General features: G+C 44.3%; 1 protein-coding gene across 1 annotated transcript; it reads left to right on the forward strand.

Annotated features, from left to right (window-relative positions):
- Positions 1-42,664: 42,664 nt before the first annotated feature.
- On the forward strand, positions 42,665-74,550 carry LOC129711178 (uncharacterized; the record flags this gene model as incomplete). Its single annotated transcript, XM_055659035.1, is given in 3 exon segments — positions 42,665-42,774; positions 42,776-43,730; positions 74,521-74,550. Coding segments are annotated over 3 exon segments (1,095 nt in total), but the record flags the coding sequence as incomplete, so codon positions are not given.
- Between the last annotated feature and the right edge of the window lie 69,629 nt (positions 74,551-144,179).

Genomic DNA, 144,179 nt, shown 5'->3' on the forward strand with positions numbered 1-144,179 from the left:
TGTTGAACATTTTCGCCGACCTGCAGCGACCTATGACGGGTGCCAGCAGTTGCCGAAAAAGTCGCGTAAGTGGGACAGGCCTATAAGGAGTCAAAATTGATACCATGATAGTTTTTGAAATGTGACAACTTGTATTATAATTGCAAGTTGAGCAAAGAGGTATAAGTGAAACCTTCATACTTTGTAAATTTGTATGTTTTTGAGGTGGCTGATTTGAATAGTTGTGAGATTAAGTTTCTAGAAAAATAATTTGGGAGAATTATGCAGCAGAGTTAGATGTACGATTAAAAATCTAAATTACAGTGTGGAGGAACAGTTTGCAGTTGTCCTGTTGAGCTGCCAGTAAGAAGGGTTGTCCAGGAATCAATTCTCTCATGGTTGACCATTTCCTGAAGTAATAGTTGATTTGGATGTTTGTCTCCTCCTTGGCACCAATACACATCTGTATGCCTACAATGATTGCTCGCATTCATGTCATAAGATCATGTGATAGGATAGAATTAGGCCATTTGGCCCATCAAGTCTACTCCACCATTCAATCATTGCTGGTCCATCTCTCTTCCTATCCCAATTCTCCTGCCTTCTCCCCATAACCACTGTCACCTATACTAATTAAGAATCTATCTATCTCTGCGCTAAATATATCCACCAACTTTGCCTTCACAGTCTGGCCAAAAATTCCACAGATTCACCACCCTCTGACAAAAGAAGATTAGTCTAAAGCAAGTTTCTTGACCTCAATTCAAAAGGTCCTGGTTTCTGGTTCGGATCTTGGTGTTCAAGCTCAAAATCGTATTAACCATTTAGGGCATGAATAATGGGTTGGTACACAATAGACATTAGGGTTCTCAGATGAAATGTTAAGACAGATCACTTAAATGTGAAAATATATATATTTCTTGTTGGCATCCGACCATCTTCGAGAGATGATGTTGCGGCTTTGACGTTGTCCTGCTTGGTGAAGGGAATGTTTCATGTGTGGCTACATTTTCTGCTGTGGCTGGTTAGGCTAATCCATGACAGGCAGATCCTCCCGCAGCTTCCACACGTGAAGTTGTCTCTGGACATTGGATTGGGGAGTGTGTTGCTGTTGCCATTGATCATTGTGTGGCGATGGTGCCTGGCCTCCAGGTTCTTGAACTATATGCTGTTGTGGTGCTTCCTACCCACCTGGAGGTCCTTAATTTCTATGTTTTGGGAAGAAATATATTCTGCTGTTGTAAAATTAGCATGACCAGGCGCAGAATAATTCTGTGCACATTTCACGGTATATTTGACCCATCTGGTAATTTGTCTCCTCATTTTCACTGCTTTTTTTAATCTCTTTGTTTTCCCAGCATCAAAGTCTTCCAAATGAAGCCAACTTTAAAGGAGATGTGCGGGGGCATTTTATTTTTACACAGAGTGGTGGGTTCATGGACTGTGCTGCCAGGTGAAGCTGTGGAGGCAGTTACTTTATTGGCATTTTAGAGGCTTTTTGGATTGGCACATGGATTTGCAGGCATCTGAGGAATATGGATCACGCACAGGCAGAGGAGATTAGTTTAACTTGGCAATAATGTGCGCTGAAGGGCCTGCATGTTCCTGTGCGGTACTGTTCTATGACTGGTCTCGGACTGATTTGGATTCACTGTGCTGATGGGCTTGTTTTCATACTGTGTGACAATGATTTCATTCCACCATGCTGCTGCTGATCTCTGCCCCATCTCACACTTCGCTGCTCATTGCTTTGTGATATTACATGGACTCCATGCTCAATGAGAGGTGGCATCCTGTACTTTTCCATCAGTGATCAGAAGCAGGCAGTTTAGGAATGGACATTTATCTGAATTGTAGGTTTCCCCATAATGAAGGCATTCGAAAACTGCTGAGATTTCCTTTGTTCCTACCTGATAGGAGTGTGTGTCCCTGAAGGATGCCCCTGGCTTACTTGAACAATAAACATGCTTTCTTCACCAGCCTGTCCAAGTCCCATTGGAGCATCCATTGATTTTGTGAAGAATGTTGTTTATACTGTGCCAAATCCCTTTAATAACAGAATGCAAAAACTTCACCTGCTGGGCTACATGCTGAGAGTTGCATGAAATTGCAATATATCAACGATGAAGATTGCATCCGTTTCAGCACAAGATTACGCAGGGAATCCTGACCACACTGTTTTGTGAGCCTCGCCACTGACTTTCACAACAGCAATAGGGGGATCCACAAAGTTCTTTTAATCCCAAATAATCATATGGACCAATTTTTAGACCTTAAAGGACAAAATAACAAAAGGACAATATATTATTATTGGACGTTAAATTATCCAGCAAATTCTGATGTTATAAAGGATATAAAAAGCAGGAAGTTGGGGTCTGTTGGACCAAATCCCCCCCCAAAGGTTGTGTTATCTGGTTTAGTTTAGTTTAATTTAGTTTAGAGATACAGTGCAGATACAGGCCCTTCGGCCCACCGGGTCTGCACTGACATACGATCCTTAAACATTAACACTATCCTACACACACTAGGGACAATGTACATTTCTACCAAGCCAATTAACCTACAAACTTGCATGCCTTTGGAGTGTGGGAAAAAATCGAAGATCCCGGAGAAAACCCAAACAGTCACTGGGAGGACGTACAAATTCCGTACATACAGCACCTGTAGTCAGGATCGAACCCGGGTGTTTGACACTGCAAGCGCTGTATGGCAGTAACTCTACCGCTGCGCTACTGTACCACCTCTGTAATTGAAGAATTGAAGAACTTGTTGAAGAACTTTGCTGATAGAATCTGCATTGATATATTCATAATTGTGCGAGATTATGATACTTCAACTATCCCCATGAGTCCAACTATCACCATTAATCACTGAAAAATAATCAGGATTAGTCAGATATTGTTGCTTTAATAGTCTTTAATAGCATATCAAGCAATCACACTGACTGTGGAGTTTTTTGCACCTCAATTATATTTGGGAAAATATAAAAATATAATAATCAATATAAATTAATAAATGTTATGTAACTCCAAACATATGCTCTTATATACAATAGGTGCAGGAGTAGTCCATTCAGCCCTTCGAGCTATACATCTCTGTACATCTCATTTGTTTCTCCCAAGCTTTATTCTGCCTCCAAACAGGATATCAATTTAAAGATAATACTTTATTGTCACTTGTACCTGGCCAGGTGCAGTGAATTTTTTTTTTTTTACAAAGTACATAGAAACATGGAAAATAGGTGCAGGAGGAGGCCATTTAGCCCTTCAAGCCAGCACTGCCATTCATTGTAATCATGGCTGATCATCCACAATCAGTAACCCATGCCTGCCTTCCCCATATCCCTTGATTCTGCTTGTCCCTGGAGCTCTACCTTTTAAATTCATCCAGTGAATTGGCCTCTACTGCCTTCGGTGGCAGAGAATTCCACAAATTCACAACTCTAAACTCTAAACTCACAGTACACAAAAGAGTCACCACCAAATTGCCGACAGTTACAAAATGTACTCATCCCTTCTTCCCCCCGCGCCCCATCGGGTCACCATAGTTCTTGGGTTATACATTCTGATTTTAATGTCCTTGTCTGAAAACTGTGTATCAGTGATGATTGTTCAATCTGATAAGTTAAGGAGCCTCTTACCATCCATAATCAAACATGCTCGATGCTCTGTAAAGGATGCCAAACTGGATCGCACGTCTGATTAAGGGAAGGCCCATGAGAGCCATTCACTGCACAATCTGGTACTACATGCCTGTGTAGTATACATCTCGTATAAATATAGATCATTTTTCTCCATGTTACATTGAGTAAAATACATTTATTGAATAGATTCTCCCTCCTGTGGATTATCATTCTGCCATGACATAAACATATCACTTTATTGTGTTTATGCTGTATTTCATATCTTTAAATGGTTATTATTTACTAAAACCCATAAAATATAAATAATTGCTTCCACTTCATCACTGTTATACTTTAAGTAGAGGAAAGAAGCTCCATTTGTCAAAAGGGACACAATTATGCCAAAATCTATAAACTTGTGCATTTTTTCCTTGATTTTGAGTAAGGTAGGCAAATATATGATTTCAGTGACCACAATTAGATTTGATTCATCCTCTTGAACATTATCTGAAACTATTAATTTAACAAATAATAAATACTTCATCAAATACTTCATCAAATAGTGTAAAATATTTATTGGACTGTTAGCTTGATTAATACATTCTTTATTCCAAAATATAAGTAAAACTATTATGTCAAACTGTAAAGATGTATTTGGATGCTTTAAGAATAAGTATATTGTGGGCAGAATTATACATTGGAGTTTTTGTAATATGTTACCACACAAAATTGGGGAGGTAAGGATAATTGGAGCCAACTGAGGAGATTATAATTGAAACAAGTCTGAAACATAAATGTATTAAACAGAAGAGTTATTCATATTTCACCCGACAGGAAAAATCAACTTCTATCATACGTCTAGGAGCTCCAAGCCAGGGATTTGAAAGGCATCTTGTTATATCATTCTTGTGGAAATGTAACAGACTACTTTTGCTGATGTGTTATGCAAAGGGGGGGATTAATGAATGTTGTAGCAGAACTAATAGTATTTTAATCTCTGTGATCTGTGTTTCCATGAAGTAAGTTGTATTAAAATGGAAATTCTTAGATGCTTCATAGAAAGTCAAACTTACCAAATGTAAACACATGTCTAGCAAAGCCTAAAACAGATTGTATATTCCAAATGGATTGGTTCCTGTTCAGTCACTTACAAAATGAGATCTCCCCCATGTAGACTTTTATTGCAGTATGCTCAATAACCAAGATCATGCTTCACTTTAAGAAATGGATGAATCAGATTGTATAGTCATCTCTCAAAGTCGTTGCATCTTTTGCCGAATTAATAATGAGTGACTTGCAGAACTTTATATAAAATTGCAAAACATCGTGTATCAAAAGACAAAGTTTAAATTTCTCTAAATATTGAAATTCTTTGGAATATTTGTAAAAGTGGACAGTCGATTGCAGGACAAATCACAAGAACCTATGAATTCTGCTCCAATTTTGTTTCATGGCAGTTTGCAATGCACAGACCTACTGTATTATTGTGCATTTGATGTTGTTTTCACTATAAGATAGCCGATTGCTCACTTTGTATAATGTGACAGGCATGGCATGAAACAGTGAGAAAATCCGTATTCTCTTTCCAAGTTGGTTATAACAACAAGCATAGGCTGGCCTCTGGCCATTTATTTGTCAGCATTTCAGACTCAGAGGGTGAAGCAACGTATAATCACTAATTACTGATGGAAAATAAGCGCTGTTACTTTATAAGTATACATACTGATGTATGCACCAGTTTTGAAACCTAATTTAAACATCTATATACTCTAAATCCTAATTTGAGGAAGGACATTCTTGCTATTGAGGGAGTGCAGCGTGGGTTTACAAGGTTAATTCCCGGTATGGCGGGACTGTCATATGCTGAGAGAATGGAGCAGCTGGGCTTGTACACTCTGGAGTTTAGAAGGATGAGAGGATATCTCATTGAAACATATAAGATTGTTAAGGGTTTGAACACGCTAGAGGCAGGAAACATGTTCCCGATGTTGGGGGAGTCCAGAACCAGGGGCCACAGTTTAAGAAAAAGGAGTAAGCCATTTAGAACGGAGACGGGGAAACACTTTTTCTCACAGAGAGTATTGAGTCTGTGGAATTCTCTGCCTCAGGTGGTGGAGGCAGGTTCTCTGGATGCTTTCAAGATAGAGCTGGATAGGGCTCTTAAAGATAGTGGAGTCAGGGTATTATGGGGAGAAGGCAGGAACGGGGTACTGATTGGGAAAGATCAGCCATGATCACATTGAATGGCGGTGCTGGCTCGAAGGGCAGAATGGTCTACTCCTGCAACTATTGTCTATTGTCTATTGCTTATTGTCTATTATTTTCTTTTTTATTCTTCTTGTTTGATCATGCTACTTTTGTGTGACAAAAAGAGAAAGGAAAACACAAATGGATAAGGAAGAAGGGTCTCGACCGGAAACATCACCCATTCCTTATCACCAGAGCTGCTGCCTGTCCCGCTGAGTTACTCCAGCTTTTTGTGTCTATCTTTGGTTTAAACCAGCATCTGCAGCTCCTTCCTGCACAAGTGGATAAGGAAATGGGTTGCAGCAGCTAAATGCCAAGTGCCAACAAAGGCAATGGGTATTAACTCTCAAGCATCATCAAGCAGCAGTGGCCAGGTATCTGGGCCAGGCTGGAAAGATGATGCATTGAATGCTGAAACTAGTGGGGTAGAAGGTGAGGACCAACAAATATCTTTCCTGACACTGCAAAGAGGAGAAGAGGGGATGAGGGGAGAGGTGAATGAGGCAAGTAATATCTGGTCAAGGGTTCTGTCAACCAGCATTGATAGAAAGTCACAATTTGGGAAGAAGGCTGATATATGAGAAACACCTGTGTGGTGAATCGTGTAATCAGCGCAAACATAATGGAGATGAAGGAACTGGGAGAATGAAATGCAGTTAGTACATAGGCTGAACTATAGTTGATAGGTATGGGAGTCGGTGGAGCTGTGGTAAAGGTTTGTCAATAGACAATAGACAATAGACAATAGCTGAAGGAGTAGGCCATTCGGTCCTTCGAGCCATCACCACCATTCAATGTGATTATGGCTGATCATCCACAATCAGTACCACGTTCCTGCCTTTTCCCCATATCCCCTGACTCCGCTACCTTTAACAGCCCTATCAAGCTCTCTCTTGAAAGTATCCAGAGAACCGGCCTCCACCGTTCACTGAGGCAGAGAAGTCCACAGACTCACAATTGTGAAAAAGTGTTTCCTCATCTCCTTTCTAAATGCCTTACCCCTTATTCTTAAACTGTGGCCCTGGTTCTGGACTCCCCCAACATCGGGTACATTTTTCCTGCCTCTAGCGTGTCCAAACCCTTAATAATCTTATATGTTTCAATAAGATATCCTCTCATTCTCCTAAATTCCAGAGTATACAAGACCAGTCACTCCATTCCCTCAGCATATGACAGTCCCGCCACCCCGGTAATTCCTTGTGAACCTACGCCGCACTCCCTCAAAAGCAAGAATGTCCTTCCTCAAATTAGGGGACCAAAACTGCACACAATACTCCAGGTGTGGTCTCACTAGGGTCATATACAACTGCAGAAGGACCTCTTTGCTCCTATACTCAACTCCTCTTGTTATGAAGGCCAACATGCCATCCGCTTTCTTCACTGCCGGCTGTACCTGCATGCTTACTTTCATTGACTGATGAAAAAGAACACCCAGATCCCGTTGTACTTCCCCTTTTCCCAACTTGACACCATTTAGACAATAATGTGCCTTCCTGTTTTTGTTACCAAAGTGAATAACCTCACATTTATCCACATTAAACTGCATCTGCCATGCATCTGCCCACTCACCCAACCTGTCCAAGTGACCCTGCATTCTCATGTCAATGATGTGCTGGTATAGACTGGGAAATTATAAATTGTCAAAATGGTGGAGTGTTTCAGAGGTGTCATGGGTATAAATGGGAGGGGGTGGACCAGGGAGAAAGGATGTAGGAAGGATTAGGTTTGATGGGGCAAGATCAGTTCAGCTAGTGAATTTGTAACACTATGGCCCATTGCTCACTACTTGCTCTACTTTCAATCCAAGATCTTTGAAAAACATTTTACAGAAAGACTTGACAATTTCTTTGAAAAACATAAGCTTTTGGTCGACAGTCAATATGGATTCCAGCCAGACAGATCAATATCTATGGCACTAATGCAACTAATCGAGGAAATCACAAATTGCATAGATAATAAAAAAACTTGCAGTGGGAATATTCATAGATTAAAAAAAAGCATTTGATACCGTAAATCACGACATTTTACTCATGAAATTGGATAGGTATGGCATCAGAGGGGTTGGATTGGATTGGGTGAGAAGCTATTTAAGAAGCAGGTAACCAATTTGTAGAAATAGGTGAACATAAATCAACTCAGATGAACATAACTTGTGGAGTACCTCAAGGGTCTGTGTTAGGTCCAAAGCTTTTCATAATGTACATTAACGACATATGCAAAATATCAAATATATTGAAATTGATTATATTTGCCGATGATATGAATATTTTTTGTTCCGGTGACAATTTGAAGCAGCTTTTGGAGGTCATCACATCAGAAATGAATAAATTAAAACCGTGGTTTGATGTCAACAAATTGTCTCTAAATTTAAGCTAAACAAAGATTATGCTATTTGGAAAACATAAAATAAACTCTCAAGTACAATTGAAAATAGATAACATAAGTATAGAAAAAGTATATGAAAATAAATTTCTTGGTGTGACCTTAGACCACAAAATCGGCTGGAAACCACATATAAACCATGTCAAAGCAAAACTGGCAAAGTATATAGCAATATTGGGAAACTCAAGACACATTCTGGACCACAAATCATTACATACTTTGTATAATACACTCATATCGCCATATCTGAGTTACTGTGTGGCGATATGGGGTAACACCTACAAAACCAAACTCCAGCCATTATGCACATTACAAAAAAGAGCAATAAGAATTATCAATAACGTTGGATATCTTGAACATACCAATTTATTATTCTTAAAGTCACATACACTGAAGTTCACCGATCTGGTTAGATTTAAGACTGTGCAAATCATGTACAAAGCAAGAAATAATTTACTTCCAAGAAATATACAAAAACTGTTTATGGGAAGACAGGGTGGGTATAATTTGAGAGGGGAACATAATTTAAAAAACTCAATGTCAGAACTACTCTTAAAAGTATGTGCATAGCAATCTGTGGTGTGAATTTGTGGAATGGTCTGGAACAGGAGATAAAACTTAGCACAAGCATAATTCAGTTTAAAAAGATGTACAAAAACATTTGTTTAAAAGGATATTGGGATGAGGATAGGTGATTGTGAGTGGGATATTTGTTATACTGATTGTATTGGGAAGGGTGATTATAGAGTGATGGGTTGTATATATGACTAAGATACTGTATAGTATATGATATGAGGGTTTTTTCTTTTTCTTTTTTTCTTTTTTGTATGGCTTTGTAAATATTTGATTAGTGTTCAAATGTAAATAATTTGGTGTACATACAGTGGCTGGTGTACATATGGTGTACATATAGCTGCTAAATTTGTATAAGATAATTACAAGCAGTTGAATAAGGGGTGGGAATTAATAAGCTTTGGCTTCTTCCTGCTCCTTTTCGGACACATATGATTTCATTTATTTATAGATATTGTTTATGACACTATAAATATTTTTGTTTTGTTTTTTTTGTATGCTGTTTCACACTTGCTTTTTACTCTTTTATTCTGTTCGAAATAAGTAATTAAAAAATAAATAAATAAATAAATAAATAAACAATCCTATGATATTCGTGCCATTTAAATATCTATTTGCAATATTTATCCACTTCTATTTAAAATGAAATGTGATTCTGCTGATCTAGTTTCTTCCTATTACTAAAAAGGCATTCTGTGCCCTTTAAATATATAGAATATATATTTAAATATATAGAACAAAATCAAACAAGAACCTGTATACTAATGACCAAGAGCTGTTATCCAAAATGCCCCAGGGGAGACTATTGAGAGAATGATTGTAGAATGTCTATCAGGTAGTTAACAATCAGGGGGTTATTTCTCAATATCAACACAATATGGCTGTGCCTTATCGATATCAAATCTTGGGAAATATTTGATAATTTAATTATTGTACCTCATATGCACAACATGAGGTCAAACAGATTATGATACTGCAAGTCAAAATCGTATCGTGTGGATGTCCATGGATAACTAACACTTCCTCCTCTTCACTGCCTCTGTTGGCAACCTCTTGATGGTTTCCAGTACATATCTGCTTTTCCAAAAGTGACAGCCCATATCAACAAGAATGATTGATTTTGACATTCCAGACATATTAGTTCTTTTGCTCAAAGAAACAGCCTGGTTAGAAGGAGAAAAATGAAGGGGGCAGAGATTCTGATAATTCATCATTGTTCTCATTGCCTTATGCATTGTCTCAATCCTCAGAGACCTAAAATCTAAAACTCAAACTTTCAAGGATAACTCTATGGATGTTAAGTCCAAATGAAACCAGAAATTGTGTGATAATAAGTATTTGCATTTATTTTCAAGGACTCTACATTATTCAGTCAGCACAAACAAAATATCATGGCGATTGTTTAATCCAAGAACCATATATAACAGGAGTCTTTGATTTGCTTATTCAAACCTGTTGCTGTATGAACCTTCTCCTTCTTCTTTACATGTCCATCTTGTTAGAAATGTTGGCCTCGTTGTCATTGTCCATCCTGAAAAGGACGCAAGCTTCCGGCGACAATCAATGAATGCCATCACTTGTCGCAATAGATGATGGTGGTAGCAGAATTAACACGGGATATGTCCAGTTTCCAGCCCCATGACGTGGATAGTTCTGCTATGGGGCCACCTTCTCCATGAAAAGCATTCAATTTCTCTGACATTCAGCCTTCACTCATTGTTCCAGCCTTCACTTTATCGTTGGTGACTGGGTCTTTAGCTACCACTCTGCAGACTTCCCCAGAATTTCCACCTCCCTCTTCTCCTTTAAGAGCTTCCTTCAATTATATCTCCTTGTCTCAGCTTTGATTACCTGCCCAAGTTTCCTCTTTTCCTTTGTCTTGGTCTCCATTTTTCTCGCAGTGTTCAAAAATGTTTGTTTCTCAAAAGTCATTGCAAACTTCATGTGTAAGACATGAGCAGAAAAATATTTGTGTGGATAAAAAGCTATTTGATCGGCATAAAATGGAAGGGTCGTGCTCAGATTGGAGGAAAGCTGAATAACATAATCTCGAGGCCTCTACATCTCTCTTTTATGGTCAAAATTTGATTTGGTTAGGGTAAAACAAAGAAAATATTTACGTTTTATGCTGTGAGCACATTAGGAATGCTTGTATGGAATTTGCAATTGGCCTTTGATGAATGGGTGTTTTATCAAATATGTCTCCCAAAAGTTTAAATTTGAATCCTCTGCTTCTGATGGGTTTTCCCACCATGGTGAAACAGATTTGAGCTGATGTATGTCCTGTGTCTGCCTGGTTCTTGCACAGAGTGAGGTGTTTTCTTTGGCTGGTTAATCTCTAGATACCTGAAGGTTTCACATTCCTGCACATGGCCCCCAGTCTCCCCATTCAACCCTACTCTGCCGGTGTTTTCTCTTGCTGTGAAGAGGTCACCAAACACCCTCAGGTCTGAGGACTGAACCCATTTGTGCAAGTTCCTCAGAGCTTGGGAAAAGTCACCCCATCACCTCTGCAGACTGGGTCCTACATAGAAGTATTACCCAAGTAAACAATGTCCCTTCTCCACACTGTCTGAAGTACAATGGTGCATTATCCCATTGTGTCTATTTGTCTCCTGACCTCCTGTTGCATGGCCCACGGTACGAGTTCATTCCAAGAGCTCTCCTGAGTTAAAAAAAAAATTAAACTCATGGTAAGCACGGAGAATGTAGCGGGTACGTCGGAGCTCGGGGACAAATCTTAGCGGCTCGTAACGCTAACGGCAGGTATTCGGGAAGACTCGCTAATGGCAGGTAAGCACGTGAAGACTCATGAAGATTTTTCAACATGGAATGTGTTATATCAATTGCTTTCAGCTTGATGTCCTTTGTATTCCTTCTTTTAATTTTAGTATTCTTAGTTTTAGAAATCACCAAATCCATGCTGACCAGCGAACACCCTATACGATAGCACTATCCTACAAACCAGTGATAATTTACAACCAAAGCCTACAAACCTGTACATCTTTGGAATATGGGAGGAAACTGGTGCACCCGGAGAAACCCACGCGGTCACAGGGAGAACGTACAGACAGCACCCATAGTCAGGAGCGAACCTGGGTAAGGCAGCAACTCTACAGCTGCGCCACCATACCACCCCTCTGTTCAGGAGTTAGACTTGGCCAGGCATATAGGCTACATGCATTTCCTTGCATGAACCGTACCAAACCTTTATGTTATGCATATTGATCTGTAAGCATTTTTGCAAGGGCTGAGCAGCAGTGATCTGAAGTGGCTTTAGGGCCTGTCCCATTTGGTGATTTTTTTTGGCGACTGTTGGCATAATTGACGTATCAGGTCACCAAAAAAGTCGTGGCGTTATGCGGCGTGACGACGTATTGACGCACGGTCTCTCATCAAGTGTCGCAACATTTTTTTTGTCACCGCTGGATTTTGAAATGTTTAAAATCTTTCGGCTAACCTTATATGTCAGTCAATGATGGCGGCGATCGCCAAAAAAAAAATCGCTAAGTGGGACAGGCCCTTTATGATCCCAATGCATACATGCAGTTCTCCCGAATATGCAAGTATGTCTTTATCCAGGTCAAAACTCCAAGCAAGTAGCTCCATCGCTAAATGCATCTCTGAATCTCTCAGACTCTGCTTGTGTTTATCATTGGCTGCCCATCCTGGAAAAGATTGCTCCTTTTTCTGAGCTGCTTCCCTGTAATGTCAGCTCCTTCTACGCATGAACATTTGCTTCAGGTGGCTGTTTCTTTCATTTGTTTGACCACATATTCATCATAGGTATCCACACAACATTGTATGCCATTCTGTGAAGCAAAAAAAAGGCTAGTGCTGGACTAGCTTGGCTTGGTTTAGTTTAGTTTATTGTCACGTGTACTGAGGTATAGTGCAAAGCTTTTGTTGTCTGCTAACCAGCCAGCAGAAAGACAATACATGATTACAATTCACTGTGTACAGATACATGATAAAAAGAATAATGTTTAGTGCAAGATATTTGCAACCGCAGTTGATGCAACAGCTATTCTTTCACTTATTTCCTTCCCACCAACTAGGGAGACAGACAGAGATACAATAATTCACATGTGCTCTTTCCATTTTAGTGCCCTGTATTCAGTACTCACAATGTGACCTTCTCCACAGTGGAGGAACCAAAAGCAGATTAGTTAACAGCTTTGTAGAGTACCTATATTCAATCTGCAATCTCCTTGTCAATTTAATTCTCTATCCCATTCTCAATCTGGCCTCTGTTGACCTAACTGCACAGATCGATTGAAAACCAATATTGAGAAACAGCACCTAATTTTCTGTCTAGGCATATTGCAGCTTTTGGGGACTTAATGTCAAAGGAAATGTCTCTGACCTGAAATGACGAGGATTTCTGTTTCTCTCTCTGCAGGTATTTTCTGACTTGCAGAGTAATTCCAGCACATTCTTCTAGGTTACTGTCTGGATAGCTTACAAATCTAACTATGATAGAACAGGTACTTGCTCAGATAACTGATGAACTCCAGAAAGCATTATACTCCCGCAACATCCATTTGGTTTTGAATCCCCTTTACTGAAATGACTTTGGCTGCATTTGCCTATCCTCTTTTACTCTTTGGTTATAAAGTTGAATTGAATTGAATTGAATTGAATTGAATTGAATTGAAAAACTTTATTGTCACATGTGACAAGTCACAGTGAAATTCTTTGCTTGCATACCCAAGGTACCTCCGGAAGATGTGGTCTTATTGTTCTAACTCAAGTGTTTTGTTCTGCATCAACTCTTTATTACTCTCAGTTTCCACTCATGGTCTAACTTGGTCTCTTCTGCTCTTTCCCTTCTTCAAAGACCAGTATGTCATCAGCTTCATTTTTATGCTGCTAAGATCAAGTTCAATGTCCAGTCTTTGCTAAAATTCCTCTTGAAATGTGCTGATTTCAAATCACGTCTTTCTCCAACAATGTCTACCACATGGTGGGCACAGATGGATTAAATATGAACACTCCTGACCATGCTCCACATAACAGAATCCATTATTTGCATTTAGCATCCTCTCATCTCTGATCTGATAGACATCTTCTTTGGTTTTGAAAGGGTATGTGATTCTCTTCAGTTTTCCCAACCTTAATAGTCACGTGGTGTTGAAATGATGAAATTACTGATTTAATACTCTAAAGGCTTGGACAAACAATCCAGAGAAATTAGTTCAAAACCATCCATGACAGCTGTGAAATTTAAATTCAGCTAATAAACTGGTCTCGATAAATTATCAACAGCAGTCAAAAAAACGATTTGGTTATTGCATATTGCTGAGCAATATCCTTAGGAGTGACAATCTGTCATCCTTTCCAAGCCATTTTATGACTTCAGCCTTACTGCAATGTGGGTGACTCTCTGAAATGGTCTAGCAAATCACTTTGCTGGTGTTACTTAGTGGTTAGAGAGCATCTGTGATTATTGTCCAGGTTTGATTGCAAGGGCAGAGTATAAGATCTGCTGGATCCTGTGTTTACAGATGGTGGTGATTGACACGGCTGCTGCTGATGCTCCATGGTGACTTGCAAAAAGCTCCATCCTAAGTGCCAGCCCCCTTCTGTGACTATTACTATTATTTAGAATCTAGACTTTGGAGATACAGTAAGGAAACGTCCTTCGGCCCACCGAGTCCGAGACGACAAATTTTACCCAAGCCAATTAACCTACAAACCTGTACGTCTTTGGAGTGTGCGAGGAAACCCGAGCACCTGGAGAAAACCCACACTGTCCCAGGGAGTACGTACAAACTCCATACAGCCAACACCCATAGACACGATCAAACCAGGGTCTCCGATGCTGTAAGGCAGCAACTTACCCACTGTGCCACTGTGCCGACCCAACAATTATAGTTGTGAACACAACATACGGAAGGTGCCCTTGATGTGCATGTCTCCACAAGGACAGTGAGGTGGACACTTTGTGAAATGTTATCATGTTCAGTTGTACGTGCAACAGGTATATTACTGAGGATGAGCTTGAGTAAATTCATCTCTTGCGCTGGTTTGCTCACCAACTGTCTATGCAGCAGAGGGGTCCTTCACGACTCAGGCAGCTTTTATAGTGGTGATGTTACAGAACCACTCTTGGTTAATAGGCCAATAATGTCCATTATCTAGACTCCATTTGAATCTTTGATGCTTACAATGTGACATAGATAGGAAATTTCAAAGCTTAGCAGATGAGATATTATATGGAGAGGTGATTACATTCCAGGTTCTCAAGAGGTTAGAAAAGGAACAGCATAAATATTTGAGACACAAAGAACTGTCAATACTAGAATCTCGAGCAATACTTTGTGTATTCAGGTCGGGACCATTCTTCAGGTTTGTTTGTTTGTTTAAAAGGATAATAGAGAAAGTCTGATTTGAAAACATAGAGAACCATTTTAAAATGAAGTAATTGCTTTACTTTAGCAAGCAAGTGGGTATTAGGTGAACAGGGTTTGGTGTGGATTAGAACAATGCATATTTGGTGAATGGGATGATTTGGTCATTTTGCTGAACCTGCATATGTTATTGTAGCCTTGGAAGGCTCTTGAATTGGATTTTTACATCAATTGCCTTAACTGGAAAGCTATTTGCTGCATAACTTATTTTGTGTAGCTGAATATATTTATGCACTATGCAAAGGCTTTAATAAACAACTAGTACTTCAATGGAACAGGGCTTCAGAAGCTGTGTCCAACCCTCAGACTTTGCTGTGTTAGAGGTTCTGTGATTACCAGAGGGCAAACTTCTTCTTTATCAGATCAACATTGCAGATCATTACTCCTTCTTGTTCAACACATTGGCATAGATTTAAGATGATGATGTAATTCACATTTCAAACAATCTGGGTTTGGATTGGTGATTTTACTACAGAATGTCGTGGACATAAACACTGCTTAAACTACCACTCGAATAATCAGGCACACATCGTGTCAAATCCTGTTGCCTGAAACTTCTGTATTCTGTCTGGAAGTTTGAGCCTGACCTCCTTGTGGCTTTCTACTTTAACACTTCTCCCATTCCCACTCTGCTTTCCCCACCTTTGACCTCCTCCTCTGCTCCAAATCAAACACAGTACAAACTTTAGGGACAGTATCTAATCTTCATTTTAAGCATCATTCAGCATTGTGACATGAACATTAACTCCATTACCGTGCATTGAATATACACCATTAAGCAATCCTCTTTTGCAAACCGCCTGCTCATCTGGCTAAACAAGATAGTTTATAACTGGAAAAGATATTGACATGCACAGCTTAGTTGGTAAGACGTTCAAACATTCATACATGTGTTAACTCTACAAATCAATACTTTATTAATATAAGTTTTTGATACATAAGGGCAGTCGGCAATATGCCATAATGCTCTATTATGAAAACCCCACTTTAGGTTAATGTAATTACTGAAATGCAATGGTATTTATTAATGGAAACATTTATTTTTCTCTGTCAGATCGTAATGTGTCATCTAATCTCACATGCCAACCATCAACATTTCACACTGACAAACAACACTTGTGGCCTGGACAGCATGCCAACATTGGCTGATAAAATCAACACTTTCAAGGCACCTCTCTTTAGCACTATTCTTAACGCTGATGCTGCTGACTTTTGGCCTCTGTATGTTCAAAGTGGAATTTCCTTGACAATAAGCATCCTTATGCAGAGGATAAAGGCATTAAAAAAAAAGACACAAAGTGCTGGAGTAACTCAGCAGGTCAAGTAGCATCCCTGGAAAAAATGGAGAATCTGGAGAACGCAGAGAACATGGAACTATTTAATTTGACTCGGGTATTGGCATAGAGGAGTTGGGAAATCTTTGGTACCTTAGAAACTGGATTGGGTCTTGGAAAAAGGAAAGAGTAAATACCTAAGAAATGAAGAAAAGATGGATTGTCTCAGTCTTTTCCCAGGATAGGGGAGTTGAGACCCAGATTGAAGCTAAGTGGCGACAGATTTAAAGGGGCGCTGAGAGGTAAGTTTTTCACACAGAGAATGGTATGTGGAACACGCTACCGGAGGAAGTAGTATAGGGGAGTCAGGAGTTATGGGGAGAAGGCAAGAGAAAGGGGTGAGGAGGGAGAAATAGGACAGCCATGATTGAATGGCAGAGTAGATTTGATAGGTCAAATGGGCTCATTCTGCTCCCATTACTTATGACCTTATGACCTTATAGGTGGGTACATTTGAAAAGTTGAAAAGATACTTGGAGGTATATGGACATCAGATGTTTCGAGGGATATGTATCAAATACAGGCACATGGGACTAGTTCAGAAAGACACCTTGGTCAGTATGGACAAATTGGGCTGAGGCGCTAGTTTCTATAGTAGATCAAAACAATAGATGCAGGAACATTGGAATGTTTGTCAGTGGAAAATGTAGGATAAAGGAAGAAGGAACATAAGAGGAGAAAGCAAATGGCAATGGATACAGTGAAGATTCATTCGAGTACTTCCTTGAATTTATAAGAAAGATGAACCAGATTAAGTAAGTAAGTAAGTTTTTTGCCAAGTATTCATATCCAAGGAATTTGCCTTGGTGGTCTGCCCACAAATAACAACATGACACACAGTGACAGTAAGGAATAACTCAGAAAACACTAAACATTAATAATAATAAAACATTCATGATAAAACACCATTGATCAAGCATGTGAACCAACAAAATACCAGATCAAAGGGAGGCTACAGAGTTTTGGCTGTTGAGTAGAGCAACTGCTCATGGATAAAAACTGTTTTTATATCTGGCTGTGGCAGCTTTGACAATCCGGAGTTGCCTTCCAGAGGGAGGTGATTCAAAGTGTTTGTGGCCAGGGTGAGAGGGGTCAGAGATGATCTTGCCCGCTTGCTTCCTGGCCCTTGCAGTGTACAGTTCATCAATGGAGGGAAGGTTGCAGCCAATAATCTTCTCTGCTGATTGGCCGATTCGCTGCAGCCTCCAGGTGTCGTGCTTCGTGGCTGAGCCAAACCAGACCATGATGGAGAAGGTGAGAACAGATGGCCGTGTAGAATTGGAGCATCATTGCCTGTGGCAGATTGTGCTTCCTCAGCTGCCGTAGGAAGTACATCCTCTGTTGTGCCTTTTTGACTGTGGAGTCGATGGTAGCCCCCCACTTAAGGTCCTTGGAGATGATGGTTCCCAGGAACTTAAAATACTCCACAGATGTGACTATGGTGTTGTTGATGGTGAGTGAGGTGAGGGATGAGGGAGTTCTCCTAAAGCCTACAATAAAATCCACTGTCTTAAGAGCATTGAGCTCTAGGTTGTTGCTACGGCACCAGGGCGCCAGCTGTGACACTTCCTGCCTGTAGGCAGATTCCTCTCCATCCAAGTCAAGTCAAGTCAAGTCAAGTCAAGTTTATTTGTCACATACACATACGAGATGTGCAGTGAAATGAAAGTGGCAATGCTCGCGGAACAACAAAACAACCAAACAAATTATAAACACAATCATAACACACATATTATTTTACATAATAAATAATAGAAGGAAAAACGTTCTGTACAGTTAGTCCCTGGATCAGTCCAATCAGGGTTGTGTCATCCGCAAACTTGAGAAGCTTGACAGAGGTGTCTGTGGAGGTGCAGTCATTGGTGTAGAGATAGTAGAGGAGAGGAGAGAGTACGCATCCTTGCGGTGCTTCTATGCTGACCGTTTGCGCGTCTGAGATGTGCTTTCCCAGCCTCACATGCTGCTTCCTGTCTGTAGGCTGGGTAAAGCAGCTGATCTCTACCTCATTGACCACTTTCGCATCCATCAGTGGGTCATAATTTCCCCCTGCGGCTGACAATTAAAATAATCAATATTGAGCAGAATCTTAACTCCCAAACAATTGTTGGGAGTTTTCCCAAAGATTAAAATGCTAAAGAAATTTGAACAGGAGCTCAATCTATCTTCCTCTGATTCCAATAAATGTGAGATAAATGTTTCTATGTTTCTACAAGGAAAAGAGGCAGATTTGCTTATAAGATACACATTATTTATTTAGTTTCATTAAGTTTAATTTAGGAATACTACGCAGGAACAGACCATTCGGCCCACTGAGTCCGTGCCGATCACTGATCCCCGCACATTAATATGAGCCTACACACATTAGGGGCAATTTACACTTATACCAAGTATACAAACCCAAGCCAATTAACATAAACCTGTACATCTATGGAGTGTGGGAGGAAACCGAAGATCTTGGAGAAAACCCATGCGGTAATGCGGAGAACGTACAAGCCTATAGGATCTCACACTTGCTAACCATTTTAACTCCCGTACCAATTCTCATACTGGTAGTTCCAGTATTTCATTTCAGTTCCATTCGGCCCTGGAGCTGTGGCAGCGGCAGCGGCAGCAGCAGCGGCGGTAGCGGAGACCCGACTCGGTCCTGGAGCTGTGGCGGAGGCAGCGACCACCCGCAGAGTTTGAGCCGTCGCCCCGGCGCAGAGGGAGAACAAAGAGGGAAGAGACAGAGACTTTAAGATTTTGCCTTCCACCACAGTGAGGAGGTGTTTGGTGAACTCACTGTGGTGGATGTTAAATTTGTGTTGATTGTGTGTTTTTGTCATTTTTTAAATTATATGTATGACTGCAGGGAAACAGAATGACAATAAACGAATCTAATCTAATCTAAATTGCCAGAGTGGGGCCAGTTTTCTGTAACCTCCTCCTCCCCAGCCCGTTTCTCACCTACACCTCCCCCCCCCCCCCCCCCCCCCTTTGAATCTTCCTCTTCTCTTTATCATCTCATGCAAACTCCACCCAAGTAATTGGAGCTTATACCAAAGAAAGACACAAAGTGCTGGAGTAAGTCAGCGGATTAGGCAGCATTTCTGGTGAAAAAGAATGGGTGACCTTTCGGGTCAGAACCCTTCTTCAGACTTGAGACTTGAGGCCTATAACTGCCTTTGGATCCTCTCCCATGTGGTTAGAACACATCCTGTGATCTGGATGCTCCTCCTTGTGATGCTGATCCTCCAGCATGTTCTGTCTTGCTCCAGCATCTTACCCACACATTCCAATGACTTTCAGGCTTGTGAAAAGGGTGAGAGACCTTCAGCAAATCAATCAAGTCAACTTTTGTCTTGGGATAGACACAAAGCGCTGGAGTAACTCAACAGGTCAGGCAGCTTCTCTGGAGTAAAAAGGATGGGTGACGTTTCAGGTCGGGACCTTTCATCAGACTCCAGGTGTAGTTCTGTGTCGAGGGAATCCACTTGGTGAGTTACATTCTGTCAGAGGTCCTGGTGAGTTTGGCATTAAATTCTTTCGTTGGTCCTTCAAACCTAAGATTACCAGAAGCACCAGACTCCTTCCATCTTACCAGATGCATGGTTTGTTTGAGCCTCAAAGCCAAAATCCAGATCATGGCACCACTGCAAGGTGTAAATGCCTTAAATCTGTCCATTTCCTTATGTTTTTATTTAGAACAAGCCAACGAGGTGTCAGTAATTCTTGAATCCGCCTGTTTAATCTGGACGGTCACTGCTCAACCAGTCGGCGATCATATGTGAAGCTGACTAGTGCCTGATACCAACCTGAATAGCTTTTCAATTCAACTGGTGCATCACATACTTGGGTTCTTGGCGCAGTAGTAAGTGATAGGTGAGAAGTGGTGGGAGGGGGGGTGTTGTTTAGCTCACTTGCAAACAGTACTGCCGGCTGGCATATGTCTCCCATGAATGGATCTCCACAGAACACCAGCCTGCATGACTTCTGCAGTCAGATCCCATGTAACCTACTTGCTTCCCTTGATTAATCCCACTTCCATCCAACCTACCTGCTCTCCTCTTAACTGCAGCCCTGTGCTGAGGCTCCACTCCCACTCCTCCACCCCACTAATAAATGGAAACTCAGTTAGTCAGGCCAATGATTGGCTGGGAAATCTACAGAAAACAATTAACAGATTCCCTGCCGTTTAGAAACAATAGAGTATTTGGGAAACAAGTACAATAAAACGATTAACCTACAGCTTAGCATTTGGCTCACCAGAGCCTCATTTCCCTGCTTCCTTGGAATAAACCGAGCTCCAGTTTCTGCATCCATTTAAACAGACCAGTGCCTTGATTCCTCCAATCTCTTTAAACATGCTGGGCCCCTGTTTCCCATTTCACCAAAGCCCTGCTTCCTGGGTTCTTTGAACTGACCAGGACCATTTTCCCACACTCTCTTTAAACACACTGGACCCCTGTATCTCAAGCTCCCGTTAAACTCATCAGGTCCCTGGTTTATATGCTCTTTAAACTGACCAGGGCTGCATTTAAACTCTCTTCAACTTACAGAGCCCTTGTTTTATTTGCTCCTTTAAATTCACCAGGGCCGTGATTCCTGCGCTAATGTAAAACTTATTTGGGCCTTTTTCCCCCTGTGCTTTCTATAAACACACAGGACTGACTTAGAAACCTATTATACTGTTGTGAAACATTTAAAAAAAAAAAAAACATATTAGAGTATTAATAGTCCAGAAAAGCTACCAGTCTGGCATCACCTATGTCCCAAGAGAGCTGGATTATCGGAGTTTTACTGTATTTCTAAGTTTCCCTTTGCCAACTTCTGCTTCCCCACTTGGAACACAGCCTGGGAGGTAGACTGGGCCCAAGCACTCAGCAAAAACAGTGAACAAACCCTTTCTTCCTGGTAGCTGCAAGTTTCAGTGGCATTATATCTCAACCCCCACCTAATTGCATTGGTTAGCAGTGGTATGTATAAATTTGCAATAAAACCTAACTAGGCTCAGCAGCGATTCTTGCATAGAAATTGGGTGATGAGAAGGATTCATTCAACTGAAGTTTCATTGGCACTATCGCAATATTTACAAACGAGTTGGTGCTCCCACACACCTTTCTACCAGTTTCCTCTTTGGGCTTGCCAAATTCTGTTGTGCTTGAACCAGGTCTAACCATGTTGGCCACTGATGGGAAGGGTAATGTGGCACAAATCTCAAGGCAGAAACCTTTCTCTTTTGGGAAATAGGGCAATAAAAATGCCCACGGCAAAGCTGTGGTCTCTCCTGACTGGGTTCAGCCTCCTTTTCCCATTGTCCTCCCCTTAGCTGAAAGTTTGTACAGTCTAATCTCTAGCCACCATTAGCCATGAGTCAGTTGGACAACAGACCTGCCACACGGAGGTGAGTTTTGTCAATTATAATTATCAGAGACCTCCTGTGGCTGTTGACAGGCAGAAAACGAGAAAGGAAAAACTAGCATTTAAAAAGCACATTGTTGTCAAGCTGGAAAGGGGGCAGTGAAGATTTCCGAGGATGTTGCCAAGACTTGACTATAGGGAGAGGTTGAGCAGGCTAAGACTTTAGTCCTTGGGGCGTAGGAGGGTGAGGGGTGATCTTATAGAGGCATATAAAATCATGAGAGGAATAGGTGGGGTAAATGCACAGAGTCTTTTGGCCAGAGTACGGAAATCGAGAACCAGAGGGCTTGGGTTTAAAGTGAGGGGGGAAAGATTTGATAGGAACCTGAGGGTTAACAAAGGGTGGTGGGTGTATGGAATGAGCTGCCAGAGGAGGTAGTTGAGGCAGGTACTGTTGCAATGTTTAAGAAATATTTAGACAGGTATATGGATAGGACATGTTTGGAGGGATATGGGCCAAATGCAGGCAGGTGGAACTAGAGTAGATGGGCATGTTGGTTGGCAAGGACAAGTTGGGCTTCCACACTGTATGACTATGACTCCTTCATTCTAAAGCCCCTTTTATATCCCTTTCATAAGGTCCAAATTGCTTTATAATTGATGAACTAGTTTTCGAAGGATAGGCACAATTGTATCAGGAGATTTGTCACCAAGCAAAAACTGGAATTTGATAATGATTTGATGTTTGTTTTGTGATTTGATTGAAGGATAAGCTTTGTCCAGGACACCTGAGTTAACTCTACTGCTCTTCTTTGAAATAGTGCTGGACACCTTTTATGTTCATCCAATAGACTGGGAGCAACGGCTGTGCACCACTGTATCTGCAGAGCACTTATGCTTAAGTGCCTCAGTCTGTGCAGTGTGCGGGGGCTTGCATTTAAAACCTATTCAATCAGCTAATTTACTAATGTAACTTCCTACTGCAGATCTCATCATCTCCAGTTCATCTGAGAGTGAAAGCATGCAGTTAATTTTGATCCACCTGCATTTCTCACCCTAGATCCAGGCCCCCAATCGGACACAAGAAATTTCATGTGCAGGAAGGAACTGCAGATAGACACAAAATGCTGGACTAACTCAGCGGGTGAGGCAGCATCTCTGGAGAGAAGGAATGGGCGACGTTTCGGGACAAGACCCTTCTTCAGACTGCTGACAGGGGAGGGGGTGGGACAAAAATAATAATAATAATAATAATAATCTTATTTATATATCACATTTTTAGTCAACTTGCATTGACCCCAAAGTGCTTCACATAATTACATTACATTTACACACAGGTGGGTGAAGTGTCTTGCCCCAAGGACACAACGACAGTATGCACTCCAAGCGGGATTTGAACCGGCTACCTTGCGGTCACCAGCCGAACACTTAGCCCATTGCGCCATCTGTCGTCAAATAGAATGAGACCAAGCACAGGCTCGGCGATCGTTTCACTGAACACCTCCGCTCAGTCCGTCTTAACTACCTGCTCCCCCGATGGCTCAGCACTTCAACTCCCCCTCCCATTCCTAATCTGACCTTTCTGTCCTGGGCCTCCTCCATTGTCAGTGAGGCCCAGTGCAAATTGGAGGAACAGCACCTCATATTTTGCTTGGGTAGCTTACACCCCAGCGGTATGAACATTGTCTCTCTAACTTCAGACAGTCCTTGCTTTCCCTCTCTCCATCCCTTTCCCCTTTCCCCTTCCCAGTTCTCCCACTAGTCTTACTGTCTCCAACTACATTCTATCTTTGTCCCGCCCCCTCCCCTGACATCAGTCTGAAGAAGGGTCTCGACCCGAAAAGTCACCCATTCCTTCTTTCCTGAGATGCTGCCTGTCCCGCTGAGAATTACTCCAGCATTTTGTGTCTAACTTCGATTTAAACAAGCATCTGCAGTTCTTTCTTACACAAGGAACTGCAGATGATGGTTTAAATCGAAGAGAGACACAAAACGCTGCAGTAATTCAGCTGGACAGGCAGAATCTCTGGATAGAAGGAATAGGCCTTCATCCTTGACAGAGGAAGAGGAAATTTAATTTCCAGTTTCATTGAAAGGCTCCATCGATTTTCGCTGTCTCGCTGACACTCAAAAGTCTGTTTGCAAAAGCAGCGGAAATGTATTCAGCAGGATAGCCAAGGCTCACTTCAGTCACTCTAAGAGCTAGAATTAAACCTCTTCTTGCATCAAGCGATACTTAAAATTCATCACGCTTTCCAAAATAATTAGAGAGGGGTTCTTCAAAGAGATTTGGGGTCTGGTGTGACCATGACGCAAGGCAAATAATGAGACACACCACGCCTCTGCAGCTTAGAAGCAGAGCCAAGGTACACAATCAATGTCAGTGTTTTACATTTTCTTACAAATAAACAGGGAAGAACAAATTATGTAACAGGGGAAACCACAACACAGCTGAAAATAGGAAAATTCAACTTGGTGTCTCGGCTTGTCAATGCCTCTATGTAATTTTGTCTGCTTGCAGTACAACAGACTGTTGTAACTAATAAGAGCCTCTGGAATTATGGTTCTTTATACTGCAATAAAATTGCCAGATTACAGTTTGATTAAAGGCATTTGGATTTTATAGAGAACTGAAAAATGCTTGCAACATCATTGGATGAAAACTTTGACTGGTCGCTCTTAAATTTAGAAGTATGCTCTACTCAACCACAAAAACAAGTCAAGTCTTTGAGTTGTTGAGAAATAACCTCAGGGGTGTATGTATCCCAGTTGCTTCAGTAAGTTTAAACAGTAGGCATTTAACATAGAGACACAAGGAACTGTGGATGCTGACTTACCAAACAATGACACAAAGTGCTAGAGTAACTCAATGGGGTCAGGCAGTATCTCTCGAGGATGTGGATAGGTATTTAGGTATTTAACACATATAGAGAGCAAAACTGCTGCATTTAACCCCATCCGATCACAACTCCCCCATCAAATCAGAAGTCAACGAAACTAAAATGTTTGTTGTTTGTTGTTATTACGGCTAGAGACATTGCAATTCTCCTGAATGCCCTGGGATTAGAGTGGAGCAAAGAAATATTATCAGGGGTGCCGCACGATTGGCAGCCCCACCAACAGTCTGTCTGTTTTTTTGTCTTTTTTTGTTATTTTTAGTGTATTAAAAAAATTTGTGTAAATGTTCTCTGGTTTGTTTTATGTGGGGGGAGGGGGAGGGGGTTGTGGGAAACTTTATTTTCAATTTTTTACATTGTCGGAGATGCGATTGTTTTCTGGATCGTATCTCCAGTCCCTCTGACGCCTAACATCTTGGAGTTTGAGGCCTGCTCCGACTGACTTTGAGCCCCACCGCGGGGCATGGACTTAACATTGGAGCCGATCCCTTGCCTGGGATTGCTCCAACCGCGGCCTGCAGACTTTACCATCGAGAGCTCTCAGTCTCGAGTAGAGACTGTAGATGTCGGGAGCTCCAACGACGCAGGTTTGACCAGCCTCAACCCGGGGTCCAATCGCTCAGCATGGGGAGCTGACATACCCCTGATGCGGGAGCTTGATCTCCCAGACGTGGAGGGCCCAAATGCCGCAGGCTATGGGAGTCAAGATCATCCCATCAACTGAAGGCTTGAGGCCCTCGACCACGGGAGAGCAAAGAAGGGAAGAGATTTAACTTTTTTCGCCTTCCATCACAGTGAGTAATGTGGAGGTACACAAAAATGCTGGAGAAACTCAGCGGGTGCAGCAGCATCTATGGAGCGAAGGAAATAGGCGACGTTTCGGGCCAAAACCCTTCTTCAGAGTGAGTAATGTGGAGGATTCACTGTGGTGGATTTTTATGTTAAAATGTATTTTGTGTGTCCGTTGCTTTATATTTGTATGACTGACTTGGCAAATGAAATTCCTCGTATGTTGCAAAACATACTTGGCTAATAAAGTATTATTGTATTATTGATGGATTTAAGAGACTTGGTGGGCCGAAGGGCCTGTTTCAATGCTGTATCTCTAAAACTAAAACGAAAACTAAAACTAAAACTAAAACATTCAGTTTAACTCTACCCAGAACAAAGCGGCCCATGTGATGGACAGTGCACCCAAGACTTTAAGCATCCATTCCTTCTGCTACCATTGTTGGGGTGGGTCCCCATTCTAAATGCAGTGCAGCAACTCACCAGGGCTTCCTTAACAGCACCATCTGAACCAGCGTTTCTCAATGTTTTTACTCTTGCGGATACCTTTAAATAATTTTCATGCCTCAGGGAACCCCTACATAAAAATGATTATATATCTTTATTAATCTCTTTCTTTTTCTTTCATAAACTTAAAGTTCGTAAGGCAAACATAATATATTTTTCTGATAATTGGTTTAAGCAAAAAATAACGTACGTTTTTCTCAAGTTTATTGACTGCAAAAAAAAAACTGAAATCAAACTGCTTGTTCAAAACTGTAGCAAATAAAGGCAAACAGAAGAACTAACGTTGGAGGAGAGAGAGAGAGAGAGAGAGAGAAAAACCATACATACATTTTTCATAAACACACTAAAAAGTACATAAATAAACTTTTGATAAACTAACAAAAATAAACATGAACATACAGACATTTAAAAAATTCATAGAACATCCCTAAATGATGGGTAAAAATCACTAAATAATGTGGGTGAATGAGGGACTGTACCTGCACACCAGGAAGCACAGATGGAGACCGTGCATGCATCTGTGCTCAAGTGAGTCACTTGATGATACACAAACCCATCACATACAGCTCCTGTCCACTGACCACTAAAGGCCGTTTTACACTGACGCTGTATAGATGTCGCTAAATATGACATCGCTAAATATACGTCGCTAAATATGCTGTATGTGTATAATAATATTACGAATATGATATTAAACACAAAAATGACTCAAAAATGTTTTTACATATGATTAGCCTATTTATCACTATTTCTCCCGGAACCCCTATCAACCTCTCGCGGAATCCTAGCGTTCTGGGGAACCCCGGTTGAGAAACACTGGTCTAAACGCATATACTCTTCCTGCCAGGTCAATGTCTGTTGACTACATGTATGTTTAGGTTTGCAACAGAGCCACAATCCATCTTGGAAATGTTGTTTATAGTGTTGAGTCCTGGAACCTCTGAACGTTGCTATGGGATACCCTCACCAGGAGGACTGCAGCTGTTCAAGAAGATGGTTCGCCATCATTAACAGGGGTGGGCAATAAATACCAAAACATGTACATGAATGAAAAGAAAACTTACCAGGAGAATCACCATCACTTAGAAGTTAACACTTTCAGGAATGTTCTACAATGCCTTCAATGAGCGTATGGCCTTCAAATTGAATCCTGGCATTATCCTAATTGAATTTTTGAATATCATGTGATAGAAATGGATTTGAGATGGCTGGGCTATTAAAAGAGCTTTGTTTAACATCAGACTGGAGTCTGATCAACATCCACACTATAAGAGAGAAGTGGCATGATGGAGGTTAACTGGATCTCTTGGTTCAGTGCTGAGGGATGTGCAGGGGGCAAAAAATACTACTGACTGTGCAGGGAGGAACTGCAGATGCTGGTTTACACCGAACATAGATACAAAAGTGCTAGTTTCACTGTCGTTCTGCTGATTTTCACTGTCTATATTACTCGTTATCATCTTCCCCACACCCAACAATGGGCCATTGTGGGCAAATTTCCTTGATCATCGTTGCTGGCTTTTCTCTATCTTTTTGCATATCTATCATTAATTTGTTCTATGTACCTTCTCATATCCCTCAGTTCCCCTCCCCTAACCCTCAACCTGAAGAAGGGTCTCGACCCGAAACATTCCTTTAGTTTAGTTTAAAGATATAACGTGGAAACAGGGTTTTTGGCCCACTGGGTCCACACTGACCAGTGAGCCCCACACATTAACGCAAGCCTACACACACAAGGGACAATTTACAATAATACCAAGTATACAAACCCAAGCCAATTAACCTACAAACCTGTACGTCATTGGAGTGTGGGAGGAAACCGAAGATCGCAGATAAAACCCACATGGTCACGGGAAGAACGTACAAACTCTGTAAAGACAGCTCCCATAGTTGGCATTGAACCCGGGCCTCTGGCGCTGCAACACTGTTAGATAGCAACTCTACTGCGGTGCCACCGTGCACCTATTCCTTTTCTCCAGAGATGCTGCCTAACCCGCTGAGTTACTCCAGCGTTTTGTGTCAAACATTACTCCTGATCCTTGGTGAACATCACAATCCCTGCTGTCACCTCCCTCATAGATTGCAGACAAAATGGCAGCAGTCAGTGTAGGGAGGATGGAAACATGGAAACATGGAAACATTGAAAATAAGTGCAGGAGGAGGCCCTTCGGCCCTTCGAGCCAGCACCGCCATTCATTGCGATCATGGTTGATCGTACCCCAATCAATAACCCGTGCCTGCCTTCTCCCCATATCCCTTGATTCCACTCGCCCCTAGAGCTCTATCTAACTCTCTCTTAAATCCATCCAGTGATTTGACCTCCACTTCCCTCTGTGACAGGGAATTCCACAAATTCACAACTCTCTGGGTGAAAAAGTTTTTTCTCACCTCAGTCTTAAATGGTCTCTCCTTTATTCTAAGACTGTGGCCCCTGGTTCTGGACTCGCCCAACATTGGGAACATTTTTCCTGCATCTAGCTTGTCCACTACTTTTATAATTTTATATGTTTCTATAAGATACCCCCCTCATCCTTCTAAACTCCAGTGAATACAAGCCTAGTATTTTCAATCTTTCCTCATATGACATTCCCGTCATCCCAGGGATCAATCTCGTGAACCTATGCTGCACTGCCTCAATCTCAAGGATGTCCTTCCTCAAATTAAGAGACCAAAACTGTACACAATACACCAGATGTGGTCTTACCATAGCCCTATACAACTGCAGAAGAACCTCTCTACTCCTATACTGATTGGCCTCATCAGCAACAACGATGAGTCGGCCTATAGAGAGGAGGTCCAGCTCCTAGTAGCATGGTGCGCTGACAACAACCTGGCCCTTAACTCCAAGAAGACCAAGGAGCTCATTGTAGACTTCAGAATGTCTAGAGGTGGCACGCACACCCCCATCCACATCAATGGGACGGAGGTGGAACGTGTTTCCAGCTTCAGGTTTCTGGGGGTCAACATCTCCGATGACCTCTCTTGGACACACAATACCTCAACTCTGGTCAAGAAGGCTCACCAGCATCTCTTCTTCCTGAGGAGACTAAAGAAGGTCCATCTGTCTCCTCAGATTCTGGTGAACTTCTACCATTGCACCATCGAGGGCATCCTTACCAACTGTATCACAGTAAGGTATGGCAACTGCTCTGTCTCCGGCCGGAAAACACTGCAGAGTGTGGTGAAAATTGCCCAACGCATCACCGGTTCCACACTCCCCTCCATTGAGTCTGTCCAGAGCAAGCGTTGTCTGCGAAGGGCGCTCAGCATCGTCAAGGACTGCTCTCACCCCAACCACAGACTGTTTACCCTCCTACCATCCGGGAGGCGCTACAGGTCTCTCTGTTGCCGGACCAGCAGGTCCAGGAACAGCTTCTTCCCTACGGCTGTTACATTACTCAACACTGATTGCCAATCAACCCCCCCCGCCCCCGGACACTCCTTCCGTCAAGAAAAAAATAATTGCACTACTATGTCTGTATGCTCGTAAATATATTTATTTTATTAAAAGGATTTGAGTATAGGAGCAGGGAGGTTCTACTGCAGTTGTACAGGGTCTTGGTGAGACCACACCTGGAGTATTGCGTACAGTTTTGTTCTCCTAATCTGAGGAAAGACATTCTTGCCATAGAGGGAGTATAGAGAAAGTTCACCAGACTGATTCCTGGGATGTCAGGACTTTCATATGAAGAAAGACTGGATAGACTTGGTTTGTACTCGCTAGAATTTAGAAGATTGAGGGGCGATCTTATAGAAACTTACAAAATTCTTAAGGGGTTGGACAGGCTAGATGCAGGAAGATTGATCCCGATGTTGGGGAAGTCCAGATCAAGGGGTCACAGTTTAAGGATAAGGGGGAAATCTTTTACGACCGAGATGAGGAAAACATTTTTCACACAGAGTGGTGAATCTCTGGAATTCTCTGCCACAGAAGGTAGTTGAGGCTAGTTAATTGGCTATATTTAAGAGGGAGTTAGATGTGGCCCTTGTGACTAAAGGGATCAGGGGGTATGGAGAGAAGGCAGGTACAGGATACTGAGTTGGATGATCAGCCATGATCATACTGAATGGCGGTGCAGGCTCGAAGGGCCCGAATGGCCTACTCCTGCACCTATTTTCTATGTTTCTATGTTTCTATTGCTCATATTCTATGTCGCTCTTCTAGGGAGATGCTAACTGCATTTTGTTGTCTCTGTACTGTACACTGCACAATGACAATAAAGTTTAAATCTGAATCTGAATCTGAATCTGAATCTGTTACTGAAATCCTCTTGTTATGAAGGCCAACATTCCATTAGCTTTCTTCACTGCCTGCTGTACCTGCTCGCCAACTTTCAGTGACTGGTGTACAAGGACACCCAGGTCTCGCTGTACCTCCCCCTCACCTAACCTAACCCCATTGAGATAATAATCTGCCCCCTTGTTTTTGCCACCAAAGTGGATAACCTCACATGTATCTATATTATACTGCATCTGCCACGCATCTGCCCACTCACTCAACCTCTCCAGGTCACCCTGCAACCTCCTAACATCCTCTTCACAGTTCACACTGCCATCCAGCTTTGTGTCATCTGCAAACTTGCTAGTGTTGCTCCTAATTCCCTCTTCCAAATCATTAATATATATCTGCGCTGAGAAAATTTCAACATCAGCACTAATCTTAGGCGGATGTTCCATTACCTACTGCTATATTTCACTGCTGGGTTAAAAGTGTGGCCATCAGCAGTCTTACCTTAGACAGGGAAATAAATCCTGTCTCACTGCAATAAACAGAAGTGTGAGGCCTCACTGCCCACACTTTCATATTTAAATAAAGGAGAATTTTGGTTGATTTTACTTAAAATAACAAACTTTGGTTAGACGAGCAGGTTGAGCAAAATAAATCTTTATTTTTTGAACGACAAACGAAAGAAGTATCACAACCGCGTGCTGGCTCAGCCAAATATATTGAAGCTCCTGCTACACTGTTGGAGCTTGAGTAACTGAGAAACCAAAAGCCCGCGAAAACACACCCGCGATCACGTGACGGTGCCAGCCATTAGCAAGGGTTCGCATTGCCTCAAGCCACCACTAGGTGCCGCTAAAGGACGCCCCCCTGAACCCGAGGTAAGGAACTGAGTGGGAGGTTGAATGAGGCGACTGGACCGAGTGGAAACGAGGGGCACAACCGACGGTACAGATGGAACTAGCGGAACAGAGCCAGCAAACGTTAAGGGTGCAGCGGAGACAGGCACAACAGGCACAACAGGTGCAACTGGGACGACCATTGGATGACCCCTATGCCGGGGTTGAGCCGCCACTACTGGGCTATCGATATCCAGGTGGGCGGGCTTGAGGCAAGCGACCGACACGATCTCCTCCCAACCCCTGACATCCACAAGAATAATCGCGACGTTAGGGCACAACACCTGGAAAAGACCTTCATAACTCCGGTGTGAGTCCCTGCAGTTCTTAAGCTCCGGCGGTACATACACCGGAGCCATCCCATGCTGAGAGGTTGGAACGGTAGCCAGGCCGCCCACTTTATCCCGGAGTTCACCAACACCGACGAAGTGGGCTATTGCTGCCCTCTAGCCGCAGGAAGGAAATCCCCAGGTACCCGCAGCGGGGAGCCATATACGCCTTCGGGGCCGTGTGAATACCCAGCAGCACCCAAGGCAATTGGTTGACCCAGTCCGGCCCCATGAGCCGTGCCTTTAGTGCCGATTTCAGATGCCAATGGAAGCGCTCCACCAACCCGTTGGCCTGAGGGTGATAGGCGGTGGTGTGATGCAACTGCGCCCCATACAGCTGCACCAAAGCCGACCACAAAGCCGAAGTAAACGGAGCCCCTCGGTCAGTGGAGATGTCCTCAGTCATGCCGAAACGAGCAATCCAGTGAACCTTGAGAGCTCGAGCACAAGACACAGTGGAGGTGTTGGTGAGCGGATTTGCCTCTGGCCACCTTGTGAAGCAATGCACGCCAGTCAGCAGGTGGGTAGCACCGCGAGATGGCTGTAGTGGGCCCACCAAATCGACATGAACGTGCTGGAAATGGCAAGGGGGAAACTACTTTTCAGAGTCCCTACCCGGTCGGAGAGGCAGCTTTTCTTCGGGCTGCACCGTCGACCCGTCCTCGCGGCCTACCAGCAGACCTGGAGCGGCGTTTTCCCGAGGTGTCCGCGCAGCACCTCGGCTTTGGTGGCGGCACAGCGCTGGAGCGCTATCGCGGAGCGGAGCGGGCGATGCCTTGCCCGGGTCGCCACGCTGGAGATCTGGTGAGCTGAAGACCGCCGAGTGAAACATCGCGGAGCTGCGGGTCTGTGGAGCGGCCAGCTGCGGGCGGCGGCGCCGAACTTTACACCGGGAGCCTGGGATCTCTCGATGAGATCGCCAGTAGTGGAGCTCCAACCGGCACAGACTTGTCGGCTTCTGAAGCCGCGGTCTCCGGTAAGGGAAGCGGCCGTTCCAGGTGTCCCAAGCCGCTGAGAGGACTCTCCCGACGCCAGAGCAACAACACCCGGCGAGAACAGCCTGGAACATCGGGCCTCCTTAAAGGCAACTGTGGAGGCCTCAATAGGCCCGACTATTGGTGAACTGGGGATGGGACTGGACATTGTGCTTTCCCTCATAATGGAAACCATTGTGGGGGCATGTTTTTTTTATGTTAAAGATCTTTATTATTGTCATGTTTTGTATTCTTTTTTTATGTGCTGCATTGACAACAAGCATTTCACTACACCTAGGTGTATGTGACAAATAAAGATACCTTTGACCTTTGACCTTTAAATGGCAGGAGCTCCCGGTCAAAAGCGCTGTAGCTTCGCTCCAGGGGTCGCAGGTTACGGCTGAAAAACGTAAGAGACTGCCAGTGGCCGGCGATGAACTGCTCCAGCACCCCTCCGACAGCCGTATCAGAGGTGTCCACGGTGTGGGCATTCGGGATAGCAGCCCGCCAGGTGCACCAGCATGGTGACCTTGGCCAACGCCTCCTTCGCACCTTCAAACGTAGCCGCTGCTTCGTCATCCCACATGAGGTTCCGTAGCTTACCGACGAAGGACGAAGCACTGAAATAAAGGCCACATGATTAGCTCATCAGTGCGGACGGCTTCCGATCGGCGAGGCCGTGCATATAGAGGCCCTCGTATTTGCTGATTGCAGGCGGATCCTGCAGGTAAGGCAGCAATCGGGTGGCACTTTCCTGACAGAGCGCCCCAACCACGTAAAAATAGCGAGTGGCGTCCGCGACAATATTGCGGAGTTCAAACTGGGCCTCAATGTGGGCAAACCACACATGAGGCTGCACCACCCAGTAAATTTTCTGGCCCACAGCGTTTTGCTGGGCGAGCTGGACATCGAGGATCGCGGCGGCATTCATTGTCAGGGTCCGAAATCACGATCAGACCGGCGGGGTCACCAATTTGGTGAAATGAGTAGGTTGAGCAAAATAAATCTTTATTTGGAACGACAAACGAAAGAAGTATAACACAACAGCGTGCTGGGTCAGCCAAATATATTGAAGCTCCTGCTATACAGGTGGATCTCGAGTAACTGAGGAACCAAAAGCCTGCGAAAACACACCTGCGATCACGTCTCGGTGCCAGCCAATAGCGAGGGTTCACATTGCCTCAAGCCACCACTAGGTGCTATGACAAAACAATTAATTTTGGTGGTTTCCAAAGGTATAAGTTGCACCCTTGGGGGCTGTTTGTGTGGACGGCACCTTCTCACGGTGACTGCATGGCTTTTCTCTGAATGCTCTGGTTTCCTCCCAAAGATATGCATAGATTAAATGACTTCTGTAAATTTCTCCTGATGTATAGGTGAGCGATAGAGTCTGTCAATGGGGGTAGGTGGAGTTGAGGAGAATATGGGGATAATTAAAAAAGACTAATATTAGTGCAGGTTTAGGTCAACTTGGTGGGCCAAAGAACCTGCTTCCATGCAGTACAAATCCATCACTCCATGACTAATTCATTTAGAAAAAAGTAGTCATAATAGAGTCTATGTATCGACCTGCACCTTTGTCCAAAACAAACTCAAAGGATAATTAGATGCAATTCTTCACAAGATTAAAGGGCCTGTCCCACTTGGGCGTCATTTGCACGTCATTTACGCGACATCATTTACGCGTCACAACGCACAACGCGTGCATCGTGACGAGCACGTGATGGGTGCAATACGTGCGCATGGCGCGTGGTGTGACATGGTGACACGTGAATGGTGCCCAAGTGGGACAGGCCCTTAAGAATGATCCTCTGCAGTTTACAATGAGCTTGTTGAGATTGTGCAGGTCAAGGGAATTATTTTGCAGCATATTTACTTCTTAATGGAGTGGTTGATAGGATTTGTGTATGTACAGAGATGAGTCACAATCCCTGGTCAGTATTTGCTGTCTTTCAGCAGAGCTTGCCAACAAAACTGGTAGAGAGGGCATACAGTTTGCAGAGCAATTAGTGGTGTCTGAATGGAAGATGTGGAAAACCACCATCAACATGTGGTGAAGAAGGTATGCTGTGCATTATAACACATCACATATTACTGTCTGGTTTGTACAATTCCATCATAATGACACAGAAATGATACATTGATATAATCTTCCCATCAACACAAATATTAAGCCTTGTCATTAATAGTTTATAGTTTTAACAAGATTATTTTAAAAAATTGACATGCTTTTTATAGCCACTTCTCTTCCATTTACTCAAGTTTACAGCATCTGCAGTCTCTTGTGTTCCTTAAAAATACTTGTTGTAGAATGAGAATACTAGCCTCATTCTAGAACCCTTTGATTTCATTTGACTTGCAAGTGGTCAGGAGAGCGAGAGACAGAGACGGAGACAGGGAAACATAATGCACAGTGGAGAGGAGTATCAACAGAGGTACCCAGGAACATGGAAGCAGTGCATGAAGAGGAGCAATTATGTGACAAGAGTAGTCAAGTTGTGTAAATTCATCTTAGAATGGCACAGCCCGCCAGCTGTCTAAATAAGTTAATGTTCCGCAGCAGGAAATAGCTGAAAGACAAGCAGAGCTTTCATTTCCCTGGAAGGGACATGCAAAGGGACATTGGTGAGGTAACGCTTAATGGTGGGCCTGTTGGGATTGACATTGAAGTTATCTGCATGTCCAATTTTCCATCCATTCCAAAAATCTCTTTAGATGTACAATGTTCAGATTGTGTAAGCAGAGTATTTTCATGTTCTCCCCTCATTATAAACCATTGCTTATCCCTTTTTTGATTTCCCAGGGTCAGTTGTCTTTAGTTTAGAGATACAGCATAGAAACAGGCCCTTTGGCGCACCAAGTACGCGCCAACCAGTGATCTCTGGACACTAGTACTATCCTACACACTTGGGATAATTTACAATCTTTACCAAAGCCAAGTAACCTACAAACCTGGTCGACACAAAATGCTGGAGAAATCAACTGGACTGGCAGCATCTCTGGAGAGAAGCAATGGGTGACGTTTCGGGTCGAGACCCTTCTTCAGACTGAAGACTGCAAAAGTGTGATAGCTGCAACATAGCTGAAAAGTTGGACTGCTGTCAGTACAGATCCCAGAAAGCAATGTGCAAAGGGGCTTCTGGGCTCTCATTGTGGTCCAGAAATACAGTGATTCCCAACCTGGGGCCATGGCAAATTTCAGGGGGGCCACAGAAAAATTTGGGGATTTAGGGGGCCACAGGTTCAATGAAGGGGGCCACTTTTTTTCCCGCTAATAATGTCAGGGGGGGGGCCACAGAGAAATTAAAGAGCCCAAGGGGGCCATGAACTAAAAAATTTTGGGAACCACTGCTCTAACAGACCAATTAGATTACTGAGCGAAGGAGATGCAGTCTGAATCAAATACTTCCAGGGCCAAACACAGAGAGCTGCTCAAAGATGTTCTCCATTACTAACCGGAGTCCCCCACAAATAGGGGTTCAGTAACCTCCTGCTACAGAAGCCACACCACTGACCAATCATCTAACGGGCATCTAAGGTAAGGAACAAAATATATTAAAAAATTGAAGAAACAAAGAACTTGATTTACATTAAAAAAAAGACATAAAGTGCTGGAGTAATTCAGCTGGCCAGGAGGATCCTTGGAAAACATGGGTAGATAACATTTCATGTTGAGACCCTTCTTCAAACTCCCAAGACTTCCATAAGACTGATTAGTTGAATCTGGTTGAATACAATGTTTATATTCATAACATTGAGCTAAAATGGGATGTGGGAATATTCAGACTGAAGAGGGTCTTGACCCGAAATGTCACCCATTCCTTCTCTCCAGAGATGCTGCTTGTCCGGCTGTGTTACTCCAGCATTTTGTGTCTACCTTCGATTTAAACCAGCACCTGCAGTTCTTTCCTACGGTGTGGGAGGAAACCGAACCACCCAGGGAAAACCCACATGATCACGGAGAGAACGTACAAACTCCACAAAGACAGCACATATAGTCATGATCGAACCTGGGTCTCTGGTATTGTAAGGAAGCAGCTCTACTGCTATGCTACGGTGCTGCCCTAATTGTCAGGAAAAAGAAGGTAATAGTGTTGGTGAAATGATACCATTGCTCAATTTTACAGATGCAAACATAAGCTGAGTGTCTGTTTATTGTTGAGTGTAGGATGTTGGAAAGGTTTGCCTTTCATGACACATAATGATCAAATGTGCGGAACTAGTAAGTGCAAATGAGCTCATTGGAGAGTAAGGGCCCCACATAAGTTCTGTTGCTGAGAAATAGTGCAGGATTTGATGGGTGTTCACAGCGATATACTTGGCACACTGCCCACAATGTCAAGGAGCACAAGGAGTTCAAACCAACTAATCAACGATCTATGTGGGGAACTCGGAATCTATCTTATCTGATGAAGAACAGATAGCCAATACAGAACCTCTGATAGCGCACTTGTAGAGTGAATCCTGATGGAACACTTGTTGGGCAATGTTGCAGGCCGCATTGCAGCACAAAGAGACTGCAAAGGTGTGATTGCTACAACAGAGGCCTGAAAGGACGGACTGCTGCCAGTACAGGTCCCAGATACCAATGTGGAAAGGGGCTTCTAGGCCCTCACTGTGGTCCAGAATTTTGTGCTTTAACAGACCAATACGATTGCTGAAGTGTTGCCACTCAAGCCAAGAAGATGCAGTCTGAATCAAATACTTCCAGGGGCCAAACACAGAGAACTGCTCAAAGACATCCTCCACTAGAATAGAATAGAATAGAATAGAATAGAATAGAATAGAATAGGAATAGAATAGAATGCTATTTATTGTCATTCAAACCTGGGTTTGAACAAAATTCAATTTCTACAGTTTTTTTACAATTACAAAAGAATCCAAGACCCACACTTAACACAGTGTACATAAACATCCATCATAGTGAGTCTCCAACATCTCCTCACTGTGATGGAAGGCAAAGTCTTTATCTCTTCCCTTTGTTCCTTCTCCCGTGGTTCAGCAGTCCAACTGCAGTGTCGAGGCGAACTGGGGCTCCGATGTTAAAGCCCCAGGCGGGTGATGGTAAGTCCTGAGGCCGTTTAAGCCATGCTGGGTGATGTTAGGCCCCGGCTCCATGTCCTTCAAACCCGCGATTCCAGCGGGAGAAGTCGCCGTTGCGGAGCTTGGAAAAGCGGTCTCCCACCAGGGACCTGCGAGCTCCCAATGTTCCCGACCACCGGGTCTGCGGCCGGTGCCTCCGAACTCCAAAAGTCGGGTCGCAGCCGCACGCCACCACAGCTCTTCCCGCTAAGAAGTTGGGCAGCTCCGCGATGTCAGTTCCGCAGGCTCTGCAACTGGAGCCCTCAGGTTAGTCCCGGCCAGAGGTCACTGCCGGCTCCACGATGTTAGGCCCAACGACATCCGGGACCCGACAGGGAATAGTCGGGTCCCTGCACAGGGAAGAGATTAACGGTTTCCCCCACAGCCCCCCCACCACCCCCCACATATACACAGCTAAAAAAAATAAATAAAAATTAACTCAAAGACATACATTTAACAAGACAAAAAATAAAAAATGACAGATGACTGTAGTCGAGCCGCTGCCGTTAGGGGCCGCCACTCCCACATAATGGGATTACTATCTGGAGTCCTTCACAAATAGGGATTCAGTAACCTCCTGCTACAGAAGCTACACCACTGACCAACTATCTAACGGGCATCTAAGATGAGCACTAAGGTGGGCGGCGCGGCTCTGGCCAGCAGCGGCCTCTGCAGTCTGTCCGCGTTTTATTTTTTTCTGTCTGTGTTTTAATGTAGTTTTTGTTATTTTTTGTTAGGGTGTGTGTGTGTTGGGGGGTGGGGGGTGGGGTGGGACGGGGGGGGAAACTTTTTAAATCTCTCCCTGCACTGGAGACCCGACCTTTTCTCGCCGGGTTTCCGTTGTCGTTGGGGCCGCAACGAGGAGCGGCCTACAACAGGAAGAAGCCGGGGACTCTGGTGCTACAACTCACCGTCGCCGTCGCGGGGCTGGCCGAGTCCGGAGCGGGTGGAGCGGTGGAGGAGCGCTGCTGCTGCTGCTGCTGCTGCTGCCCCCGACCGGAGAGTCGGAGGCTCCAACGACAGGTCTGTGGACGGCGGCACCGGGAGCCCGCGGCTCCCTGGAGGGAGACCGCTTTTCAGGGCTCTCGCAACGGCGACTTCCCCCGCCCGAGTTGCGGGGTTGAAGAGCTCCTGGAGCGGGGCCTGACACCATTGCCCCGCGCGGCTTGGAATGGCCGCGGGACTCTGCGAGCGCACGCCGGGGGCTCTAACACCAAGACCCGGTGTGCGACCTTGCACCACCCGGCGTGGCTTTAATGGCCGCGGGACAATCGCCATCGCCAGCCGGGGGCTTTGACTTTGACTCTGACATCGGGGGGGGGGGGAGAGTGCAGTGGAGAAATAAGTTTATTTGGCCTTCCATCACAGCAATGTGATGGATGTTTATGTAAATTATGTTGTGTCTTGGGTCTATGTGTTTGTATGTATGGCTGCAGAAACGGCATTTCGTTTGGACCTCAAGGGGTCCAAATGACAATAAATGTATCTTATCTTATCTTATCTCACAAAAGAATTATAAAGAAACAAAGAATTTCACATGTTGGTTTACATAAAAAAAAGACACAAGGTGCTGGAGTAACTCAGCCGACCAGGAGCATCCTTGGAAAACATGGAGAGGTAACGTTTCATGTTGGGACCCTTCCTCAAACTCGCAAAGACTTCCAAAAGACTGATTAGTTTAATTTGGAAGCATTATACAATGTTTATATTCATAATATTGAACTAGAACATCGGAATATTCACTGAGATTAGGATATTCACTGGTTGGATGAATTTAACTTCTACTTATTGGAACTGGAATGATGAAAAAGAGAGGGAATATGGGACTGTTGGCAAAAGATGAGTTGAATTAAGGATACAAATATTTCTCATGAATTATTTAATCATGAAGCCAGGCAAAGAGGGACTGTTTAAGTTGTAGCCTTTCATCCTTTGTGGGTTATTTTACTTCCTAGTGCACTGCCTACAGACATTAATCATACTCAGTGGAGACCAGTCTTGTCTCTGAGCCAGGCAGGTGTGGTTTCATGTCCCACTCTACGAACATGATCACTTATGTCAAGGCAGATACGTGAATAACTTCGGGAATATGACAGTGTAGCAGCGCAGATATCGAACCCGGCGCTTAAAAGCCGCGAACACGGGAGGGGCTGCTTGTTTCGCGCATTTTTTCACTTGCACGCGTTAGTTAAGCGCCCACCACCGTTGTGGGCAGACGTGTCTGTAGAACCTGTATACTGGATATCGAACTTTTGAATAAAGATCTGTTGAAAACTCCAGTAGTCATTTCTCAGACCACTAAATTGGTGACCCCGACCTGTCTAGCCGACATTAGACAAGAAGAATTATGGATGAAGAGAGTCTTCCCGCAGAATCAGCTAGCACGAGGCCTTCAAACTGCCAGTCTTTTGTCCTGATCAACCTCAGGTGTGGTTCGCCCATGTTGAGGCACAGTTCCACCTTCATCTCATCGACGCCGACGACACCATGTATTTCCATGTGGTGGGCGCATTGCCACAAGACTGTGCCTCGAGGCTGTTGCCTTACATCAGGGACCCTCCCTCCAGCGGCAAGTACGAAGGGTTGGAGGCCCTGTTATTTCACGCTTACGGCCTTACCCACAGAGACAGGGCGGTGAGACTGCTACATATGGGCTGCATCGGCGACCGAAGACCATCGATGATCATGGCAAAGATGTTGGCCCTGATGGACGGGCACCGCCCTTGCCTATTTTTCGAACAGGCGTTCTTAGAGCAGATGCCCGACGAAGTACAGCTAATGCTAGCCGGAACTGATTTCTGCGACCCGCAGCGGCTCGCGGAGAGAGCTGATGAGCTGTGGGCGCACAGACGGTGGTACGTCTATGCTTTCGCCCACCCTCTGGTCACACAACGGGTGCAGCCAAGCCGATATCAAGAAGAAGAGACCCAGCCCAGCGCCAAAGAGGAATCGCCACGGCTAGTAGTCCACAGTCAACGCAGATTGTGCTACTACTACCATCAATACGGACTCGAAGCTCGAAGCTCGAAGATGTCGGAGCCCCTGTTCGTTTCTGGAAACACCCAGGCCGATCGTCCATAGAGGCAAACGCGATTGGCCCCAACGCATGCCTCTTCGTCAGCGATCGCCATTCAGGCCACCGTTTCCTGGTGGACTCCAGTGCTCATGCCAGTATCCTGCCCCCAAGCGCTCGAGACATTTGTGCTGGTAAGGTAGGCCCATCCTCTCGGCCATTAACGGGAGCGCCATTCGCACCTACGGTACGCGGACCACAAATTTAAATTTCGACTCCCGCCAGTACAGGTGGATGTTTATCGTTGCTGACGTTGCCCAACCGATCCTGGGGGCCGATTTCTTGTGAGCGTTCTCCCTGTTAGTCGATGTGCGAGGTGGACGCATGGTCCCTGTGTCGGATCCATGCCCTGCCAAGCCGCGCAACCCATCAACGCCCCTACAGATATTTGTCGAGGTAGCTGAGATCCAGCAACCTTTCGCAGCCCTGCTCGCTGACTTCCCAGGGTTGCTCAAGGCCGCGCCCCGTCGTGGCATGGTCCACCACATTCCTACCGAGGGACCACCGGTACACGCCCACGCACGCCGTCACCCACCCGATACACTGCGCATCGCACGGGACGAGTTTCAGCTTATGTAAGACATGGGGATTGTCCGGCGGTCGGATAGCCCTTGGGCTTCCCCAATACACATGGTGCTCAAAGCATCCGGGGGTTGGAGACCTTGCGGTCATTACCGGCGTTGAACCACCACCGCTGATCTGTATCCAGTCCCGAACATCCAGGATTTCTCGGCCCATCAGGAGGGTGCGACCATTTTCTCAAAGGTTGAACTTATCCACGGGTATAATCAAATCCCGGTTCACCCTGACGACGTTCCTGAAACGGCCACATTACCCGTTTCGGCCTTTTCGAATGGCTCAGAATGCCTTTTGGCTTGAAGAACGCTGTTCAGGTGTTCCAAAGGCTAATGGGTCAGGTCGGCCGGGGTTTGCCGTTTATTTTCATCTACCTGGATGATATTCTGGTGGCCAGCAGCTCACAGGCGGAGCATGTCAAGCACCTCCGCCTGCTCTTCGAACGACTGCGTAAACACGGGTTGGTGATCAACCCTGCAAAGTGCCAGTTCGGATTGCGCTCCATTTCTTTCCTAGGTTATAGCATCACTTCCCACAGTGCGCAGCCACTGCCTGAGAAAGTCGACGCCATCCGTCGCTTCCCCAGGCCTCTATCGGTCAATTGTCTGCAGGAGTTTATCGGGATGGTTAACTTCTACCACCGATTCGTCCCGTCTGCAGCCGCAATCATGCGCCCGTTATTCCAATGCCTGACCGGAAAGCCCAAGGACCTGGTCTGGTCCAGGAGGCACAGAAAGCGTTTGAGGGTGCAAAGACCGCATTGGCCAATGCCACTATGCTGGAACACCCTAGGGCGTCAGTCCAAACGGCCCTCACCGTGGACGCTTCCGGCGTTGCGGTAGGTGCCATCCTCGAGCAGCGCGTAGGTAGTCGCTGGGTGCCGTTGGCATTTTTCAGCAGGCAACTGCAAGCCCCCGAAGTTAAATACAGCTCTTTCGACAGGGAGCTCCTCGCACTTTACCTAGCGATCCGCCATTTTCGTTATTTCCTGGAGGGGCGTGTTTTCACCGCATTTACCGACCACAAGCCACTAACATTTGCTTTAACCAAGGTGTCTGATCCTTGGTCTGCCAGACAGGAATGGCACCTTGCCTACATTTCTGAATTCTCGTCTGATTTTCGGCATGTGGGAGGGAAGCTGAACGTTGTGGCTGATGCATTGTCCCGTCCAGCGCTGCCCGAAGTCTCAGCGCTTAGCCTAGGCGTTGATTATGAGGAGCAGGCCGCCGCCCAGCAGGTAGATGCCGGTATGGAGGTTTACCGCAATGCTGAATCAGGACTGAAGATGGTTAACGTGCCATGTGGCGCCTCCGGCTTACAGGTCCTTTGCGATATCTCCACGGGCAATGCCCGTCCTATTGTCCCGATCGCTTGGTGACATCGGATTTTTGACACCATCCACAGCCTAGCGCACCCGTGTATTCGCGCCACCTCTGCCTCGGCCGCGGCGAAGATCGCCTGGCACGGGTTAAGGAAGCAAGTCGCTGCATGGGCTCGTTCCTGCATCCCTTGCCAGATCTCCAAAGTGCAGAGATGTGCACCCGCCGGTTCAGGATTTCGCCGTCCAGGATGGCAGGTTCCTGCACATCCATGTCGACCTGGTAGGTCCCTTGCCTTGTTCGTGTGGGGCTACCGATTTTCTGACCATCGTGGACAGGTTTACCAGGTGGGCAGAGGCTGTTCCATTAACGGATACCTCCGCTGACACGTGCGCGAGTGCCATTGTCTCCAATTGGATCGCTCGTTTCGGGGTTCCCTCAGATATTACTACCGATCGTGGGGCCCAGTTCATGTCCTCCCTGTGGTGTGATATGGCACAGCTGTATGGTGCGAAGCTGCATCAGCCTATCGCTTACCACCCGGAGTCCAACGGGTTAGTTGAGTGTTTCCACAGGCACCTCAGGTCGGCATTAAAAGCTCGACTCACCGGCCCTGATTGGGTCGATCAGTTATCTTGGGTCCTCCTCGGCATCAGAACAATGCCTAATGAGGACCTCAAAGCCTCTTCGGCCGAGTTGGTTTACGGCTCGGTTTTGAGGGTTCCCGGGGATTTCTTGCCCGTCCCCTGGGACCAGGAGGTTACAACCTCGCAGTTGTTGTCGGACCTCCGTGAGTGGGCGCGAGCTTTAGTCCCGGTTCCCACTTCCCGGTATGGTTCGCCTTCGGTACATGTGCCTAATGTGTTACGGGATTGTGCTTATGTTTTTCTCCGTAGAGACACTCATCGCTTGCCATTACAGCAGGTGTACGAGGGTCCGTACAAGGTGCCCAGTACTGGTGTCTCGACGTTCATGTTTGACATGGGTGGCAGAGAGGAGTTCGTCTCCGTGAGCCCCCTTAAGCCAGCATACGTCGACGAGGATATCCCAGTGATAGTGGCCTGCCGTTTTGCTGCCCTCTGCACAGGGGTTTGTCACTTTGACAACCACAAGCAACAGCACTGCTTTGCTTTGAGGTTGATTGTGCCTGTAGCAGTTATCATATTCATAGTCATACAGCGCGGAAACAGGCCCTTCAGCCCAACTTGCCCATGCTGTCAAAGATGTCCCATATAAACGCGTCCCATTTGCCCACATTTGCCCCATATTCCTTTAAAATGTTCCTATTCATGCACTTGTCCTAATGTCTTATAAATGTTGTTACATTTATTGCCTCAACTACCTCATCTGGCAGCTTGTTGCATATACCCAACACCTATCAGTGAATAAGTTGTCCCTCAGGTTCCTATGGAAAGCCAACAGATGTCACAACCTCTTCAATGATGTGAAGTTGACAACCATTTGTCATTGCTAAAAATTGATGAAAACTCTTCCAGATCCACTTATTTTCCCTTTAACTGTCCGGCTCTTATTAGCACTATCGTAGTCAGACTAAATCTCAAGAAAAAGCTCTATTAGGTTCCCTCATCTAAACATTAATATTTGTAACAGCGGGGTTTAAATTAACATAAAATTTATAGCAACACCAACCTTCACTCTTTCTAGTCACTATTACAGTACAATTGCCCCAGAAAAGATGGAAAATCAATCATGGACTTCAACCCCTTGATATTCCATTTAAATTGCATTGCTTTTTTTTTTTTTTTTTTTAAATTATTTTGTTGTTTTTTTTTTCTTTGAAAAAAGATGAGAATAAGAAAAAGAAGTTAGATAGTAAAGGATAGAAAGATGTGAAATATATAGTGTGTGAAGAAAGAAAACGAGTAAATGAAGAAAGTTGAGAGAGAAAATAGTGAAAAGAAAAGGAGATCATTATTTATAGTCTTGACCAACCCTCGTCCAGTCCTGAAACAGTTATTTTTTACAATTGTGTTGCACCATATGATTCCAAAAAAACGACGAATGGAGACCAACTCGTTATGAATTGGTCTGATTTATCCATTAGGGGGAATCGCATTTCCTTAATTGCATTGCTTATTGTTCAGGAACAACCCTCTCAAATGTTGGGGTAATCAAGAAATGGTATGATGCTGGTGTAATCACACCAGGCAATCCAAGCCATAGGCACCACTATGTGAAATTTGTGTGGTTATTATGTTAAAACAATCTACCTGAACTAAATAGCTGCGCATCTGTTTATTGAGCAGTCGGTATAGGGTTGGTACCAATACTAATCAAAGACAGCTAAACGTAAAACTTTATCAGTAAAAAGGAATCAAATGTAATAAATGTAGAGTCTGCAGAATCGTTCCTGCTTTTATAACATAATTAAAGCAGGAACAATTAATATTACCAATAAAATATTGTGGTTGTGAATAAACGTACTGATACAGTTGCATCACTAACCTGTCAACAATTCTACTACTTGGAAGTGTCAAAAGCAACACTAAACATTTCAGCTACAATATTATATTATCAAAGTACTTTGTGGCCATCATAGATTTTCTAAAGTTCTCTGATATGCACATCGATATCCCTGGAATGTTGGGATATGGCAGGCGGAGGAGATTAGTTTAATTTGTCAACATGTTTGGCACGGATATTGTGGGCTGAAGGGCTTGCCTTGTGCTGTGCTGTCCGATGTTCTATTTCATGTTGGGCCCAAGTTCTTGCAAGAGTTGATGAACAAGATCTCATCTGCTAAAATTCCTTTCTGATACTTAACACGTGTTTCTTTAGGACCATGCCATAGTTACAAATAGAACATGCTATTGATTTATTTTTGTGTTGACCAGTCCACTTCAAAGGTCATCCATATTTTGATATGTCATTGACTATGGGCTCTTCCTGCGTCTTTAGCACTTTCAGTCCAACCCTCAGTGATCCAGCTAAAACCTAAACTGATTAAGACCTAAACTGATTTTACGTACTTGAATTTCTTGTCATTGGCTGGTAAGGAATAATAAGATTCTAAAAAGGAAATAAAAGAAGCTGTATATCTAACAATAAATGAATATTTGTTTTAGAAAAACACAGAAGAACATAGTATCAGCATAACAGACCCCTGAGACTGCTGTGCTGTTCAGTGATGTCAGGATTGTTATCATTGAGCAGTGTCTGCCAGTCTCTACCTATAGTATATTTCAGTCATGATCATATTGAATGGTGGTGCTGGCTCAAAGGGCCGAATGGCCTACTCCTGCACCTATTTTATATGTTTCTATGTTTCAATGATTCTGTCCCAATATCTCTCTGGTGTAGAGAATTCTAAAGAGGCATAACCCTCTGAGTGAAAAATAATATTTTCATCTGTGTCTGAAATGGTAAGCCTCTCATCCTGAAACTATATATTTTTGTTCCAGATATCTTCATTAAGGTAAAATCATCTCAGCATCCACTGTCAAAACCCCTTGGAAGCATACACATTTTCATAAATAGATGCCAATGGGTATGTCTAACCAGCTCAATCTTTCTCCGTACATCATTCCATTCATACTGTATAATTATGACTCTAATCCAGGGAATTTTGGTAGGTTACAAGCAATGCATCCACTCTTTCTGCAGCTGTTTCCTTTTGTCCTGAAAATGCAGAACATCTTATACAGCGATTAAATAACAAAATGTTAGCATTATAAAATAATAGATTCTGATGAAACACTAGGAATTCAGTGCTGAAATGTGAGCAAACATTGAACATTTTTAGAGTTTTTCAATCTCCATGTTTCTTCCATCATAGAGAGTGGTTGGAGCAGGGTTCAGAGCATTGTGACCACCCTCAGAACATGACTGCCCAGCAGAAACCAGGTAGGATTGTAGATAGGTGGGCAAGAAGGGTCTAGACCCGAAACGTCATCCATCCTTTTTTCTCCTGAGATACCGCCTGACCCGCTGAATTACTCCAGCACTTTGTGCCTATTTTGAATCTAATTGGTTTGGTTGATGATTTCTAAAGAATGTAATGACCAGACTACCAGCTATTAAACTGGCACTCAACAAATTCCATTCAAACCACAATTGGTACCTATATAATATCTTGGCAGAAGCATGGAGATTTCTACATCATTGTGCATCATTTATTTTTATGGCTGAGGAGCAGGATTGAGGCTCCCCAAAATCCCTGCAGTTTGGATTTTTATGAAGATAAAAAAAAGACTTTCATAACTTTGCTTCTGAACCATGTCTATTTTTCCTTTTTTCACGATCTCTTCTGCCAGCAACCAATATGCAGAGCTGAATCAGTGTCTTTCTGCTAATTTCAGGAGAAATTGCAATTACAAAGCTGCATCCCGTAAATTTGTGGCTTGGGATCACCAATAAATTCAGCCACTTTTGATCACGCAAATGGCAACTAACCCAGAATTGCTCCCCTTTGATTCCATTCATCGAACACGGAATGTTACAGCACAGGATCAGGACACATCTGCCCATAGTATTTGTGCCATTCACGATGCCAAATTAAATTGTATGTGATCCATATACCTCCATTCCCTGCAATTCCATGCGTCTATCTAAAAGCCTCTTTTACATCACTATCATATTTTCTTTCAACACCGCCACAGGCAGTGTGTTTTAAGTATCCACCGCTCTCTGTGAGAAAAACCTTGACACACATATCTCCTTTAAAGTTTTCCACTCTGACCTTAAAACCATGTCCCCTAGTCTGTTACATTTCCACACTGGGAAAAGGTTGTGATTGTCTACCATATCCATACCGCTCATCATTTTATATACTTCTATCAGGTCTCCTCTCAAGTGAAAACAAATCTAAGTTTGCCCAACCTCTTCCACATTTGTCCACTTCTTGCAATTAACATCTTAGTTGTTGTCTCCCTAAACGTTAGCCTTTGTGTAGATAACTACAGGACATTCATAGTTCTGCTGTTAGGCTGATTGGACAATAAGCAGGTGCCATTTTGTCCTGCCACCTGAGCTAAGTTCATGTGCTGGTATTTATCTTCGCCACCTCCCTATATATGGTATGATCTGCAGTTAGTCTGAGTCTGGCAGGTTTCCTGTTTCCTTTGTGTGGTATCCATCTAAAATGTTTACTTTGGTAACCTCCCATCTTCTCTCCTCTGTACGTGGCTTAACCTCTTTTCAATGATTATTTGTGCAAATGAAATACCTGGAAGTATTTACACATGGCTAGATATTTCCCTTAAGGCTAAGTATGGTGTATGCAGTACCAATAACTGATCATATTTTTTCATGGGCAGGCAAGTCATTTTGTTGATGTTGAAGCTTGCTTGATCTAATCTTGTGAAGGTGCTAATCAAAGGAAAGGCCTGGAGCCAAATAAGAATTTAAAAAATTATAACTCCTGATGTAAAGGAACAAGTTTTCCAAGCGGTTTGTTGTGGCTATGTTGTGTAGAGGTAGGAAATTGGCTAATGTTTCCTTTCCTAATCACAGAGGTTGGCTCCATGCCTCAATAACATATAAGTAATGGGCACTGAAGCATTCAAAGATGTACATTGGGTAATGAAAGTAAACAAATCAAACAGTTACTGTAGTATAAAATGGGAAACTAAGATTGAATCTACTTTGGAACGAGGCCTCTGTTCAAATATTTTCAATCATCTGGATTATTTCTTAATTTTATTATAAAGCCGGAAAATATCCAGCTCTCTGGTTTGTATAACTTCCTTCAGTTTATTTATGAATCCCTAATGCTCTCCTCCACCAGTTTAGAAATTAGGTGGAGTAAATCCAAGGCTTTTCTGTCATTCCCTCCAACAATAAATCTGCAGTGACAAATAGTTCAAAGATGAAAGCTCTGTCCCTCTCAGGTATTTATTTGAGCAACTGGGCCAAGAACATGTATTTAAACCTATAGAAGTTGGCTGAGCTTGAGTTATGTTTGTTATTCAAACATGGTTCCTCTTGATTTCCATTTGTGTACTGCTGGAACTGCCTGGCACTTCAACATGTACACTAGTTATTTTGTTAAACTCAGGAATGTTGTCACCATGCAAAAATGCTTAAAGCTTTTTGACATTTAACCAAGTTTGTACACAGGGAGGAGATGGTGCTTTTAAAGTAATACCAATAGCAAATCTCCTTTGCTTAAAATGGCTTGAATCCATCCCATTTTACAGAGTGGAAGTCTTAAGGGGCTGTTCCACTGCGGCGATCTAATCCGCGAGTTCTGGCGAGTTTGCCCTCGACTCATACTCGCAGCATGGTCGACACGAGGTCTTAGGAGGTCTTTCTAACTCTCCTTCATGCTCGAGAGTAGTCCCCGGGTACTCGAGAGCTAGGTCATGCCGTATTTTTCAACATGTTGAAAAAAGCCAGCGAGTAAAAAAAGGTCGCCTTTGAAAAAATCGATACTTTTTTTACTCGTAGGTTTAATCGAAGTTGGTCGTAGTACGTCGGCATGTTATTCGTAGGTAATCAAGGGCGGTCAAAGGTAATCGAAGGTAGTCAAAGGTAGTCATAGATAGTCTTCAACATAGTTGAAGGGAGATCGAAGGGAGGTCGAAGGAGATTGAAGGAGGTCATCTTCACTCTCCACTATTCGGTGTCCAATTTTCCCGAAGATGGTCGAAGCTGGTCGAAGCTAATCTTCAACATAATCGAAGGAGGTCGAGGGAGGTCTTCTACATATTCAAAGGAGGTCCTCAACATGACATTTTTTAAACTCTCCTAAACTCGCCAATTAGGTCGCCACAGTGGGACAGCCTCTTTATACCACATAATGCACCAACTATTTTGTTATGTATAGTACGTTGTCACACTTTCTATTTAGCTGATCCAGTTAAATTTCTAGACAACGGTGATCCTAGGATGCTGATGATAGGTGTTTGATGATTCTAATCTAATATGTGTGGGGAGATTGCAGCCTTCACGTGGTCCGCCCTGTTTCAACGAATACAAATCAACCTGGCATGCACAAACAAATAAGATCAAATAGAACAAGTTGTTCTACAACTTTAGGCTGTGCACGCCATACGCAAGAAGAAGAAGAATCTAATATAATGTGTAAAGTTGGTGACTTGAATTATTGGAGGCAGGCAATGTATTGCCATTGTGTGGAATGAAGTTACTTGTCACTTATCCACCCAAACCTGAATGCAGCTCAGTTTGATTTGCACATGGGCCTGGGATTTGATTTGCACATGGGACAAGGTATACATTTAGAAGGATTTCCATAGGTGGGCGCTCTGAGATACTCGTAGCAGTGTTCTGCTTGAGGATTGGATCAATGAGGAGCTGAATCATGGATAATCCACATCTACATTCTCTCAGATGTCGTGCAATTCCCGGGGAGCCTCTATTCCATCGTGGGAGTGACTTGTTCTATAGTAGGCGATGGCAATGTCAATGAAACATGGTGGCTGAGGAAGCAGGTCTGTGCCCTTGGCTAGTGACCTAATCCTCCAGAGATGTCCTAACTCTGAATCTCCTGGAGGAGGGCAGATTGCTGCTGTGCAGTTATGTTCAGTTCAGCCAAAGAGGAGAAGTTGCTCGTACAATAAAGTGTGGAACTGTTCTGAATGTTGTGATGAGAATTGTACAGTCTTGATTGTACAGACTTGATATGCACTTCATTGCCTGACCTCTCTTAACATTCAGTTGGTAGTGCAGAATGGAGACTCTTGTCCTCTCTCTGGAAGACAGGATGCCTCCTGCAACCTTCAGCACGCAAGCACCCTCCCTGGCATTGCACCCACCCTCTTCACCAAACTGCAGGCACACCAGATGATACCGCAGCCTGCCCAGTAAGGGCACAAACACATTGTGAGCATCCTGAGAGGACATCAGTAGCACAGAATTAAGTACAGAACCAGCCTTCCAGCAGATGAGCATCATCCCAGAGCAAGTATGCAGCACACGAGTCGCAGTTTCCAACCTATTTGAATTTACAAAGAAGAAGTTTGCTACTGGTGAGTCTCACAAATTTGATTGAGATTTTTGAAGGGGTCACCAAGAGCATCGATGAGGGCAGAGCAGTGCACATTTCTATGTAGGCTTTAGCAAGGCCTCTAACCGGTGGGCTGGTCCTGAAAGGTGGAAAACCTGGAATCCAGGGTGAGCTAGGTAATTGCTTACAAAATTACCTTGGTGGTAAGCGATAGAAGGTGGTAGTGCTGGGTGCCTCACAGATTGGAAGTCTATGACCAGTGATATGGTACATAGATGGGTTTTGTGTTGCCTGTTGTAGAGTCATAGTCATACAGAATGGAAACAGGCCCTGCGGCCCAACTTGCCCACACCGACCAACATGCCCCATCTACACTAGTCCCACCTGCCTATGTTTGGCCCATATCCCTCTAAACCCATCCTATTCATGTACCTGTCTAAATGTTTCTTAAACATTTTGATAGTACCTGCCTCAATAAGTTCCTCCAGCAGCCCTTTCCATACACCCACCAACGTTTGTGTGAATAAAATGGTCCTACTCTCAGCTATATTACTAATTTGTTTGAGAATGTCGTTGGCATGGTTAGTAAATTTACAGATTACTCAAAAATTCAAAGTAACATTAGCAAATTTGCAGATGACACAAAGCTGTGTCATAGTGTGAACTGTGAGGAGGATGCTATGTGAATGCAGGGTGACTTGGACAGGTTGGGGGGGTGGGCAGATGCATGGCAGATAAAGTTTAATGCGGATAAATGTGATGTTATCCACTTTGGTAAAAAAAACAGGAAGGCAGATTACTATCTAAATGGCAGGTATACAAACATGCTGGAGAAACTCAGCAGGTGCAGCAGCATCTATGGAGCGAAGGAGATAGGCAACGTTTCGGGACGAAACCCTTCTTTAGGTTTCGGCCCGAAACATTGCCTATCTCCTTCGCTCCATAGATGCTGCAGTACCCGCTGAGTTTCTCCAGCATTTTTGTGTACCTTCGATTTTCCAGCATCTGCAGTTCCTTCTTAAGCACTATCTAAATGGCATCAAGTTGGGAAAAGGGAAAGTACAACGGGATCTGGGGGTCCTTGTACATCAGTCTATGAAAGTAAGGATGCAGGTACAGCAGGCAGTAAAGAAAGCGAATGGAATGTTGGCCTTTATAACAAGAGGAATCGAATATAGGAGCAAAGAGGTCCTTCTAGACTTGTACAGAGCCCTAGTGAGACCACACCTGGAGTATTGTGTGCAGTTTTGGTCCCCTAATTTGAGGAAGGACATTCTTGCTATTGACGGAGTGCAACGTAGGTTTACAAGGTTAATTCCCAGGATGGCGGGACTTTCATATGCTGAGAGAATGGAGCAGCTGGGCTTGTACACTCGGGAGTTTAGAAGGATGAGAGGAGATCTCATTGAAACATATAAGATTGTAAAGGGCTTGTACACGCCAGAGGCAGGAAACATGTTCCCGATGTTGGGGGAGTCCAGAACCAGGGGCCACAGTTTAAGAATAAGGAGTAAGCCATTTAGAACGGAGACGAGGAAACACTTTTTCTCACAGAGAGTGGTGAGTCTGTGGAATTTTCTGCCTCAGAGGGCGGTGGAGGCAGGTTCTCTGGATGCTTTCAAGAGAGAGCTAGATAGGGCTCTTAAAAATAGCGGATTCAGGGGATATGGGGAGAAGGCAGGAACTGGGCATTGATTGGGGATGATCAGCCATGATCACATTGAATGGCGGTGCTGGCTCGAAGGGCCAAATTGCCTACTCCTGCACCTTTTGTCTATTGTCTATTGTATTTGTTTACAGTCAGATTATCTATCTATAGGATGGAAGTCAGTAAACTGGAAAGGGTTCAGAAGAGATTCACAACGATATTACTGGAACTGGAATGATTGAGCTAATGTGGTGAGACTTTTAATCCCCGAACTGAAGGAGATTTAAGGGGACCTTACAGAGGTGTAAAAAATCATGAGGAGCATAGATTCGGTGAATTGTTACAGTTTTTAATCTCAGGACAGGGGTGTCTAAAACTAAAAGGCACAGACTTAAGGTAAAAAGTGGAAAAACATTAAGGGGACCTGACAGGCGCCTTTTTCACTCAGAGTGCTGGGTATGTGGAACGTTGCTAGAGGGAGAGGTGTCGAGCAAGAGGTGGTTGGCATAATCTTCAACACTGACATTGTGTTCTGTAGAGCCTGTTTCCGTGCTTTATAGAGTTATGAAGACACTATGAATTCTGACTGAATCTTGCTTTGATAAATTCCCTTTGAAGTCACATCTATATTACTAAATCTCTGATCTTGATCGCTTTTGGCCGACTGTGCTGCGATTTCCGAGAGAACGCCGCCACCTACGGCCGTCATTTTTGGCTACCTCGCTCAGAGCCCCCCTCCGCCATGTGAGTGTGGAGGATTTGCTCCGTCGATTAAAAATTAGAGAGTTATTAATGTTTTTACAAAATTCCCCATTCTCTCTGCTGCCCCTGCTGGCGGCAGGGAGGGGGGGAACTATAAAACAAGGAAGTGTCGTGCCTCTCTCAGTCTCTGCCAGACCAGGAAGCGATAAGGTCATGGCTCTCTGAGCTGCGAATAACACTGAATGCACGTCTACTCCAAGGTGACGTGCACGTCTACTCCATTTCTACAGTTTTTTACAAGATACAAGATACAAGATACAAGATAAGTTTAATTGTCACGTGTGCCAGATGGCACAGTGAAATGAATTCCCATACAGCCATACAATAAAAATAAACAGGACTCAACACACTATAGAATTCAACACAAAACATCCCCACACAGCAGAATCAAAGTTTCCCACTGTGTGAGAAGGCACCAGAGTCAGTCTCTTCCTCCACTGTTCCCCGTGGTCAGGGTCTCCCCAAGCCCTCCGCAGTTGCAGCTACGGGCGGCCCGATGTCCAGGACCGCTCGCCGGGATGATACCAGTCCGACGTAGGGGCTGCGGGACGTCCTCAGCGGCGTGGACACCAGAGTCGGCCCCCTCCTACCGGAGTCGGCGGCTTCCAAAGTCCGCAGGCCGCGCCGGGTGGAGACTGCTGCTGTAGGCCCTCTGCAATGCGCCCCAGGACTCCTCGGTGTTGTTCAGCGCCGCCCGCGTTGGAAGCTCTCCGCACCAGAGCTCCACGATGTTGGAGCAACAGCCCAACGCTCCGGAGGTCCAAACGGCGACCCAGGTAGGCATCGCCCGCTCCGTGGTGACTCCAGCGCTGCGCCACCGCTGTAGCAGCCCTGGTCCGGATCCCGGTCCCCGGCAGGAAAGGCCGCTCCGATTCAGCTGGTAGGCCGCGAGGTGGGGGGCGAGGACGCGACTCGGAGAAATAGTCGCGTCCCCGCCAGGAAGAGACTTGGAGATGGTTTCCCCCTTACCCTGCCCCCCTCCCCCACATAGAAATGTAAAAGTTTCCCCCTAAAACAGACTTTAGACTAACTAAAAATAATAAAAAAGATAGAAATTACATACAGGCTGTAGGTAGAGGCTGCTGCCAGGGCAGCGCCCCCAGTGGATGTAACAAACACAATCCAAGACCCGCACTTAACATAGTTTACATAAACATCCATCACAGTGAGTCTCCAACATCTCCTCACTGTGATGGAAGGCAAAGTCTTTATCTCTTCCCTTTGTTCCTTCTCCCGTGGTTCAGCAGTCCAACTGCAGTGTCGAGGGGAACTGGGGCTCCGATGTTAAAGCCCCCGGCGGGCGATGGTAAGTCCTGATGCCGTTTAAGCCACGCCGGGCGATGTTAGGCCCCGGCTCCATGTCCTTAAACCCGCGATTCCAGCGGGAGAAGTCGCCGTTGCGGAGATCGGAAAAGCGGTCTCCCACCAGGGACCTGCGAGCTCCCGATGTTCCCGTCCACCGGGTCTGCGGCCGGTGCCTCCGAACTCCAAAAGTCGGGTCACAGCCGCGCGCCACCACAGCTCTTCCCGCTCCGAAGTTGGCCAGCTCCGCGATGTCAGTTCCGCAGACTCTGCAACTGGAGCCCTCAGGGTAGTCCCGGCCGGAGGTCGCCGCCGGCTCCACGATGTTAAGCCCAACGACATCCGGGACCCGACAGGGAATAGTCGGGTCCCCGCACAGGGAAGAGATTTGAATGGTTTCCCCACAACCCCCCCCACCACCCCCCACATACACACAGCTAAAAAAAATAATAAAAACTGACTCAAAGACATACATTTAACAAGACAAAAAATTTAAAAAAAGACAGACGACTGTAGTCGAGCCGCTGCCGTTAGGCGCCGCCACTCCCACTATATGATCCCTAGACCAACATTTTACAGATTGTTACACCCAATGGGCTGCAGATTTGACAGCAAGTTCAAATGAGACCACAATGTTGTTGAGTAAATTTAAGATCTAGTTAAATATAATCAAGATAGCTGTGAGTGTATGACATGTTTTTGCTTCGCTTTAGTTTTTTTTCAAGTTTTAATTTATTATTGTCACGTGGGGGAAAATTGTATTTGCGTGCTATTCAGTCAAAGAAAAGACTATACCGAATTACAATCAAGCTGTCCACAGTGCACAGATAAAGGATAAAGGGCACAACATTTAGTGCAAGATATAATATTGAAATATAAATGAAGTGAATGTAAATAGTAAGATTAAACGAGAACTTACCAGTTTGAAGTTTGATCGTTATTTTATGAGGAGTAACTTTGAGGGAATACGTGAAGAACCCCGCCAGGACGCATGCGTGTCATTCTTCAAAGCAGCGGTGTGAAATCACAGATAACTGTAATGACTAAACATAGTAAGATTAGAGAAGAAATACCAGTTGAATGTATGATCAAGGGTGGGAGCGGAGGGCACGTATTCCCTCAACGTTACTGCTCATAAAATAACGATCAAACTTCAAACTGATAAGTCCTCGGTTAATCTTACAATTTTACTTCGGAGTCACGTGAGTGACTACGTGAAGATTTTAAAGCTCTTTGATTTCATGCCGTGGAAACGAGTCCATGCATCACATCTGCCTTGATTATGGGGAGAATAGAGTTAACATCATTAGACATCAATACGACATTGAGAACCCAACGATAAAAATATTAACACCAATTATTGCCCCTATTTATGGGGTAAATTATATTACAGAACTTAAATTTGTTTCTGCAAATGTTCCAGGTTCAATAACTGGTTTGTTATAAAGTCGTTGGAAAGATTCCTCCATTGACCATCCTGCTGTCTTGAGGATTTGGTCCATAGGAACGTCCAACTTCATAGCTGCCGATGTAGCTGCAGCCCTGGTGGAGAGAGAGTTAATAAATGCCAGTGTCTACTCCAGCCTTTATTAGGACCTGTTTTAGCCATCTAGAGATGGTCTGGACTGTCACTGTTTTGAGTGGCTGTTTGTAGCTGATTAAAGTGACATATCTTCCCTCTGATGATCTTAGTATACTCCATATATAATAGTAAGTGTGTTACAATACAGAGACGACCATCTGTCGGGTAGGCCCTGAATTCTGTTTTTAGGCCTGCTGACCCCTGTCTGTTCTGTTTGACTATTTCATTGATGTGAAAAGTTAAATTTCCAGATGAATAATCATGTTGTCCAACCTTTGTTTCTGTTGTGAGTGGACCCTTTGTGCCGTGACCAAGGCCATCAGCATGACTGTTTACATAGTCAGTTTCTGTAGGGACAGAGCTGTAGCTGAAGACCAGTTTCTTAACATGGTCAGTACAATGCTCACATCCCATATTTAGGAGTACCTGGTTCTTGGGGGGATTAATATTAAAATGCCCCTCATCAATTTGGTTACCAGGGTGTGTCCCAACAGAATGCCGCTCTGTTCCTTGCGACAGGTATATTGACAGAGCACTTCTGGCGCAGTTGATGGCACTATGACTGAGCCTCTCATCGTAATGGAGGCTTGCCAGGAATTCCAGAACAGACGGGACGTTCATAGATCTGTGGGTGATGTTTATTGTTGTGACAGTACTTCCCATTTCTTGATGACACCAAGTACTGATTTTTTGGGGGACTGTCTGTGGCCCGCTGAAATAATTCCACATTCGGTCCGTCAGTCCCAGGTGTAGAAGAGGTGCTTTCAACTCTATAAATTAATAGGTTTATATATAATTATGACATGGGTAACTCCCCTTGTAGCGGGAAGAACCAGTAAATTAGGTCTATGATGGATGGTGATGCATGGTTCTAAAACCATCTCAATATCACCGGGACCCATGGTTGTGTAGGCCAATCAGGTACTTTCAAAATACCAGACGCGGAGTCTACTGTTTATTCCTAAATACCCGACTGATGAGGCAGAAGGAGGGAATGCATAAATGATCCCCCAAAGCAGCGAAGATGCATCTGTAGGTACTGCCCCAGGTTCTGGTTCCCAAGAACATAATTCGATAACTGGTGAGAGCATGGATGTGAATAGGTCGTTATCTAGTGTTCCATACCGTGCTGTTCCAGCAATACATTTTTTATCCAACATCCATACAGTGTGCTAGACTTAGCGTGACCTGTTGTCTACCACTAAATTCAGTTTACCTGGTAAGTTGGTAGCTGATATACAAATATCTATCTGGATACACTTTTGCCAAATTGTGTTGGCCAGATAGTCACATGATGTCGATATGTTTCCACCCATATGGTTGACATATGCTACCACGGTGGTGTCTAACATACTGGTGATATAACCCAGAACAATATGACTTAAAGCCATGGCATGCACTCACTTCCCCAGGTATTTATGCCCAGCGTTTGTAATGATGCCTCCTGTGCATTCCATCTCCCCCACAGCTGGAGATGGAATTAGTAGCATCCCAATCCAAGTGCCCATCAGTATGTAGTTCCATAGACGGGTAGCTGTTAATGTTTGGATTGGAACAATGCCTAATGTTATGTTTCCACCATTTTAGTACCATAGTGGCCTCTGTTGGTAGCTTCATAGGTCTGTCAGAATGACCCCCATAATTTTTGAGTGCACGCATGATTGCGCTCAGTAATTTGATAATGTAAAGGTCCGATTTATGTGGCTGGAACACAGCCACTAAATGCCAATTATTCTACTACCAGTCTGATGGATGGTTTAGTTTACTGCAAGCCTCCATTAAGGCTGTACCTTTTCTGACGGCAAAGTCACTGACATGTGAACTGTGTTAAGGGTGAACCGCAGATGATCTATTGTGTTAAATACATCTGTGGTCACCTCCAATGAGTACTGTCTAGCAAGCATATTTTAATACCATGCTTGCCATGTAGTACCCTAGGATCAATACCTTTGCAGTAACAAAGGTTCCCATCTAGTAATGAATATAAAGTACGAAAGTATTCAAATTAGTCAAATCTATGATGTTGTGGCAACCCCCATCTATATTATGATAAAGATTTTTGGACACAAATTCCTGTGATTCGTGTTGGTTGTCCTCCATTACTCCTATTTTATTAGGGCACTGTAGTTCAGTATGCGCTTTTGATTATTTCTTTGCCTGTAAGCATGAACATTCAGTTCGGTACATGCTGAACTGGATGATTATGTTTTGAATAATTCTATGGTATACCCCTATACTTCTGAAATATAAGTGTCGGTAGTAATATATTCTATGCATCCAGATAGAACTGTAATCTCCCACCAACCTCGTAAGGAGCCAGACCCACATTCCTCCATGGTTATTACTATTTCGGCATCCTCCGTGGTCGTTGAGGTGCCGGTGTCTGGATCTGTAATTGTGTCTGTGTTGAGGGTTTCCCTCTATGTCAAGTTCTTTACCTGTTAAGATAAGATGCCTCCAAATTTTAATATTGGAGGTATGGAGGTTCCAGGTTTGCATAGGCCTGCAAATTAGGGTCTAAATCCGCTTGGATGGTACTTCTTCCTAATGCTGTTACTCGTATTGGTAGTTTGCAAAATAAGGCCAGTGCATCCTGGTGATCTAGTGTCATGTCTTTTTGTTTATTGTGCAGGCAAACCCGTCCCGCTGTTAGGACTTTTAGAACTTTCTTTCGTTTCAATTCCCTGCCCTGCCATGTTTTCAAATACACTGGTTGATACTGGGAACATTCAGTGTTTTGCAGTTCCCTGATGGTAAGTGTCTTCCAATAGGTTTTCTGCACCCCATGTGCACTAGGGGTATGTTCTGCACCCCTGTTCAGGTGCAGCCCAGAATTGACCCCCTATACACCCCTCTGATGAGGGAGAAACACTGTGCAGCCCTACAAGAGGTACTGCTGTAGGACTTACTAGCTGCCCCCCCTGTGACTAGTCTCCATCTCCCGGAGCCTGCCACTTACCTGCTCCAACAGCCGCTCCAGCTGGCTCCGATGCTCTCGGGCACCCAACCGGCTCCAATGCACATGGTCACTGGCCATCGCGGCTGCTCCTGAAGCCACTACTCCTGAGGCCGCTCCTGCTCCAGTTCCTGCAGCCACTCCACCCGGCTCCAATGCTCACGGGCACTGGCCGTTGCGGCTGCTCCTGAAGCCGCTCCTGCTCCAGCTCCTGCAGTCAGCCCAGGATTGACCCTCGGTGTTCCCCTCTGATGAGGGAGAAACACTGCAGCTCTACAAGAGGTACTGCTGTGGGCTTACTACCTGCCCACTGTGGCTAGCCTCCATCTCCCAGTCCCTGCCACTTTGGGGTATTTCCTCCAGCAGCCGCTCCAACCGGCTCTAATGCTCTCGGGCACTGGCCGTCGCGGCTGCTTGAAGATGTTCCTCCTGTAGCCACTCCAACCGGCTCCAATGCTCACAGGCACTGGCCGTCGTGGCTGCTTTGTTCCCCACTCCCAGCCGCTCCAACCGGCCCCAATGCGCACGGGCACTGGCCGCTCGCGGCTATTCAGAGTCGGACCCCTCGGAGTCAACGACCCTGTTAGTTTTTGCTTCCCTCTCCCGCCCGGCTTGGCCGGTGCGGGAGTGAAGTTGGGCACAGCTGTTCCCATTACAGGAGATTAGCATGCCTTTGGCTGCTGCTGCCGGCTGCCCGCAACTCCGCGGTTCTCCCCCGCCAGCTTTCCCGCAGCCTTCGTGGATCCGGTCCATGTCTCCACCTAAAAGGTAAGTGGAAGGAACGCAGAGTCTCCTTACCTGCTGTTCCCGGCTTTCAAATTCTGCCGCTAAGGGAACGTCGTTCCCCCCGCTGTGACTCGTTGCAATGCGTGTAGCGATATGACACACATGCGCCCTGGCGGGGTTCTTCACATAGTCACTCACGTGACTCCAAAGTAAAATGTAATTGAAAGGATGATAGATACAAAATGCTGCAGTAACTAAGCGGATCAGGCAAACATCTCGGAGATGCTGCCTGACCTGCAGAGTTACTCCAGCATTTTGTGTCTATCTTCAGTGTAAACCAGCATCTGCAGTTCCTTCCTGCACATGATGTAATGGATGTCCATGACTAATGACCGTTTGGATCCAGAGATCCAGAAACGGATATGAAGAGTTATGGGCCTGTGCCACTTAGGCGACTTTTTAGGCGACTGCAGGAGACTATGCCACATGGTTGACACATGTTCCCGGGTGGTTGCCGAGTAGTCGCCTTCATGGTCGTCAGGAGTTCCCGCATTCTGGTAACATGGAATATTAGCGGCGACCAGAATGAAGCCGCCATGGAGAGTAACGAGAATTCTCGTGCCGTAGGTGGAGTGATAGTGGGTTGCCAGGAGGTTAAAGGTTGTCGCAGGTTCTCGTGGTTGTAGCCGGTGCTGACCGGTGAATGTCATTGGCTCATTGAGAAAAAAAACGTAAGCAGTAGTTTTCAGAACCAAGGATAACCGACCGGTAATGTTACGGTGTTACCATGAATCTCTGGCTTCTTAAAGTTTGTCTACACTCCTTCTCCCCTCTCTACCCCCCTCGCCCCTCTACCTCCCCCTCACCCCTCTACCCCCCCTCTCCCCCTCTTTTAAAGGACTTACATGACCCTTCTTGTACACTGTGCTTTCTCCTTCTTAATTGCAATGCCAACCTTCCTGTTCATCGTGGTGTATGTCTGTATCACATTGGCTTTGAATTTCACTCAGACAGCACTCCCCCTGCTTGCTCTGTCCCCCGCCTACATAACAGGCTGGTGAAGGAAGCGATGTTGACAGTCGCCGGCAGTCGCCTGAAAAATCGCCATAAGGGCCTGTCCCACTATACGAGTTTACCCTAGAGCTCTCCCGAGTTTAAAAAAAAATCAAACTTATGGTAATTACGTGGAATGTACGTAGCGGGTACGTCGGAGCTCGGAACGTCTCTTAGCGGCTCGTAACGCTTATGGCAGGTACTCGGGAAACGCAGTAAGCTCATGAAGTGTTATCAACATGTTGAAAAATGTCCATGAGTGCCCCGAGTACCTACGAGTGGCTATTACCGTAATTCACCGAGTTTGAAAGAGGCAAACTCGGGAGAACTCTTGAATTACCTCATACAGTGGGACAGGCCCTTAAGCGGGACAGGCCCATTAGAGTGAATAAAGTGGAGGTGAGAGAAAGATGGAAATCAACAGCAAAATTAATCCAGCTGTTTGGACAAGAACTTCCATTGACAATGCTACCCCCTGATCAAACAGTGTCTTTTAAATAAAAGTGTATACTCTTCCTTAGTTTATCCTTTGCTCCTCTTTTAATCAACAAAAAATGTTACCAGTGCTCCACTTCTCTGGCATCACTCCTGGGAGGACATGAAAAATGCTGCCAGAGTGTCAAGAGTTGCTCCCCTAATTTATTTTAACAGCATGGGATATTTTTCATCCTGGTGATATATCTCTATTTAAAGATGATAAGTCACTTCATTAACCGTAATTACAACTTCAGCCCTCTTGGTGGAGAAATAACTTGGTGCCAGATACTCTTTAAGAACTTTACCTATTTCCTTCATTTCTACACATGGGTTACCTTCCTGATCCCCAGGTCCTTTATCCTCTCATTAAGTATTCTTCTACTTTCTGAGTACTTAAGACGTTTTTGGGGGATTTTCTTTGTTTTTACTTCGCAATATTTATTCATAACTTTGCTTTCCTAATTTTTCTTTTAATTTCACTCCTGCGCATTCTACAGCCTTCTGAGATTTCTGCTGCATTCAATTGCCAGTGTTTGACATCTACTTCCCTTGTTTCCCTTATCCTACACTCCATGCACTTAATCATTCTGTGGACTCCGAACTTGACATTCCCATGTTTTTTGCTTATTGGGAACGAGGTTACTGTAAACTCCTTGAAACTCCTTGACTGATTTACCTTCAAGCAGCTGCCTTCAGTCAACTTCTGCTGAAGCACTTCTCAGCAACATTGTCCTTTCCCCTTTTTATAACCTTTACTTTTATTTTATCTGCCACCTTTTCTGTAACTGTGCTGAATCCAACTGAATTATGATGTACATTGGTGTACAGAGATCTTAGGGTCCAAGTCTATAACTTAGCGGGTGGTAGATGTATGGAACAAACTGCCAGAGGAGGTAGTTGAGGCAGGTATTATAACAACAACTGGACATAGAAACATAGAAACATAGAAATTAGGTGCAGGAGTAGGCCATTCGGCCCTTGGAGCCTGCACCGCCATTCTATACGATCATGGCTGATCATCCAACTCAGTATCCTGTACCTGCCTTCTCTCCGTACCCCCTGATCCCTTTAGCCACAAGGGCCACATCTAACTCCCTCTTAAATATAGCCAATGAACTGGCCTCAACTACCTTCTGTGGCAGAGAATTCCACAGATTCACCACTCTCTGTGTGAAATATGTTTTCTCATCTTGGTCCTAAAAGACTTCCCCCTTATCCTTAAACTGTGACCCCTTGTTCTGGACTTCCCCAACATCGGGAACAATCTTCCTGCATCTAGCCTGTCCAACCCCTTAAGAATTTTGTACGTTTCTATAAGATCCCCCCTCAATCTTCTAAATTCCAGCAAGTACGAGCCGAGTCTATCCAGTCTTTCTTCATATGAAAGTCCTGCCATCCCAGGAAGCAGTCTGGTGAACCTTCTCCGTACTCCCTCTATGGCAAGAATGTCTTTCCTCAGATTAGGAGACCTAGACTGTACGCAATACTCCAGGTGTGGTCTCACCAAGGCCCTGTACAACTGCTGTAGAACCTCCCTGCTCCTATATTCAAATCCTTTTGCTATGAATGCTAACATACCATTCGCTTTCTTCACTGCCTGCTGCACCTGCATGCCTACTTTTAATGACTGGTGTACCATGACACCCAGGTCTCGTTGCATCTCCCCTTTTCATAATCGGCCACCATTCAGATAATAATCTACTTTCCTGTTTTTGCCACCAAAGTGGATAACCTCACATTTATCCACGTGATACTGTATCTGCCATGCATTTGCCCACTCACCCAGCCTATCCAAGTCACCTTGCAGCCTCCTATGACCCCCAGCTTTGTATCATCCGCAAACTTGGAGATGTTGCATTCAATTCCCTCGTCCAAATCATTAATATATATTGTAAATAGCTGGGGCCCTAGCACTGAGCCTTGCGGTACCCCACTAGTCACTGCCTGCCATTCTGAAAAGGACCCGTTTACTCCTACTCTTTGTCTGCAAGCCAGTTCTCTATCCACATCCATACTGAACCCCCAATACCGTGTGCTTTAAGTTTGTATACTAATCTCTTATGTGGGACCTTGTTGTAGCCTTATGAAAGTCCAGATATAACACAGCCACTGGTTCTCCCTTATCCACTCGACTAGTTACATCCTCGATAAATTCTATAAGATTCGTCAGACATGATTTACCTTTCATAAATCCATGCTGACTTTGTCCAATGATTTCACCACTTTCCAAATGTGCTGCTATCCCATCTTAAATAACTGACTGGCATTTTCCCCACTACCGATGTTAAATGGACAGGAACAAGGATAGCTCTGTTTCTGTGCTGTATGACCCTATGTCTCTATAGCTCCCTGAAAATAACAACGCAAGGAGATAGAGTGGTAAAGAAGGCATATAGTATGCTTGCTTTCATAGGTTGGGGCATTGAGTATAAGTTAAGAGGTTATAATGCAGCTTTATAGGACTTTGGTTCGGCTTCATTTGGAATATTGCATGCAATTCTTGTCACCCCATTACAAGAAGAATGTGAAACTTTGGAAAGGGTACAACGGAGGTTTATCAGAATGATGAATGTATGAGAGGGTATTAGCTACAAGGGGAGCTGGACCGAATTGGATTGTTTTCTCTGGAATGCTGGAGGTTGTGGGGAGATCTGATAAAAAATTATATAACATGATAAGAGGCATAAACTATCTGAATGTCAGAATGGGAAAATCAAATCCTAGAGGTAATAACTTTAAATTGAGAGGGGCAAAGTTTAATGGGCCTGTTCCACTTAGGCGACTTTTTAGGCGACTGCAGGAGACTATACAGTCGCCACATGGTTGCCACATATTCACAGGTGGTTGCCGGGGAGTCGCCTTCATGGTCGTGTGGAGTTGTCGCATTCTGGGAACTAGTCACGGCCGCATTATGGTCGCCGTGAAATTTTAAACATGTTGAAAAATTAGCGGCGACTAGAATGAAGCCGCCTTGGAGAATAATAGGAATTCTCGAGCCGTAGGTGGGTCGGCAGGAGGTCCTAGTGGGTTGCCAGGAGGTCAAAGGTTCTTGGAGGTTCTCGTAGGTTGTAGCTGGTGCTGACTGGTGAATTTCATTGGCTCATTGGGAAAAAAAAGGTAAAGCAGTAGTTTTAAGAATTAAGGATAATCGACCAGTAACGTTAAATGTCCGCCGAGCTCCACAGCTGTGTATCTATGGCTTCTTAAAAGTTGTCTTCATTCCTCTCCCCCCTTCTCCCCCATCTGCACCCCTCTTCACCCCTCTCTTAAAGGACTTAAGAGCCTGTCCCACATGGGCGCCATTTGCGCGTCATTTACGTGACTTCCTAAAAATTGGTTGGTGCATCGTGACGCGTGCATGGCGTGCATGACGCGCTTATGGCGCATGGTAAGGCATGGTGGTGCATGCAGGGACGTGCATAAGCGCGCGGCACCCAGAATTTTGGGATGCTGAAATTCCTCGCGCGCCACCTGCGTGATGCGCAAATGGCGCCCAAGTGGGACAGGCCCTTTACTCCTTTACTGTACACTGTGCTCTAGTGTATTTTTACAGCGCCAACCTTCCTGTTCGTCGTGGTGTGTGTCTGTATCACCTTGGCTTTTCACACAGCCTGGTGAACAAAGTCATGTGTGTGTGTGTGTGTGCGTGTTCCACTCTGACAGTCGCCGTTCCAGTTCTTGGTTTTTCAGGCGACTGCCGGCGACTTGAGAATCACCGGCCGTCCGCTGAAAAATCACCTAAGTGGGACAGGCCCATAAAGAAGATGTGTGGGGCAGGTTTTTACATAGAGGGTGGTGAGTCCCACTTTCACGACCTAATTGGCGACCTCTACCGAATTTGCCCTTGACTCATACTCGCAGCATGGTCACCACAAGGTCGTAGGAGGTCGTAGGTAACTCTTCCTCATGCTCGTGAGTGGTCTCCGCGTACTCTTAGCCTCAAGTAGGTCGCGGCTTTTTTTCCGTCCTGATAAAAAATGTCCACGAGTAAAAAAAAAGGTCGGCATGGAAAATAGTGATACTTTATACTCGTAGGTAGGTCGTAGGTAGGTCGTGATGATAGTCGTAGGTAGTTGTAGATAGTCGTAGGTAGTCGTAGTTAACTGGTCGAAGAAATAAAAGTGCAAACATGACATCATTTTATCATGTGATCATTTCCACTCGTAGCTAGTCGTAGAGTTGGTCTTAGGTGTGGAGGACTGAGGATGAGGGGGGTCGTAGGAGGTCGTAGACATAGTCGTAGTCCACTTCAAATGCATTAACTATATTTGAAATTTCAAGCTATGAAAGGCTGAGTACCTTTGCATGTCAAAAATGTGTGTGTAAGTTCACTCTTCTATCTTTCTTAGATTGTCGGGAAGAAACTTTGCAAAGGTATAATTATCTTTCTTCAGTACTTCGGTTGCCAAGTTTCCAGCTCTCCCCTTCTTTAAACCATATTGGCATTATTACATATTATATCACACTTCCCAGCATCTATCATTGCTCTCAACACATCTACCTTATTCACTGAAGAAGGATCTCGACCCTAAATGTCACCCATTGCTTCTCTCCAGAGATGCTGCCTGGCCCGCTGAGTTGCTCCAGCATTTTGTATCTACCTTATTCACTATACTTTTACATTTAGGCATGAACCACTAGGGACAACTAAGCCCCTCTTTGTCCATTTTCAAACCCTTGCCTTCTCTGCTTCTCTAACCTTTTCATTGATTTCTCTCACTTCATTACTTTTTTGCATATCTTTTATTCAATGTTCTTTATCACTCTACATCATCGTCTATATCTCTCGTTACCCTCAACCCTAACCAGTCTGAAGAAGGGTCTTGACTCAAAAGGTCACCCATTCCTTCTCTCCATAGATGCTGCCTGTCCCGCTGAGTTACTCCAGCTTTTCGTGCCTATCTTTGGTTTCAGATTCAGATTCAGATTCAGATTCAGATTCAGATTCAATCTTTATTGTCATTGTGCTGTGTACAGTACAGAGACAACAAAATGCAGTTAGCATCTCACCCAGAAGAGCGAACATAGAATAATGGAACAGCAAAATATATATATGTACATACATTAGCAGTAGTGCAATGTTTCTGAGGGAAGGAGTGTCCGGGGGGGGGGGTGACTGGCAATCACCAATGTGCAGAGTTAAGTTGTGTAACAGCCGCAGGGAATAAGCTGTTCCTGAACCTGCAGGTCCAGCAACGGAGAGACCTGTAGCGCCTCCCAGATGGGAGGAGGGTAAACAGTCCATGGTTGGTGTGAGAGCAGTCCTTGACGATGCTGCGCGCCCTTCGCAGACAACGCTTGCTCTGGACAGACTCAATGGAGGGGAGTGAGGAACCGGTGATGCGTTGGGCAGTTTTCACCACCCTCTGCAGTGTTTTCTGGTCAGAGAAAGAGCAGTTGCCATACCATACTTTGATACAGTTGGTAAGGGTGCTCTCGATGGTGCAGCGGTAGAAGTTCACCAGGATCTGAGGAGACAGATGGACCTTCTTTAGTCTCCTCAGGAAGAAGAGACGCTGGTGAGCCTTCTTGGCCAGTGTTGAGGTATTGTGGGTCCAAGAGAGATCATCAGAGATGTTGACCCCCAGAAACCTGAAGCTGGAAACACATTCCACCTCCGTCCCGTTAATATAGATGGGGGTGTGTGTGCCACTCCTAGACCTTCTGTAGTCCACAATGAGCTCCTTGGTCTTCTTGGAGTTAAGGGCCAGGTTGTTGTCAGCACCCCATGCTGATAGGAGCTGAACCTCCTCACTTTAGGCCATAGGCGTGCAGTTGTAGGTAAAGAGGGAGTGGAGGAGGGGGCTCAGCACACAGTCCTGTGGAACGCCGGTGTTCAGTGTGAGGGTTGAAGAGGTGTGGTTGTCTGACCTATCAGACTGGGGTCTGTTAGTTAGAAAGTCCAGTATCCAGTAGCAGAGGGAGGGGTTGATGCCCAGGTCGCAGAGTTTGGTGATCAGTATTGAGGGGATAATGGTGTTGAATGCTGAGCTGTAATCGATGAACAGCATTCTTACGTAAGTGTCTCTGTTGTTGAGGTGGGAGAGGGCGAAGTGAAGTGCCGTTGAGATGGCATCCTCCGTACTCCTGTTCTTGCAGTAGGCGAACTGATAGGGGTCCAGTGTGGGAGGTAGGCAGCCTTTGAGGTGTGCCAGGACCAGCCTCTCGAAGCACTCGGTGATGATAGGAGTAAGTGCAACTGGGCGGAAGTTATTAAGGATCGCCGCAGTGGAGTGTTTTGACACCGGCAAGATGGAGGTTTTTTCTAGGCACGTGGGGACAACTGCTTAGGCAAGTGACAGGTTGAAGATGTCAGTCCAGACGTCAGCTGCGCATCACAGGCCCTGAGGAGGCGCCGGGGATGCCGACAGGGCCAGCAGCTTTACGTGCTTTAATCCTGCTCAGTTCCGCATACACGCCGTCGGGGGTGAGTGTGAGGGGCTGGTGATCAGCAGGGAGCACAGCCTTGATGGCCATCTCTTGATTGTCCCTGTCAAAGCAGCCATAAAAGTGGTTAAGCTCCTCAAGGAAGGAGGCGTCGCTGGATGTGGGGGTGGCGTTGGAGGGTCTGTAGTCCGTGATGGCCTAGATAGACATGCGTCGGGGGTCGGAGTTGTTATTGAAGTGCTCCTCAATCCTTAGCTTGTAGCTTTTTTTTTTGTTTTTTTTGTTTTTGTTTATTTTATTAGAAGTTAATACATCACAAAACAGTACAGTGGCACCTAATTTTAGGTGCCAACTATGTAATACCGTAATCCATTCTATGTACAACCTCTAGTTTTATGTTATAAGAAAGAAGTAAGCAGAACAAGAAAAAGAAAGCAATAGAAAGGGGAAAAAGTGGAGAAATAGATGGTAGAGAGTAGAAAAACGTGAAGTGTGTATATAAAAAATAAAAAAAAGGAAGAGAGAAAGAGGAAAGTAGAAATAGAAGAGAAGGCCCCTTAAAAGAGAGTTTTTCAAATCTGTATTCGGAGATGTAGCTCTATCCGCGTCATGAACTGAAATCAGCAATCCTTACGGCACTGCTGCATCACATGATTCCAAAAAGTCGATGAAAGGAGACCAACTCTTTAAGAATTGGTCATATTTATCTATTAGTCGGAGTCTCATTTCTTCAAGGCGTGCTATGTCCATCATATTCCTAATCCACATTTTAACAGTTGGTGTGGTTGTATTTTTCCAAAATTTAAGTATCAATTTCTTTCCAATTATTAACCCATAATTAAAAAAAACATTTTGATCTTTATTTAAATTGGTATCTTCTCCTATTATTCCAAATATAATCCATTCCGTTTTGGGTTCTATTCTTGACTTGAAAATCTTTGTAAATATATCAAATATATCACTCCAAAATTTATTCAACTTTGTACATCCAACAAATGAGTGTGTTATATTAGCGTTTTGAAACAAACATTTATCGCATCTGGGAGAGATGTTTGGATAAAATTTATTCAACCTCGTTTTTGAATAATATAGTCTATGTAATAATTTGAATTGAATTAAATTATGTCTTGCATTAATAGAACAGTTATGTGTATTCATCAAATATTTTTCCCATCTATCCTTAGAGATCTTTGTCATTAGCTCTTGTTCCCAATCTTCCCTTAATGCTTCTGTTGAGGGTGATTCTCTATTTAATATATTATTATAAAAGTATGATATTAATTTTTGTGAATCAGCCTTGATATTCATTGCTTCTTCTAAAGGATCTAAAAATATAGTTTGAAATCTATGTGTATGTTTCTTCATAAAGTCACATACCTGTATATATTTAAAATATTGATTATCCTTCAATTTAAATTTTAATTTTAATTGTTGAAATGATAACAGTTTGCCCACTTCATACATGTCCCCTACTTTCCTAATCCCCAGTCTATCCCATTGTTGATATGTGTTGTCGATGAGAGAAGGTTTGAATGCGGGGTTGTTCAATAGTGGGGTTAGTACTGATAAATTATTTAATTTCAAGGATGCTTTTATTTGTTTCCAAATTCTTATTATATTGTGAATAATTGGGTTCTTCTTATATATTATACTATTCAATTTTATCGGTGAGAGCAGGATCGTTCCTATATCGTACGGATAGCACTCCTCTTTCTCCATTCTTATCCACTCCAACTGCTGAGTGGAACTATCTAGCCAGTATATTATGTTCTTAATATGCACTGCCCAGTAGTAATATATAAAGTTAGGTAATGATAAACCCCCCACTTCTTTAGATTTGCACAAATGCTTTCGTTGAATTCTATGTGTTCTGTAGTCCCATATAAAATTAGTGATAGTGGAATCTAATTTTTAAAAAAAATATTTTGGAATATATATTGGGATTGCTTGAAACAAATATATTAATTGTGGTAAGAAAGTCATTTTTATAGCGTTAATTCTACCTATCAATGAGAGTGGAAGCGTTTTCCAAAATTTAATCGTATCATTCAGTTTATTTAATAGTGGTATAAAATTGGCACTAAATAATGATTTGTGTCTTCTCTTAGCTTGTAGCTTAAACCAGCATCTGCAGTTCCTTCCTACACTTCTCATTGATTTCCTCCTTTGAACTTCACGTTCAGGTTTTCTTCTTTTGGTTATTTTTCTCAGATTCCCATCCTAATTTAAACCCTTCAGAAATGCACCAGCAAGCAAGTAGAAGGGCTGCAAGAGTATGTGTTCTATGTGTACATGGAGTGTGTGAGGTTGCAGCCCCTGTTCCAATATCTAAAGGGAGTGCTCCTTGCCTTCTGGCTGAACTTCTCACCCACCATCCTCATCATTGGACACCCTGTGTGTAGTGGAGTGGGTAGGGCTGAAGATGTCCTGGTTGGGTTACTCCTTGGCATGGCCAAGATGGCTATCCGCGAGTCACGGCACCAGGTTGTAAGAGGGCTCTGCCCGAACCGGCTGCCTGCCCCTTTTCCGGGGTTACATCTGCCCTCAGGTGGTACTAGAAAGGGACTATGCGCTGTCCCCTGGCGCCCTGGGGGATTTCTGGGACCTCTGTGTGCCGCGGTGGGTGAAAGGCATCCTCAATAAAGATGGTGATGTAGTTGTATAATAGTTTATTTAGTGGATTTGTTTGACTTGTATTATGGTGGTGGGTATTGTTTTGATTTATTTCGTACTGTACATATTATTGTAAATAATTGATTACATTATTTTTGGTTTAAAAATAAGCAAGCCAATAGCATTACAAAGTTTTCAAGAAGGAACTGCAGATGCTGGAAAATCGACGGTACACAAAAATGCTGGAGAAACTCAGCGGGTGCAGCAGCATCTATGGAGCAAAGGAAATAGGTAATGTTTCGGGCCGAAACCCTTCATTACAAAGTTGTCTGGCACGCTGACCTCTGCCGGGCTGAGGCCAGGCGACATCTCTCAACACCTCCTCCAACTTATCCTTGGACCATGATCCCACAGATGAGCATCAGGCCTTAATCTCAAACACCATTACTGATTTCATCACTTCTGACTGTCTGCCTTCCATACCTTTTTGTTTCTCAGTCCCGCACTGCCCGTTTTTACATTCTCCCCAAAATCCACAAACTCAAATGCCATGGCGGACCCATTGTTTCTGCCTGCTCCTGTCCCAAGGAAATTATTTCCACGTACCTTGACTCCATCCTATCTCCCCTGGTCCAATCTCTCCTGACCTATGTTCAAGATATCCCACATGCCCTTCGTCTCTATGAGTTCCGTTTTCTGAGCCCCCACTCCCTCATCTTTACTATGGATGTTCAGCCACTCTACACCTCCATCCCCCTCCAGCAAGGCCTTAAAGCCCTCTGTTTCTTCCTCGACCGCAGAACCATCTAATTTCCCTCTATTATCGCACTACTCCACCTAGCAGAGCTGGTCCTCACACTCAACAATTTCCCCTTTGACTCCTCCCACTTCCTCCAAGTCCAAGGCATAGCTAAGGGCACCCGCATGGGTCCCAGTTATGCCTGCCTCTTTGTTGGTTATGCTGAACAATCCCTGTTCCATTTCAGATGCCCTGGTGTGGAGCGCCTCATCCTGGGAGCAGATGCGGCGTTGACAGAGGAATTGGGAGTAGGGGATGGAGTCCTTACAGGAAGCAGGGTGGGAAGAAGTGTAGTCCAGGTAGCCATGGGAGTCAGTAGGTTTATAGTGGGAGTCTGCATCCTGCGGGCATGAACATTGAATTCTCCCAATTTTGTTAGCCCTTGCCGTCTCCTCCCATCCCTCAGCCCTCGGGCTCCTCCTCCTCGTTTTTCCTTTCTTCTCCCTGCACCTCCCCCCCCCTTATTCAAGATGTGGACTCTAATACATCAGCGAGACCAAATGTTGGTTGGACGATCATTTTGCAGAACACCTTCATTTAGCCCGCGTGAACCAAACTGACATCCCAGTTGCTGGACACTTTAATTCTCATTCCCTTTCCTACACAGACCTTTCTGTCCTCAGTCTCCTCCATTGTTAGAGTGAGGCTAAACGCAGCTTGGAGTATCAGCATCTCATATTTTGCCTGGGCAGCTTACAACCCAGTGGTATGAATATTGATTTCTCTCACTTCAGGAGGCCTCGGCATTTCCTCTCTCTATATCCCTCCCCCACCCAAGCATCATTAGCTTCTCATTTTCACCCTACAAACAGCTTATCATCTGTTTCCTTTATCATCATAACATTTTTGCATCTTTCATTCATTGTTCTTTGTCTCTCCACATCACCGTCTATATCTCTTGTTTCCGTTATCCCTAACCAGTCTGAAGAAGGGTCTCGACCTGAAACGTCACCCATTCATTCTCACCAGAGATGCTGCCTGTCCCACTGAGTTACTGCAGCTTTTTGTGTATCTTCTCTCCACTGATGTTGGCTGACCAGCAAATATTTTCCAGTACAATCGGTGTTTCTCTCCCAAGATTCCCATTATCCAAACTATATTCAATTACCATCTGTTATTTTCTCCCCAGATTTCTATTATTAATTCTATTTAGCTTTTGTAGATTGGAAATTACTTGCCAATACTTCTATGTCAACTATAGAGTTTAGACTCATTTACAAGCTGCCTTGTATTTTAAGATTGACTTGCCTCTGAAAAAGTGGCAGATTTTGCTTGGTGACATTTGGGATTGTAGATCTTCCATAACTTTCATTATGAAAAGTCAGATGGATGGCATGTTGTTTTACAAGAATGATGAGATATTCCTGGGCGATACAATGGTGCGGCAGTCGAGTTGCTGCCTCGCAGCACCAGAGAGATTGGTTCGATCCTGACTGCGGTACCTATCTGCACGCTATTTGTATGGAGGTTGTTTGTTCTCTCGGTATCTGTGTGTGTTTTCTCCGGGTGATCCAGTTTCCTTCCACATCCCAAAGACATGCAGGTTTGTAAGTTAATTTGCTTTGCAAATTGTTCCTAGTGTGTAGGATATAACTTGTATATGGGTGATTGCTGGTCGTCATGGACTCGGTGGGCTGAAGGGCCTGTTTCCACAGCGAATCTCTAAAAACTTAACTGTAAAAAAAAAAAAGAATAATAAAGAATGTGCCAGGGTGAAATACATCTGTGCAAAATCACAATGGTATTATTACTAAACAGACCAAACCCAAGTGCAATGTGAGCATCATTTTGTTCACATTTACCTGTAACAGGATGTTTGGTGGAGGATGAGTGATCCTTCAAGTATGATGGACACATAATATATACACATAAAGCAATTTTATTAGTATATTATTACAAAATTTCATATTGAGTCTGTACAATAGTTGCTTTATTCAACATGATTGTATACACTAATGGAGCAGGATAGGAATTCCACAATCCGGAATGGGGAGCTAATATTCCAAGGTCAATATGGTGGGGGCAGGACACAATTCCCACCAGCTGGGCTTAAGAGTAGGGATAGAGAAAAGGACAATTCTTCCAAATGCTCTCCCGGTTCCAAAAGCAAATTTGAAATCATAAAAATCATGAAAACTAATAGCACAGAAAATGTATCCATTAGGTCTGACATGTCCACGCCAGTCAAAACAAAATGGAACTCTTCCATTCACTTCTGAGATTTTGGCCTTCAACTTTGTAGGATACAACTGTCTGAAGAAGGGTCTCGACCTGAAAAGTCACCCATTACTTATCTCCAGAGATGCAGCCTGTCCTGCTAAGTTACTCCAGCATTTAGTGTCTTTCTACAGAAACTTATTAATTTGTGTCAGGAACATCTGCCTCAATTGCCCTTTCAGACCCTGAGTTCTAGACTCTTATTCCTTTTTGAATGTTTTGGCTTTAGAATTGCCATAGAGTGGGCTGAATCCTTTGATAGCATGGACCAGTTTTTCCAGTGGGCGGGCCATAATTTCAGGTGCAGAGAGAGGGAACAAGATAGGCCAGGTTACTTGCCATGGAGCCAGGGACTGCCCACCTGCAGGGGGAAGTCAGCATGGTCTGAGTAAGGAACGATATTCTCTGTAGTGTTGTACAAATCTATATTATTAAAAGTCTGATCTTGACCACTTCCTGTTGGTCTGTATATTGATTTTAGAAGAATCACTGCCACTTACAGCTGTGATTTTTGGGCATCTTACTCAGAGCCCCCCTCCGCTGCGCTCCGGAGGGACTATAAAACCCAGATATGTTGAGTGCCTCAGTCAGTCTCTGCAAGATGGGGGAGTGAGAGGATCATGTCTCTAAGTCTGAGCTGTGAATAACACTGAACACATGTCACCAAACTGTGAGTGGTTTTACTAACCTGTCAGTGCCCTTAATGTGGTTTGAAAATATAGTTTGGAAATGCTAAAGCTGGGTTGCCTTTGGTTTGGAAATGCTAAAGCTGTGTTGTCTTCGATTTGGAAATGCTAAAGCGGTGTTGCCTTTAGTTTGGAAATGCTAAAGCTGTGCCTGATTAAAGTTGCCTTGCCTACTTAAAGTTGCCTTGCCTAATTAAAGTTGCCTTGCCTTCTATATAATTAAAAGTCTAATCTTGACCACTTCCTGTTTGCGCTTTATATTGATTTTAGAAAAAATGGTACCACGTACGGCTGTGATTTTTGGCTATCTTACTCAGAGTCCCCCTCCGCTCATCAGGTGCTGAGGATTTTTCCCATCAATGAAAAATAAAAGAGTTATTAGTGTTAAAAAAAATGTTGAGATTCTCTCTCCTGTCAATCATGCCATGAAGGCCATGCCCCTTCTGGTGAGAGGGGGAGGGACTAAAAACCCAGAAGTGTGGGTGTGGGTCAGTCTCTGCAAGATGGAGGAGTGAGAGGTCACGACTTGCTGTCTTTAGTGGCCTTGCACCCTGCTTGAAATGGTATGAAACTGCACTTGAATTTGGTGGCCTTGCACCCCGCCCCCCCCTTCCCCCACTGGCCACCAATATTGGAATTGGTGGAGAAGTGGAATATTGTGTTGGGGGACTACCACTCTCATGTGATGCTGGGATCCAACAGGTCCCACTTAGTCTAGTATAAAAATAAATTGTGATCACTAGAACAATTATATCAAAATCTGGAGCAATCAGATTTACTAAAATTTGGTTGTTCTGTGACTGAACTGTGATTGTTATCTTTTAGAATGATTTGGTTGAGATGGGAATAGCTTAGATGGGACATCTTAATCGGCATGCATACGTTGGGCCAAAGGGCCTGTTTCCATGCTGTATGACTAGATGACCCTATCTGGATGAAGAAGAATTATAGTTATTGCATTATTGTTGATGCCGGTTGGAAGAGTGTCTTGGGACAGTTTCATGTTGAAAATAGGTGTCAAGCTAAAATAAAAATGGCACAAACAAAAATCAGGGAACAATGTAACTAAAGGCACTCAGAATTACTTTAAATTGTTCTGCACTGCATTTCAAACAGAAAAATGCCAATTTATTTGCAGTGGTGAGAACAAATTTCTGGACCATGCAACACTTCTTTAGAAATACATTAGAAACACTTCTTTAGAAAGCCTACTGTAGTTTATTGTGCTAACGGTTTCAGGGTCAGATTTGAACCTGGAATCTTCTGACTGAGAGGCATGAGTGGTAGCAAATGAAACACAGCTGAAATATCTACAGAGGTGTTTCACCATCCGTAGGAATTTCAGACGCTTTCGTATGAGGCTAACAAAGAATGTTGGCATTGTGACTGCCTTTTGAATTTTGAACCCTAGATCATGTTGGGAATTTTAAAAAAATGCAAATAAGAAACATTATATACCACACTATCCAAATTATAAACAGTTGCTCAATGCTAGGCAATCATCTCAGATGAAAATTTATTGCCCAATACACACATTTCCTAATACATTTTGATCCAGTCATTCTTTATGGCATTTAAGTGGACCTATACAACATAAACATTGTGGATATAATGAGCATATCAACCTCAAGTTAAACTGACAAGTAAATCATTCACTTCTAAAGCTGCCTGTGTTCTGTTAATGGAACTCTCCAAATCTGTGGTTTCCTAAATATTATACGTAGGTATATGTTCCAGATTAAACTTTCTATTTTCCTCAAGATGGTGTTAGCTTACAGTCTTCATTAGCTTGGTTTTTGCCTGAAGAATTGGATCTATCACTAAAATCAAAGGCGATTACACAGCTCACTGGTCATTTAGGAATTCTGTGGCTAAATTAAGCATGTAACGCATGCCACAGCCTCTGAGACTCTGTTTATTCAGTGAAAGTGCTCTGTAATTTATTTAAAATAATCCATTTTAACAAATAAAGAGACCATTAACTCCATATTCCTGCAGGCATGTATTTAAATGCAGCCTCGTTATGGTCTGCTTTCTTGGTTTGACTTAAAAGCTTAACAAGAATGAAGGAGTATTGTGAGGAAAGACGCACAACTGAGAAGTGCCTGTAGCTGGAGCTGCCATTTATTAGATTAATCTGGCAGATTTATGATGTTCTACTTCAATGATATTTCTACCAATAATCAATCATAGCTTGCAATCAATCATTTACTTAATATTCCTCCAGGCCAAGCAAATTCTTACCTTCTCTGTATCTCAGTATTCTCAGGTAGATGAGCTCACATTTTTTTTATGTTCAAAGGGATGTTTATTTGCTATGTGCAGAATTTATAGTCTCTTCAATAATATTAATAATGATCACTATTGAAAGTGTTGAACAATCAAACCTCACACAAAACATTAAAATAGCTGCAAGTATCTAAAAGATCAACAACGATATGACTGCTAAGTGTATGATTAATTGTATCTGAAAAACAAGAATGTAGTGACCTGTTTATTGCATCACTGAAGTACTGTCATTGCTGGTGAAGTTTTGCATTAGTCATTTGGGGTACACAAGAAAGGTTAAGATAATGTGCAAAGTGGAAAAAGAGGCTAGTTAACTTCAAGCTGATTTTAACCAGATCGTTGTGCAATGATTTGCCTGAGGTTTCCAACAACGTCTTTGTGGAAAGGCAGACTTTCTCTGCATGCTGCAGCCAAGCATCTGTTGGTAATTAGTATCCAGTCTCTGTTGAGAACTTGTGATATTTAATATTTCCTTACCACTTGAACAAATAAGCGATAATAACTGCAAGGTACTTGACCACAGGAGTAGAAAGATGTGTAGCATGAAAGAGTCAGTGTGCGCCTTGGCTGAAGGAGTGCTGTTGAACTTTCCACAGAAAGTCTGATTGATCCCCAAAATTTGGCAGAATGCTCGCCTCATGATCTCGAAAAGAATAAAACCTATCAATCTTCTGGGTGAAAATACTATGCCTCTCATTCAGTCCGAATTTCGAAGTTGCTCTTTTTGCCGATTAACCCTGCAATGATGCTTCCCAGAGCTATGTAGCTCCTTATTTTGCTAATTCAGGCTGTGGAATAATTGCTATCCTTGACCTTTTTACATAATGTCAAGGGCAAATACCTCTGGTGACAGCAGCAGCAGCTGAAAGTACAAGGAGAAATTAGCAATTTCAATTCCCTCGCCTATACTTCTTTTTAAATGGTCTATGCATGAATTGAAGCAAGACATTTTGCAACACGTATTGTTAAAAAGCAGATAAATAATTTTGTTCAAAGAAATTATACTTTAAATAAAGCTCTGTGTGATATTTCAAAATATTTTCCACAAAGTCAATGCATGACTGTCAGGCTAATGTTTTGGCTGCTAGGGTATGCAGCGTTTTGAATCGTTTTTGGCCTCAGGGTAACAGGGAAAGTGATAATCCTAGGAAATAGCTAACATTAATATTAACAACAATTAACAACACAAGTACAGGCTATGTGGCCCAACCAACCTATGCTGATGTTTATGCTTCACACAAGCCTCCTCACCAACAAGTTTAAAATAACTCATGGCATTAAAAAAAATCATGGAGCATACTTGAGTCATCACAGAGATGCAAGACGTTTCTCTTTCTGATTCAAAAATCTGTGCCCTAATGTCAAGGTCAGGGTAAGTCTATCTGAGCCGTCACCACCACAGTAACTTGGCTCAGAGGTAGTATTCCTAATTATCTTAAATATTCCCGGTGGAAACCTAGAGCACTTTGGGATTTTAATGGACTCTTGCTGTGGCAAGGGAGAAACAAAGTTAAGTAAAAAAAGGGGCAGAGATCCAAGGAAAGACACAAAATCCTGGAGTAACTCAGTGGGTCAGGCAGGATCTCTGAAAAATGTGGATAGGTGACGTTTTGGATCAGGACCCTTCTTCAGACCCTTTTTCAGGTCAGGACCATTCCTCAGACCATCCAAGACAGTTCCATAATGTTCATGACCATCCAACAGCCATGACATCCATGACCATCCAACATGGCAGTGATTCATGTTAGCAACATGGATCTGTTTGTAAAGAAGCCTAAAGGGCTCAGCTTCTTCGTTTGTCAAGGTGGGGTGACCTTTTACCTCACAGCTCCTCTGGCTGATATGCCTCATTCTGCCAGAGAAGAGTCAGTGTTCCTATTTCTGTCCAGGGTACTGTAGACCCTGCAAGAGATGAGGAACCTTCTGAGTTGGAAGTCCTCTGTGCCTGTTAATACCTCTCTGATGGATTCCGATTCTGCTCCAGTTGGGCTGGTATTTGTGATCAGTTCTTCCTGTCCAATCTTCACATCACTCCAGCTTCACTTCTACTGGACGTTGGAAGTCAATAAATAAATGGTGCTGAAGTTAGAGATACTGGATGGGGCTGGATGCAAACAATACTGAAATGTAAACTCTTTTCTGCCTGCATAAGTTGCTTGACCTAATGGTTGTAGCATTTTCTGTTTTTGTTTTAGGATGAATTACAATTTGATTCATTGCCTATTTCTATTATTGATCATCTTTTGGGTTTTTCTAAAAGAATATTACCGACAATTACAAAATTGCAGTGATTAGTGTCATGTGGGTTAAAGTAACAGGTCTTCGCAGGTGCAACAAATGTACAGTCATATGTCCAGCAAATGCCCAAGATCTCGCACATTCATTTGCACAGTTAAACACCGCTCAAAAAGATGGTACCATAGAAATTGCAATACACGTAAATAGCTGCTTGGAACAACGAACATCCTGCTGGACGAACTCAATGGGTCAATCTGCATCTGTGAGGGGAAATTAATTGTTTGGTGTTTCAAGAGTCAAGAGTCAAGAGTCAACAGAATCAAGAGTGTTTTATTGTCATATGTCCCAGATAGAACAATTGAATTCTTACTTACAGAGGGACAACCGAATATGCAACCATAATACACTGTAAACAATATAATAAATGAGCGAGAAAAGAAGTTTTGTGTGTGTACAGATATACACATACTCAAAATTACATAAAAATAAAGATGATATAGATGATATATCTATCTCTATCTCTATCTCTATCTCTATCTCTATCTCTATCTCTATCTCTATCTCTTTTTCTATCTCTATCTCTATCTATATATTACTAAAAGGCTGATCTTGACCACTTCCTGTTGTTCTGTATATTGATTTTTAAATAAACGCTGCCACTTATGGCATCTTACTCCCCCTCCGCTGTGCAGGGCAAGAGGATTTTTCCCATTGATGAAAAATAAAAGAGTTATTAGAGTTTAAAAAATGTTGAGATTCTCTCTCCTGAAGGCCACGCCCCTTCCGGAGGGACTATAAAACCCGGAAGTGTTGAATGCCTCTGCTCTGCAAGATGGGGGAAGCGAGAGGGTCATGTCTCTCAGTCTCAGCTGTGAATAACACTGAACACATATCTTCTAAACTGTGAGTGTGGTTTTACTAACCTTGAGTGCCCTTAATGTGGTTTGAAAATGAAAATGTGGTTGGTTTGAATTAAAGCAAAGCTAATGGTGGTTGGTGGTGGTTGGTTTGAAATAAAGCACAGCAAATGGTGGTTGGCTTGAAATAAAGCACTGCAAATGGTTGGTGGTGGTTGCTTTGAAATAAATAAAGCACAGCAAATGGTTGGTGGTGTTGGTTTGACATAAAGCACATGATTAAAAGTCTAAACTTGATAACATCCTGTTTGCACTGTATATATTTTTTTTTTTTTTTTTTTTTTTTTTTTTTTTTTTTTTTTTTTAGAACAAGAAAAAGAAAGCAATAGAAAGGGGAAAAAGTGGAGAAATAGATGGTAGAGAGTAGAAAAACGTGAAGTGTGTATATAAAAAAAAAAAAAAAGGAAGAGAGAAAGAGGAAAGTAGAAATAGAAGAGAAGGCCCCTTAAAAGAGAATTTTTTTAATCTGTATTCGGAGATGTAGCTCTATCCGCGTCATGAACTGAAATCAGCAATCCTTACGGCACCGCTGCATCACATGATTCCAAAAAGTCGATGAAAGGAGACCAACTCTTTAAGAATTGGTCATATTTATCTATTAGTCGGAGTCTCATTTCTTCAAGGCGTGCTATGTCCATCATATTCCTAATCCACATTTTAACAGTTGGTGTGGTTGTATTTTTCCAAAATTTAAGTATCAATTTCTTTCCAATTATTAACCCATAATTAAAAAAAACATTTTGATCTTTATTTAAATTGGTATCTTCTCCTATTATTCGTTTGCACTGTATATTTATTTTAGATAAGACGCTACCACGTACGGCTGTGAATTCTGCCCATCTTACTCAGTTCCACTCCGCTCATCAGGTGCAGAGGATTCTTCCCATCAACAAAAAAAAAAAGTGTTATTAGTTTTTCAAAAAAGTTGAGAATCTCTTTCCTGTCAATCACGCCATGAAGGCCATGCCCCTTCCGGTGGGAGGGGGTTGGATTATAAAACCCGGAAGTGTGGGTGTGGCTCAGTCTCTGCAAGGAGGGAGAGGTCACGAATGTCTGATCTGTGAATCATAGAAACATACAAACATAGAAAATAGGTGCAGGAGTAGGCCATTCGGCCCTTCGAGCCTGCACTGCCATTCAATATGATCATGGCTGATCATCCAACGCAGTATCCTGTACTACCTTCTCTCCATAACCCCTGATCCCTTTAGCCACAAGGGCCACACTAACTCCCTCTTAAATATAGCCAACAAACTGGCCTCAACTACCTTCTGTGGCAGAGAATTCCAGAGATTCACCACTCTCTGTGTGAAAAATGTTTTCCTCATCTCGGTCCTAAAAGATTTCCCCCTTATCCTTAAACTGTGACCCCTTGTTCTGGACTTCCCCAACATCGGAAACAATCTTCCTGCATCTAGCCTGTCCAACCCCTTAAGAATTTTGTAAGTTTCTATAAGATCCCCCATCAATCTTCTAAATTCTAGCGAGTACAAACCGAGTCTATCCAGTCTTTCTTCATATGAAAGTCCTGAAATCCCAGGAATCATTCTGGTGAACCTTCTCTGTACTCCCTCTATGGCAAGAATGTCTTTCCTCAGATTAGGAGACCAAAACTGTACGCAATACTCCAGGTGTGGTCTCACCAAGACCCTGTACAACTGCAGTAGAACCTCTCTGCTCCTATACTCAAACCCTTTTGCTATGAATGCTAACATACCATTCGCCTTCTTCACTGCCTGCTGCACCTGCATGCCTACCTTCAATGACTGGTGTACCATGACACCCAGGTCTCGTTGCATCTCCCCCTTTCCTAATCGGCCACCATTCAGATAAAAGTCTACTTTCCTGTTTTTGCCACTAAAGTGAATAACCTCACATTTATCCACATTATACTGCATCTGCCATGCATTTGCCCACTCACCCAGCCTATCCAAGTCACCTTGCAGCCTCCTAGCATCCTCCTCACAGCTAACACTGCCCCCCAGCTTCGTGTCATCTGCAAACTTGGAGATGTTGCATTCAATTCCCTCGTCCAAATCATTAATATATATCGTAAATAGCTGGGTTCCCAGCACTGAGCCTTGTGGTACCCCACTAGTCACTGCCTGCCATTGTGAAAAGAACCCGTTTACTCCTACTCTTTGCTTCCTGTCTGCCAGTCAGTTCTCTATCCACATCAATACTGAACCCCCAATACCATGTGGTTTAAATTTGTATAATAATCTCTTATGTGGGACCTTGCCGAAAGCCTTCTGAAAGTCCAGATATAACACATCCACTGGTTCTCCCTTATCCACTCTACTAGTTACATCCTCGAATAATTCTATAAGATTCATCAGACATGATTTACCTTTCATAAATCCATGCTGACTTTGTCCAATGATTTCACCACTTTCCAAATGTGCTGTTATCCCATCTTTAATAACTGATTCTAGCAGTTTCCCCACTACCGACGTTAGAATATCTGGTCTGTAATTCCCCGTTTTCTCTCTCACTCCCTTTTTAAAAAGTGGGGTTACATTAGCTACCCTCCAATCCTCAGGAACTACTCCAGAATATAAAGAGTTTTGAAAAATTATCACTAATGCATCCACTATTTCTGGGGCTACTTCCTTAAGTACTCTGGGATGCAGCCTATCTGGCCCTGGGGATTTATCGGCCTTTAATCCATTCAATTTACCTAACACCTTTTCCCGGCTAACCTGGATTTCACTCAGTTCCTCCATCTCATTTGACCCCCGGTCCCCTGCTATTTCTGGCAGATTATTTATGTCTTCCTTAGTAAAGACAGAACCAAAGTAGTTATTCAATTGGTCTGCCATGTCCTTGTTCCCCATGATCAATTCACCTGTTTCTGTCTGCAAGGGACCTACATTTGTTTTAACTAATCTTTTTCTCTTCACATATCTATAAAAGCTTTTGAGTCAATTTTTATGTTCCCTGCCAGTTTTCTTTCATAATCTATTTTCCCTTTCCTAATTAAGCCCTTTGTCCTCCTCTGCTGGACTGAATTTCTCCCAGTCCTCTTGTAGGCTGCTTTTTCTGGCTAATTTGTACGCTTCATGTTTTGTTTTGATACTATCCCTGATTTCCCTTGTTATCCATGGATGCACTACCTTCCCTGATTTATTTTTTTGCCAAACTGGGGTGAACAATTGTTGTAGTTCATCCATGCAGTCATTAAATGCCTTCCATTGCATATCCACCGTCAACCCATTAAGAATCAATTGTCAGTCTATCTTGGCCAATTCACGTCTCATACCCTCAAAGTTACCTTTCTTTAAGTTCAGGACCCTTGTTTCTGACTTAACAATGTCACTCTCTATCCTAATGGAGAACTCAACCATATTATGTTTACTCTTGCCCAAGGGGCCACGCACAACAAGACTGCTAACTAACCCTTCCTCATTACTCAATACCCAATCTAGAATAGCCTGCTCTCTCGTTGGTTCCTCTACATGTTGGTTTTAGAAACCTATCCCGCATACATACCAATCAACTGAACACACTGAATGTCTACTGAACTGTGAGTGTTGTGTTTATGTGGTGTTTATGTGGTGTTTTGCGGATTTATGGTGGTTTCATCCTGTATGAAACTGCATTTGAATGTGGTGGCATTGCAACCTGCATGAAATGGTATGAAACTGCATTTGAATTTGGTGGCCTTGCACCCTGCTAGAAGTGGTGTGTCACTGCACTTGAATTTGGTGGCCTTGCACCCTGCTTGAAGTGTTATGAAACTGTACTTGAATTTAGTGGCTTTTCACCATGTTTGAAGTGGTCTTGCACCCTGCTTGAAGTGGTACGAAATTGCACTTGAATTCGGTGGTCTTGCACCCTGCTTGAAGTGGCATGAAACTGCACGAATTTGGCGGCCTTGGACCCTGCTTGAAATGGCATGAAAATGCACTTGAATTTGGTAGCCTTGCATCCTGCTTGAAGTGGTATGGAACTGCACGAATTCGGAGGTCTTGCACCCTGCTTGAAGTGGTAGGAAAGTGCACCTGAATTTGGTGGCCTTGCACCCTGCTTGAAGTGGTGTGTAACTGCACTTGAATTTGGTGGCCTTGTGCCCTGCTTGAAGTGGTATGAAACTGCACTTGAATTTGGTGGCTTTTCACCCTTTGAAGTGGTCGGAAACTGCACTTGAATTTGGTGGCCTTGCACCCTGCTTGAAGTGGCATGAAACTGCACTTGAATTTGGTGGCCTTGCACCCTGCTTAAAGTGGTAGGAAACTGCACTTGAATTAGGTGGTCTTGCACCCTGCTTGAAGTGGTAGGAAACTGCACCTGAATTTAGTGGCCTTGCACCCTGCTTGAATTGGTAAGAAACTGCACTTGAAGTTGGTGGCCTTGCACCCTGCTTGAAATGGAATTTCAAGGAATAGCTGTGAGTCAACTGCCAACCCACCGGCCGTGAGTGAGCTGACAGCACATCAGGCTTGAGTCACTGAGCTGCCACCCCAAGAATCCATTTGACCCACAATGTCCATACTAGCCCTCTGGAAACCAGTCCCTTCTACCCACAACACCTGTACTAGAGCTCCAGAAAGCCCCCCCCCCTCCCTCCTCCCCCACCCCCCCCCCCCCCCCCCCCCCCCCCCCCCCCCCCCCCCCCCCCCCCCCCCCCTCCACACCCTCCCACTGGCCACCAATTTTGGAATTGGTGGAGGTGGAATATTGCGTTGGGGGACAAGCCCTCCCAACTAACTAATTATATGCTTTAAATTCAGGTAATTCAAGTAAGATGTATCATATTTGTTTCACAATGCTTCAATCTATAATAACTGAAATTTTCATTCAGTTCTCTTATTTTTAAGAAAGTTATGGGCTTTTATGTCAATTGACTGCCCTCGATCACAGCTTTTGTGTTAAGTTAATGCAAAAGCAATAGGGAACAAGATGCTAATTTCCGATTATGAAAATGACCATAACTTTGTTAATACTGCAGATATGAAAGTGAATTAGGTATCAAATTAAAGTTATGTTTATGCTTTCGCTGATGGGATTAATTACAGGCATGATTTTTTTAATCTCAAAATTTTGTAACATTCCTAAATTTTGTAGAACAAATCCTTTTATTTTTATTAATACGTATTTGTTCGTCTTTTATTATTTTTATTTTAATCTTAAAATGAACGTATTTAAAATACCAAAGAGTAAAAGAAGACTCAATGAAATAATCCTCCCTGACAGAAAGCCATAATTAAAACTTTAGTAAGTCATGAGGGCTATTTTAACACCTGTTATGCTAATGATTTAGTATCATTAATATATGTTAACCTCCCTGCCTGACTGGCGCCACCATCACCTGAGGCTGGTTGACGAGAGGGAAAATGTCGGGGAGAGTCCGCTGGCCACCCACTCTTCAGTATTATTAACTTTTGATAGCGGTGCACGTGGCTTTCCGTTTGAAGTCGAATTCGAGAATAGTTAAACAGCACATTAGTTTGACTGTATTTTTTTTAATTCTGTCTTCTTAACAGCCCATCATGTCAAAGAAAACCCAGAAAATGCTGAGGGAAGAAAAAAACAGTTTTTAATGAGGATTGGGAACTACAATATAATCTTGTTTCTGCTAAAGATAAGATGATTTGCTTGCTTTGTGATACTGCAATATTAACATTGAATAAATTCAATGCTTATTGGCATTGTGCCACTCGTAAGGACCACAAATATTTCAAATTAGAGAGTGAGGCACGAAAGGCTGCATTGCAGAAATTAAAAGATGAAAAGCAAAGGCAAAGGCAGTTATTTCAAGCATGTACGGATGTGACGCCGACGACGAGAAGCCGAAGCAAAGAAGTGGAAGCCAAATAACCGAATGGAAATTAAGCCGAAATGCCAAATAACCGAATGGAAACTAAGCCGAAACGCCAACTAACCGAAAGGGCGGGATGCCTAAAAGCCAACTAACCGAAAGGCTGCATCACCTAAAAGCAAACTCACCGAATGGCCGCTCTGCCAAAACGCCACCTACCCGAAAGGCGGCGTCGCCTACAAGCCAACGAACCGAACCTGAAGAATCTGGGAAATCCAAGGGTGGAGGACTTTGCTTCATAACCAATAATAACTGGTGCAACCCTGGGATTATTAAGACGCTTTCCCGTTCCTGCTCGCTGGGACCTGGAGCACCTGACAATCTCATGCCACCCATTTCTACCTTCCCTGTGAGTTCAGCTCAGTGATCGTCACAGCCGTCTACATTCCACCGCTTGCGGACACCGACGTGGCACTATCGTCCCTACACGATGTGTTATGTCAACATCAAAACAAGAACCCGGATGCGGCTATGGTGGTGGCTGGAGATTTTAATAAATCAAATCTCAAAAAGGTCATGCCTAAATTCTACCAACACATCACGTGTGCCACCAGGGGGGAAAGAAACCTGGACCACTGCTATACGCCGTTCAGGAGGGGCTACTAGGCCATTTCACTCCCTCCCTTTGGCAAATCTGACCACACTGCCATTTTCCTGCTGCCGGAGAATAAACAAAGGATAGTACGGAGAATAAACAAAGGATAGTACAGGAAACGGCAGTGACGAGGGACGTAAAGCGGTGGTCCGACCAGTCAGAGGCTATGCTGCAAGATGTACTGAGCGATGTCGACTGGAATATGTTCCATGCAAGTTCCAGTGACGTCAGTGAGTTCGCGGAAGCAGTCGCAGACTTCATTGCAACAATACCCACTAACATTGTCCCCAAGGTAAGGGTTAGCCTCTTTCCCAATCAAAAACCCTGGGACAGGTCCATTCGCGCTGCCTTGAATGCTCGCACTGCTGCTTACAACTCCGGCCTGGCATCCGACAATATGGACGTCTACAAGGAAGAGTCCGACCAACTGCAAAGGGCGGTGAAGGACACAAAAATGAGGTACAGGGACAAGATGGAGTCACAGATGGAGCAGCAGGACACCAGATGCCTTTGGCAGGGGCTACAGACTATAACTAACTACCGGAGCAGCCCCCACTCAACAGGAAATGCCGGCACCTCCCTAGCTGATGACCTGAACTCTTTCTACGCACGTTTCGAGATGGGCAACATCACCCCAGGTGTGCCAGCTAATGACAACACCGCCTGCATGCTGGCTAGCGAGGCTGGAGGGAGGTCCTCCGATGGGGATGGATACACATTCCCGTTGTCTGAGCACGACGTGAGGAGGGCACAGACACATGTGGACACGAGGAAAGCTGGAGGCCCACAAGGCATATCTGGGCGAGTACTTGATACTTGTGCTACGCACCTAGCTATATGCTCACCACAATATTCAACCTCTCCCTGGCCAAGTCTATGGTCCACTGCCTGCTTCAAAAGATCCATCATTGTACCTGTGCCAAAGAATGCCTCTCCAGCTTGTTTGAATAACTACCGAACGGTGGCCCTCATCTCGGTAGTCATGAAATGCTTCGAGAGGCTGGTCAAGAACCACATCTGCGCCTTCCTCCCTCACAACATGGACCCGCTACAGTTCGCATACCGTCCAAACAGATCCATGGACGATGCGGTCTCCCAGGTTCTGCACACCGCTCTCTCTCACTTTGACAGCCAGGAGGGGGGGCTATGTGAGGATGCTGTTCATTGACTTAAATTCAGCCTTCAAAATGATAGTCCCCACCAGACGATGAGAAGCTGGTGGAATTGGGGCGTAACACCCCCCTGTGTGCCTGGATCCTGGACTTTCTCACCGCCAGGCCCCAGATGGTCAAGATGGGAAGAAATACATCGAAGACCCTCACCCTGAGCACAGGATCCCCCCAGGGTTGCATCCTCAGCCCCCTACTGTACTCCTTGTACACACATGACTGTGTGGCTAGGTTCAGCTCCAACTATAATCAAGTTTGCTGATGACACGGTGGTGGTGGGCCTGATCAACGAAAATAATGAGAAGGCCTACCAGGAAGACATGGGTGATCTGGCACTCTGGTGTCAGGACAACAGCTCCTCTTGAATGTCAAAAAAACATAAGGAGCTGTTCGTGGACTTTAGGAAGACACAACATCCCAGGACGTACACGCCACTGAAGATAAATGGGGATACAGTGGATAGCGTGAGCTGCTTTAAATACCTGGGAGTCCACATCTCAGAGGATCTGACATGGACATCACATGCTGCAGCACTCGTTAGTAAGGCAAGGCAGCGCCTTTACCACCTCAGGCAATTGAGGAAATTCAAAGTGTCTCCGAGGATCCTCCAATGCTTCTACTCAGCGGCTGTGGAAAGCATCTTGACCGGAAGCATCACAATCTGGTTTGGGAACTGCTCTGCCCAGGACAAGAAGGCTCTGCAGAGAGTAGTGCGTTTGGCCAAACGCACTATGGGAACTACACTCGCCCCTCTGCAGAAGGTGCAGATCCAGAGCCAGCAACATTATGGGGCACCCCTTCCACCCCAGCAGCAGACTGTTCCAGCTGCTACAGCCAGGCAAATGCCTCCACTGCCATGCTGTGAAAACAGAGAGGATGAGAAGGAGTTTCTTCCCAGAGGCCATTAGGACTGTAAACTCTTAACTCACCAGGGACTAACTTACTGTACCAATTTACTGTTGTGTGTCTTTTTTAAATTGCTGGGTTTTTTCCTCACAAATATGTAATTACTTTTCTGTCCTATCCTGTTTTATCCTGTTTTGTAGGGGTTTTTTTGCACAATCCACAAGCGTTGCCACTTTTCATTTCACTGCACATCTCGTATGTGTATGTGACAAATAAACTTGACTTGACCCGACTTGACTTCCGCTCCACCCGACCCACAGTCCGTCACAGTGCGGCCGCACGGGGGAGATGAGGCGGAGGGTGGGCGTGGGAGAGTGGGGGCTGTCCCGAAGGATGCGCATCTTCAATCGCTTATAACTTGGTGCTTGGGTTCAGATTGCCAGTCTCCAATGGCTTGTGTGGGAAAATGACCCCCACCCTCCCTCCGGTGGAGACGGAGGAGAGAGAGAAAGGGGAGAGAAAGAGAGAAGGGGAGAGAGAGAGGAGGGGGAGAGAGAGAGAGAGGAGAGAGGGGAGAGGGGAGGGGGAGAGAGAGGGGAGGGGGAGAGAGAGAGGGAGGGGGAGAGAGGGAGGGAGAGAGGAGAGAAAGAGAGATGGGGAGAGAGAGAGAGAGGAGGGAGGAGAGAGGGGAGGGAGGGAGAGAGAGAGAGGGAGGGGGGAGAAGGAGAGAGGGAGGGGGAGAGGAGTCATTTTCCCACACAAGGGGGATAGGGAGGGTGGGTTTAGGGCAATTTTCCCACACAAGCACCATGTTGTAAGCGGCCAAAGATGCGCATCCCTCAGGACAGCCCCACTCTGCCATGACCACCGGGTCGGGTGGAACGGAGGTTTGGGACAATGTTCATCCCTCCAGTGATGTGATGGATGCGGGGGTCTGGACCAATCGCTGACAAGTTCTGCCCCCCCCCCCCCAGCAACGTCATATCCATTATTTGACTTTTCTGTTGAGCGGCTGTCGGTCCTTTGGCCTGTAGACGACGGCGCCTTTCGGGTAGGTGGCATTTTGGCAGAGTAGCCATTCGGTGAGTTTGCTTTCAGGTGACGCAGCCTTTCGATTAGGTGGCTTTTAAGCATCCCACCCTTTCATTTAGTTTGCGTTTCGGCTTCGTTTCCATTCGGTTATTTGGCTTCGACTACTTTGCTTCGGTTTCTCGTCCGTCGGCACCACGTCCAGGTATCATTTCAAGCAGCGGTAAGACATAGAAATATTGCTACTGAAGCGACTTATAAAGTAGCTTATATACTCAGGAAAAAAGGGAAGCCATTTAGCGATGTAGAAATCGTAAAAGATTGCATTGTCGAAGTAGGATGCTTAGACCACGATAAGGGTTCAAAATACAAACAACTGCCTCTTTCAAGGAGAACTATGACTGATCGGTAGCATGAATTAGTCCTCAACGTAACAGAACAACTTCAGGCAATACTCCAAAAGGAAAATATATATTATTCAATCCCTTTGGATGCATTAAAAGGTTAGTTAACTTCAGAATTAACAATTTTTTTAAATTTTATTGACGTTAGGTCATAGTGGTTAGATTTGTAGAAAATAATGTCCATTTTGAAGTATATCTAATTGAAGTTTGTTGGATGCAGCCTTATTAGATTACAATTAGTTTAATGCGGCATTCCAAAATGAAAAGATTCCCCACCCCTGCTCTATTTGGTCAATTCTCAGTCTCCTATGTTCCAGGGAAAAGGTCCCAGCCATTCCTTATAATTCTTTATAATCTGGTAACATCTCAGTGCACCCTTTCTAGCTTAATGGCATCCTTCCTACAGCAGGATGACTAATACATTCTCCAAATGCGATCTCATCGACGTCTTGAACAGCTGTAACATGATGTTACAATCCCTATACTCAATACCCATCCCAATGAAGGCAAGCATGCCAGACACCACCTTTGCCAACATGTCTACCTGTGCCAGCTCTTTCAGGGAACTGTGTACCTATACCCCTAGTCTCCGTCGCCGGACCAGCAGGTCCAGGAACAGCTTCTTCCCTGTGGCTGTCACACTACTCAACCCCCCCCCCCAGACACTCCTCCCACAGGAAAAACACTATGTATGCATGTAAATAGATTTATATATTGAAATCATATTCTATGTCGCTCTCCAGGGAGATGCTAACTGCATTTCGTTGTATCTGTACTGTACACTGACAATGAGAATTAAAATTGAATCTGAATCTGAATCTGAATCAGTCTGAAGAAGGGTTCCAACTCAAAACGTTTCCTATTCCTTTTTCCAGATATGCCGCCTGACCCGCTGAGTTACTCCAGCACTTTGTGCCTATCACCTGTACCCCTCCATTTTCTGTGTATGTCCTGCCCTATTTTGGCTCACCCAAATGCATCATCTCAAACTTGTCCAAGCTAACATCCACCTGACATTCCTTTCACCATTTCTCTCATTGATCCTGATCTTTTCGTAAACTTAGATAGCTTTCCACACTGTCCACGAAAGAATATTATCCATCTTGGTGTCAACCACATTAACTACACTGTTATCCAAATTGGCAAATAAGACAGTAGTCGGAACAGATTTCAGCGGTGTGTGTGCGTTTGTGTGCGTATGGGGGGTGTGTGTGTAGATGCTTTGTGTGTATGTTGTGTGTGTGCGTGTATGGGGTGTGTGTATATGGTGTGTGCAGGGTTTGTATGTGTATATAGGGTGTGTGTGCACGTGCGGGTGTGTGTGTGTGTGCGCATGGGTGTGTGTGTGTGTGTGTGTGTGTGTGTGTGTGTGTGTGTGTGTGTGTGTGTGTGTGTGTGTGTGTGTGTGTGTGTGTGTGTGTGCGTGTGTATGTATGTGTGTGTGTGTGTGGGGGTGTGTGTGGGTGTGGGTGTGTGTGTGTGTGTGTGTGTGTGTGTGTGGGTGTGTGTGTGTGTGTGGGTGTGTGTATGTATATGAGGTGTGTGTGATTATTGGATGTGTGTGTGGATGTGTGTGTGTGTGGGGGGGTATGTGTGTATGTGTGGCATGTGGAGTGGCAGTGGTGTGTGTGTGGTGTGTGTGTGTGTGTGTGTGTGTGTGTGTGTGTGTGTGTGTGTGGTGGTGTGTGTGTGTGTGGGGTGGTGAGTGTATGTGTGTGTGTGTGGGGCGGGTGGGGGCAGTGGGGTGTATGGGGTGTGAGTGGGGGGGGTGCAATGTGTGTGGGGGGGTGGTGGAGGGGGGGGGTGGGGGGGTTGTGTGTGTGGGGGTCGGTGGATGTGTGTGAGGGGGCGTGTGTGGGGCAGGGTGTGTATGAGGTGTGTGTACAGGGTGTGTGTGCATGGAGTGTGTGTGCATGGGGTGTGAGTGTGTGGAGAGGGGACAGAGAGGGGGTAGGGGGTGGTAGTTAGGAGGAGTGACACTTAAGGTGAGGTTTACCTGAAATTAGAAAATGTGGTGTTCATACCATGTAGTTGGAGGCTACTCAGGTGGAAAGAGAGGTGTTGTTTCACTAGTTTGTGCTGGGCTTCACCTGGACAGTGGAGAAAGCTGAGGATGGACAGGTTTGAGTGGGGATGGGAAAGGGGAATTGAAATGGCATGCAGTTGGGAGCTCGGGGTAGCCATTGCAGAGAGAGTGCAGAATCTGTAGATCGGTTACCCAGATTGCACTTGGTCTCACCGAAGTAGAGGAGAGCACTGGGGGAGCACTGAGTGCAGGAGACATGGCTGGAAGAATTGCATGTGAAGATTTGCCTCATCTGGAAAAGCTGTTTGATTCTGCAGATGGCGGTAAGGGAATCATCTCTTGTGATTGCCGGCGAAAGTACCAGGGGTAAGGGAGGGGTGGGTGAGGAGAGATGAGTGGGCCCGAGAGTCATTGAGAGAATGGTCCCTGTTAAAGACCAATAGAGGTGGAAAGGAGAAGATATCACGTGGTGTGATCTCTTTTCAGCTAGTGGAAATTACGATAGGTAAAGCGCTGAATGCAGAGGCTGGTAGAGTGAAAGGTGAAATCCAAGAGAACTGTCTCTGTTCTGTTTGGAGGAGGTTTGGATGAAAGCAGAAGACAAGCGAGCGATCCATCTTGTAGAGCTGCTTGCTTGGAGCATGGTGAAGTCTCAGGCCCTTTTGAACATGATGAGCACTATGCATCATAGAATAGTAAGATTAAACGAGAGCTTACCAGTTTGAAGTTTGATCTATATTTTATGAAGAGTAACGTTGAGGGATTACGTGAACACCCCGTCCAGTACGCATGCGTGTCAATCTTCAAAGCAGCGGTGTGAAATCACAGAAAACAGTTGTTGAACTGAACATAGTAAGATAAGAGAACCATAATACCAGCTGAACTTTATGATAGAGGGCTGGGAGCGGAGGGCATGTAATCCCTCAACGTTACTCCTCATAAAATAAAGATCAAACTTCAAACTGGTAAGTTCTCGTTTAATCTTACTATTTTATTTTGGAGTCACGTGAGTGACTACGTGAAGATTTTAAAGCTCTGTGATTTCATGCCCTGGAACCGAGTCCAGACGTCATACACTGCATCAGTAGGCCAATGATGAGTGAACATTAATAATCCATTCAGACATGACATAGATATAGACATGTTGATGCTATTAATGAATAATAGTGGCAATAGTAACCTCCCTCAACCTGGAACCATACTATGAACCATACCTTTTTCAGTATTTCTTTAATATCATTTCACTGAGTACTCGCATACACAGAGGAAACAAAAAAACGTTGCTCAATCGGTTTCCATTCAGTGTAAAAATAAGAACAAAAAAAAGGATAATACATAGAGCTTTAAAAACAAATCAAACTTACCATTTTTAAAAGAAAGTAGGCCTAAAAATTAACAATATAATAAAAACAGACATTCTGATCGAGTGGCATCACAGTGGCTTTACTTTGACAGGTGCCTAACTGTCAAAGTATGGGCGCGGTTGGATGTGTGGATGAGCGATATTTTGGGAGGGGACAAAGTCTAACCTAACATAGAGTTGGCAAATACCCCTGATCTGGCAATAGATTTATTCTGAATATTTGGACAGATCAATAGTTTGACCATCCTGCAACCGCTAGGATGTGGTCCATCCCTGCTGCTGAGGTATAGTAGTCCTGGTGGAGTGAGACTCAATGTCAATGTACACTCCTGTATATGCCAGACCCATATAACCATCTGGAGAAGGTTCGTAGTGATTCCTTCTAACAAGATTTTATGTAACTAATAATATTGCTGTCAATCTATAAAGCTCTTAGGAACCTTGACATACTGATGTAAATGCGTGATCACACGCAACCCAAGATCCATGGGATATGCAACTCTAGTTTGGTCTAGTGTCCCTGTCTAATCTGCTTGATTAATCATAAACAAAACATGTTATTATAGCCCGCAGATATGATCATCCTAACCAGTGTTGCAATAACTGGACCCATAGCGCTGTACTCAGTGCCATGGCATAATCACTAGTACGTGAGTATGACCATGGGCAGGGATGTTGCTGGTGCCCATCGGTGAAGTGACGTAGTACAATGTTAACAACCCATATCTCTGCGTCCCTAAGCCTGGGAGGTTTTAAGATGACGATACCTTCATTCTCTGGATATCAAAGGGTGAGACCGGACAGAGTGGTTTATGTACTCATCAGCCAAATGATTAGGTACTTAAGGCACAATAATGGAATAGTAACTTAATGTTATAATCCCATAAAACTGAATTTTAATGTGTCAGTCATCCGTGCCGAGTTAAACGTAAGGAAGCATAAACAATGCTTCCCATCTCCTATGCAGATTGCTGCTATTTGATGCTATCCCTGCAATCTGTAGTGAGCACTCCTAACGCTCATGGTTTAACAACCCAAGCCGCAGAAACTATCTCTCAGAGTCTGTAAGTCTATGATTGATTATATCATGCAGAGGATGGTTTCAACATCACAACTGAACCAGCATCTTTTTATCCAGAATAAACCATGTAAGGTTTTATGTTCATTCTTCGCCTCAGCAGGAGCCATAGGTGTGTAACCCAGGCAGGCACTATGAAAACCCGGAAGCGGGAATCTTGCTGAATTTTGCAAAACCCGTCTATTGAGGCCAAATGGAGGAAGACATTACAGAACATTCCTTCCTAGTGTAGCGAGAATGCACCCTTCGCACCTGAATGGCTCGTTTACTGTTGATTGAAACTGGATGCAAGTTAGTTAGTATTCTATCAATCCACATTGTCATTAAATACTTTGTGATCACACATTCATTCTGTGTTGTCATTGATTTTGCATAATAATACACCAGTGCTAAATGCGGTTTGGTAAAACTATCACTGGATACTTTGATTTGATTGTACCTTTGTGATTAACATATACCACCACCAAAGTGTATCACCTTGGACTTGTGCATGCCGTATATGCATATCCACACACTCTTTAATACCCAGAATGCACCATTGGCAGTTGATACCATGACTGAACACTTGATAACTCATGCTAATCCCATCTGCCTCCGTAACTAGAGATGGTATTAGTAAATTACCCATCTTTGGGCAATAGCATCAGTTTGGAAATGACTGAAGATTTATGGATAAGAGGTTTTAGTGGAGCAAAGCTGTCCATCATTGTGACTTTGATTGTTTCAGCTAAAAATAGCAGAGGTCTAATTTTTTGTCTCAGAGCTGATCCCAGACCAATAAATGGATGATTATATCCCAACTATCAATAGTTTCAGTTGGTATCAACTTAATTTAAATTTAACTGGATGGGTGAGAACCAATTCCTCAAATATAGCTATGTGGCTGATAAGGCTAATTTAGTAAAATACAGTATGTTCAATGTCATCCAGATTGGCCATGCTACTTATTTGTTAGCTCCGTGCAGCCGAAGCACTGATTGTAGTGATTTGGGAAATAATCTGGAAACTGGAGTTAGCCCATTGTAACACTTCTGAGTGAATCGTTGCCTCATCCAGTTATATTTCAAATATCTTCAACCCTGTAAGTGGAAATGATCACATGGAAGTTATTCAGAAAAGTCTATATTGCACATGCGGGTTGAGGCTGTTGACAATGATCAGTCCACATCCCATTCTTGTGAGCCTTGTTTTGAAAGGCAACTCCAACCATACCTGTGTGCAGTATAAACTAATCTAGTGTTATCTCAAACCAGTGTAAATATTCAAACCAGTTTAATATTACCAACTTGTATCCGTGACTGGAGACATCATCGATGAGGTTCCATACCTTTATCCGAATGGGAGGACTTATGCAACCCGACCAGGAGCTGCCTCAAACATGTGTGCATGATTTTACATCTGCTCCTGGAGGTTGAGGAGCTCGCGTACGAGGTTGACGCATCTTCCAGGAAGGCCGTTCTGGGCTGTGGCCTAAAAAAATACCTTTGTCCTGGTTGTACGGCCTTCAAGCTTTCACCAGCTTCAGTTTATCGTGGTTTGCTGGTGGGTGCGTAGGGGTGCTGCCGTCGAAGATGTGAGGTCTTGCGTGATGATGTGGCCTTCCTGAACCTGACATACACTCGTTGAGCTCCTGCTGCTGGTAATGTTGTTCCTGCACCCCCTGCATACTTGTGGTTTCTTGAGCCAAACCCCTGTCTTCAGAGTCAGCCCAGAAGTGACTCCTGATGCACCCCTCTGTCGAGGGAGTTGCATTATGCAGCCCTCAATAAGGTGCTGCTATGGGCATCCCAGGACCCCCTGGTGACTAGGCTCCATATACTAGGCATGTCACATTGGAACTTCTGATCCATCAACCGCTCCATGCGGGATATGCGATCACAGTTGCTCCCGCCGGCGTCCATTCCTGGAACATATTCTCACAAAATAGCACAAAACGACCTTCGAGTAAGGAATTTACCTGCATGTCCTTATAAAACCTTCTGCTGCGGGGCAACACTCCTTCCGAGCCTGGTCTTGTGGTCGTGGTTTGTTACAGCTGGGGTTCCTCTGTGGTCCTTGTAGAAACACTCCATCGGGGGTTATTTCTCCTCACAGCTTTTTCTCCGTGGTCCCTTATAACAGGGTTTCTCCATGGTGTTCTCCAGCTGGGGCTTTCTTTCCCCCCCCCCCCCCCCCCCATCTGGGTCTCCCCGCAGTAACTGCAGCCGGGATATCCCCGCTGTCCCTATCAAAGGGATAGCCGCGATTTACAAAGTCGGGGGGGGGGTAATCCTTTGGAGGGGGAGGGGTATATGAAGCCGCTGGTTTAACTGCCAGCAGCACAGTACTTACTGCCGTCCACTGCTCGCATCCCGCAGTCTACGGAGCGGGTTCTCAGTTCGCTCCCCGTATTCCACGGTCTCTGGAGCGGCTGTCCGGGCGCCCCCCCAGCACCAATATGAAGCCACTGGCTCCACAGCCAGCGGCTCGATGGCGAATCTGCCGCCATCCGCTCCCCGTTTCCCACGGTCTCCCGAGCGGGTTGTCCACCTTGTTTTACTGCCAGCAGCTCAAAGGTGAATTTACTGCCGCTCGCTGCCCGCATTCCGCTGTTCCGAGCGCCTAGGTCCATGGGTGGGATTTGCCGTGACCGGGGTTCCCTGAAGTCCGAGGCTGGGGTTTCCCCTCTGTCCCGATGTAGCCCCGGACTTTTAACAAGACATCTAAGTAGAGGTTCCTGCAAGAAGATTTTAAAACCTGTAAGTATTTAAAAAAACTTACCTCAGGTCTGTTGCTGGCAGGAGAATCACATTCAAACTGCCAGTCGTCACGCAATGCGATAGACGATATGACACACATGCGTACTGGACGGGGTCTTCACTTAGTCACTCACGTGACTCCGAAGAAAAATAGTCCTGCACCCTCTCACACTTTCAGAGTGGGGATTGAGTCGGGGACTGAATTGGGGACTTGATGAAGAGTGCAGAAGAATGTGCAAATTGAGAGGGGAACCATAATGTGTTGAGCTGATATATGCATCGTTTTTTGGGAATGCAACTTCATTTCAATTTTCTGACCATTGCCAGAGCATACACTCTCTGGCAATGGTCCATATAAAGTCAGATCCATTGAATAATATTAGACCTTCGTTAGAAACATAGAAACATAGAAAAATGAGTGCAGGAGGTTCATTTGCCCCTTCGAACCAGTACTGTCATTCAATATGACCATGGCTGATCTAAAATCAGTACCCTGTTCCTGTTTTTTCCCCATATCCCTTGATTTCTTTAGCTCTCAGAGCTAAATTTAACTCTCTTTTGAAAACATCAGGTGAATTGCCCTCCACTGTCTTCTGTGGCAGAGAATTCCATAGATTCACAACTCTCTGGACAAAGTAGTTTTTCCTCATCTCAGTCCTAAATAGCCTAGGCCTTATTCTTGAACTGTGACCCTTGGTTCTGGACTCCCCCAACATCAGGGACATTTTTTCCTGCATCTATCCTGTCCAATCCATTAAGAATTGTGCATGTTTTTATAAGTTTACAAAGTTTGTGCTATTCCCGAGCCTTATCTGTGAACAACAATGCTATACATTTTCACACAGAGAGTTGTGAGTCTGTGGAATTCTCTGTGAGGCAGAGGGCGGTGGAGGCTGGTTCTCTGGATGCTTTCAAGAGCGAGTTAGATAGAATTCTTAGAGAGAGCGGAGTTAACAGATATGGAGAGAAGGCAGGAATGCGGTACTGATTGGGGATGATCAGCCATGATCACATTGAATGGCGGTGCTGGCTCGAAGGGCCGAATGGCCTACTGCTGCACCCATTGTCTATTGTCTATTATCTCAAAATGTGTAATGTGCACAATTTATTCACCACGTGACTTGTCCAGTCATTTCCACCCTTGTGCACATCAAGTGCGCAGAGGGCCCATTTCTAATTTCAGAAGATTTCCTTGCAGCAGAAAAAGTCCACTAAAGTCCACTACAACATTTATTGAATGTTTTTTTTAAGATATGCTCCAGATGATGCAGCTTCTAGGCTGGTATATTTGAGAATGCAACTTCATTTCAATAGTAAGGTAAATTGGTAGGCCAGTTTATCTGAGAGCTGCCTGGAATATCCTGCTCACAGAGTGCCCATGCTTATTGTTGACCCTTAGATAGTTATAGTATGTGTGCATTTTGTGCATGTCCATTATTGTTTCTTTTTTAATGTTGTGCCATTCCTTATGGGCACATTTAGTCAGATTGGTGTAGGTTGTTTAGAGGTACAGAGCGGAAACAAGTACTTTGGCCCACCGAGTCCATGCCGACCAGTGATGTACGCACACTAACACTATCCTACACACACTATGGACAATTTACAATTTTATTGAAGCCAGGTAGCCGACAGACCTCTACGTCTTTGGAGTGTGGGAGGAAACTACAGCTCCCATACAAAACCTGTGCAGGTCATGTGGAGAATGTACAAATTCCATACAGACGAGTACCTGTTGTCAGGGATGAACCTGGTACTCTGGTGCTGTAAGGCAGCAACTCTACCCACTGCCCCAACTTGCCCCCACATTTATTCAGATAAAGCGGTATGCCTGAACAAGACCCTTCCATGGAACAGCTATGCATGTCTTTTATAGCTGGCTAAATTACACAGCCCTGCACTTAAGACGACAAAAAATCTTTCAATAACTTTGAAAAATTAATCAGAGAATAAAAATGTTTGAAATGATTATGAAATAATGAAAAAAAATGTAAATATATAAATAAATAAAAAAATATATATCTAATTTATTTCAAACTTGCCTCTACCTCTTGCCATCATTCCCTACCATTGCAACACCATTGGAGGTGCTACTGTAGCATTGGGTTTAACTTCGTACAGGTTCTAATGACGCATCCTCAGTGAAACTGGGGGAATAGCATCAAGTTTATGGAGTCCCACACTAGAGGCTGTTGAGGAATGGCCAGCAGGCCCGGGACTTCAAAGATCACCAGCCTAAAAGCTGGAATCCTGAGATTAGTGGTAATTATTAAGGGAAATGTTTTTGTGCAGAGCTGCCAGTGTATTTCCCCACAAAACTCCAGCCATAAATTCTGCCGAGCTAATGCTAATTCTTGTTTTTCCTTGCTGATCCTTGAGGTCATTTACACACTTCATAAATCAAAACTCCCCCTGCCAATGAATAAATCATGCATAATTTCTAAATAGGCCGAGTGATGTAATTGAAGGTCAGAGTGCAGAATATTCCCAAATAGAGCGACATGCTCTGCAAATCCTCTGGTACGTACTTCACCCATCAAAGGATAATGATGGTCACCTTCATACAATGTTGGATTGCAGGAATGTCAAACAGAAAAACTACTGTCATTTAAAATCTTGTTACAGGACCTGTTCAGCTTGGCTCAAATTGATTGATTAATTGATCGAAAGATACAGCGTGGAAATGGAACCTTCAGCCCACCAAGCCCACACCATCCATCGATCACCCATTTACGCTAGTTCTATGTTATTCCACTTCCGTATCCACTCCATACACACGGGGGGCAATTTACAGTCCTGACCTGAAACATTACCTATTCATGCTCTCCAGAGATCCTGCCTGGCCTGCTGAGTTACTCCAGCATTTTGTATCTATCTTCGGTGTGACCCAGCTTTTGCTGTTCCTTCCTACAAACTTTGCATCTTTTTTTGTAAACCAGCACCAGCAGTTCCTTGTATCTGCAACTGACAAACCAGGTCTTTGGGATATTGGTGGAAACCGGAACACTTGGAGGAAACCCAGGCAGTCGCAGGGAGTTTGTGCAAACCCCACACAGACAGCACCCGAGGCCAGGGTCCCTGGCACTATGTGGCAACAGCTCTAACAGCTGCGTCACTGTGCTGCCTTATTAAAACCACAGAGAGCACAGAAACAGGCCTTTCATCCGACTGAGTCCACGAGTCCGTGTGGATCATCACCCACTCCTTTGCACTAATCCAACATAAAACCCACTTTAAAATTTGCCTCACATTCCCATCAATCCCCCCCCCCCCCCCCCCAGATTTCACCATCCACTTACACACTGGGAACAATGGACCATTGTGGGCTTCACATTTCCTTTATCATCGCTGCTGGCTTGGATTTGTCCTTTTGCATACCTTTCATTCATTTGTTCTATGTACCTTTTCATATCTCTCATTTCCCTATCCCCTGACTCTCAGTCTGAAGAAGTGTCTCGACTCAAAACCTATTCCTTTTTCCCAGAGATGCTGCCTGACCCGCTGAGTTAGTCCTATCTTTGGTATACACTAGAGCACTTTACAGGGGGCGATTACTCTAACAACCTCCATGTCCTTGGGATCGGGAAGGAAATTGGATCCCCACACCTTCTGTTAGTCCCTGATCCCAAAATGTAGAATCAACTGTGTTCTCCTATACTTCCAGCAAAAAAGATAGCATGCCTTCCCACATCTTCACCCCCCCACCCCCAACCACCACCTTTCAATGAAGGTCTTTGCTAGTCAACAGTGTTATGGGACCTTCTATGGCCACTCAAACATTTCCAAGTTCTACCAGCTGGAAGTCAAAGCACATTTGCCTGGCTTTGGTAGAAGCTTGTGCTGAAGTTTCAGTGGCTAACTGAGTGAATATTATTGGAAATTCCATTTGAATTTTCCACTTGGCAGAGGGCTGGGGGATTCCACGTAAACACCCTGAGTTGATCTTGGCCAATTGAGTGCTGTCAAAATGTTAATATTATAACATGATCAATTACAATGTCTTGAAATTGAAACATTCAAAAGAAGCTGCTGTGTCACTAAATGCATTGATATAATGTTGGCTCATGGCAAACAATGTGAGCTTAAAACTCTTAGCTTGAAACATTGTAGAGAATCGCGGATGAAGCAGGAGCAGACAGTTTTTTGTTTTGTTTATTTCAGCCAAATATTCCTGGTGTGACTTGATTGATTGATTGAAAGAAACAGCATGGAGCCAAGCTCTTCGGCCACCGAGTTCACACTGACCATCAATCACCTGCTCACACTTGTTCAATGTTATCCTACTCATTCCCTGTACACTAGGGGCAATTTACAGAGGCCAATTAACCTACTAATCCACACATCTTTGGGAGCTTCATCAGGCTGCTCCCTTTACACAATGGCACAGCTGGTAGAGCTGCTGCCTTACAGAGCCTGAGACTGAGCTTCAATCCTGACCTCAGGTTCTGTCTGTGTGGAGTTTGCATGCTCTCCCTGTGGGAGTGTGGGTTTCCTTCACATGTTACCATGTTTCCTAAATTCCAAAGATATGCGGATCTGTAGGTTAATTGACCTCTGTAAATTGCATCTCGAGTATTGGGAATGGATGAGAAAGTGGGATAACATTGAACAGGTGATCGATGGTCGGTGTGGATTTGGTGGGCTGTTTCCAGGCCATTTCTCTGAGACTAAAACATCCTGTTTCAAACATGTGTGACTGGGACATTCCAGGAATGTTGTCCAGTGGATCCAGCCCAATGAATTCTGGTAAAGCTGAGATACTAAAAGTTCTATGCTGAGACAATGAAACGCCCTGCAGAATCAAATGTGGACTAAAATTGTATTGTGAAAAAAATCTGCCTTAATTTCATTCTTCTAGTTGATGCATTATAGGCCTCTGAATCTGCTGAGGCCTGTCAGCACCTCATTTCAGTATTCAACTTGCAGCACCTCTTCAGGAATTATTGCTCAAGTTTACTATTAAAATGAATCAGAGTCCCTGATCCCAAAATGTAGAACCAACTGTTTTCTCCTATACTTCCAACAAAGAAGATCCCAGCTATTTCAAATCAATATTGTGTCCTGACATTTATTTCTAGGTGACTCAGTAATGATTGAAACGTGGGGAGCAATGGAAGCATTAGAATATTGGATTCAAAGCACATCAGTAGAATCATTAGCAAAACTACATATCATATATAGGACACCCATGTTTGAAAAGTGTTATAATGTGTATTTATAAAATGAGGGAGATCACAAAGGTAGGATATACGACTATGAGAAATTTCAACACAAATTGACAGAATGTGACATGACTGGTTATTCCTTCTTATTTGTCTCATCGAGCTGCTCTTTCAAAGTTTTCCTGAAACACATAATGAGTGCTTTGACAACCAAAGACCTTCTTAACCTTAGTGCATTATAAATTGTCCACTGGAAAAGGAAGATGAAAACTGCATTGTAAAATAATGATTGTTTGAGATCCCTGAAGAGTGTATATTTTCCCAGAAGGTAGCTGTGCTTCTAGCTCATTTCCTCGATGTGAGTTTTAAAATTATAGTAGCCATTCCAGATGTCTTATTATGCAGCTTGAACACAGGATAACAAACACAGCCTGACATGCTGGTATAATAATGGTTTCTCCTTTTGTTTCTGTGTTCCCATTGCTGTTTCTTGAAAGGAAACATGAGATGAAGACAAGGAAGTGAGTCAGAAGAGAGATGGATTAGCATCAAACTCATACACTTTCTTTGGATGAGTTTTGAAAAACAAGTTCTTTCAGAACGGCATTAATGGGTTTAAATAAACAAGTATTAGGACTTTCTCGTAATTTTGTGTTCCATATACAACTGCAATGACCTCAACATTTTTGTTTGGACTGGAAACATAGAAACATAGAAACATTGAAAATAGGTGCAAGAGTAGGCCATTTGGCCCTTCGAGCCCAGAGTATCTACTACTGGTTTTCCAATGAATAGGATCTTTTTTTAATCCAATGCTTTGCTGGCCTTCAATTTCAATTTAATCATACAAATTAGTAATTGAAACAACTCCTTTGGTCTTTTCTATGATCTCTCTGGTACCTATATGTTCACACATGTATACAATCAAGGGTACTTAACTTTAACCTTGTAATGTCCTGCATTGGTTTTCACCAAAACAATTAACTTTCCATAGATACATAGATACATAGACAATAGGTGCAGGAGTAGGCCATTCGGCCCTTCGAGCCAGCACCACCATTCAATGTGATCATGTATAATCATCCACAATATCAGTACCCCGCTCCTGTCTTCTCCCCATGTCCATTGATTCCGCTAGCCCCAAGAGCTCTATCTAACTCTTGTTTGAATCCATCCAGTGAATCGCCTCCACTGCCTTCTGTGGCAGAGAATTCCACAAATTCACAACTCTCTGTGTGAAAAAGTTTTTCCTCATCTCAGTTCTAAATGGTCTACCCCTTATTCTTAAACTGTGGCCCTGGTTCTGGACTCCCCCAACATCGGGAACATGTTTCCTGCATCTAGCGTGTCCACAATCCCTTAATAATTTTATATGTTTCTGTAAGATTCCCTCTCATCCTTCTAAATTCTAGTGAATACAAGACCAGTCGCTCCATCTGCCCACTCACCCAACGTGTCACTCTGCAACTTCATTGCATCTTCTTCACAGTTCACACTGCCACCCAGCTTGTGTCATCTGCAAATTTTACTTCTGCTAATGTTACTTTCAATTCCTTCATCGAAATCCTGAGACGGATGAAATGGGGATTTTGTTGGCATGAGGGAGGAGCTGTTCCAAAGTTGACTGTCCTGGGATCTTTTGCCAAGGGTTGCCAGTGTTGGATCTCCGCCCAGCTCGGCCTGTGGACTTCGAGAGCCGCGGTCTCCGGTAGGGAGTGGCCAATTCGGAAACTTCAAGCTACTGAGTGTGTTCTTCCATTCCGACGCCGGAGTTCCGATCATCCCGGCGAGAGGGCCTGTTACATCTGGCCGCCATAGCGGCGACGGCGGAGGGTTCAAAGGCCCAGACCACAGGTGAAGAGAGCGGAAGCTGACTGAACTTTATTGCCTTCCCTCACAGTGGGAAACGTTGTGGGATGTTCATGTTAAATTCTATCGTATATTGTGTTCTTTTTATTCATATGACTGTTTGGTATCTCAAATCTCACTGGTCCAATTGGTGCATGTGACAATAAATGTAACTTGAACTTGAACTGAATTCTCGACTTCCTCATCAACAGACTACAATTTTCCTTTTCCGTGACTTTCAGTGTTTTCCTTTTAGTCTGAAGAAGGGTTATGACCCAAAACGTCACATTCCTTCTCTCCAGAGATGCTGCCTGTCCCGTTGAGTTGCTCCAGCATTTTTTGCCTATCTTCGGTTTAAACCTGCATCTGCAGTTCCTTCCTACACAATCAGTACAAATTGACGATAGCACTTCCTGGCAGGAGCTCCTCGAAGCTGCGTTCTCAGTCCCCTGCTCTACTCTCTCTATACCCAGGACTATTTCGGCAGACACAGTTCCAATTCCATTTTAAAATTTGCTGACGATACTACCATTGTTGGACAAATAACAGGCATTGACGAATCAGAGTATAGGATGGAGATTGAAAATCAAATTGTATGCAATTCTTGCAGAGCAAGAACAAAGAGCTGATTATTGACGGGACGGCTGGGGATGTATAAACCTGCCTTGATTGACGGGTCAGCCATGGAGAGAGTCAACAGCTTCAAGTTCCTGGGCACACCCCTCTCTGAAGATCTGTCCTGGGCTCAGCACATTGATGCAATCACAAAAAAAGTTTATCAACACCTCTACTTCCTCAAAAGATTGAGGAGATTTGGTATGTCAATAAATATGCTATTGAACTTCAACAGGCGTACAGTGAAGAGCTACTCACTGGTTACTTCACTGCCTGGTTCAGTAACTTAAACACCCAGGAATTAATGATATTACCAGGGTGACAGACACTGCTCAAAACATCACAGGTACTGACTTCTCCACCTCAAAAAGGCAGCCAACATTATCAATTACCCACACCACTCTCATTTCATTTCTACTCTTGGGGGGAAGGTACAGGAACCTGAAAACCATGACCACCAAGTTCAAGAATAGCTTGAATAATAACAGCCCAACAACCATCAGGATCCTGAACACTGCACAACACTAACCTTAGCAACTGTGACCTTCTATGCATTGTCTTTGGTTGCACTGAGTTCCGTTTTTGCACTACTATTATGGTTATTCATTTATTAAAACTAAACAAAATATCATGTATTATCTTTGTGCATTGCATTTACAGGCATGTTAAATCACTTTATCATTTAATGGAATTTTCTTTCTTGACTCATTTGTATATATCTACTTTTGACATCCTAGAATGTGTCACCATGTGCTCAATGCAGTCCCTTTACTCTTAGAATGGACATTGATCAGAAAATGCCTGAAATGAAAATAATTGTTGTGGTCTTCCTCTATATCTTTTTGAAAGTCTTAGCAGCACTCACCAAAGGAAGATTCAGTATTCTACATGCCCAATCAATGCTTCATATAGTTTAGTTTAGTTTAGTTTACTTTATTTTAGTTTAGATTAGAGATACAGGCAGCCTTGGAAGCCTAACCTCCTGAGTCGAACAGCAAGTCAAAAACTTTGCCGTGATATTTGACTCTGCATTAAAGTTTGACAAGCAAGTCAACTCTGTGGTAAATGCTGGTTTCTTCCAGCTTCGTACAATAGCTAAGATCAAATCATTCCTCAAATTCGACGACCTTGAAAAAAATCATCCACGCATTCATTTTCTCCCACCATGACTACTGCAACTCCCCATACACTGGCATCAGCCAATCATCCCTGTCCCGTCTGCAATTGGTCCAAAACGCTGCAGCAAGACTTCTGACGGGTACCCGTAAAAGAGACCACATCACCCCGATCCTGGCCTCTCTCCACTGGCTCCCAGTACGGTACAGAATCAACTTCAAGTTCCTCTTATACGTATACAAAGCCCTTAACGGGCTTGCCCCCCCCATATCAAAAATCTTCTAACCCACCATCCTACCTCCAGGTCCCTCAGGTTGGCCAACTTGGACCAACTTGGGGCTAGGTTTAAGCTCAGGGGTGACCGCGCTTTGGCGGTTGCAGCACCTAGACTGTGGAATAGCATCCCGCTCCTCATCAGAACTGCCCCACCATCTACTCTTTTAAGTCACGACTCAAAACCTATTTCTAGTCCCTAGCGTTTTTGAGCCCCTCTGAGGAGGCGCTGTAAACAGTTTATGTATTGTATTGTTAGGTCTGTCTACTGTTGTATGTATCAAATTAGTATCCGCACTGATGTGAAGCACATTTGTCAACGTGAGTTGTTTTTAAATGTGCTATATAAATAAATTATTAGATAAGCACCCATAGTCAGGATTGAACCCGGGTCTCTGGTACTGTAAGGAACCAACTCTACCGTCATGCAACCGTGCTGTCCAAACATAGGACGGGCACAGAATGTTTTGTTTTCTCAGACAGTCCTGTGTGGGAGATAGTGAGTGACAATATTAGTTTACACTGTTTGGCGTGGTCACAAACCTTCAGAGAGTTATTACCTGTAATGGCATGAACCTCAACTCTTCACCACAAGCTTCAAATCAAGTCAGGTTTCTTGATGGATGTGTGGTTTTGTCAACATACAGGATGGTATACTTCATAAGATCTATATTTCCAATTTCCAATTTCCAAATACATTTTCCAAATGGAGACTTCACTTTTAGACTTTAGCTATTCAATGCAGAAACAGGCCATTTGGTCCACTAAGGCCATGCTGACCAGCGATCACCCTGTACACTAGCATTAACCTCCACATTAGGGACAATTTCCAATTTACAGAAACCAATTAACGTACAAACCTGGACATCTTTGGAGTGTAGGAGGAAACTGGAGCTCCCAGAGAAAACCCACGCCATCACAGGGAGAACGTATGTGGTCCGTACAGACAGCACCCACAGTCAGGAATGAACTTAGATCTCTGGCGCTGTAAGGCAGGAACTCTACCGCTATGCCACCGTACTGCACCTTATTCCCCAAAACATTGCCAAGAGCTTCTTGCAGTTGTTGGTTTCCTCTAAAGTCCTGTTGCTTGCCCAGATCTCCAACATCATCTGATATTCCACGCCCTGTAGTGTTCAACATCTTTAATTTCTCTGGAGAATGTCAAATCTTAATTGTATTGTGGCAATGGTTACTAGCAATAAATGAGCAAATAATCTGCTAATAGTTCCTGGACCATTTAATTAGTGCTGGAGAGGGTAGTGCTTGTGCAGGAAATGTCCTGTCAACAGGTGTTCCCTAGCAACAATGAGCTGGAATGGAAGCAAGGAGGGACGACATCTAAACAAATAGGGTGGTATGGTGGTGTAGCGGTAGAGTTACTGCCTTATACCACCAGAGACCCGGGTTCGATCCTGACTACGGGTGCTGTCTGTACGGGGTTTGTAATTTCTCACCATGACCTGCGTGGTTTTCTCCAGGATCTTCGGTTTCCTCCCACACTCCAAAGACGTACAGGTTTGTAGGTTAATTGGCTTGGTGTAAATGCTTGGTGTAATTGTCCCTAATCTATGTGCTGTGTGGAAACTGGTGGGCCGAAGAGCCTGTGTCTGCACTGTATCTCCAAACTAAACTAAACTGATCAAACTGTGGATTCCTCACTGAGATGTACAGATTGTAAAACAAAAAGTAGGAAGTCTGAAATAGAATTTATATTCAAAGCAGGGGTGAAAAAGTATATTTATGTGGGAGGAAGTTATTTTTAAAAGGAGTAAGAAGTGGGTTTTATTATTTAAAAACTCTAACGTTATTTTTTTCTGACAATGTTTATTGCCACATATAATTTTTTTTCACATTCAGAGATGCTACTCGACAGTAATAATCATATTTTTTTGTTAAACATTTTAATTACTCCTAATACGTACTCCTACTGGTACAGTGTAGTAACTCTACACTTCTGTCACACCAGTCCAGTGTTCTGGGATCATTCCTAACCTCTGCTGCTGTCTGTATGGAGTCTGTAATCGAGTGGGGTTCCTCTGCATGCCTGTGTTTCTTTCTGTATGCCAAGGATATTCCAAAGCTTAATTGACCACTGTAAAATGTCCTGAGTGGTAAAATCTGGGGGCAGTTATGAAAAACTGTGTGGGAGGAGGGAATTATTTCTGATTTGCATAGGAATAAAGTAAATGAACCCTTGCACATACATGTGATGGGCCAAAGGGTTTGCTTCTCCACTGCACATCTTTATGACTTTTTGTGTAGGAAGGAACTGCAGATGCTGGTTTAAACAGAAGAAAGGTACATAATGCTGAGCAACTCAGCGGGACAGGCAGCATCTCTGGAGAGAAGGAATGGGCAACGTTTCAAGGAGACCCTTCTTCAGACTGCTTTATGACTTTATGACATGACTAATCTTATAATTTGTCATTGGTGTGGGGAGAGTGCATAACTGACTGAGGTTCATGGTGCTGCTCTGAGCAGATTTTACTTCGGAGTCACGTGAGTGACTACGTGAAAGAAACCCGCTACGACGCATGCGTGTCATATCGCATACACGCATTGAACGAGTCAGACGTGGGAGACGACGTCTCCCTAGAGGGAAATGCAAAGAAGCAGGTAAGAGACTTCAAAATTTTTCCCACTTACCTTGCAGGTAGGAAATACAATAAGCTGCGGGAGCTGGAGGGGAGAACTGCAGAAACAGCGCAGCCAGCAGCCAGCAGCAGCCGATAGCACGCGAATCCTCCGGAGAGGATTCCTAAAAGCTATTTTTAGCAGCAGAACAGCTGTGCCCGACGTCGCTCCCCGCACCGGCAAGATTGACTGCTGCCGGGCGGGAAGCGAAGCAACACGTCCCGAAGCGGCTGCACCACCCGGAAGAGAGAGAGCCGACATCGGGGACAGCAGCCCAAGGACCTACGCTACGGGGTCCGTGGGGCTGCGGGAGGAAGGACGTTCCTCCCAAAACGGCAGGCTGAAAACCAGTACAGGTAAGAACAAACTTCCCTTACCTTTGGTTCTTTTTTCCAGACGTGGCTGCTGTATTTCTGAAGAGCAGCAGGCAGCCAGCTAAGGACGTCAGGGCAGAGCCACAGACGTTACTGCTGTGTTGCTGAACAGCAGGCAGCCAGCTAAGGACGTCAGGGCAGAGCCACAGGTCGTTACTGCTGTGTTCTGAACAGCAGGCAGCCAGCTACTGATGTCAGTATAGAGCTGAAGTGCTGCCACACAGAGTTTGCTGCTGTTTAATGACCAGCAGCAGGCAGCAATGAATGTCGGCACCAGCATCTCCCATAAGGGAGCGAGTGCCAAACTTCACCCTAAATGGGTAGAGGTGCCCGTGAGTACCAGGACCATGGGGAACGACCAGTGCCCGTAGGCATGGGGACCGGCTGCGGGAAATACCGCGTGCGACTAGTGCCAGAGAGCACCAAGGTCGGCAGGAGCGGTCCCATATATTAAAGCACCCGCGACGACTAGTGCCCGAGAGCATGTAAGTCGGCTGGAGCGGTGGCTGGAGGAAATTTCTCCACAGTGGCAGGCTCCGGGATTGGAGGATAGCCACAGTGGGCAAATAAATATAAGTCCCACAGCAGTTTCCCATAAGGGATGCATGAAATGTCAGACGCCTCTGAGGAGGGTATGGAAGGTCTGACGGGGTAAAATCTGAGCAGGTGATGGAGCCACTGTCCCCTATTGAAGGGGGGGGGGGAAACAACCTGCTGAACATGATGAGCAGTACTGCCAGCAGAAACACACTGAGAATGATCTCGAGAAGGATGGCTGTGAGTATTGAAGGACTGTGAGTCCACCCATCAAGTTCAAGCTAATATTTTTGCTGAAGTGTTGGCAAGGCTTCTATACCCCGGAATATTGTGGTGCTCTTAATGTAGCCATTGTTACAGGTGCATTTGCAGACATGTTGGGAAGGCCGTTAGGAGTTGGGAAAATCCGTAATACTCTGAAAGGTCTCATGGCGGGCATAACAGCTTTGGCCGGCATGTTAAAAAAGGTGGACAAAATTAGTGACCACAAGGATGCCATTAGCACTATTTTTTGCAATGTGCAGTTTGAAGGGCCATTCAGCCAGCTCTAGACCCTAGTTCGCTATACTATGTAAGCAAAGGGCTATAGACCCCGTTATTTGGGGGGGGGGGGAGACCTGTCTAAACAGGTAAAAGAATTGGCGAGGAGGCTTGACTTTGGGGCTGATTAAAGCATCCAAAGGATATCTGGGGAAGACATTAACCTTATGTGCATCCTAAGAGAGGTAGTGTTTTTGTAATTATACTACAAAGAATTGGGCAGAGGTACCCAGCAGCAGCGTCCTGTTTAGGGTTTGGCCCGGGACGACCACTGTGGAAGATGCAAAAGTAACATTAACCTTTAGGCTCTCCACAACCGCGTATGAAACCAAGAAAAATAACTTGGTTACCACCAATAACCATGGAGGTAGGTGAATTTGGGGCTCCAGCATTAATAGGGAGCACGGAAGTTGGAGGGACATTGCAACTTCATGTTGAAGCTTGGTGTAATATATCTATGGACAGATACATCCTTAGCAGTTTTAAGGGATATCTGATAGAGTTTCTACTCAAACAAAACCCTCCAGTACAACATAAACCGGACAGATATACATGCTGGTAATGGAATAAACCAAACCTGAACAACAGGATTTGTCTCAAACATCTTTATTAAAAATAAGAAAGATGGGGGTTGCCGTATTATTATGGATTATCAATGCTTCACAATGTTGTGCAATATATTCATTTTAAAGATGGATACTTTTAGCAGTGCTAAAGACTTAGTTTTCAGCAGGCTACTGTATGGCAAGTATTAATCTTTAAGATCCTTGCTATTCAATATCCAACAGGGGGAAGAATTTTAAACCAGCGTTGGGACTGCTGCAACACCAAAAATCATAGAGTAATGGTATAGTTGGATGATATCCTTATTGTGGGAAAAACTTATGAATCGGCATGTTAGCCAGTGGTTGCCACTAAACAATTGTTTGAACAGCTGGGATTCATTGTCCATCCACTTAAGTCAGAATTGACACCATTAACACATTTAATATGTTAATGACTTTACTAATATGGAAAGCCACAGAGTTCAATGGGCTCATAATTATAGAGGTCATTTATTTTGGCCAATGGAGCTAATGATAGAAGCTATAAAAGAATTACAATGTTGGGAATACAATGTTAAGTATTGCTCCAATCCAATAGTTATTCACAACCCGTCTGTGCTATTACAAACAGATGCCAGTGCATTTGGTTACGGTACAACTGATACCATCTCGAGCTATGGGGGAGATGGAATATATAAGAAGCTAACCTACATAACACTAAGGGTTAGAAATGTTAAGTGCATTTCATGGGCTAAAATCTTATTGCTCAGGAATGAAACTGCAGCATGTTAGATGGTAGATAGATAATACCTCGGTGATGGCATATATAAGTCATATGGGTGGAAAGATATCAAAATCTTGTGATGAATTGGCAAATTCAATTTGGCAATGGTGTGTCCAAAGGAATATTTGGTTATCGGCTACGTATCTACCAGGGATACTAATTCAGTGGCAGACACCAGGTCACGAAAATTTATTGAAAGTACTGAATGGATGTTGGATAGAACGGTATTTGCTAAAATCAGTAAAGTATGTAAGGCCGGATATTAGAATTGCATCCAGGGTTAAATCACCAGTTACCGAGGTATGTATCATTGGTACCAGATCCTGAGGCAGAAGCTACAGATGCTGTTTCACTGCACTAGGGGGGGGGGTTTCATTTATGTATTACCTCCTTTTTCTACTTTATAAATTTGGGGTACTAAGGGAAATTCAACAGGAATCTGCATCAGGGATGTCTTAGTACCTGATTGGCTTACCCAACTATGGTTTTTCCGGGGTACAGGACATGGTGCTGGAACCATGTATAACGGTAAGACATAGTCCTAAGTTGCTGGTGCATCCAGTAACTGAGGATAGCTATCCATGTCATAGAAAATATTGATTTAGTAGGTTGTAGACTCTAATACACCGCTACGGGACATGGGGCTATCAAAAAGAACTGTGGACATGATCACAGCAGCACAAAGAAGGTCTACACAATAACAGTATTTAGGTCATATTAAAAATGGACTAATTACTGCCATAATAACTTTCTGGACCACAGAAATAAGGATGTTCCGGCGGTGCTAGAGTTTCTCACCAGCCTGCACTATGGAGGACTGAGTTACAGCACTGTGAATAGTGCCAGAAGTGCATTGTCAACTTATTGGTGGCAAGGAACAGTAAGACAGTCTGTGGGATCACATCCTCTGGTAGTTAAAATTTTAAGAGGCAATGTTAACACCAAGCCACCAAAAATAAGATACAACTATATCTGGGATGTAAGTGTGGTCTTGACCTTGCTAAGGAATTGGTCGCCGGCTACAGCATTAAATCTGGATAAACTAACTAGAAATGGTAATGCTGATGGCGCTAGTCACAGCGCATAAGCTCCAGTTATTGCAAAAAGTAAGACTGGATGGCTTCACTATGGCGGCAGGAAGTTTGGGGTTTGTGATCCAGGACCATATTATTAAACAATATAGGCCAGGATCAGCGGGGCAGGTCATAGAATTGATGGCCTACCCGGAGGACAAACGCCTCTGTATAGTGAAGCACGTTTTGTTATACAGTGAAAGTACAAAGGCTATCAGAGGCAAGGAATTGGCGTTTTAATCAGCTATAAGAAACTGTACCATAGAGTGTAACTCAGACCATTTCGCGGTAGCTGAAATATGGGTTAAGATAGGCGGGAGTGGACAATAACATATTTAATTATCACTCCACCAGGGCTGCAGCTACATCCGCAGCAAAACGCCTTGATGTATCCATGGACCAAATCCTCAGGATTGCAGGATGGTTGTCGGAGAAAACGTTTTCAGAAATGTTATAACAAACCAGTTAGCAGTATGGGAACGTTTTCGGGGAACATTTTAAGTTCTGTATGATAATTTATCCCTGAAGAATACAGGGTTATGATTTGAATTAATTCGATATTATTTATCATTTCCATTAAATAATTGGTATGAATGTTTTGAATATAATTAACAATTTCTCCCTAACTACCAAAGCAGTTGTGAAGCATGGACTCGTTTCCACGGCATGAGGTCACAGAGCTTTGAAATCTTTCACGTAGTCACTCACGTGACTCCGAAGTAAAATAGTAAGATTAAACGAGAACTTACCAGTTTGAAGTTTGATCTTTATTTTATGAGGAGGAACGTTGAGGGAATACGTGCCCTCCGCTCCCACCCTCGAATGGTCATATCTTAAACTGGTATCTCTTTAATAATCTTACTATTTTAGGTCATTATAGTGTATCTGTGACCTCACACCGCTGCTTTGAAGGATGACACGCATGCGTCGTAGCGGGTTTCTTTCACGTATTCCCTCAACGTTCCTCCTCATAAAATAAAGATCAAACTTCAAACTGGTAAGTTCTCGTTTAATCTTACTATTATATCAGCAAATGCTGCAAGCATAGGCTGTGGATAACGCCGGTACCAGAGAGCAGATATTTCTAACTGCTCTTGAGCAGACGATGGCCTTATTTGCTTTAGCAAAACTGAACCATTGAGTCTGCAAACTCCTCCAGACAAATGCAACTTTGCCACTTCTTATTTCACACCAGCTTCAGTACTTAACATAGCTTGCAGCCTACAGCCACATTGTGTTTAGAAAATCCTGGATTAAATTGATTTGTTTTTGAGTGGCATATAGAAAACTGTAACTCTATTAGAACCATCTGGGGAAGGAATCATATTACTTCTATTGAGAAAGAATCTTGCAACAACACATTAATGCACTTGCTTAAGATCTTGATCTCCAATCAATGAAAGGTTCACATGGATTCCATTACACCCCTGTGGTCATGAATAGAATCTCTTTTGCACAATATACTAGGTGTGGTGTTGAAATGAGTGCCTTCATATAAGTGCTTAGAATCTGTCTTAAGGTTGCCCCCTGCACATTCAATTCATCTCTTAAACTGCCTTTGCTTGTTATGCCTTCTTTCCCTTTGACCTCTTTTACTATTTTATTTAATCTAGTCTGCATTCACTTTGGAAACATTTTTTTTTAAACTGTATGCAATTGTATATCATCTCCATCGCCTTTAAACTATAATATACCATATTGGATATTATATATTCTGCTCGTTTTACTCAGCTGTGCAAAAAAATGATTAAATAGTAATTATTTTAACTACATAGGACTGGAGCACGCCTTGATCTAGCCTGTTACCTGTTATTGCCTTCATGTTCTTTTCCTGTGGCTGGACTTACCTTATGTAGCTGTGTGGTAGGAATTCACCTTGACACCTTAGCGCTCAAATATGGCCAGGGAGCCTTAACGTCTTACAGCACAGAAATCGTTTCTTCCAAGCTGTTATTAGGCAACTGAACTATCCTACGAACAACTAGAGAGCAGTCCTGAGCTACTATCTACTGCATTGGAGACCCTTGAACTGTCTGAAATCAGACCTTTCTGGACTTTATCTTACACTAAACATTATTCACGTTATTCCTTTTATCATGTCTACATCTGTACACTGTGGATGGCTCGATTATAACCATGCATTGTCTTTCCGCTGGCTGGTGAGCACACAACATAAGTCTTTCCCTGGATCACGATACAGGTGACAATTAACTAAAATCAAACTCAAACTCAAGTTTCTTTAGCCTCATCATGTCAAAGCCGACCGACAAGTAATTATCTGCACAAATCCCATTTACTGGCAGCTACTCCTCAGCCAACTAAGCCTAGGCATTTCCAGTGTTGGTTCAGATGCTTTTGTAAATGTGATGATAGTACCTGCTTCCACCTCCGACTCAGGCAGTGTGTTCCATATTTCAACCATTCTCTGATAAAATTATTCCTCAGATTCATCTTAAACTTCTTACACCTCATATTGCTATGGCCTTAGACACTTCTTCCATATGAAAAAAGTTACTTGGTGTTATTACTTCCTCTGCCCTAGCTATGCCTGTTGTGATTTTGTATATCTCTATCAGCAGCCCATCAACATGTTCCATTCCAAGATAAACAAATCCTAGCCTCTCCAATCTCTCCTCACAACTGAAACGTTCCATCCCAAACAACCTGGTGAATCTCCTCTGCACCCTCTCTTGGGAACTCATGCCTCACTCCTGATTTATACACACACTGTTTTGCTGTCAAAGCCTCTGCAACTTTTTAAAAAGTAAAACGATTTTAAAATAATTAGAAATTGCAAAAAGAATAAGATGACTTAAAAATATTTTAATCTGATAGAAGTGAATTAAAATATACACCATAAAAGTAAACTGTAGAATAGAGCAGTGACGCAGTGATAGAGTTGCTGCTTTTTCTTCTTCTTTCGTGTGGCGTGCACAGCCTAAAGTTGTTGGACAATTTGTTCTATTTGATCTTCCGTTTGTGCACATCGAGTTGATTGCATTAGTCGAAACAGGGCGGACCACATGTAGGTTGCAATCTTCCACCCCGAGTCGCTGCTTTACAGTGCCAGAGTCCCGGGTTTGATCCTGACTATGAGTACTGTCTGCATGGATTTTGTACGTTCTCCCAGTGACCGCATGGGTTTTCTCTGGGTGTACCGGTTTCTTCCCATGTTCCAAAAGCATGCATGTTTGTCAGTGAATTAGCCTCTATATTTGTCCCTAGTTGGACAGAACTAGTGTACGAGCAATCACTCGGCGAGGTCTCAATGGGCCGAAAGGTCTGTTCCCACGCTGTATATCTAATCTAAACTAAACAGGAAGTAAACAAATCATTTCCCGAGCAAAAACACAAAATGCTGGTGTAACTCAGCAGGTCTGGCAGTATCTCTGGAGAACATGGATAGACAATGCTTTATCACCAGGGGGCACCGCAAATGGCAGCCTCGCCAACAGTCTTTTTTTCTGTTATTTTTAGTGTGTTTTAAAAGTATCTGATCACCGGTTTGTTTTATGTGGGGGATGGGGAGGGAGTCGGGGGAATTTTTTTTTCAATCTGTTACTTTGCCGAGGATGCGATTATTTTACGGATCATATCTCTGGTGGCTCTGCGGCCTAACATCTTGGAACTGGAGGCCTTGCTCAGGACTGACTTTGAGCGGGGACGTGGACTTAACAACTTAGCCGATACCTTGCCTGCGGATTTCACCATCGAGGAACTCGCAGTCTCGGGTAGAGACTGATGTCGGGAAGCTCCAAATTGCCGAGAAGGTTCGACCAGCCCCGACCCGGGGTTCAATTGCCGGCATGGGGGAGCTGAGATTCCCCCCTCCCCGAAGCAGGAGCTTGATCGCCTCGACGAGGAGAGCCCAACTTCCAGCTACGGGAGCCAAGATTGTCCTGTCAACGGAAGGCTCGAGGCCCCCGATTGCCGAAAAGAGGGAAGAGATATAATTTTTTTTTTCACCTTCCATCACAGTGTGGAATGTGGAGGAGTCACTGTGCTGGTTGTTTATGTTAAAATGTATTTGGTGTGTTCTGTTGCTTTTTATTAGTATGACTGTATGGCAAATGCAATTCCTCCTATGTTGCAAAACATACTTGGCTAATAATGTATTATTGTGGGTAGACAAAAATGCTGGAGAAACTCAGCGGGTGCAGCAGCATCTATGGAGCGAAGGAAATAGGCACCATTTCGGGCCAAAACCCTTCTTCATACCTCCTTCGCTCCATAGATGCTACTGCACCCACTGAGTTTCTCCAGTACTTTTGTCTACCTTCGACTTTCCAGCATCTGCAGTTCCTTCTTAAACAAATTATTATTGTGATTGTGATCTTCAAACTGAATGTTGTAGAAAGATGGAAGAGAGTTCTACAACTTCCATCCACCGGCATTCCACAGGGCTGTGTGCTGAGCCCCCTCCTCTACTCCCTCTTCACCTACGACTGCACACCTGTACATGGTACTAACACCATCATAAAGTATGCAGATGATACAACGGTGATTGGCCTCATCAGCAACAACGATGAGTCGGCCTATAGGGAGGAGGTCCAGCTCCTAGCAGCATGGTGCGCTGACAACAACCTGGCCCTTAACTCCAAGAAGACCAAGGAGCTCTTTGTAGACTTCAGGAAGTCTAGGGGCAGCACGCACACCCCCATCCACATCAACGGGACGGAGGTGGAACGTGTTTCCAGCTTCAGGTTCCTGGGGGTCAACATCTCCGATGACCTCTCTTGGACCCACAATACCTCAACTCTGGTCAAGAAGGCTCACCAGCGTCTCTTCTTCCTGATGAGACTGAAGAAGGTCCATCTGTCTCCTCAGATTCTGGTGAACTTCTACCGCTGCACCATCAAGAGCATCCTTACCAACTGTATCACAGTATGGTATGGCAACTGCTCTGTCTCTGACCGGAAACACTGCAGAGGGTGGTGAAAATTGCCCAACGCATCACCGGTTCCTCGCTCCCCTCCATTGAGTCTGTCCAAGGCAAGCGTTGTCTGCAAAGGGCGCTCAGCATTGCCAAGGACTGCTCTCACCCCAACCATGGACTGTTTACCCGCCTACCATCCGGGAGGCGCTACAGGTTCTCTCTGTTGCCGGACCAGCAGGTCCAGGAACAGCTTCTTCCCTGCGGCTGTCACACTACTCAACAATGTACCTCGGTGACTGCCAATCACCCCCCCCCCCCCCGGACACTCCTCCCACAGGAAAAACACTATGACTGTATGCATGTAAATAGATTTATTTATTGAAATCATATTCTATGTCGCTCTTCCAGGTAGATGCTAACTGCATTTCGTTGTCTCTGTACTGTACACTGACAATGACAAAGTTGAATCTGAATCTGAATCTGAGTTGGAGGGTGGGAAGATGCAAAATATTCCAGCATCTGCAGCCTCTTGTGTTTACAAATCACTTCCCTGCATTTACCATTTTAATCTAAGTTATGGATCTCATTCAGACTAATGGATTAATAAAAGCTGAGAGGCCAGATTGGAAATGTAACGAGGATTTCAGCTCAATGCTTTTATCTCCACCAGTGACCTCAGGTACACCGGTGTCTGACCTTCAGCTCATCTCTGACATCCACGGAGCCAAGTTGACCCAGTGGTCATCCATGGAACTACTAACCAGAGATGATTATGTTTCAATCCATATTATGGGTTTGTAATGGCGAAACTACCTCCTAGATCATCTTGATTGGGCAGTAATTCTTACAATACTTGGTGTGCTGGCCACAAAAGGTTTGAAATAGTATTGGCAAATTGAGTCAAGAAATTCAAGTGTAAGAGTGCATGTGGGAGGTTTTCTGGTCATTGCATTACTCAAAAATGTTGGGTGGCCTATCTTGTGGAGATTTGAGTTTTTTAGTTGAATTTAGAGATATAGCACGGAAACAAGCTCTTTGGCCCACCAAATCAGCACCGACCAGTGATCCCTCTACACTAGCATTAACCTACATCATACTAGGGACAATTTACATTTTTAACGAAAGCCAATTTACCTACAAACCTGGACATCTTTGGAATGTGGGAAGAATCTGGAGCACCTGGGAGAAACACACAGGTTATGGGGAGAATGTACAAATTCCAAACAGACAGCACCCATAGTCAGTATTGAACCAGAGACTCTGGAGCTGTAAGGCAGCAACTTTACCACTGCGCCACCGTGCCAACGAGGTACTGAAAATGTTGTATTGATCATGACAATTGGGCCTCAAAAGTTTTTTCTGGTGTAAGTTAGAAACATTAGTAGTCAGTCCAAGGACATCTCACTCCATTCAGAACCCTACCCAGCTCTGCAATAATTCCTCTAGTGCAAACCCTTTACCCAATAAGTTATGTCACACTATGCTGGTATAAATTGTGGTTAGGAGTTGAGGTGAAGGGGGAGAGAGCCAGTATGAGGGAGATCTGCTTGCACTTACTACACATTAAAGGTTTGCCACAGGTCATTCTGGATTGGGTCCCTCTACAGGGATCGTAGAAACCAGGACAAATATCTCCATTTTACTTGGGCAGCTTACACCCTAGCAGTATTAACATTGATTTCTCTAATTTCAAGTAACCCCTGCATTCCCTCTCTACCCTCCTCCCCCACACTAGTCATCCTACTAGTTCCACTGTTTGCATCCTTGTATCCCTTCATTATCACCTTTTCCACAGCCAACAATGGCCCATTATGGGCTCTACCCCTCCTTGGTCATCTGCTTTGTTCTGACCTTTTCTTGCCTCCATTTCCCTCCCCTCTACTTTCATTCTAAAGAAGAGTCCCGACCCGAAACAGCATGCATCATTTTCCTCCAGAGATGCTGCCTGGCCCACTGAGTCACTTTGCATCTATCTCCATTACAGTTCTTTTATTAAATCTGTCTGTACCACCACTGCACTTACGACTTGAGGAACTAACTTAACATAGCTGACCATTCTGCAGCGTTACAATATGGCCCTGTTCACCAGCCACTCACTCATTTGTTAACTGAGGTTGCTGGATGACATCTGATTGTCAGTTTTTCTGGCTTTATAACATAACATAGAAACATAGCAAATAGATGCAGGGGTAGGCCATTCGGCCCTTCGAGCCAGCACCACCATTCAATATGATAATGGCTGATCATCCAAAATCAGTACCCCATTCCTGCTTTCTCCCCATATTATTTGATTCTGCTACCTTAAAGAGCTCTATCTAACACTCTCTTGAATGCATCCAGTGAATTGGCCTCCACTGCTCTCTGTGGCAGAGCATTCCACTGATTCACAACTCTCTGGGTGAAAAAGTTTTTCCTCATATCAGTCCTAAATGGGCTATCCCTTATTATTAAACTGTGACCCCTGGTTCTGAACTTCCCTAACATCAGGAACATTTCATGCGGTTTCCACTAACCCATGCCACCCGCTGCAACCTAACTCTGAACCAAGTGAGGTTCTGCTTCCCATGACCGTCAAGGTCAAGATGGTCCTTAACCTTTCTGTCACGTCATCCCAGTCGGTATTGGAGGCTGTCAGCGATATGTCATTATGCTCTGCCTATATGGTAAATTCTTGCCAGTCACAGTTGCTATAGACCACGCCTACATTTCCTGGCATGTTCTCTGCAAACAGTCTAGTTTCTTACTTGATAGAAAGGGATTGAATTTGCTTTAACATTGAGTTTTTTTATGACCACAGGCAGTGGCTATGCCTGGTTTCCTGGCAGCATTCATGACTCATTCATCCTGATCTGTCCTCTGTGCTGCCTTTATTCCAACCAGGCTGTCAGGTGCCAGACTGGCTACTTGGTGCTAAATGTTATTCCCTCGGGCATGGCTCACGACTGCTCTAAGGATTCTGGAAATCGAGCAGGAGGTGAAGGTTTAGCCGAAGAATTAAGTAATGACATGACTAACCCACCAGTGTAGCATTTCCATGAATATCTCACACCAGCCTCAATACACTTACAATTCCACCATCCTTACTCTGATATTATACGATACGATATAATAAAACTTTATTCATCGCCGGAGAGAAATTCGACTGCCAACAGTCACAGCACACAACAAGGTACACGAAGTAAAAGTGAAAACAAAAAAGAAAAAGACAAGCGACTGTTGTCTGGCTGCCGTGTGCACAGCACCTTCACCAGAACAAACAAACAAACGAACAAACAAACAAACACAGACTTATCCCCTGGGCAGAGGATTCTAAATTAGAGTGCCCCACACCGGGTCCCCCTTTGTTCTCCCACCGTCTCTCACTGCAGTTTCCCCACGTCGGCTCCCCATTGTCTTCCCCTTCTGAAAAATGTGGAGAATTCATGCAGGCCAGTATAGATCTAATGGACGGAATGGGTTTTTTTTCTATGCTTTAACAATTTTAGGATTTTATAAATTGGTTTAGATATAATCTGAGCAGCAATGCCTCTGACCTGGTCTATCCTTCTACATATGCATGAATATCTCTGTACCCTATTCACAAAATAAATATCTGGAAATTTAGTTTTCAGGAAGTCACCTACTTGTCAAACCCTTCAATGCAATTTACCTATGAATACATAGGACAGTGTAATGCCAGCCTAAATCTGAGTGACACTTTGAAAGTTTGTTGTGATGTTCATTTCTCCTGTCAGTTAATTCCTTATCTTTTGACAAGCTCCCTGTTATTGTTAACTGACACAAATAAAACCCTAGAGATAGGCATGCAGACCAAGACGTATCAAAGATTCCGGAAAAAAATACATTTCCTTTGTTTTTGCTCATTCTTCTCTGTGGCTGAACAGAACATATAGAATGTCTCGTGGAATGAAGTGATACAAAACAGCTCGTTGTTGCATCAGCTGTAAGAAAGTGAATTTAAAATATCAAAATCAAAACAGATGTGAAGTGCCCATGACAGCAACAAATCAAAAGGACAACACAATCTTTTACAAAGTCAGCTTTGAACAGAAACAAGGAACTGCAGGTGCTGGTTTACGAAATAAGACGCAAAGTGCGGGAGTTCTCAGCGGATGAAGCAGTGTTGTAGGGGAAAGAACAGTGAGGGCTAAAATTTAGTAAATAGGGACAATGACTTAGCCTTCCATCACAGTGAGGAGGAGATTCACTGTGATGGATGTTTGTGTGAATTGTGTTGGTGTGTGTCTTGGTTCTTTTCTTGTTGTATGACTGCAGAAACCAAATTTTGTTTGAACTTCATTTGCGGTTCAAATGACAATATACGGTATTGTATTGTAGTGTATGTTCATTGTGCTAATGTGGTGATAGGCAACCACACACAAAGCCTAGAAGTAGAGACATGCAATGCAGCAGTGGCGACAGTTAAGTGTCAGCAACTACATTGATTATGTTACATTGTGCACCCACCATTGCAACTGAAAATTGGATGTGCTGTCAACTAACTTAAGGGCCTGTCCACCTTAGGTGATTTCTTTGGCAAGTGCAGGAGACTCTGCGCTCACCACAAGATCGCCACCTAGTTGCCACATGGTCGCAGGTGGTCTCCTTCATGGCCGGGAGGAGTTTATGCATCCTGGGAACTAGTCGCGGCCTCAGTATTGTCGGCGAAACATTTTCAACATGTTTTCTGTGACCAAATTTCTGTGACCAAAAATAGGTTGCCATGGAGAAAATCTATACTTTTGTAGTCGTAGGTCTAGTCGTAGTGAGGTCGCCATGTTATTGTAGGCAATCGTAGATAGTCGTGATAGTCGAAGGTCGTCTTAGTTAATCGCCTTTGCTGACTGGTCATTTTCCCCCCCATCGACGCCCGGACTTTGACCGGTGATTCACCCCGGCCACGGGGACAGACGTTTAATTTATTTCCATCTCGGTGCATGCGGAGAGCACCCAAGTTCCCACGCACAAAACAGGCAGTATCTCTGGAGAGAAGGAATGTGTGATGTTTCGTGCTGAGACCATTCTTCAGAGTGCATCTGATAGGTCTCGACCCGAAACGCCACCCATTCCTTCTCTCCAGAGATGCTGCCTGGTGAGGCTACTGTCACACAGCGACCCAGCTGGTGAGACTGCTGTCCCCACACAGTGACCCAGCCGGTGAGATTGCTGTCACACAGTGACCCATCTGGTGAGACTGCCTCCACACAGTGGTAGAGCAAATGAGACCGCTGTCCCACGGTGACCCAGCCAGTGAGGCTGCTGTCACACAGTGACCCAGCTGGTGGGACAATGTTCATGCCGTCACAGTGATGTGATGAGCGCGGGGGTCTGGACCAATTGCTGACAAGTCCCGCCCCCCTGAAACGTCAAGTCCGTTATTGGGCTTTTCTGTTGAGCGGCAGTCAGTTCGTTGGCCTGTAGGCGACTCCGCCTTTCAGGTAGGTGGCGTTTTGACAGAGCGGCCATTCAGTAATTTTGCTTTTAGGTGACGCAGCTTTTTGGTTCATTGGTTTTTAGGCGTCCCATCCTTTCGGTTAATTTGCATTTAGGCGTCCCATCCTTTAGGTTAGTTGGCGTTTCGTCTTCGGACTCTTTCGGTTTATTGCCGTTTCGGCCTCGTTTCCATTTGGATCTTTGGCTTCGACTTCTTTGCTTCGGCTTCTTGTTTGTTGGTGCCTCGTCCGGGTACCATGTAGGACTGTGCTTAGATATGGGGTGATCGCTGATCGGTGCAGACTCGGTGAGGTGAAGGGCCAGTTTCTGCCCTGTATCTATAAAGTTTAAAGTCTAACTTCAGAATGGATTCAAGAAATTTTGATCCACAATTTGTGGCTAGCGAAGAACTGATAGCTCTTGGTGCTGACCATGAAGAAAGAAGCTCCCCACACACTGACCAAACAACTTCTATGGTAGGGGTCTGTTCAGCTAAAGCCTGCTGCTTGCTTTCATTGGTTGTATATCCTTAACCTTATTCAAGCAGCTAATTAGATTAGAGTATAGTAAGTCCCAAAGAAGCACAAAACGCAATTTGAATCCAACAATTTAAACTTTATACAAGGATATCAGTAAATTTTGGAACATGCTCACTTTATGATAGAGTTTCCACTTTCATAAGTAAAAATTAAATATCAAAATATATTTTAAATGACTAATATTTTATCAGGAATTAGTTTAGTTTAGTTTATTATTACTGTCAATGTGCACTAGGGTACAGTGAGAAACTTTTGTTGCATGCTATCCAGTCAGTGGTGTTACAGTGCCAGAGACCTGGGTTCCACCTTGACTACGGGTGCTTGACTACGTACTCCCCGTGACCTGCGTGGGTTTTCTCTGACATCTTTGGTTTCCTTCCATGCTCCAAAGACGTATCGGTTGGTTGGTTAAATGGCATGGTATAAATATAAAATTGTCCTTAGTGTGTGTAGGGTTGTGTGTAGGACCTGTTTCTGCGCTGCATCACGAAACAAACTCTAAACTAAACTAAAAGACTATACATGATTACAATCAAGCCGTCCATGCATAGTTAAAGAATAAGTACAGATAATGGATAAGTACAGATAAAGTACAGATGAGTACAGATGAGTACAGATAAAGGCAAGGGCTGATGAGTGGAACATAACATTCACACATACCTGTTTTAAAATCACGATGTTTATTCAGTGATAATTATGGCCTTGCAAATTATTAAACTTTAGTGCAAACTCATGGAACAAAGCAAAGGATTCTCAAGCTATTGGATTACATGAATTCATTGCAAACACATTAAACTTAACTACATTTAGTAATTTCCCTTCATTCCATTTCATTTGGCAAAAGTGGACAATGTTCTGCTTGTTACCACCCATTCTCTTCCCTCAGCAGATGAAACAGCATTGCTCCATGCTCAACAACACTTGGAAAAAACATTGAAAGTCACAAGAGCACAGAACAGGCAGTGAGATAAATACCAAATACAAGTGATAACTGGGAGAGGCCTGGTTGCACAAACAAGGTGGCCGAAGGGCAAGGCTTGATGAGTGGAAAATAACATTCATACATGGCAGATAATGACCATCACCAAAAGAAAAAAACACATCTATTCTTGATATTCAGTGGCATTACTATTAATATTTTGGCACATTCCATTGAGTATAGACTTTGGACCACCACTAAGGCACTATGCCTGCAAGAGCAGTCAAAGTGGAGCTATCTTGCAGCATGTGCATTATTTCCTGACACCTGAAAGTAATTCCAGTATCTGTAATGCACTCATTTGGTGTCTGAAAGAATACCCATAAATTGGCCTGCATGTTCAGCTGCAGAAACATGTGAGAAACATGACATTAATCAAGACAAGAAATCAAATTGATCAGTAACCTATCCTCCAATCAAAACATTCCCTCCTGCACCAACACAATATGGGTGCATTATCTAAAATGCACCTAATGCACTGATGATGATGTTATCAAAGATAATTTACCCACCTAAGCAAAGCTGACACCAATGACCCCTATGTCAAGTAAGACAAGGCAGTGGATGCACAGCAATACTATGTACTGCAGATGACTATTACAGGCAAGCACTGCCCTGACTGGAAATATGCTGCTGGTTCTTCTTTGTCACTGTGTCTTCATCCTGAAACTCCATAGCCAAGGGTATTCTGAGAGTTCCTTCAACAGAGGATTTCCAGGCTCACAATAATCTTCTCCTAGGTAATTGGGAATAGGCAATAAACGTGGTCTTGCCACAGGCACCCTTGTTCCTAGAGATTAAGGAAGTTGCAAGGAGCTTAACCTGTTGTGGTATGTGGCATGTCTGTGTTTGTCCTTTCATGCACACAAATCCTGAAGCTGTCAGTTTTATGGATTAAATGTAGTGAAAGGCAATAATTTTGTAGTTACTTTTGAAAGGGGTGGTCGGAATACCACACGTCAGTTTTCACTGGTGGGTCGATGGTGGAGAGAGTTAAGGCCCTGTCCCACTTACATTTCCTTGGCACGCAAATTACATGACCTCGTCGTCGCATTGAGGCGCACGGGCATCGTGTGGCCGTGCGGGGCCGGTCCCACTGAGAAGTGCGGAGGGGTATGGAGTTGTGAGCGGTATCGTGCGGCGCTTCGGAATTTAGTACCGAACAAAATCTTCGCGCGCCACCGGTCTGTTGCGTAACTGACGGCCAAAGTGGGACAGGCCCAAGACCCTGGCACGATGCAACGTCTCACCTCCAACAGCAGCAGAAGCAGGCAAACGATCGTCAAACTCAGACACTTCTACTCCCAGAGTGGGGCCAAGAAAATCGAAGATGGACACAAAATGCAGGAGTAACTCAGCGGGACCGGTAGCATCTCTGGAGAGAAGGAATGGATGACGTTTCGGGTCAAGACCCTTCTTTCGGACTGAAGAAGTGTCTCGACCCGAAATATCACCCATTGCTTCTCTCCAGAGATGCTGAGGGTCCCACTGAGTTATTCCAGCATTTTGTGTCCATCTTCAAATGACATCACATGCTCCAGACGGCTGTGCGGGTGCATGATGATGCGCACGACTCTCGCGGGACCGTCGCGCCTCAACGCGACGACGAGGTCGCGTAATTTACGTGCCAAGGACACGTAAGTGGGACAGGGGGTTTAGTAACATCAAATAACTGGGCATTAACATATCAGGTGATCTCTCCTGGTCCCAGCTCGCAGATGTAATCCTGAAGAAGACACATAGACGTCACTACTTTTTCAGAATTTTAAATAGATTTGACAAGTTACCGAGTATTCTAACAAACGTTTACAGATGCATAGTAGATAGTATCCTAACAGGTTGCATCATTGTGTGGTACAACAACAAGACCTCAAGAAGCAGCAGAGGAGGTTTGTATCATCCAGGTCCATCATGGATGCACCTCCCCTCCACAAAAACAAGAGGGCAGCATCTGTTATGTTTTGTGTTGTCTTAAAGTTTATGTTCAAGATAAAGAGCCAGCTCTTTGTGTTGTAGTTTTTTTTTTAAGAGTTCCGACTTTGACAATTGCCTCTACAGGCTTATCATTTGCATCAGTTCCCACTCTTTAGATCACATAACTTCACTACATCACGCACTTAATTTGCATGTCACAACCCAGTTTCAGTTGGAACAATACAACAGCATCTATCATCAAGGATCCCCACCATCTTGGTAAGGCCCTATTCTTACTGCTATCGATAGGCAGGATGTACAGAAGAATGAAGACTCACACCACCAGGTTCAGGAAAAGCTTATTTTGAACATCTGTCTGTATAACCCTAATCCTACCTCAGCAATGGTATATTTTGGACCACCTCTTGTACTACCATGGTCATATTTATCTAATTATGTGTTTCTTTCCATTCATGTTTAGTTTTAGTTTAGAGATACAGCGCGGAAACAGGCTCTTCAGCCCACCGAGTCTGCACTGGCCAGTAATCCCCAGACCAACACTATCGTACACATACCAGGGACAATTTACATTTATCCCAAGTCAATTAACCTATAAACCTGTATGTCTTTGGGGTGTGGGAAGTAATGGAAGAACTCGGAGAAAACCCATGCAAGCCAAGGGGAGAACGTACAAACTCCATACAGACAGCACCTGTGGTCAGGATCGAACTCGGGTCTCTAGCACTGTTAGGCAGCAACTCTGCCGCTGCACCACCACGCCACACCGTGCCATGCTGTGCCGTCTTGTTATTATTTTTACATTGCTTTTCTCTTTTCATTGGCTTAGAAAATGTATGTTATCTATGTGTAATTTATGCATATTCTATACTTTTCTATGGACTCTGAGCCTGTGCCTGTCATGCTGCTTTAAGCAATATTTTCATTGTACCTGTTCCACACAATATTGTCCATGTGATAATAAACTCGACATGACTTGAAATCAAGGTTACGGTGTATTAATTCAGCATGGGGACAGTTGGGAAATCTTGTATCTCTGCATCCAAAATTAGAAATGACAAAAAATCATATCTATTTATTATATATTAAAACTGTGTGTATGTGTGTGTGTTTGTGGGTGTCAGATTCGGCCTTTGATTCCCTGCTACGTCAACACCACACGCTGAAACGCCAAGATATTTTCCATGTCGGTAGAGATTTCACTTTTACATCCACATATCTACTCCTCATTAAATTCCGTCGTGGTTAAGTACACATTTTTAATAAAATCCTTCCCCCCCCCCCATTTCAAAATGTTAAAAAAAACAGCTCTCACCCATAGAATGTTGGTGAACGTTCCATCGTGTGATGTCACAATGCCCAATGCTCACAGATGTCCAATCGGAATGGATCCATTTACATATGCCTTTGCACCAGCCCCAGCCCCAGCCCCGCAGCCTGTGTCGAAGCGTGTCATCACGTGTGTGGGAATAGAGAAAGAGGATTGGCGGTGATGGGGACTGGGAAATGGATGGACTGCCCCTGCCCCTCTCCCTTCCACTCTCCCTCCCCACTCTCCCCCACCCCCTCTCCTCTCCCTCCGCACTCTTCCCCCTTCCTCATCTACCCCATCTCCATCCCTCCCTCTCCCCTCCCCGGCACCTCTCTCCCCCTCCCCCATCCCTCTCTCTCCTCCCCCTCCCCCACCTCTCTCTCCTCCACCTTGCCATCTCCCTCTCCATCTCCCTCTCCTCACCCCTCTCCCTCTCCTCCCACCCCATCCCTCTCTCCCCCACCCCCCCTCCCCCCCTTTCCTTCCCCCCCCCCTTCCCTCTCTCACCACCCCTTCCCCCTCCCCACTCTACTATTCCCCCTCTACCCCTAACCCACCTCCCTCCTCGCCTCCCTCCCCCCTCCGCCACATCCCTCCCCCTCCCCATTCTCCTCCCCTACTGCATCCCTCTCACCTCCGCCTCTTCATCTCCATCTCCTCACCCCTCTCCTTCTCCTCCCCCTCCTCCTCCCACCCCCATCCCTCTATCCCCAACCCCTTCCCTCTCGACCCCATCCCCTTCCCTGTCTCCCGCTTGCCCCTCTGTCCCTCTTCCACCACTCCCCCTACCCCTCACTCCCCACTCTTCCACTTCTCTCCCCCTTACCCCACCCCTCTCCCCCTCCCCCACCCCTCTCTCTCCCCCTCCCTCCCCTCTCTCCCCATACCCCTTCTCCCTCTGTCCCTCTTCCACTACTCCCCCTACCCCTCTTCCCCTACCCCCCCCACACTTCCACTTCTCTCCCTCCATCCCCCACCCTCTCTCTCCCCATCCCTCCCTCTCTCCCCCACCCCCCTTCCCCTACCCCTCTCTCCCTCTTCCACCACTCCCCCTACCCCCTCCCCCTCCCTCTCTTCCACTTCCACCACACCCCCTACACCTCTCCCCCTCCCCCCCATTCTTCCACTTATCTCCCCCCCACCCCCCCCCCACCTACTATCTCCATCCCTCACCCCTCTCTCACCCCCCCCCCCTTCCCACTCCCTCCCCACTCTTCCCCCTCTCTCTGCTCTCCCCTCCCTCCACACCCTTGCCCCTCTCTCCACCCTACCCCCCCTCTCTCCCCTCTCACTCTTGCCCCTCCTCCTCCTCCCCTCCCTCCCCCTCCATCCCCTCCATCCCTCCCTCTCTCCTCTCTCCCCCTCCCTCACCCTTTTCCCCCCATGCCCCACCCCCCTCTCTTCCTCCCCTTCCTCCCCCCTCTCCATCTCCCTCTCTCCTCACCCTTCTCCCTCCTCCCCTCCCACTCCCTCTCTCCCCCCTCCCTCACCCCTCTTCAACCCCATCTCCCTCCCACCCCCTTCCCCTCTCTCTTGCACCATTCCCCGCTACCCCTTTTCGCACCCCCCTACCCCTCTCCCCCTCCTGTACTCCCCGCTCTCCTCCCACTCCCCACTCTCCTCCCCCCCCCATCCCCATCTCTCTCTCCCCCCCCCCCCGTTTCTCCTCTCCCTCCCCAATCTCCCCCTTTCCTCCTTCCCCTCTCCCCTCCTTCCCCCCCTCTTCTCACCCTCCCCTCTCCCACCCCGTCTCCCTCTCCCACCCACTCCCTGTGTGTTTGGTGGGTGGTTGCTGTGAGTGTGATGCCGCAGGCCCACCCCCCCACCTCCCCACCCCCCACAAACGCGCGTTGGGGAAACAGACCCAACGGGTCTGCATTTGGTCTAGTAACTATTAAAACTCTCTTTGTTAGTTTGCTTCTCTTTCACATCTCCTCCGAAACCCAAAGCGGTAACGGAAACATTTTTACTTATTCCAGTAGAGATTCACCTTGTGATTTCAAAATTCCCCTCATCTGAAAATTTGGTACATTATTTCCCGAGTATTTTATTAAAATGGTTTAAAATGAAACAAAGTATTTTAAAATCAACCGAGCTGTATGACGTCACAATGCCTTTGCTCGTGGCCCACCTGGCTCCTGGCCCCGCCCCCCTGGCTCTAGAGGTCACCAGAGGTCACCGACGGTCACTGGCACTGATGAGAACTTTCTTCTCGCGGCCTGCGGGCAAACTTTTCAAGACTTTTCTAGTCATGTGGCCCAGCCGTACACACTCGACTGCGACTGGCAGTAGCGCCCCACCCTGCCCCCCGCTCCCAACCACTCCCCCCGCCTCCCCCCCCCCGCTTCCTCCTGGTCCCCTCCCCTCTTCCCCCCCCCCACCTCTAACCCCACTCTCTCCTCCCTCCCTCCCCCTCCCCCCCTCTGCCCCGCCCTCCCCTCTACCCCCCTCCACTCCACCTCCCCCTCCCACCTCCACCTCTCCCCCTCCTCCTCCGCTCCCCTCTTCCCCCTCACCTCCCTCCCCCTCCTTCCTTCCTCCCACCTTCAACTCTCCCCCCCTCCTATTCTCTCCCCCTTCTCCCCCCCCCCTCTCCTCCCTCCCCCTCTCTCACCCCCTCCTCTCTCTTCCCCCCCTACCTCCCTCCATGTCCTCTCCCTCTCTCCCCTCCACCCCCCCTCCCTTTCCCTCACTCTTCCCCACTCCTCTCTACCCCATCCTCTCTCCCCCCCCCCTCCCCCTCTCTCTGCGCTCTCCCCCCTCCCCTCTCTCCCCCCACTCCCCCCTCCTCTCTACTCCCGTCCCCTCCTCTCTCCCCCCCTCTCTCTCCCCACCTCCTCTCTCCCCACTCCTTTCTCCCCTGTACTCTCCAGCCCCCCCTCTACCTCTCCCCTTCCTCTCCCCCCCTCTTCTCCTCCCCCCCCTCCTCCCCCCCCCTCACTCCTCTCCCCCCCCCCCCCCCCACTCCTCTCCCCTTTCTCTCCCCTCACCCCTCTCTCCCCTCTCCCCTCCCCCTCCCCCCCCTTCCCCTCCCCCCCTGTGTGGGGGTGGTTAGTGTGTGTGTGACGCAGCAGGCTACCCCACCCCGCAACTGCGCGTTGATGGGACGGGAACAACGGGCCCCCGTTGGTCTAGTTATAATTCAATCTGCAATTTTTAACCCCAATTCACATCCTTTGAAAGGTTTTGGTATATGTCAGTCAAATACTCTTATGGCCCTGTCCCACTTAGGTGATGGTTTAGGCGACTGCGGGAGACTATGCATTCGCCACATGGTCGCCACATGATCGCAGGTGGTTGCCGGGGAGTCGCCTTCATGGTCGAGAGGAGTTCCCGCATTCTAAGAACTAGCCGTGGCCTCATTATGGTCTCCGTGAATAGTTCAACATGTTTTCTCGTAGGTTGTAGCCGGTGCTGACCGGTGAATTTCATTGGCTCATTGGTAAAAAAAGGTAAGCAGTAGTTTTCAGAACCAAGGATAACTAACTGGTAATGTTAAATGTCTGCCGAGCTTCACAACCGTGTATCTCTGGCTTCTTAAAGGTTGTCTCCACTCCTTCTCCCCCCTTCTCTCCCCTCTCCCCCCCCCTCCCCCTCCCCTTTCTTTTAAAGGACTTACCATACACTGTGCTTCAATGATGACTTATTACAGCCAACTACATTTATATCCTAAGGATATTATTTAAACAAATTTGAAGCGGAAAGTTGATATAATTCCTTGCAGGATGCTTCAAAGGGACATAAAGAAGGGTAATGATTGGTTTGTGACAAACCATCAACTTGCAATTCCAGTCTATTTAAAGATAAAATCAAATTCATGAATTACCAGAGTGGAATTTAAACTCATGCTTTTCATTAGTCCATGGGTCTGGATAATAAGACAAAAACATAATCACTTATACTCCTCCACACACAACAATATATTAGAACAGATTAGATTATTCAATGTATATCATACATAATTTCCTATCTCAAAAATTGCTCATCAGAGGAGAGTCTAATCTTGCTAAATGTATCCATACTTATTTCAGGTACCATACACAATTAACTAAAATTAACTAAATGGAATAATTTAACAAAATCATAGTTAGAGTCCAAACCACTGCCAGTTTCAATAGGTACCATTTTCTTACAATCAAAATGTAATAACTACTCAAATTGGAGAGCTTTTAAAATGGTATTCCAGTGTGTTGAAGATCTTCCCAAGGGCTTGCAACCATTTTATTGACATGGGAGGCAACTTGAGTGCCCTCAGGTGGATTAGAAGAGCATTTGCATTTGTCTAACTCAGATGTATAAGCCTTTCATGTTATTCTTCATAATTCAACGGAAACGAAATTCCATGGAATGTAACAAAATATTATCAATTGTCATTCGGAACTTCACATTATGAATTAACCGTGAATATCTTATTTTATGGATCCTAATTAGTAACCTTTACCAGGTTAAGTCAAAGTCAAATGTGATGAATAAAATTGACTTTGACTTTGACTTTGAATATCTTAATGAGCAACCTTTACCAGTTAATCTCATTTGTGGTGTGATTTTAGGTTGGAAATACTTAATTTCTTTACCGACGTATTACCCACAATGTGTTTTATTGTATGTCAAGTTATGTGTAAGGAACTATATAAATGCGAGTTCATTTATTTTTGTTTCCATTTTGAAATAAAGCAAATGAATTGAGCCATTTATCAGATTGCCTGATCACTTCACGCAAGTGAATGTCAGCAGTGGCATTTCAATCATATCATTCAGGAAGCTTTAGCCCAATAGGTCACTTGATCTTTTGGTGGGATAGTGGCAGAGCAAGACTTCTACCTCCCCCAGTGATTCTCATCTGACTTCACTGGTAACATATTGAATTTTGCTCCTGGTGCATATATCATCAAAGTTGGTTGGGTTAAGTCTGTTATGGGCCTGTCCTACTTAGGTGATTTTTTAGGCAACTACAGGCGACTAGTTTGTTGCCACATGTTTGCCGGTGGTTGCCAGGAGTAGTTTCCTCGCGCAAAAAGTTGTAGCATCTTTCTGGTCACCACTAAATTTTCAACATGTTGAAACATTTTCGGCGATAGTGGGTTTGACGCCAATGAGCATAGCTTGAATTCTCCTGACGTAGGTGCTGTCATAGGTTGTTGCCAGGATGACATAAGTTGTCGCCGTTTTTTTTGCGACCTGCTATAACTATAACAGTCGCCGGCAGTTGCCTAAAAAACCACCGTGGGACAGGCCCAAAACATGGCCTTCACTTTGGGGAAGCAAGGGGTTGGGTAGGGGGTGGGGGGTTGAGTGGAGTGCAGAGGAAATGCAACATGTTTCGTGATTTAATATCTTACAGCTGATTAAATAAGATGAGATGCAACAAATCTCATAAACAGCCATGGAAATGGCAATGACATCAGCAATAATGTGGTCTGGTTTCTCGAGGATACAAAAGAGGAGAGAGTTGAAACTGATCAGCTATTGGCTACTGGACGCCTATAACTCCATAAAGATTGGCTCAGATGGAATGAAGGGAACTTTCATAGAAAGAGGTACATTGACTGCACAAAGGTGCCACATTAAGTCAAGTCAGCGGCACTCGTTTGCATCTGTTCAAGGTTTCACTCATTTACTTATCTGGTCTTTTTTGCAATTATGTGGATGTCTAAGAACCTCGAATGTAAATAACCAAGTGCCATGTTTACACATGACCACATTATCAAATTACAGTGGCTCAGGTCTGCTATACCTTGTCGTTATAAATTCTACCATGGTATCCTTTCTATAAAAAAGTAAACTTTATCCATCCATGAACATGAATATGAAATTATAATTTATGCAGTGCAGATGTTGACATAGTTATTCCTTTGTCCTTTACCAGAATTACTCATTTACCAGAATTGGGATCCTGTTCAACCAACTCTTAATTATTCCACCTTTTACAGATCTTCAGGTCACTGAAGGTGTCCTTTCATTATTTGTTGTTTTGAACTTGAGGAATGGTGGAAAGTTAAAATTTATTGCCATCCTTTGTTGTCATATGTCTGAGTTGTCTTCTGTAGTAATTGTATTTATCACTGCAAATGGAACTAAAAGTCAATCTTGTCATGTGAGATGGAAGTTACAATTGGGAACAATTCTCTTCATCAAAAGTGTCTTTTTCATACTGAAGTTTTGCTTTTCCCTTGAAGGTATTTGATAAACTATTTGGTATTCATAGTGCAAGATCGTGCTGCTTAGTAATCTGGAAAAAAACCCCACAACTTTTACCTTAGTGATCTAATTCGCCACATGCTTGGCTATATGAATTCTTACTCAGTTTATAAACATGAATTCATTTTTTTATGAGTGAGCATAAGGAGAGACATGATTGAAATAAGAGGATTGGAAACTTTTAGCTGTGCACAAATGACTGCAGACACCTAACCAAGTTCTAATTTCCTGTCTTGGTTGGCAAACAACATGAGGACATGCGTAGGTTGGGTCTGGTTATTTCCAAAGGTTCTTGGCAGTCAAGAATTGATAAAATGTGAGTGTGAAGATAGCTGGCAGGAATCAATGTTTTCATCATCGGAAGGAAGAATAATAAGTTGAAATGTGTTGTGGTTTCATTAAAAAACTTTTGTGAGCACGTCACAACCAAGGTGGTATTGGGAGTTTCCAATAATACCAATTGAATCAGATGAATGGCATCCAATGATGAAAGCACAGAAGTAGGTAGGTACAAGAGTACTACAAGATACAATATACCTTGTACAAGGTACAAGAGTACGAGAGTAAAAGAATCTTGAAACTCCAGGACTTTAGTCATTTGGAAATCTTTTATTTTCCAACGCCTGAACAATAGCTGTGTCAGAGGCTACGAAATGATGGTGAGTCTCAACTCAACAGAAAACCTTATTCACCATCTGCTGGATATTGCCAAGCGATACCTACTGGCTTTTTAACTTCCTGAATTTTGGATTGAACTCTGTAGTAATGGAAATAGCAAAATTGCATCTTCACCAACAAACACCATTATATTTAGGACATCACATGATATTAGATTAGAATTCATATTTGGGACATGCAAGGTAACTGTATTATTCTGAATGCATAATTTGATTTTTCTTTTTCAGTATTTTGAGATGAAGAAAAGTTGTTTTATAGATCTGACGTTTTGCTCATAATATTTTCTGCAGAGAAAGCTGCTGTCAGTAACAGTTGCTTCCTAACAACATGTTAAAAATACACATAAGTGTTAGAGAACAAAAGAAAACCCAAAACCTCAGTATGAAAAATACTCTTTTGATGAAGAGAATTGTACCCGACTGTGAGCTGGATCAGAACTCCGCTGCATATAAATAAACTTTCACAGGTTGCCAAGAGTGGGCAGCCAGGATAAGGTTTTTATATGAGAGCCAGATGTTTCCAGGGAAAGATGTGAGGGTAAAGAAACAGACAAATAAAGTGAGAGTAGAAGTTAGAATGAATGTTCTCTGGCTTTACTGCATTTGCAATTCCATGAATTGACAGCAGAAACTCACAAATTGTTTTGGTGCTACAAATGTTGATAATGCTGCTGACGGCAAAACTGTTAATTGGACCTTCAATAAAATGAAACATTGCGGTTATAATTGTTACACAGTTTGCACCTGTAAAGTATTAACCTGGAACTTGAATTGGTGGGGAGAATTTTGCTTTTGAGCAATAGTGTTCAACAAACCTGTTCAAGGGCATTGACCGCACTATGTATCTGATGAAGTATGCACAACCACTGGAGAACATTCCTGCTTTTATATAGCGCTTGTCATCAAAGAGAAATTTCTCCCCTACTGATGTTTTCGAATTCATTTTCCTATGTATTCTGATTTGCTGGTGGAAATAGATGTATTAGAAGGAATTTAATCAACAAAATTAATTAATGATGAAACATGTTAGGCTCACATTACCTACTAATAACTGAATACTGAGATTGAGGTTCTTAAACTATAAGATCTCTGTAGACTTCAGTTTCTCTTGTTGGGCAGCAAGAGAAAGAGCAGCAGCAACTCTACCACTGCACCTCTGTGCTGTTCTAAAGTGCAATATTACAGCAATGGCAATGGGATAATGCCAGTCTCCATCGTTTACAGAGAGAAAGGGAACATTTGCATCCAGTGCAAGAATGCTCCCATTAAGATTCTCAATGCCCTCTTGCCCTCTGGCAGTTCTGCTCTGTAAAAATTCAATGCTTCCCAAATTCTGTCACAGCAATGCTGGACACCAGGGGCTAAAATATGTCAGTTCCTCCATTTGCATGTGATTCAGAAGTATTTTCTTAGAGAGCCCACCGAGTCCCCACTGACCATCCCCACACATTATCACAAGCCTACACACACTAGGGACAATTTACACTTATACCAAGTATACAAACCCAAGAAAATTAAACTACAAACCTGGACGTCTTTGATATATTTGATACATGAGTGGATGAATGGTGGAGCACTGCATCTTTCACAAGGAACTTGAGATATGACTGCACAGTGGTGCAGCGGTAGAGTTGTTGCCTTAAAGAGCTAGAGACCTGGGTTCAATCCTGACTATGGGTGCTGTCTGTATGGAGTTTGCACATTCTCCCTGACTGTGTGGGTTTTGCCCGGGTGCTCAGGCTTCCTCCCACATTCCAAAGACATGCAGGCTTGTAGGTTAATTGGCTTCTGTAAATTGTCCCTAGTGTGTAGGATTATCAGCGGTCACTCAAAACGACTATGATTGTCCTCCATGGAGGACGCCTGTGCGTGCCTTTGTTTAATGTGGGGAGACTGGTGCATAGACAGCCACTACATGGTCCTTGACAGATCTGGATACAGTGGCATGGAGTCCAAGACGACCGGGAACACTTTTCTTCTGCAGCCTTCATCCGCCTTCCCAGCCGTTGTGACGCTCCACTAAAGTCAGCCATCATCTTCCGCCTGTTCCACCATTGAGGTCTTGGTTGGATTGCTCATTGTCAGGGACCTCCCCCTCGACCTTACCGCCATAGGTGGCTCTACCAGGAGCATAGTTCCAGACGGCATCGCTCTCAGGATCTCAGGATCACACAAGCTTCTCCACCAGGACAAGGTGACAATCCACAGAGAGTAGAACCAGTGTATGGTGTGATTGGTGTGGTTGGTGTGGAATCGTTGGGCCGACAGACGTGTTTCCACATTGTATCTCTAAACTAAACTAAACTAAATGAGTACGACTGCAGCAAAAGACCACAGCCTCAAATCTGTGTCTAAAAATTTCAATTCTGAACTCACTTCGGTGGACTTCAGTGATGGGGGGGGGGGGGGGGGGGGGGATAAAATTCAAGGGAGAATGTCTTAAACTCACTGTCAGGGCGACCGGACTGCAAGCACGGGCTCAGGTAAAGTCACGTTATTTTATTATTCCACGTTATTTTATTTGTCTCCGTGCCTCTCCCCGCTCTCCGTTCTCTCCCTCGCTCTCCGCTCTCTCCTCCGCTCTGCTCACTCTCGAAAACTCGATGATGTATTTTGGGAAGTATTTTGGAAAAAGGAGATGCATAAAATGTGCACATTTAAAAAATCAGGGTTCAGATATACAAACCTTCAAAAAAAAATGATATGATCCATTTTCAAATGAGAAATAATGCTTAAGAAGCTAATAGAAAACATGTATAAATGATTGGTTGTGCCACAGTTAGAATATTGTGTTCATTTTTTTTGGAATGATATTTCCTACAGCTAACAAAAATAATGAATAATTAGTCTGTTAGTCAATTGGTTAATGGTGCAGTAACGCTTGGCTAGCAGCCACCATTGAATGGTATTCAATATACTAGTTAAGAGGGAGAAGGATGTCAGAAAACAAGGCTCTAAATTTAAGTGAACTTTGGGGAAATTAGGCAGAAGAGTAGAATATGCAGAGCATTGAAAAACAATGTGAAATGTTCCAAGATATTCTTGGTAGTAGACCTATACATTTTGAATTGAATTGAAATTATTTGTCATTCAAAAATGAATGAAAAGAAATAGAAAGATTAAATGAGAACTTACCGTTTGAAGTTTGATCTTTATTGGTTGAAGTGAAGGAATATGTGAAGAGCCCGCCAGCCCGCATGCGTGTCAATCTTCAGAGCAACTGCATGAAACCACAGACTAGTTGCAGAACTTAAATTATAGAAAGACTAACGAGACTAAAGTTACCGGATGATCTTTTATGAGAATCGGGGTTGGGAGTGGAGGGCACGTATTCCCTCACTTCAACTCCTCATAAAATAAAGATCAAACTTCAAACGGTAAGTTTTCGTTTAATCTTTCTGTTTTATTTCGAAGTCACGTGAGTGACTACGTGAAGACTTCAAAGCTATGTGGTTTCATGCAATAACCTAATCTGTGTGTGAAACACTTAAACAGATAAAACCATAAATGGTAAAAGACATGGGTTATTAACAACATAATGCTAACTTGCATACATGGCCATTGCTCTTAATCAGACCATAGTCCCAATTGGCTTTTGAGTTAGATAATAACTCATTCCACACTTTACAGAATTCTTTCTGCAATCATTCAGATATATTCAACCAAAATGTTATAACTTCTGAAAGTGCACAATGTAAACCTCCTGCTGTTGCAAGAAGATGGACAAATGGGAATATCCATTCTATTAGCTGCTAATGAGCCACCAACAATCTCTAGAAACTATTAATTAACAATGAAGAAAGTATCCTTCATCGCATCGATACCCGCAAGCTCAGTGTACCTGTATACATAATAACACCCCCAATCTCTGATCTGGTGCATACGCTGGCAACTCCAACTTGTACCCAACCATGCCTGTTTAGCTTTATGAGATCATTCTCATAACAAGCTACCCTCATGTCACTGAGCCAGAGATTAAAGGGTATGTTCTTTGTGCTGAATCAGCTGCTAAAGCATAATCAACTTAAAAGATTCTGCTCCCATGAGGAAAACAGTAGATGAATATCTGCATAATAATTTACTGATATACATTGCACACTACTATGAGTCTAGGCTTTAGAGCAGTCATATAAAAGACACCTTGCTTGATGTTAGTCAACAATGGGAGAATAACCAATCATTAACTGTCCCACTTATGGCACTACAGAGAATGACAAAGCAGCTCAAACAGTGTCAATTGTATTATAACATCATCGTTTCTCTGAGCGCAAACTGAGAAACACAAAGTACTGCTACTTTTGTTTAAAAGTAGCTCACATGTCTTCTCCACAAAGTCCCATATAATCGTGCAGAGCTAGCTGCACGAGAAATAAGCTGAGCTAGCCATCACTCGTGACTTCGAGTAAATAGGAGCTTCGTTCAGCCGCCTCACCATGGACACTCTGAATGAGTAGGCAAATTTGGCATTATTAAATTTTATGTTGCCTCATAACTTAAGAGGCATCTACTGATAAACCCCTGAGTCTTATCAGCTACAACATTTGCGTGTCGTCTATAAACTCCATGACACAATGCCCTTTTGATCTGAGTAGGGCAGCATTAGCTTTAGAATCTTTGTAAATAGCCTAGGCTCGAAAACATCCCCTAGGTAGAGCCTAAACTTCACCTCACTGGCTTTGTCATCAAAACACCAGATATATCTGTGCCTCTCGTGAAGAGATATGGCAAAGTATGCATCTTCAAGATCGACTGAGACCCTCATCCTCTGAATCAGCTAAATTGCTGAAAGACAATTATCCATTTTAGAGTGGGTAACGAGGCACATGATCAGACTAGCCAAATCCTAACCTGATTTGGCATGCTCCACTTTGCTACAACCTTGAGAAATATCAGAAATATACCCCTCTTGTTCTTGGGCAGACTAAACGTCTCTGTACCCACTTGAATAATCATCATTTCCTTTATTGACCCAACGGAGGAAACGTTTGGCTTCTCTTGCCGTGGAAGATGCATTTATCTACTTACTTATTTATTTTACTCATAAGATATAATCAAATCTTGATGACTAGAGCTGAAAAACAACATCCAGTTGATGTGGGAATACACGATCCCTGTCAACTCTTGACTGTCAGTCACAACGAAACCTCAGCCTTCTTCCTCAGAATGGAAAATAGCATAATGCAACCCTGAACCAGTCCTCTGACTGAAACCACCTCTCAGTCGCCAGCGTGCGCAACACTCTGTCTTCCACAAGCCACTCAATCCAGAATACTGGTATTGAGAGCCTACAAATTATTGTATATATATTTTTTATTCACAACATGAACCTGCAGGTCAGATAAAAAATGCTACATGCCAGACCGGCTTTCTGCTGGTAGCTACTTATCCTGGAGCTGAAAGAATTAAACATGTGTTGAGGGAAACCTCAAACTACCTCACTCTCTCAATCACAGGTGTTGAGGCAAAGTTTCCCTGGTCAATATGATCCATATGACCAGCCAGTTGCAACTTAGAGCTTACAGAGGTTGCCATGCAAGGCACCCTACCAATGTCTTTGCTTCAACCTGACCTCTCCAGAGACAGTGAAAAGTACAAGACAGCCCATGCTGCCAGTGAATCCAAACCTCAGCGACAGACTGCTCCATTTCAGAATTTACAGCGGTTTAATAAAGAGACCTTACCTGCCAGCGTTTCTGAGCCCAGGTCGACCGCGAAGCTTCCGCGAAGTTCCATTGCAGACCCATCCGCCACTCCTGCAGCTGCCTAACCCCTGCAAGTCCCAACTTGCTACATAAATCCTTTCTGAAGAGATACTATGCAGGCTGCACATTACTGGCCCTGTAAAAAATGAGCCATTTTGGGAATCAGCTCATGCCTTATAGCATTTTGCGAAGGCGACAGCCCCAACTGTGTATTACAGAGAAGTGTTAATACAGCTTTCTGCACTTCCAAGAGATGAGACCTATCTTATGACTTGCAAAAGTCCGTAATGACTCCAGAGCGGATATTGGACTTGCCTATATATAATCACTGGGATATCTCAACAGATAGAATAGACTTATGGAACATCCAAAAAAATCTGGCAGTTTATGTGGACTGCATATATCCCGGATACTTTTAGCCAGACCTTCCTCCAGTGAATCTCCTATCCCCAAAGGGATGGCAAATATGTGACAAGAGCTGGTAGCTCCCGCATATCATCGATAAATCATGGGATTCAGATATCCTGTTAATATTCCCATAATCAGAGTCACCTCTGTAATATTCTACAATACTCCCCTCATCAGACTGGGAGGAATACTGCAACCCTGAACCAGGTGTTGCCACAGGCATATGGCTGGAGCCGCCTGTTAATGCCTCCGGTGCACGGAGCATATTTTGTTCACATAATTAAAATGAAGCATATCCCCCATTAGTTCAGGGATTCGATTGCTTTATCGATATACACCTAGTTGGAGTCACTTATGAATGAATCTCCAACACTCCCCTCTACTGAGCGGAATTTATTATGATGCAACCCTGAAGCAGGTGTTGTTCCCACAGGTGTCTGACAGACACAGCTCAAGAAACTTCCTAAGCCAGGAGCTCCTTGCTCCCTTCTGGAGCCTCAAAGGAGTTTCTTAGGGGAGGAAATAGAACGCAACCCTGAACCAGGTATTGCCTCCTCAGGCCTCTGGCTGACTCCCTTTCAGAGCATCAATCTGCACAGGCATTGCCCGTGAGATGCTCCGAACAGCCGCCTGCTCCAGTGGAGCCCCATTCTGTCACGATAGTCACACACGTGACCGAGCGCCAGCCGCTATTATAAACCGTCAGCTCTATTTATAGCTGCTGGTGGTTCAAGATTCAAGATTCAATTTATTTGTCATTTGGACCCCTTGAGGTCCAAACAAAATGACGTTTCTGCAGCCATACCTTACAAACAAATAGACCCAAGACACAACAACACAACATAATTTACATAAACATCCATCACATCGCTGTGATGGAAGGCCAAAAAAATTTATCTCTCCACTGCACTCTCCCCCCCCCGATGTCAGAGTCAAAGTCAAAGCCCCCGGCTGGCGATGGCGATTGTCCCGCGGCGGCCATTAAAGCCACGCCGGGTGGTGCAAGGTCGCACACCGGGTCTTGATGTTGGAGCCCCCGGCGTGCGCTCGCAGAGTCCCGCGGCCATTCCAAGCCGCGCGGGGCGGTGCTGTAAGGCCCCGCTCCAGGAGTTCTTCGACCCCGCAACTCGGGCGGGAGAAGTCGCATTGCGGGAGCCCTGAAAAGCGGTCTTCCTCCAGTGACCCGCGGGCTCCCGGTGCCGCCGTCCGCCAGACCCGCAGTTGCAGCCTCCGAATCTCCGGGGGTCAGGCCGCAGCAGCAGCAGCGCTCCACCTCCACTCCACCTGCTCTGGACTCGGCCAGCTCCGCGACGGTGAGGTGAGTCGTCGGCACCAGAGCCCCTGGTCTTCTCCTGTTGGAGGCCGCTCCTCGTTGCAGCCCCAACGACAACGGAGACCCGACAAAGAAAATGTCGGGTCTCCCGTGCAGGGAGAGATTAAAAGTTACCCCCTCCCTCCCACCCCATCCCCCCCTCCCCACACACACACCCCAACAAAAAATAACAAAAACTACATAAAAACATAGACAAAAAATAATAAAAACGCAGACGGGCTGCAGAGGCCGCTGCTGATGAGAGTCGCGCCGCCTACCCTTGCTGTTCTACAGCGTATGCTGAACCGACCTCAGCCGGCAGCAGCTATTTTTTAAAATGCTAGCTGCAGCGGAAACCCCCACACCGAATGCTGACCTGGCAGCTGAGCTTCCATGGCGGTCGCTGTCCTGGCCGTGTCTTATTTTTAAAACCCCCAGCTGCTGCTAATCCTTTGCAGCAGTCGCTGACCTGGCCACGCTATGCGTCAACGTATTGACGCGCATGTGGGCTGGCTGGCTCTTCACGTAGTCACTCATGTGACTTTGAAATATAATGAATGTTATCCCTAACAAGTAAGTTCAGGTAGACAGTAACATGTACTGTATAAGGGAGAGCCAGTGGATGTAGTGTACCTGGATTTTCAGAAAGCCTTTGATAAGGTCCCACACAGAAGATTAGTGGGCAAAATTAGAGTACGTGGTATTGGGGGTAGGCTATTGACATGGATAGAAAATTAGTTGGCAGACAGGAAACAAAGAGTAGGAATTAACGGGTCCCTTTCAGAATGGCAGGTAGTGACTAGTGGAGTTCCTCAAGGCTCGGTGCTGGGACCGCAGCTATTCACAATATATATTAATGATTTAGATGAAGGAATTAAAAGTAACATTAGTAAATTTGCAGATGACACAAAGCTGGGTGGCAGTGTGAACTGTGAAGAGGATGCTATGAAGATGCAGGGTGACTTGGATAGGTTGGGTGGGTGGGAAGATTCATGGCAGATGCAGTATAATGTGGATGATACGTAAATAGTGGGAGGGGCAGGTAGTGTAGAGAAAGCAGGGACACTGCAGAAGGACTTGGATAGGTTGGGAGAATGGGCAGAAAAGCGGCAGATGGATTATAGTGTAGCAAAATGTGGAGTCATGCATTTTGGTAGTAGGAATAAAGCCATAGATTATTTTCTAAATTGGGAGATAATCCAGAAATCAGAGGTGCAAAGGGTCTTGGGAGTGCTGGTGCAGGATTCCCAAAATGTTAATCCACGTTGAATCAGTAGTAAAGAAAGCAAAAACAATGCCAGCATTTATTTCTAGAAGGCTAGAATACAAATACAGGGATGTAACGCTGAGGCTCTATAAGGCGCTGGTCAGACTGCATTTGGAATTTTGTGCATCATATCTGAGGAAGGAAGTGCTGGCTCCGGAGAGAATCCAGAGGAGGTTTACAAGAATGATCCCAAGAATGAATAGGTTAACATATGATGAGCGTTTGATGGCACTGGGCATATATTCGATGGAGTTTAGAAGAATAAGGGGGGAGCTCATTGAAACATACTGAATAGTAAAAGGCCTTGATAGAGTGGATGTGGACAAGATGTTTCCACTAGTGGAATAGTCTGGGACTAGAGGTCATAGCCTCAGAATTAAAGGACGTTCTTTTAGGAAGGTGATGAGGAGGAATTTCTTTGGTCAGAGGGTGGTGAATCTGTGGAGATCTTTGTTACAGAACGCTGTGGAGGCAAAGTCAGTGGATATATCTAAGGCAGAGATAGATAGATTTTTGGTTAGTACTGGTCAGAGGTTATGGGGAGAAGGCAGACGAATGGTGTTAGGATGGAGAGATAGATCAGCCATGTTTGGATGACAGAGTAGACTTGATGGGCTAATTGGCCTAATTCTACTCCTATCACTTATGAATTTATAAGCTCTGAAATGACTGCTGTTTCCAGAGTCTGGTGTCAGGCATGCAGAGAACATGTCCTGTCCATTAGAGTAGACTGCGTATGATTAGGACCTTAGTGCTTGGGATATCGGTTTGGGAGAAAACACTGGCATTGATGCCAATGGATTTGGAGGCTTTTTACATAGTTGGCATTGGTAGTCTTTCTCCAGTGGTGCGAGAGCCAGCTGCGGGTCATTCATGTCTCAGAAGACCATAGGTGGGCAGGGATCATTGTTACCCAATCGATCACAGATATTGTACTGGTCATGAAGTCTTAATACTCAAGCACTCTTTTCATCATGCAGCGACACTGTGCTGATACACTGAAGGTGATGGAAATTCTCATTCTTAATATGTTCCTTTTTTGAGAAGTAGCTCTGAGAAGTTCCCAGTTTGCAATTAGCCAGAATGCTTTTATGCAGCACTGCTTTCACGGGATTGCTGGTTTGCTGTGGTTTAAACTCAAGCATGCTCATACACATATGGCAACTGAAGGGTGTAACATTCCAATCAATTACTGTGATTTAACAAGGTATTTTACTTCGAAGTCACGTGAAGACCCCGTCCAGCACGCATGCGCGGCATAGCGTCTCACGCAGTGCACAGCGACAGACGGGAGTACGAGCTCTCCCGCAACAATTTGAAAACGGACCTTCAGGTAAGCAAATCTTACTCTGAGGGCATGGTGTTTTCGAAACCCTGTTCTGTTTTATTTTTAAATAGGAATTGAACAGGGAAAACACCAAGGAAGGTCGTTCCCGTCAGACTGCTATGGACCAGGAGGGTTCCAGCAGTGGGGGGGCGACCGGTGGCACCTGGACCGCACACGCTGCGGTCCACAGTCACCGACAGCATTCCGAGCCGAGCCCAGCGCCGCTAGCATAGCTCAAAAGGGAACGTTGGTGACCAACCACAGCGGGCTGGATGAAAGGCACAATGGAAGTCGGACCGGCCGGTTCACTCAGAAGAGCCCGGCACGGTAGACTCACCGCCCGAGAGCGGCAAAAGGTGACCGTTTCAAGCCTTATGGAAAGGCTCATGGAGCAAAAGCTCCAGCGAGACTTGCTCCGGGAGATGGGGCAAGCTCGCCAAGGGAGCACAGACACTCCCGCTCCAGTGCACTAACAGCACTGGCCATCGCATCTCCCTCAACAGAGGGG

This window comes from Leucoraja erinacea, chromosome 1 (genome assembly GCF_028641065.1).
Source record: "Leucoraja erinacea ecotype New England chromosome 1, Leri_hhj_1, whole genome shotgun sequence".
Classification (NCBI taxonomy): Eukaryota; Metazoa; Chordata; class Chondrichthyes; order Rajiformes; family Rajidae; genus Leucoraja; species Leucoraja erinaceus.